At 40.3% G+C, this 144,179-nt stretch overlaps 1 protein-coding gene and 1 long non-coding RNA gene across 4 annotated transcripts; one reads left to right on the top strand and one right to left on the bottom strand.

Annotated features, from left to right (window-relative positions):
* Nucleotides 1-32,381: 32,381 nt before the first annotated feature.
* On the bottom strand, nt 32,382-54,682 carry LOC130601077 (uncharacterized). Of its 3 annotated transcripts, XR_008972583.1 has the most exons (4): nt 37,623-37,818; nt 33,666-33,743; nt 32,836-32,909; nt 32,382-32,461 (listed from the first exon to the last, which is right to left on the bottom strand). It is a non-coding gene; the product is annotated as an uncharacterized LOC130601077 (long non-coding RNA). The 3 variants fall into 3 exon arrangements; XR_008972584.1 differs by lacking the exons at nt 32,836-32,909; nt 37,623-37,818 and adding an exon at nt 54,628-54,682; XR_008972585.1 differs by lacking the exon at nt 32,836-32,909 and having other exon boundaries at nt 37,623-37,816.
* Nucleotides 54,683-73,851: 19,169 nt separating this feature from the next.
* MUC5AC (mucin 5AC, oligomeric mucus/gel-forming) lies at nt 73,852-127,142 on the top strand. The gene is made up of 51 exons (XM_057412819.1): nt 73,852-73,966; nt 75,742-75,813; nt 77,429-77,500; nt 78,485-78,746; nt 79,764-79,878; nt 80,462-80,552; nt 80,946-81,058; nt 81,553-81,769; nt 82,135-82,260; nt 83,308-83,425; nt 84,471-84,609; nt 86,249-86,359; nt 86,779-86,848; nt 87,571-87,708; nt 87,793-87,957; nt 88,716-88,810; nt 89,750-89,876; nt 90,437-90,692; nt 91,312-91,361; nt 91,992-92,092; nt 92,220-92,371; nt 92,902-93,040; nt 93,142-93,255; nt 93,578-93,757; nt 94,370-94,609; nt 95,134-95,290; nt 95,881-96,009; nt 96,342-96,483; nt 97,691-97,734; nt 97,834-98,040; nt 99,230-105,819; nt 105,888-106,858; nt 106,918-113,243; nt 113,444-113,667; nt 114,516-114,690; nt 114,863-115,113; nt 116,653-116,836; nt 117,224-117,422; nt 118,386-118,564; nt 118,792-118,861; nt 119,168-119,268; nt 119,619-119,650; nt 121,085-121,262; nt 121,971-122,075; nt 122,266-122,300; nt 122,663-122,785; nt 122,897-122,992; nt 123,702-123,830; nt 124,616-124,673; nt 125,233-125,338; nt 125,857-127,142. Exons 1-51 carry the CDS (start codon nt 73,894-73,896, stop codon nt 126,080-126,082), a joined length of 20,373 nt encoding a protein of 6,790 aa, XP_057268802.1. The 5' UTR covers nt 73,852-73,893; the 3' UTR covers nt 126,083-127,142.
* The last annotated feature ends 17,037 nt before the right edge of the window (nt 127,143-144,179 follow it).

Below are 144,179 nucleotides of genomic sequence, written 5' to 3'. Positions count from 1 at the left end.
GAAAAAATTTGTCTAAATATCACTTAGGAAAGTTATATGATTAGTAATGAACCAGAAAAGATAATCACCTGGCAAATTCGGTGGATTATCTTTCAGGTAAGGGGGAGACCAAGCATTGGGTGGTCTGAGAGCAGTGACTGAGTCTTCTACAGATTCACGTGCTCAAATACATGTTCTTGGCCTTGTTTATATATCTTTTCTGATCTAAGATATTTCTCTTATGTGACTGTAACACTTAATATGTAACTATATATTATATAATATATGTTATATATTACATATAATTATACATATAATTACTTATATGTAACAGTTAAATTCAGAAAGCCTTTTTGTAGTAGTATGTAACAGAAAATCTGAACTTGCTTTTGTCAGGCATCCTAAACAGCCTTTAGGAGAAAGAGCTGTGACAATTTTCCAAAGACACCGAGACAAAGGTATCTGTTGTGAAAATCTTTCTGGTTTTTACACTTCAAATGATCTGATTATTCAGTATCTTTAGGGCAACAATGGAGTCTCAGTTTACCTTGTACAAGGCCATTCTCATATCTATTTAATTCTTTGACAACCACAATCCCTCCCTCAGGAAAGCAACCCCTTCCATGGTGTGCCCAAAGCAATTGGCTTTGTGTCAATAGTAGGCCAGGCTTTGATCATGAAGCTGCGGAGAGGTTGTCATTTCTTACGTACTTGTCCCTAGGTGTGAAGACCCATTTTTCATCAGTAGTTTCTGAGACAGTATATTTGATACTCTCTGGCTTCAATGTAATGATCTCTCTAATTCAAAGAGAATCTCTCCAGTGGCTTCCTGTAACTGTAGGCTGACACCGATTTATAGATATCCCTGTTTCACTCAAGCTTGCTTTCTGTGAAGGCCCGTTTTTGAAATAGCATGCTTGTTGAAAAGAAAATTAACTGCTGATCCTCCAGTGGATCCACTCCAATGAGGTCTCCTACTTGTTCTGAGTGAAGAAATCAAGGCGGACTGGGTGGGTAAGGTCTAGTTCATCCCACTTACCAAAAAATGTATAAAGTAGGACCTGAGGCACTGTAATCTTTTTGTATAGTTAGTGAAATTGCTATGCATCTTCTGTGAGTGCTCAACTGCCTTCTGGAAATACCCCCGCCTCACCCCTTTTTACTTTATAGGCAGTCTAAATTAAGTACAGCCCTGTCTCATCTAAATCGTTTAACACAGTGTAAGAAGTTGATCCCAAATGCCAATTTTATATATTTGTAATGGTGTTACCAATCTGGGACTTTCTAAACAAGGACACAGAATCTAGTTTAGAAAAGAGACATTATTTATTCTGTGCAGGGTGCTCCATGGAAGTCTCCACAAGTCAAGAACTGCAATGATTGTAAGTTTAAGCTATTTATACATTTTGATAAACAAAGAAATCAATGTTCATTGGTTGAGAGTTACACAATTTGTTCATTAATTAGTACTCCACCCTTTATTGGTTAAGAGTCCATCTTACCTCTCATGTTATCAAGCTTCTTTTGAGTCAGTGGGTTGCTTGAGTTGCTGGTTGTGGTGCTCCCAGCCAGAATTACCTTTTACTGCCCATTTTCTTCTGCGTAGTCATCCAAGGGTTGGGACCTGATATTCCTCATTATCAGTTCTGACTCATCATCCAGAGAAGTCTTTGTTATGAGCATCACTGGGAGCACCAGATATTTACTGCAAATTCTACCAACCCTATGTCCTGCCTTGAACATCTCAACCATCCCTAGGACTTTCACTGAAAGTTCCTTTCACCCTGATATCTAGTAAGAATAATACTGAGAACAGTTTCGTTATTTTTATAGGTTCTTTGGCAAAGGCTTCATCTTACTTCTTTTGTAGTGGTCTTGTGAATCTTTCCAATACTCCCTTTTGGGTTTTTGTGTTTGGTTTTTTGGTTTTTTTTTTAATGTAGTCTTTAGGAACTGGTCTCATTCCCAACCCTGACACAGAGTAATATTTTGACCTATACCAAAGTCCCTTAGCATGACTCCAGAAAATCAAAGGGAGCTTAGAATTGGGCTAACTTAGCAGGCAGGGAGTTCGCTGCCATTCGTATGTGTTCTATATGTAAACTAGATTCAGCTTGAATTCCTGAAAGGACACTTAAGAAATTCATAAATCCTTTTGTGTTCTAACTCTAAAACGCTTTTTCTATGTCACCACTTTACCCTACACTGCTATTCAAAGATAAGCATGAGGCAAGTCCATTGCCACTCCTTTACAGCATCTTTCCTTCATTACATATCCAGACATTTTTCTATATTGACTGATCCATTTCCCATAATGCCATAAAAACCTGGCTTAAAACCAGAGTTTAATCTGATCCTCAGTGAGCATTGGTCTATAAACAGAAGGCTACCAAAGTGCAATGTAGCCATACCAGCTGCCACTTCGTGGCCTGGAATTAGCTTTTCCCCAGGGCTATTTCTGTCAAAGACCACAGCAGATACCTTTACATCCCTAGCACTTCTAGCTTACCCACTCACACTTTCTGTCTGCTTTTGATGTTCTCTGGCTTTTTCAGATGCAGCCACTTCAGGTTAGGAATGGAAGAGATTTCCTGGGTATGTAATATATGCTATATATCCATCTTTCCTTGCTGTTACCCCAGGAAAAAAATTTGGGAGCTGGTACAATTTATCACACCCCTTTTTAAATAACTACTTTGGGAAATTCTTCAAAGAATTTTTATAGCCTGCAATGCTTGCTTTGTATGGTGATGTCTCTGTCTGGTGGCTGTTTACTGAGAACCAGAATTGCCCCTGTGGCACCAGTGTGAATGCTTGCTCTTCTCCATCACAAAATACATTGGTCTGGACTTAACGACATCTGTGCCTTTCCAGCAGCAAGTAGTTGATTGTGTGGCATTTTTGTATCCTATGTTGTACTGTTCAGAGGAGATTTTAATAATAACCTTCATAGCCTTTGTAAAAGGAAAAGCAGTCTCAAGTACATTCTCACCCTACATCCACACTTCCATAATTGGATAATTACGTATTCAGTTACTGGTCATGCAAAGATTTCTGGCAGAAACAGAAACTATGCCTAATAATTCACCTTTCTCTCAAGCTCAATGACTGAAAAACATCTTGTCTATCTGTGCAAACTGTTGATTCATATTCAACTTGCCATAAACCCAAACCCCCAGATCTCTGCCCATGGCAGGGGGGTTTGGAACTAGATGATCTTTAAGATCCCTTTCAACCCAAATCAATCTATGATTCTGTCATTCTATGGAAGAAACCCAACTCAAGTTAAAAAAAAACAAACAAAACCCAAATTTTCCCAGTGGTCTCATATTTTGCTTTCAGAGCAATGCTTGAGAGTGTGCTCAACTTCCCTGACGTGTTTTTATTAGTAACTTTTATTAATGAATTAAAGTGCTTGCTTTTGATGCTAATTTTTCACTGCAGAGTAAGACTCGGTAAAAGGAGTTTCTTTGCATTCTGGACATGAGTGTTACCACTGTATCTTAGGTTTACCTGACTGATATTTTTCCTGGGTTAGCATGGCACTTCTAGTTACAAAATCGTCTGTTCTATACAAATCTCAAAGAAATGAGTCATTATTTTATTTGATGAACAGTTCTACATCACTGTGTAATACCTTCCTTGCTTGGAGATACTGAGGCATTCCCTAAGATAGTTACATTTCACTAGCACTGGATCACTTTGAATTCTCCAGTTTCTGATAGCTTTGGGCCTGATTATCTTCTAGTTTCTAGTTTATAAATCTGGGATAATTCAGGAATCAATTTTTTTTTAATCACAGCTTTTTAGTATAGCTTTAAAACTGACCTACATTTTTAGTTTTTATTTCCCTCATAACTTGGGCTGTCTTGCCTGAGAATGAGAAAGATTCTCCTAACAAAAAATAAGTAACAAAGTTTTTCCTTATCATCAGCAAAGATAAATACTTTGTAGCTCCTAAAACACTCCTCCAACTATTTGAACAAAATAGACTGTTAATAATGCATGCAAGGGATTATTAGTAATTAAGAACTGTTTCTCCTTGTTCCTGCAGTCACAACAGTGAAGCAAACATTGAAATATGTAATCTTTGTTGCTAATGGATTCTGACTGCACTAGGAGGTCCTGCTTCACCTGCACAGTTTTCTTTGAAGGAAATACAAATTAGTTGCATGTTCAGTCTGCGCTACAGCTGGAGACATGAGATGGGTCAGTACTGTCTGTTAGAAGGAATATATACTTATACCAGCAGAATCTGAAAGTGAGAAAATACCTTGTTTCCTGTGAAAATCTCAACCTGTCATTTGATCTGAGCTGACATTGGAAGTGGTGTTATGACGTGGCAGAAATGTGGTGTGACAAGATCTCTAGCCAGCCAGTTCACTGAAGTGGAATGTTTTTAAAGTAAAAGGGCTCTCCCTTGCCAAAAAAACCCCAAACCCAAGCCGCAGTACTTCCAGTTCCTACAGCTGGATTTTACTAGATTACAAAATAATAATGTGCAACACGATATCTCTCAGCAGAGGAACTGCAGAGCTGCTGGGTGAATCTGATTTTAAAATGTTTTATTAAGTAGGTCCCCTGTCAGCTGTGCTCATGAAGAGTGGGTCCTTTCCCCAGTCCAGCCCCTGCCAGAACTACTCGGGTTGCCACTCTCTTCAGGGCCCCTGGAAAGCCTCCTTCCCTCCCTCACTTCTCAAGTTTGGCTTTGAGTCTCCTCTTGGCTGCAGAAAGCCCCTGCTCCTTCTCTCCCTGCCTGCACTCCTGTTGCAGGCTCACCCCATATATTTTACACTATATTTTGATGCATTTGTCCTCCAAAATATTCACCCAGCTAAGTTTGTGCAGTTATTCTCAGGAAAGGAGTCATCACCCATTCCTAGAGAGGGTCTGCTTCGGGCTGCAACAAGTATTGGGCAATCTCCAGTGTCAGTGCAGGCTGGGTGATGAATTGATTGAGAGCAGCCGTGAAGAGAAGAACTCAAGAATACTGGTGGGTGTAAAACTGGACACGAACTGACAATGTGTGCTTGTAGTCCACAAAGCCAATCACAGTCTGGGCTGTGCTAAAAGAAGCAAGCCCAAGTTGAGGGAGGTGATTCTGCCCCTCTGTTTGACTCTTGTGAAATTCCATCTGGAGTATTGTGTTCAGCTCTGGAGCCCACAGCACAAGAAAGACATGGATCTATTAGGTCCAGAGGAGGGCCAAGAAAATGATCAGAGGACTGAAACACCTCTCCTATGAAGACAGGCTGGGAGTTGGCATTGCTCATGCGGGAGAAGTGAAGGCTCCATGGAGACCTTACAGGGCCTTTCAATATAAAAAAGGGGGCTTATAAGAAAGATATGTAAAGACTTTTTACCAGGACCCATAGTGAATTGACAAGGGACAACAGTTTTAAACTGAAAGAGGGTATCTTTAAATTGGATACCGGGAAGAATTTTTATATAGTAACAGTGGTAGGACCCTGGAACAGGATTCTTAGGGAAGTTGTGGATGCCCCATCACTGGCAGCGTTCAAAGTCAGGTTTATGGCACTTTGAGCAACCTGATGTAGTGAAAGATGCCTCTGCAGGGAGGTTGGACTAGATGATCTTTGAAGGTCCCTTCCAACCCAAACCACTTGGTGAACCTATGATTCTAATTCTTCTCTACAAAGACACACTCTGTAACAGAACATGTAACAGACAGCAGATATTTCTGCCAAACTGAAAACCAGTAATGGTTTCTTTGGGGGCTGTCGTGGTTTAAACCCAGTCAGCCATGCAGTCCCCCCCCACTCTCCCCTTCCTTCCTCCCTCCACTCCCAGACAGATGGGGGGGAGAATCGAAAGAATGTAACTCCCAAAGGTTGAGATAAGAACAGTCCAGTAAATAAGGTATAACACAAAACCACTACTGCTACCAACAGTAATAATAATGATAAGGGAAATAACAAGGGAAGAAAATACAACCACTCACCACCCGCCAACCAATACCCAGCCCGACCGAGCAGTGATGTAACCCTTTTGGGTAACTGCCCTCAGTTCTACATCGTGGGCGTGACGTGCTGTGTTATGGAATACCTCTTTGGCTAGCTTGGGTCAGGTGTCCTGTCTCTGCTTCCTCCCGGCTTCCCCTCCTCCCTGGCAGAGCATGAGACTCAGAAAGTCCTTGGTCGGAGTAAACATTACTGAGCAACAACTAAAACCATTGGTGTTATCAGCACTGTTCCCAGGCCAAAAGTCAAAGCCACAGCACTGCACCCACTACTAAGAAGGAGAAAAATGACTGCTACTGCTGAACCCAGGACAGGGGCTTTTATTTCTAATAAGCACAAAGACCAATGAAAAGCATGCCACTGCTCTGCATCCCTCTTAGGCAGAGGAAACCACTCCAGTCCCTCTTTGCTTTTTCTCTGTGTCTCTGTCTCTAACCTACCAGGGCACACTGTCTAGCTTTCTATTGGTTTCTAAACTTGCAGCTGGTGTCAGCCTTTTTGCAGAGTCATACACCAGGCTTTTGTCCCACAAAAGTATTAGCAAAGTAACTGCAAGTTGCAGCAATTTCTGCTGTTAAAAAAATTTCATGCATAATTGCATTACTGGAGCCTCTTGGAAATCTGTCTTCCCCTTTCAGTGACATTGTTACTTTGGGACTCACTACAAACACTCAGCAGGGTGTCTTATTTATTTATACATAAATCCTGCTTTTCTTTGAGCACAGATTTGCAAATCTGTGTCAAAAAATAGGCTTGGTCTGAGTCTTTTGGAGTATTTTAAAAGGTGACAAACTTCCAACATGAAAAAAAATCCACAAGTGAATTTGTAAAAAGCTCTTTGACTTAAGTTAGATTACTATAATACTATATTAACAATATTATCCATGCTCTGGTTTTTAAATTATACCAGAAGTACTGTAGACATTCCAGAAATTAAACTTTATAACGTGCCACTCTGGCAGGCCTTCATCTTTCTTTTGCAATATTTAGAGAAAACAATACAATTAACTATTGACAGAACAAATTAAAAGCCAAAAGTCCATGTTACCCCTAATAGTCCTGAGATCCTTTCTCATGTTTTGATAGAAGATTAGACTAAATTGCATCCACAAAGGTGAAATTTTAAGAAGAAAAAAGCCACAGTTTGACCATGTGTCAATCCTAGGTAAATATTTTCTTCATTTATTGGAAATTATTTTTGAATTTAAGGGAAGCACGGAGAAATATTCTTTTTAAATCAGTTCTGTACATAAATTATTTGTTGGCTTTCCGTTTCATTAAATGTCAGAATATTTAGCATTATGAGAATTTTATTTAATAATTCTTATGATTATACTTAACTATTCTTAAATGGTCTTTCATCTTTATAGATATAATTTATGATTTTCTTATATGTGTTTTGAGAGCCTTTTTTTTTTTCTTTTATTCTGGTTGGACCAGGATCTAGTGCATTCTCTGAATACATTTATGTCATCAGTTATGGAACATCTTGCTACAGATTACATCAGTTTTAGCATAACATATACATATATACCAAAAATATTAAGTACTGCTGATTGTGTTACCCTTTAAACCCGTTTGAAATAATTCTATGTTGCTATTGCAGATGTTACTGCTTTTACCTAGGTACAGAACAAAATTCATTGAAGTCAACAGAACTTCAGTGAGGATTAAAAAATGGTGTGATAGAGATATTCTTTTTAGTAAAGCATTAGATTTATTAGTACTACATCCATTTGTATACCAATCCTGTTATTTCATGTATCCTGTGTTCCAGTTCTCCTAGTTCCTACTTAAAACCAAGGTCCTGTTTGTAAATATGAGTGTTTGTTGAGAACCAAAAAGATCTGATGCTGACAGAGCTTTTTCAGGTGAAGGATAAAGAGCCAATTTGCATGTTTTAGTGTACATACCATCTGCACCCAGAAAGTCAATACAAGAAGGGTGGAATAATCAACAGGTTTTACAGAGGTATTTACCTTTTCTTCTTTAATCTGAAATCATAGTTTGTGATCCATCAAACATGAAAGGCCCTATAATCGTTTTCTTAGGAAGTGGCAAAGGCAAAAATCCCACTGGGTTTAAGGTAGAGACAAATACATTTATGAGAGATTACCTGATAGGATTCCTTCTTCATACAAGAAGGGAATCTGCTGGCCTGAGAACTCTCTTCCACCTTGAGGTTCTTAGTAAATGTAATGGGCAGACCAGAGACATGAGTTTTAGTGGGCACAAATCAGGAAGGCCATGTTGATGCTTTTAGTGCACACTAAAGTCCATATTTCCTGTTTGAACAACATGTTCCTGACCGTTGGTGTATTTCTGTCCAGAGAGCCAATTTAAACTTCATCTTCTTGCCTTCAGTACATGACTTGACATCAATCATGGCTGCAATGGCATGTCCAGGACCTTTGCCAGACTGAGCATTTAACATAGCTTACGTCCTGAGCTACTGTTCCTTAGCTAGCTTCCACACTGGGTTTTTAGCACTAGCTTTCTAATTTTTGTTGCAATTGTGGTAATGTCACTGAAAGTCACCTTGTCTTATCTGTGGGCCTTTCTTCACCATGAACATGCCCATCTCAAAACCTTAAAAATCAAGTGACCTGTCTTTTTTGTGCTGTGCCTGTCAGGGAGGTCTGGAGGCTTGTAAGACTCTACTTCATGGTTCACATGTTGTTCGAAATTCACTGTCACAAATTCAGACTCGCTTGGGTGTTCATACTGCAGAAAAGGTGACTGTATCTCCTCTGTCCCAGCACAGGCATGTTTCCTTTTGAGGACAGCATATCCTGTGGGACCAGGTGTTACTCCAGTACTTTGACATGCTTTCGAAGGTTCCAAAGAAAAACACTGGGGAAGCAAACTGCTATGTGTCACTAGTGGTGCTGTTGCACTGGACAATGTTTGCTTTTCAAAACCCATGTTCAATAGAGGTAATAAATCATTTAATTGCTTTCCACATGTCTGCTGCAGCACAGCTAACCTCCTGCCTACCTGGCCAGGCAGACTTCAGCAAACACTGTACACAGGAGAGGTGAAAAAGGACCCAAACATAATGGCAGGAGGAAATTTGTTTCTTTGCTGGCAAAAGCAACTATTCATCCCTAAATCAAATGCCAGCACAATGGAATCACCCCAAAATACAGTATATTGTTTTGTTCTTAGGTTTTAGCATGGGAGTCTGCGTTCTCATTGTTCTTTCTCATATACCAGTAAGTGGTAGTGTTTACTGTACAATTTTAATGGGTTCAGCTTTTGTGCCTAGATAATTACAAGGAAGCAGCTACAATTTAAAGTCATTGCATATCTGAAAATAGGACAAAGTGCTACCAGGCAAAACTTTTATGTTCTGTGACAGAGCAAGCAATTTTGAGTGGCTTTTAAGGTGCTACAGACTTCGTTCTTCCTATCAATGACCAGCCTTGAGGTTTTTCACCACGTTCCAGTGAGCTCCATGTTGAAGGTGAACAAATTTAGGAATTAGGAAATCTGCATTGTCAGTGTAAGTGACAGGAGCTACCTGGGGTGCAGCAGATGATCTACATCGACATAGGGTCTGGACAACTTCTGTGACCTGTTGCTCAAAGCATGTACAGTGGAAGATAACACGGGCCAGCACTGCAAAAAGGTATTGATACAAAGAGCTTGCAATGTGTTAGTTAGAGACACTAATAAAGCAGTAATGAGACAAACCCTGGTCTGTTACAGAAGGACTGCTTCTGTAAAAATAATCCAGACTTAAAGAAGCAACTTAGTTACCAAAACAAAATGGGTTAAAACCAGCTGCATTTTTGTTTTCTCCTGGTGATGTTACCAAAGATTCCTTTTTTTTTTAGAAAAATTCCATTTCTTTTGATGACCCTCCAACAGTGAGTCTCTGCAGAGCCAAATGGTAACATAGTTAATGGAGGGTTTGTTTCTAAGCTTGTCAGATATATTGCACATCACCCAATGTTCTGAATGGTTCAAATATACAGTAAAACATGCCCAGTGACACCACTGGCTTTGGAAAAGCTGCTGTCTACTGAGGTTCCTCTTTTTTTTTTTTTTTTTTTTTTGTTTTTCTTTCCTTGATATTCCACCCATCCCTTTCAATGGTTGTTCATAATCTTGCAACCTTTTCATGTCTTAGTTCTCAGTTTACTTTTTCAACTGAATTTACCAGGCTTGTTAAAAAAGAAATGTTTCTGATGGAAACTAGTGTGGGAGCACTTCTCTCATTTTACCTTTGGCTTAAATTAAATGTAAATCCTGGAAAATAAACTAAGTAGTGAAACCACACCTCCCATTCTGCTTTCTCCTCTTATACTGGTTGATTAGTGAACTTACTGAAGGCTTATCTCCTTACGGAAGTGAATTTGGATTCAGGGTGTGTATGAATTTAAACTGTGCTGCTTGTCACTGATTGGTTTCCTGGGTGATTGCCCTTATCTGTGAATTATGAGTAGTCTGTGCACAATTCAGCCAATTCAGAGTAAGACACTCTTTCCAGCTTCAGAAAGCTTTTTTTTCTGAATTACCTTAATCTACAAAGTACTGGGTTAACAGGGTTACACAGGGAGTTAGTGTAAGTCTTAGCATGAGATGCTCAACAGAGGCAGGAAGGGTTGGAAGACAATGGCTGTGCTATTGGCCCTACAGAGCATGAGCCTGCCACTTTTTCCATAACCCACAAGAGCTGATAACAGTTGAGACAAAAGACATGTATTTGCTGCTGCTAATCAATATGCCTTCTGTGATTAATGTGGAATCTTGGACAACATTTACAATCCTTCCATATTGGTGGGCAATACAGTATTCATAGTATTTTTCAAAGAGGTAGAAGTGTTAACACCCATGCATACTTGTATTTTGCTTATCCATGTTAGTCCTGTAGTTTCAGCTTCTGTAGACAAAGCATTTGCTTCTTCTAATTTTAAATTGATAAATAATAGCCATGTTGTCAGCCTATTGACTCACAGGGCAGGGCATTCCTATGGCTTGCACTGTTATTACATCTGTCTGGTAAAGAATGCCTGGTTATATCACTCATCACAAAACGTTTTTGCTAACACCATCTTTCCCTCATTCTTTAACTGTCCAAACATTTACCTAAGAACAGGCATTTTCCGTGCTTGGCCACCAACAGGTTTGGATTTTGTTTTGTTTTGTTTTATTTTGTTTACTGGAAAAATAATTCCCAGACTTTGTTTTTCAGAAATGCAGTTGAACTTCTTCCTCTGATATTTTTTTCATCATGAGTGATCACTATTCTTTCTCTTTTCCCTGTTTTCTGATCTTTAGATACGATTTAAAAAGACACTAGGCACAATTAGCATACTAACTCTAAGATCACAAATAAAAATCTGCATCAAGAAGAATAGAGATTGATTAAATCTTGACACTGGCCTTGTGAGAAGTGCCAATATTGGCTATTTCTACTATCCACATTGGCTAATGATGATAATAATATACTTACAGATGCTAAGAGAGAAAAAAATAATCATTTCTTAGCACTCTCAAAGAGAAAGAAATACCTAGCTTACTTAAACGCTTCTCCATGTGTTTTTGTTTCTGATGTGACTGTCCCTGTGGACCTAAACAAAACTATAATGAGCCTTGCAAGCCTGTCTTTGTTTACTCAGTCAAGAACTAAGGGAACTTTTTTTAGTTCATCTACATAAAGATGTATGAATTGTCTATTTTTAATTGAGATACCTAGCTGAAATTGCCAGCATGTATAGTCTAATGACATAGAGCAGCAAGAGATAATTTTAAGAGTGTTTTCCCCATGGTTGAACTCACATATTTTCTTGGGTAAAATCAGCACGCACCTTCCCTCTTCACTCAAGACTTGCCTTACTTCTTGTTTCCTGCACACCCAGATTGTCAGCAGTAATGGCTGAATGGCACCATTGAAATACTAATATTGTTCATTAAGGAGTCTTTTTTTTGCCACCACTCATTTTTGTCTTGTGTTTTCAAAAATTAAGGGAAATCAACTTAATTGGAATGGCTGCAGCACTGAAAACAAATGAAGAGTTCCACTAGCAAGATTGTCTAATGCTGCAGATTTACACATTTATTTTGGTGAAGAGTATTTTGTAAGCTCTGCAGAAGAATGAGTAACGGCATATTCAACAATAAAAAAGGCACTGAAAATGCAATGGATTGGTATGAAAGTTAATCTCCTCATGTTTTAAAGCATGATTTCCAGGCAAAGCTGTGATGTCAGATACGTTTTCAGTTAAGAGAGCACACACACAGTACAATCACTTAGTTTCATAAGAGCATTAAGATTCTTGGTGAAGAAAGGTGCTATTATAAATGCAATGCATTATTATAATTATTAATATGTTAACAATTGTAAGAATTACTTCAAAGGAAGTGAGCTATTTGTTCAAACAATATCATTTTATTATCAGTTCCTATCTATGTACATGTAAATGGGATTGAATCCAGTCCACAATAATGTCAACTGAATTTCATTTACAGTGCATTAAGCAGGAAAGAAAGATAATTTGGGAAGTGTGGGATGTTTGGACTTCGCTTACTTTGGCAAGACCCATTCCTCTATAATACATTCCTGGCTTTCCCATTTCTGCAGTCAACATCTATTTTTTCCCAGTGCCAGGAGATCAGTGTACTTCTTTCTTACAAAACAAGGTTACATAATGCTCATAGCACATGTGAGCCAAGGGGAAAACCCCTTTATTCCACGCTCTACAGTATTTTAAAGCCAGTATTGGCATTTTTTTTTTCTTTCTATTTGCTGCATGAGATTGTTTTTAACTTGCTGCATGTAAAAAAATAAAAAGCAGATCGGTGTTTTGAACAAGTTCATCTATTGATGTATTTGGGCCCTACACAGCCCATTTGGCTCTAAGCTTCCCCACGTAAATGGGAATTTTACTGCTGGCTTTTCCCCTTGTCCCTCAGTTACATGATTTTGGCACAGTCTCTCTCCCAGAAGGAATGAAAGAGCTCTGGCGCTGCTTTTTTATCACCACCCCCGGTGTTACCATCTGCTCTGCGGGATCTCCAGCCCAATGGATGTTCTGGATTTACAGCAACTCCAGTCAGACTTAAAACTTGTTAACACATTGGCTCTTTAAATAGCTCAAAAAGCTACGTGGCAGGGAGGTGGGTGAGGAGCACATCCTGAAGGATATTGCAAAAGCCTTTATGGATTGCCTGATCCATTTTCCCTCACCAGCTGGGAGCACCCTCTGAGAACAATTCCTGCATTCCAGCTGCCTTGTTTGCATGTGGTAGGAGTGTTTGGTGGTGTGGGAGAAAAGGAAGTGGCAGCTGCAAACTGTTTAAGATTATCCAAGGACCTTCTTTCAGGCCATGGATTGATTTCTGGCAGCTCCAGGTTCAAGCAATGCAAGCCATGACCTGGAGCTTTGATCTTCTGGCAGTCCTGTAGGCCGTCTCTACTCACCAAATTGCTTCTGGATGCCAGCTTCACAGTATGCACCCACATGGATTCATACACACCCTTGTCAGGTTTTTTTTTTGTACTCTGTATGTATGTCCCCCAGCGTAGGTGCCTGCGTTTAGAAATTGCTGCTGAACAGCAGAAGCCACAGGTATCAAGATGCTGTCTGTAACAGTGGCTTGCATCTTGTGGGACTCCTGGCCACTGGGAAACTGGAGAGATTGACCCTTTCTAAACTGGTGTCCTCTTCCCTGGGGTGATGTGGGGTCAGGCAACATGAAAAGGAAGGGGTAGGAGGAGTGGAAAGAGAGAAAGTCCCTATTCCAGCTGAGAAAGCCTATGTGTGGTGGGATGCTGTGGGCCTAGTGTGACCCTGGTCTGCATGGGTCATCAAAGTCTGGCTTCCTGGGCAGCTAGAGGGTGTGCCTCTCCACTGCAGCACATACAGGTTCTTCTGCCTGCAGCTCATCTCTGAATCACTGATTCACTGCCCTCCAAATAAATTTGATTTGACCTTAGTTGAGTTTGTAGTCAGAAACAGGCTTTTGCATGGCCAGAATTTACTTCCTCTTGCCCCATTTGCTATGCTCGGACATCCAGTATCACAAGACCTCACACACATCGCATGGTTTTTGTTCTGATTTGGGAAAATTCCACTGCTCCTAGCCATTTTCAGGAAAGAAATTGAAAACTGGTTACCATTCAATTTTAGTCATTGTTTAGTCTGTTCTTGGACCAGTCGCTAATTGAATATTCTTTATGCAGGCCCCTTGAAACCGGAGTTGTAGCTCCTTCTCTTTTGCTGCTTATTGCAAGAAGCAGAAGGTAATAGGAGGAGGTAGCTTTATGACATTAAAAAGCTCCAAAAATAAAAAAATCAATCATATTACATTTACAGAAGCATTTGGTTCTTAAAGGGTCACAGCATTCAGTTCTGTGACTTCAGAACACACAGTAGCAGGAAGTTGATTATGTTTTTGCTGATACCATATCAGAAGTATTGAGTGTTTCATGGACCATGTCTGTCCTAATAATGAAAACCCCTTAGTTTATCATCCATTTGCCTTAATAGGTCCTAAAGCTGCATATATTTCTGGAAAAAAGGACATTTTTCCTTTAAAAAGTTAATTACTGAGCTTCTAGCCCATGCCGTCTCAATTGAAGTATGTTCGAGTCATGGAGGGTTGGTCTTAAACAAATATTCCAATGAATTTATTACGTCAAAGTCACGTTCTCTCCATTGTGTCTAATGCCAAAGGTATTGAGGAAATTCCAGAAGATCATTTTCCAGTCTCCCTGCGTTCATTGCCAAGATTAGCATCAGCAAAGCTAATATACAGAGTTGCTATTGGTCTGTAGCATTCTTCTCAAATTAAAACCAGAGCAAAAAGAGCATAGTCACTGAAATATAAATGGAGGGGAAAAAAAAGCTTTAAACATCAGCATTTTGGTCTGCAGTTGAACAAGACTTAGGCCTTAATTGAAACAGATGTTAAAATTTGCTTCTTGAATGAAAGCCCTGCCCTGGTTGGAACCTGCCTGTCTTTGGTGTAAATAGCAAGTTCAAGGATGTTCAAAACTACGCTGTAAGTGAAAGGCTCATCAGGATGCAGTGCACTTTCCAATGCATTTCATGCATTGTTACCAATATATGTTGTAGGACCCACCATAGCCCCAGCCCATCCAATTGCTGTTCTCCAGTGGCCATTCCTGCTGTTGTTTTGGTCACTTCAATTTTTGCAGTAGAATAAGGAAGCCAAAATGAGATAGATAATCTTTCTTTTTATCAGCTGGGATTTCTCTCTCAGAACGTGAAGGAGAAGATTTAAAACTCGTGAAGTTCTAAGTGAGAGTAATTAGAATAACTTTCACTAAACACAATCTTCAGTTACTAAATAAACAGAGGCCCTATGTGTACACACACTGTTTCTTATGCCTAAGGCTAGAACTTGTTCTCTCCCTCAAGCAAACCAGAAAGACTTCAGGTATTTTTCAAACCAGATCCCAGAACCAAAACCGGTGAAACTTCAAGGTGGTCAAATTCTGCATTTCGATTTTCCATATGGGACCTTTCCCTATTTCACAGCTCTTCTAAAAAAGAAAATAGAAGGATGTGGCTTTGCATTGCAGAGGCTAAACTCCTTTTGAATTACCTTTCCTACTGCTTATCTTCATTCATCTACTCATTCTTTCCTATAACATGTGCTTGTGATGCAATTGTAATAACAGCACATGGCCTCACAGCCCATGTGCACAGCAGCGGTGTTACAGCCCCAAGATTACTATATTTGTAGAGCTGGAAGAGTTAATGAAGAGTAAATGGTAACAGGCAACTTGAGAGGAGAGAAAGATATTAAGAACTGAGGTATTGTTTTCTGGATTAATGGTTTGTACACAGAGAGGGAAATCAAAACTTTTCCTGTTATAGGCAGTTGGGATTAGCAGAGTCTGGTCACACCTTTAGAAAAAAAAGGTCTTAGCAATTTACTCCAAACAATTCCAGGTAAACTGAAACTTTCCAGGTTGTTTAGTCTTCCTCCTGATATATCATTTGTTGAAGATTTAACACTTGCGTTCCGAGCTGTAGTATTTACAGCATCTGAGAAGAGAGTTGTAGCAATGGGAAGGGAGAAGTGTGCTGAATGAATATATGTAAGCCTGAAATTTCCTGCTCAGCTAACCATGGCTGCATCCTATACTGCAGATGGTGGAAAAGCATGCTGTATCATAACCCTGTGAAACAAGAGCCATCACAGAATCATAGAAAAGTTTGGGTTGGAAAGGATCTTAAAATCATCTAGTTCCAACGCCCCTGCCATGGTGGGACACCTCACACTAGGCATGAAAGAAACTCCTAGCAGCTGAGCTGTCAGGACAGTTACAGACCTTAGGGCTGCTCCCCTAGTTCAATGGGACTTCGCATCATTATCCAACTGTCAGGTTAATCACATTTTGGTTCCTGTGATTCTCTTTGAATTTTAATATACATAGAATAGGTCTGTCCCTGAATACCCTAAATATCTCCTTGGGCTGTATGACCTAATTTCATCTGTTTAAATGCATTAGTGAGTTAAAAACCACCAAGTCAGTACTCCACCAAGGCAGTTCAGCCAACCAGAAATACAACTCTCCACTGACTCAGTTCCTAATTTAAGTGAAGTACCTCAGTTAAATGTCCACATCAGACTGTATTTAGGGCCCTCATATTTTATTGGCAGGTAAGCTTTTGGCATCCATTAAAACTAGAATTTGCTGTGAGTAATCGTTATAGATACTTAGCAGGGTTCCAGCCTTGATTTAATGAGCACAAAATGTTTTTTAGTCTCTCTACCTGTAATGCATCAAGTGGCTGTGGTCTGATATGGAGAGAGATCCCATCAGCAACAGGCACCAGGTTTGACCTTCCATTCTTTATCCTGCAATTTATTGTCCAGATGCTTCACAACTCCTTCTATGTGGTCCTTGGAGGACCTAAATGCCTTCTAAACCCTCTTGTCCACAACGCTCACAGTCTGACCTGCATTTACATTCAATCATTCAGTAATAGACACAAGAAATCCTGAGATGAATATTGGAAAGACAGCATAAAAATGGTAGTAACTCCATGATCAAGGAAATTTTCCATAACTTTGGAAAAGAAGAAGAGTTCAGTTATGCTGTGAGCAAATTTCAAATTAAATATTACTTTCTAAAGTTTATGAATTACTGAGATTTCTGAAGGCAGTCACTGATTCCATCTCTTAGCCCTTATTTAAGCATCTGGGGATAGTTTCAGCATCCTGAGTGAATCATCAGATCTCAAGGGCAGAGAAGTCAAACAAAAGATCCTCACTGATTTCAGATGGGTTTGGATCCCATCTGTCATCTTCATTTCACTGCTTCTGGTGATGAGCTGACACAAAAGAAAAGCACTCCAAAATAGGGTTGTAGCTACACATAATGCAGGGTTCCAGAAGGGAAGCCCTGTGCAGGGGCTAGGGGCTACAGGAAATCGAAGGACCTCCTTCAGCAGAAGCAACTCAGCAACAGTCACTAGTTAGTATGAAAAAGGTCTTATGCCTCTACATCTGTACTTAATATCCACTGCTGGTTAACAGTGGTAAAAGCTGTAAAAATGTAGGAACTTCCTACAACATAGCTAAAATGAATTACCAAGAGTATTTATTTTTGCAAAATGTCAGGGGTCTTCACCTTTACTTGCATCACTTCATCCAGCTTCTTTGTATCCCATGAAAAACTTTTCATTGTGAATTTCCCTCCCAGCTCTCTCTCTTCATCCATTCACCACAGCAAGCTTACACTTACCAGGTTACTTTGCTGGTGTATCAGGACCCTGAGGATCGTCACACTATATTTCATCCTACTTTATGAAGTGTCCTTCAATGAAGTCTAATCTTTTTCTAAAATACAGGACCCACCCATTAAATTCAGGTGCTGGATTTTTATCCTGCTTCTGGCCCCTGTTTAGCAACCTTCCAAAACCAGACTTTACATAAAATAGCAGGGACATTCAATATTACAAGACCCAGAAAAATAAAACCATTCTTCATGTATCGTTTTCCTATTAACTCTGGGAAATAACAGTATAGGGTACTGTTAAATTGTTTGACTTCTAAAACAGTATCATTAACCCACTATCTTTACATGGTAGGATTGTGTTGTTTTTCAGCTACAGTTTCAGAAGAACACTTCTTTGACTTTGTTTCTTAGATTAAAACTATCCTGATTAAGAAAATATTCCTGTAGTTTTACATGATCACCAAACTGTTATGTAAAGATAAATGTGCATTGATGAATGTTAATCACTTCCCTTTGTGGGGAGAAGTCATAGGTAAATAAAAGGGAATAGTTAGACAACATTTCCACAGTAATGAAACACTATTGGACATTTGTATAATGTACTTAGACCAGAAAATTTCTTTTGTTGGGACACTGTTGCCTATTTAAAACCAAACTTGTTCAAGTCTATTCTGAACAGCTGCTTTGACAGACTGGATGAAGCAGAGCCAGAGGTATCTCCAAAGAAATGGTCTGGGTTGCTCAGTTTAGATCTAAAACAGTTCTTAAAACTGGTCAGGGAGGTGGAGGTTTAATAAGTTCTGCTGTACAACTTTGAGTCCCTTCCCTATCCTACCTACCCTAATCCTCATTGAGATATACCCCTCTTATCCCACGTCCTACACTTACATAGGGATTGGCAAGGAACCAGTAAGAGGGATAAGTTACTGAGCTGTAAGTATCGGGTTTCTCTTAGGAGTGAATGTCCCTATATAGAAAAAATTCCCTAGCAAGCATCTCCTTAATTTTTAAGATCATGTTTGTGCTGCCAATGAGGGAGCACAGCAACATTCAGTGGCTGTACATTCAAGTCCAGGACCCTTGCAGCAATGGGTTAAGGTTGGAAATCCTATTGATATAAAAGGGATTGAAAAGACTTCGAGTAGCATCAGCGAAGAGGAATATGGATATCACTGTGGGACAGTTCTGCCAGGAAAAAATCCTTGACTTCTACTGCAGGGATGACTTCAGAGTACGCAGGGCTGGAGATGAATAAGAGTAGGGACAATGGTCAGCTGTTATAGCAAACTCCATCAGACATGTCCCAGAAAACAGAAGTGAAGGAAACGTGATCTACTGTAGGTCTGAGAGGTTGAATTTTTTTCCCCCAGGGAACCCTTCTCCATAGCCTAAGTAGTTAAAATGCACAGCATATTGTTTGCTTCATAGTGGCTTCTTACGTGACAGCTCTCATGCTTAAGGTACCATAAATCATACTTTTTTTTTTTTTGTCAGGGTGCTTAAAAATCTGATACAAACAGGCTCCTGACAAAAATGTTACACCACTGGAATGGCCAGGAGTCATTGATTTTATATGTTTAGAGCTTTTCTTCCCCATAGTCAAACCAATCCAGTTTACAGATAAATGCAAGTTGTCATGGGAGCCATTTCAAACTTTGAAAGCCAGTGATATCAATGGCTTAGCAGTTACAGATTAGTTAGCTAAAGAGGTGCTTATTCCTCATGACAATATTACCCATTTAATTCCAAATTATTTTTCCAAATACTTAAACGAAATCATTAACACAAAGGGTAAATTGCCCCTTACCTCAAACCAGCCTCAATTCGTGCTGGGGATGTCATAGCACCACTATGGAGCAGGACCACGAAGAGATGCGGAAGGTAAAACAGCAAAAGCCGAATCTTAGAGGAGTCAAATAATTTTATCCAAAGAATCTCTCTTTTTCTTTATCTAAGAGGCTGGATCTTGTTTCTATTGAGCTCAATAGCAAGTAATTATTTTCTTTTGGACTAAAAGAAAATAACCCCAAAATCTGCTGTAACAGCTGCTACACTAAGGCTGTGTGAAATGAGCAGATTAATTCCACGTGTGAAAGTCCTAGTCTTACAGATGCATGGAATTGAACAAATCTTAACAGGTTAAATTTCAGTATGATCAGAGGTACTTTGAAGATGTCAGTCAAAAACATGAAGGGGATGTTGATTTGACTAAATTTATGGTAGTGTAGCTTACCTGAAAGGTTAGGCCACTCTGTATGGGGGGTGTGTGTGTGTTTGGAGTGGAGAACAGGCCAGACAAAATCTAAGCAATAAATTGATGTTAAAGAGTTAGCAAAAAATTATGAAGACCTTAATCATGTAGGAAAAATAGCATTTGCACTGGGGCTCTTCGAACCCTGAAAACTGTGTAAGAAGCTTTTTGTTTTGTTTCCAGTGGGAAAACAGAGACTGTTTCATTACAGCAAACATAGGAAATTTGTTTGGAACTAATAAGTAAGTTTTAGAGTCTATTTGATCATGGCACAAGATTACAAGCATAAAAATATAGAGCATTTATAACATTACATGCCTCAATGGTACCTTATCAGATTACGTGAATAGCAAAGATCAGACAAGTGCCAGTTAAGAGTATAATAAAGTCTATACAATATTAGGCTTTAGCAGTGTTGACAATTGCAGGGAAGCAGAAGGTAAGCTGTCACATATCTTAATAAATCCCTTTTTAATAAGCACTGTTTGCTTGTCATAAAATCAGATCACTAACACAGCTGTCTGGGCAAACACACAGTTTTAAATAAATGAAACTTGTATTTTCATCTCTCAGTTTTCATTTTCATTTTCATTTCAGCCCCTCTTTTAGCAATTTGTCTTTTGTCAACACTTTCTGAATCATGGAAGTTTATAAGCAACACTGCTGACAAGCTTAGCTGCTAGGATTTCAATGGGAAAACTAAACCAAGAGACCCAACATCCAGGTTGGTTTAAAATGAATTCTTGGATGTGGTAAAAGGGGAAAAAAGTTTGGTTTTTTTTCTCAGTTTCTAGTTTGCTACAGTATTATAGTTTCAATTTCTTTAAATGCCCTCACATTTAAGCATACAAAAATACATGTAGTCTATGTATTTTGTCTTGATATTTTCCCATAGCATAAAGCATAATCAAAAATTAAAGCACAAAATGTAGCTCAAAAGTGGTAACTTTTCCTCGCTGAAACATTTTTTTCTTGATTAAAAATGTCATTTTCTTCAACATGGTCTTGCAAAACATTTCCCTTATTTTGCTTTTCAGGCCAAAAATGCTTCAATGGTATTTTCAGTAATATTTTTCAGTTTAGCTCAGTTCATGACCTTTGAGTGATTTTGCCTTTAGTATTTTGTATTTACACAGCAGTTTGGGTTAAAATGAGAGCATACTAATACCATATACTATTGCTCCAAATTTTCACTAGGTCTTTTGAAATGGTAAAAAATAGAAGTGCATTATGATTCCCAGTGGAAAAATAGAATCATAGAATCATAGAGTGGCTAGAGTTGGAAAGGACCTTAAGATCATCTAGTTCCAACCCCCTGCCATGATCAGGGATGTCTCACACTGGACCATGTCATCCAAGACTCTGTCCAAAAATAGATGATTTATACCTTAAAAATGCATTCATTTAACTTAACATGATAACATCAGCATTTATCCAACATTATTCATGGGTAACTAGTTCTATGGCAGTCCACTGAAATGGTCTGATGTGCCTGAATCTAGTACAGGGTCCACCAGAGTGAGCAATAAAGCTTAATGCCTTCTGTAACTTTCCCTTGACTAGAAGGAAGCTTCCTGATGTGTGGACATCATCTTTGAATATATTTTCCAGAAAGTGCAAATCTTTAAAATTGACACTGGTATTGTGTATTAATTTGTTTAAATCTTCTTATATGCATACAGTTGAATAGGCTACTTGATTCAGGTTTATTCTATACACAATGAAGAGAATCAGGAGTTTATGTAGATCACTGTATAATCACTAAACAAGCACTATAGGGATTATAGAGATTATATGGAAACCAGATGATAAAGCAGAAGATCTATAGCAAGCACTGTGAATGTCTGCTGCAGTGTCTCATGAGAGAGCCAACTCTCCAGACACTGGCTGCAAGAAGATAAGAAAGGGCTCAAGCCATAAAAGAAGTCAGATCTGGATTTCAGATAATTTGGAAGTGGAAGAGTTTAGCTTCATTTAGCTTATTTCACTGACAGGGTCCATGAACAAAAGCACTTCAACAGACAAAACCTATGCAGAACCAAAAGACAGATTCAAACACTCCTGGTTACAACATGGGTTAAGAAAGAATTAAAAAAAAAAAAAAAAAAAGCCAAATCCCCAGCTGCTGTCAACGGATGCAGATGTCATTCCTGTGAAGACATGAGGGAAGTTTCTGATTTTAAATCATTGTACAGAAAGAAAAAGAAATGTTTTACCTCATGTAGGTATTTTCTCACTGCACATGAAGTAAGAAAACTCTTGACTAGCTGATCCTGCATGGACAGAAACTACTGAAGCATAATGAAGTCTTAGGCAGTTATTTTTGAGTATCTTCCTATATTATAAATGCAGATCATTCCTTGTCATAGCAAAACATCATGTTCATAGCTTTACTATAAAGAAGAGATTGAGACAGTTCATTGTGTAAAATCTCTGTTTATATGGAGAGAAAAACAAATTTGTGCATTAACGCACTCACACATATACATTTAGCCAAACATTTAAAGGTGTTTTAAGACATTTCTTTCTATAGACATAAAAGGTTTGAATCTGAAGTGGGGAAACAATGTAAAGAGAATAATGCAAACTGGAAACTAAAGTAAGCAAAATAGTGGACAGTGATTAAATTGGTCATGCCACTGAAAGTATCAGATTTGGTCTTCCAAAAGACTAGTAAAAAAAAAACAAATGACAAAGATGGAACTCTTTACTCTTGCAACAGAAGGGTTGAGATAAGTTTGGAGGAGAAATCCTTGAAACAGACTTCACACTTGTAATTACCTGCCCCCCTCCTCCTCCACAGTAGCTCCAGGGACAAAGAGGATGTTGAAGGACAGAGGAGGAAGCAATAATTTCCCCCATGTCCTTTCATGCATGATTTGGCTTCCTGGTGTGTTTCAGATTCTGAAGATAGTGTAGAGCTAAGAGGGTGCAGCAGTGCTCGCGTGACATTCCCCTCCCATGGGTACTCAGCTTCCATAACCTATTTGTACACAGTTAAACCAGATCTTGAGCAGAGATAGATTTTTTTTTTTCTCACCAAAGTATATTGGAAGAGGTTGTTGGGTTTGGGGGGTTTCTTCTCTTTTTCTCTTCATCAAAGTTGATGCACACAGCTAAACATCTCATTTTCTTCTGTATCACTTGCTCTGTTCCTCATTATAGGATGTCTTTAAAGCTATAAGCTCTGGCTAGTCTGTTTTGTATATGCTTTTCCGATTTATGACCTCCATGTGAGTTTTCTCTAGGAAAGCAGTTTTTCAGAATTGTGCTTTGATGTGATCCATTCAAGAGGCAAGGCAAATGTTTTTAGGAAATAAAATACAGTAAGGCACATTTGAAATTTATGCTATCTCCCTTATGCAGCAATAGCAACAAGCAGACATCTGAGGTCTTCTGCCTACTCAGCACTGCTTATTTTGTTGGCAACTCCATGCTCTTCAGAGCTTTATCCAGCTATCACTGCATTGAAAGGAAAGTTGAGATTTTCAGGCAGCCTCTCAACATCAGCTATGTTTCTTTTAAGACAGGCACGAGAGGATCCTGAGGCTTGTTACAATAATAGTGAGTGATGCCAAGCCTGACTTTAAACATGTAGCTTCTCTAACATGGGGAAATTTTATGCAAGTGGAACCTACTCCCAGTTTTCTCGGCACATTTCTAATAGGTTCACTGTGACCTGACCTATTTGTCTTTTCTTGTGTATAACAGCATTACTTGTACCAAACTTGCAGTCTCTACAAATTGTTTGTAGAGAAGTTTAATTAACCTTTGCGGTCAAGCTGATAAGGCACAAACTAATTTGCAACAGTAACACTGGTTAAATACAGATGGTTAAGCTTGATGAGGATATGCGCTCTCAATATGTCCTTTAAGCTTTCACTTCCCTCTACGTATGATTTTGGCAATTTCCTTTTATGATATCTTCCCTGATACGAAATTCTAGATGGATGAAACTTCCTGGGAGGTCTGTGGCATGCAGTTTAAATCTCTGCAGATTTCTACCCAAGGAATGAGAAATTACCTGATGCATTTCTGCAGCCTCATTTTGCCGTTTGAATGATAATGCTTCTGCCATGCATGTATGGGTAAATCTTCTTGGGAATCATTTTGGATGAAAGGTATTGTCTTGATGTAAATTTTTACTTGATAGAAATACCACTTCTAACTTTGTATTAGGAATTATATGAATAGGTATTTGAAAAGTCTGGCTAATTCCCTTTGAAATGCAGGGCATAAGCTAGTGCTGTCACTTGCCGGCTTTGAGTCTAAAATAATAGGAATTCAGGGAGCCCAGGAGTTAAAAACAAGGAGTACTGGAAAAGACAGGCCAGGGCTGTAAAGGTCCCCACACCCTACCTTAACTTTTTAAGAAAAGAGAAAAATCTTGAAAGAAACTGGTGGTTATCTTCATTCAAAGCCTATCACATTACCAGGGAGTCGCCACTGCCTTCATCAGCTTCTTTTACAGCTGTAAATTTCCCATATACCTCCACTGCTTTCTCAATAAAATACATTTTCCAGCAGTGCCCATCTCCATCAACCCTTAGTAGCTGCTGCTCATTTTGCACCACTGAGAACAGGATGCTGCTGCACCTACTACATGTTTGAAAAGACCTGACTTCTCCCAAACAGTTGAGTAATTTTTACTATGTTAAGGATGTTTACATTGATTTATAAACACAGGACTTGAAATAATCTGTGTCTCACAACTGGTCAGTCTTATTTTGAAGTAGATGAGAACCTGGCTTCAAAGCACACCCTACTGCAGCTGCCAAACAAGCTGTCTGTGCTGATGTTCAAAGTTGCCTTGTTTCTCCTTCTACTGACTACCATCCACCCTGCCCCATTTACATCAGGTCCTGTATCCTGTACTGAACCCATAGAAACTACATATATTTCTTAAGTCATCATCAATATACATGCCAAATGCCAAATGATGCCAAAGGGGGATCACCTTGCCATGAGCTCTGCATTCCTGTGAGGTACAGCTCTGCAGACACTTGCTTCTCCTCCATGCATCTCTCTAACACATGTAGAAAGTGAGAGATGGTATGCTGACAGGTCAGAAGCCAGGGTTGAGGAATTCCTGTCCATCAGCTTTATGTATTAAGATCTGCACATGGGTAGACTCCAACCCTGCAGATACTGACTGGAAAGTCAACAGCAGCTGGGTCAGTTTGCTACGTGGAGGTGACCAGATCTTCCACCACGGTCAGTCTGCACTGCTGTTTGGGGTCAAGGAAAAAACTTAGGGTTGAGATGAAAGGCAGATAGGCCCAAGGCCAACATTAAGGACAATGTAATTTTGCTCACAGCCACAGCTTTACACACATAGGAGAATTACGCAAAACAGTGTGAGATCACATGTACACAGATTCTTCACTGAATGCATTCATTAGGTTACCCCACTATTTGCAGTAGATAAGCTTTAAGCAAAGCAGCATGCTGTTGGCTTCCTCTAATAACATATGCCCAAGTGGTAATCTCTACTGTTGACATAGCTGGCAAAAAAAATTGCTGGTCTTTCGCTTCCCTTAACCCTGCTAGTTTGTAATGCTAGACAGGACAAAAGTGAGCTAGAATGAGAATGAAAAGCACTGGAGTAAACATACATGTACACACTCCCAGTAATAACACTATCTTATATTAATTCAAGGCTTTTCATCCTCTATGGCTTCACAAGCTGTTTTAAGAATATTGTGTGGATAGGGGATTTCCATTTATAGGCTATGCAGAGCACAGAGAAATACTGCAGAATAGAGGATAATAGTACTATGTTTGTTTGAAAATATAAGGCAAGTTTTCTATCCATAAAAATTCCTCCAAACTGGAATCAAGCCACCATGGGATTAGTATCTTCTCCTTTCCTGAATTTACCTTTGATCGTCAGTTTTTATCTGTATAATTGTTCTTTCGGCAAAACATCATCCTAGATTTATATGCACAATGGATGGGAAACTGTGGTCTAATGCTGGGATAAAAGGCGAATGGGTCACCTACTGAATTGTTTATGCCACCCATTAAGTGTCTCCGAGAGGTGCTATTCACCTACCAAATGGCTGAGGTTATAATATCAGACTGTATCCAGCAAAAGTAAGTACAGGGAAAAAAGGGATCACAGTTATGCATACTTACTGGCGCTGAAAACTAAAGAAACAATGTATCAGAAAAAATTGCTAAATACAAGTATGCAATTGGTCTCTGAGGTTACTTTCCTGAAAGTGTAATTACTTCTCCCTTAGTAATGTGTTTATTAAAACTTCATGTCCTTCATGACACTGGGAAACTCATAAATACACTCGCAAACAAAAAGATACCCCAAACACAGCTTTTATGGGCTGATCATAACAGTCAACATCTGAACATCTCTCAGGTGTTTGTTCTTGTAGCTTCTTTAAAAACCTCGTGTTTTTAACAGTTATTATAATAGTGGTTCTGCTCTAAAACACAGTCAGGTCAATTGGAGCCTTTCCATTGATTTTATTGGCATTTTTATTAAGATCACTACATCTAAGATTTTGCTGTATTTTCCGTTGAAACAAATCAGAAAGTATGTGATTTTGTATGTATATTACTGACTTTTCAAGGGATATGAGCCAATGGCCACTTCTGCCTTCCTTGACCAATTTCGGATAGTTTGAAAGCCGGGACTCCTGATATTTTTTAACTATTCCTCTAGTAGAAAAAAAAAAACAACCAACCAAACAGATACACAAAACCCACCCACAAACAAACAGCTATATGGCAACTTACTCAAAAGTTCGGAGTACTGTTCCAAATTGCTTAAGTATTACTGGTAAAGTATACATAGGAATGTAGAGATCATCTTCAAGATATCAGGTATTACTATACTATCTTTAGTTATTAGACCTTTGAGACCCCCTGAAGAAAAAAAGAACAATATGGTCACAACTTCCTTCTAAAGACCTTTCCTTAATTTATACTACTGGCATTCATTTTGGCCAAGACACAGTGCCATATAATCTCTATTTACTTAGACTTTGCTGCCAGTTCACTGTTGTTACCTAGACAATGAGATTCACAGAAACATTCAAGTATCATAAACTAATCACAGATGAGATACTGCAAACAAGCTTTATGTGACTGTACAAGAGTAGCTTAACATGTTTTGGTCCATGATTTTGGTCCATGGTTTTGGTCCATGGTTTTGGTCCACTTCTGAATGCTTCTGATTTACAGTGACATCCCATCAGATTTCCATCTAGAAGGGCAATCTAATATTGGTTTGGAAACTTTTTACAGCAACTGGTTCCTATTTTGCCACATCAAATTCCTCCTATAATTGTTTTACTTATTTCTTTATGGTCAGATGCAGTAAGTAGTGTTTTGAACAATTTGGAAAATCCTCTATTGTTTGTGGATTTTGTTTTGTTTGAATTTTGTGGTTTTGTTTTGTGTGACTGTTTGCTTGTTTTTCTCAAATCAAAGAAACCTTTCAGTACCTTGACTGGATAAAACTTCCTTTTCAACTGTATTGAACTGTATTCTCTATAAACTTTCAGGTGCCTGCCTGTTCTTGGCCCAAAGGTGAGAAACAGCTTTACTTTCTCATGTGGGACATGCTCCAAAACCAGTTACATCTGATTTCAGTGAACTTATTGAACATTGCTCATTTGTTAGCCACTGTCCTGTGTTCAGTAGCAGTCATTTTTTCCTCCTTCTTAGTAGCTGGTGCAGTGCTGTGTTTTCAACTTTCAGCCTGGGAACAGTGCTAATAACACCAATGTTTTTAGTTGTTGCTCTGTAATGTTTACTCTGACCAAGGACTTTGTGAGCCTCATGCTCTGCCAGGGAGGAGGGGAAGCCGGGAGGAAGCAAAGACAGGACACCTGACCCAAGCTAGCCAAAGAGGTATTCCATAACACAGCATGTCATGCCCAGGATGTAACTGGGAGTTACCCAAAGTGGCTAGTTCACTGCAGGGTTGGACCTAGGTATTGGTTGGTGCTCAGTCGGGCTGGGTATTATTAGTTGGTGGGTGGTATTGTATTGTCTTCCCTTTTATTTCTTTTATCGTTATTATTATTGGTGGCAGCATCAGTGATGTTTGTTATACCTTAGTTACTAAACTGTTCTTATCTCAACCTTTGGGAGTTACATTCTTTCAATTCTCCTTCCTATCCTTCTGGGAGCAGGGGGAAGAAAAGGTGGGGGGGAGTGAGAGAGAGAATGTGTGGCTGATTTATGGTTGACAGGGTTTAAACCATGACAGCCACTCATCCACTTACTAATAAATGTCTTTAATATGTTGCTGAACCAAAAGGAATTAACAAGTGTTTTGTCTACATCCATACACAGATTGACATGCTAGCTGTGCATCAGAGAGATGAAAAGGGATTCAAGCAACCAATTTTTTGTTGAATTTAATGAATGTATCAGTTATGTTATGTTAGTCAATTTCAATGAATGTTTCTCAAGACCTAAGTGAAATTCAGGAGGCTGGAACAAGTTTAGGGAAGGCTGATGCCCCAGAAAATTACTGACAGATTTGTTTGAGGAAATGGAAGTTTAAGCTCCTTTGGAGATATTCTCAAAAGTATGATAAAGATTTAATGCAGCTAGTCAAAGATATAAGCAGATGTAAGTATGTTCACAAACACTGAGGAAGCTTGGGTCTACCTTTTGTGGAAAGCTTTTTACTGTAGACTGTTAATCATTAAAAAAGGGAAATAAATTATCATCAGAACAAACTACGTAATTGCATACAAATTATATCCAGTTTGTTTCTTTAACTGCTCTGTCAGCCAATTCCAGTTTCTTGTATTATATAGAAGCAGGACAAAAATGTAACAAGACTGTACAGTCTTTGATAAGGTCTACCAGTACTGTAGTCCTCACACAACCTCTTCCAGGAGCCCTGAGATCACAGCTTTTATGATAAAGTTCATCCAGCTTTCATCAGTATATGTTATGAACTATATTTTGTGAATAGTACTAGAACAGAGCCTGGTTTTGCCCAGATATTGCAAAGGGAGGCATAGGCATCCAATACAAACACTGCAGATATCCAACAAGGTATAAGATGAAGTATACCTTTTTCCTTTTGTCTAATTAATTATATTCTAGAAATAGTAGTTTACTGATATATCTATTATAGTTGTTACAGATCTACTGGGAGGTGCTCCTTTACCTCTTTAACTTTCATTCGATATTGCTAACGTAAAAATATGAAATCCAATGTAGTGAGGTTTGTTATGGTTACTAAAGATAAAGACCTACACATTCACCTGCCTTTTCTGAGGCAACTTTAGCCTGGTGGTTTTATTCCTCCACACATGGGTGCAGTATCTGTAGGTAGTAGTGAGTCAATGGGGTAAATACTACACCAAAGGGAAAATTTTCACTATATATGACTATCTTTAAGTATCATGCACAGTCAGAGAAGAAAGGGAAAAGATTTATTTCCCATCTACAGTCCTAGTTCAGTGGATCAACAGGTCTGAATCTGGCTGATCTGGTTTGCAACAGAACACAGTAATTTGTAAAGCCCCAGAATTAAATCACTCAGGAAGAGTTTTTGACAAATATCCAAAAGTCTGTAATGCACATATGACTTCATCACATAGAAACTGAAACATACATTACTGATGATGGGGTGCAGAAAAAATGTTCAGGATTTTCTTGGAAAATACAAAATATGTTACCCCAATAAAAAGTAAATATTATAGACACAATAAAGATAAAAATCCAGTATCAGCTAAAGGGTTAGACAGTGAGGAGTGACTGCCTGAGCGAACTGCAATACAATCTCTGCAAAATTCATTATTCATAAATCATATACCTTTTTTATAAAACATTAGTTCATCTGACTCGTGAGCAAGTTCATTTAAAGAAATACCCAACACTTCAATTAAGAAAACTAATGGGCCATATTCTCCTGTGGGATGACTTGTCATTCCTGCACCAGTACAGCCTATAGTGTGACCATGATTATAACAGTACAGAGGTATTACACTCTATTGCAAGAGGTTAATGCAGAAATTGACACTATGAACACACTACATATATACCCCCAAAATTATAGCCATGCTGCATTTCCTGTTCTGGTACAGGTGTATGACTTCTCTGTATAGAAAAAGAAAATCTGAAGCAAAAGCAACCAATCAAAAACCACTGTCAGCTTGAAGAGATATGTGTAAAATTTAGCAAAATAAGCAAGGTTATGAGGAAAAAAACAACACGCTGCAAGAAATGTGGAATCAAAAGTCCTTGTTTCATGCATATCTGAATTACTGGTGATTAATTCATGGCTTCCCTGATAGATAGCAATGGCCTTTTTTCTGATAAGGACATTTTTGCTTGACCCCCTATACTCATGGAGTTTGAGAGACTCTAGGGCCTCTTGTATCACGTCTCTGTCAGATTTCACTGAAATCAGCCACTGACTCGAGATGCTTGAATTTGAGATCCTCAGGACAGTGAGAAGAGCGTGCAGCAAGCTCACTGCCCTGGACTTCAAAAGAGCAGACTTTGGCCTCTTCAGGAACCTGCTTCGGAAGGTCCCATGGGATACAGCCCTAGAGGGCAGGGGGGCCCAAGACTGTTGGTTGATATTCAAGGATCACCTGCTGCAAGCTCAGGAGTGTTGCATCCCAACCAGAAGGAAGTGCAGCAGGAGGGCCAGGAGACCTCCTTGGATGGATAAGGAGATGCTGAGGAAAATTCAATTGAAAAAAGAGGCTTATAATAAGTGGAAGCAAGGACAGGTGGCATGGGAAGAGTACAGGGATGTTGTCCAAGAAGCTAGGGACCAGGTTAGGAAAGCTAAGGCCCAGTTGGAATTAAACTTGGCTAGGGGTATTAAAGATAACAGGAAGGGATTCTACAGGTACATAGAAAATAAAAAACAGACTAGGGAGAATGCAGGCCCCCTCAGGAAGCTCTTGGGAGAACTGGATGCACAGGATTTGGAGAAGGCTGAGGTTCTGAATGACTTCTTTGCCTCGGTCTTCACTGGCAAAGGCTCTGACCAAACCACCCAAGTCTTGGAAGGCAGATGCAGGGACTGTGAGAATGAAGACCTTGCGCCCACTGTAGGAGAGGAACTGGTTTGAGACCATCTTAAAAATCTGAATGTGCACAGGTCAATGGGACCTGATGAGATCCATCCGCGGGTCCTAAAGGAGCTGGTGAATGAAGTTGCTAAGCCACTGGCCATCATATTTGAGAAATCATGGCAGTCAGGTGAAGTTCCCAATGACTGGAAAAAGGGAAATATAACCCCCATTTTCAAGAAGGGGAAAATGGATGACCCGGGGAATTACAGACCAGTCAGTCTCACCTCTGTGCCTGGCAAAATCTTGGAGCAGATTCTCCTGGAAGGCATGCTAAGGCACATGAAAATCAACAAGGTGCTTGGTGACAGCCAGCATGGCTTCACTAAGGGGAAATCCTGCCTGACCAATTTGGTGGCCTTCTATGATGGGGCTACAGAACTGATGCACAGGGGTAGAGCAGCTGATGTCATCTACCTGGACTTGTGCACAGCGTTCGACACTGTCCCACACGACATCCTTGTCTCTAAATTGGAGAGCAACATCAATTTGATGGATGGACCACTCGGTGGATAAAGACCTGGCTGGATGGCCACACACAAAGAGTTGTGGTCAATGGCTCAATGTCCAGCTGGAGACCAGTAACGAGTGGTGTCCCTCGGGGATCGGTGTTGGAACCGGTCTTGTTTAACGTCTTTGTCGCTGACATGGACAGTGGGATTGAGTGCTCCCTCAGCAAGTTTGCCAATGACACCAAGCTGTGTGGTTCGGTTGATACGCGGGAGGGAAGGAATGCCATCCAGAGGGACCTTGACACTCTTCTGAGGTGGGCTGATGCCAGCCTCATGAAGTTTAACCATGCCAAGTGCAAGGTCCTACACCTGGGTTGGAGCAATAGCAGGCTACAGGCTGGGCAGAGAAGAGATTCAGAGCAGCCCTGCGCAGAAGGACTTGGGGGTGTTGGCTGATGAGAAAATGAACATGAGCTGGCTTCAGTGTGCGCTTGCAGCCCAGAAAGCCAACTGTATCCTGGGCTGCATCAAAAGGATCATGACCAGCAGGTTGAAGGAGGTGATCCTGCCCCTTTACTCTGCTCTTGTGAGATCTCATTTGGAGTATTGTGTGCAGTTCTGGTGTCCTCAACATAAAAAGGACATGGAACTGTTGCAACAAGTCCAGAGGAGGGCCACGAGGATGATCAGGGGACTGGAGCACCTCCCGTATGAAGACAGGCTGAGAAAGTTGGGGCTGTTCAGCCTGGAGAAGAGAAGGCTGTTTGGAGACCTCCTAGCAGCCTTCCAGTATCTGAAGGGGACCTATAGGGATGGTGGAGAGGGACTCTTCATTAGGGACTGCAGTGACAGGACAAGGGGTCATGGGTTAAAACTTAAAACAGGGGAAGTTTAGATTGGATATAAGGGAGGAAATACATTTGTCCAATATTCTGCTTTTCTGTTTCTTCCTCTGTTTCCAAGTCCAGTACGTCAGAGAAATGGTGCATCACAACCTGGGGTAGAAAAAGACCTTAAAGCTACAGATGCACAAATGTCCTTAGTGCAGCTCAGTCTCCAGAAAGGCTCTATGGCTTTCAGCAATCTGTGTTTTCTGACAGGTCCTACAGCAGAACCAAGAAAAGGGTAACCATTGTTGAACAGTGAGGAGTAGTGCTGATGCATGGCTTTCTCAGCAAGCTTAAGACCATCATGTAGAGCAGCAGGGGAGAGGAGCCTAGAGGTGGCTGAGGAGCAGTGAAGCAAGAAAGCAATGAAAGGTTTGTTGCTTTGCCTGTGCAAGAAGGGAGCCCAAGCTTTCCTCCCACATCAGCTCTACATTCACCCCATGGCAATGAACTTCACTTACCTACGCAATGAGTCGCTTTACCTGAACATCACACACTGAGGTTCTCCCCATGATCAATTGCCTTGTAGTACAAAGGAATGGTTAAAAAAATGCTGCTGGAGAGAGAAGGAAAACTTTGAATGAGACTCCCCAGCAAGGGATGACCACAGATTGGGCTCTGTGACGCATACTTTGCACACTACATGGGTGTCTCTCTTCCAAATTCTCCTTGTTTCCAGACAGTATCTTGACGCACACTGACAATGATCAACTGGCATATGCTGGAGCAAAATACATCTACTGCAATGCAGCATTTCCCTTCCAGCAGCCCCTTCAGTCTTGTGTGACACAGAAACAAAACAGGCCCACCACTTCTTTCAGCCCATCCTCAACATCTTCAGTTCCTCATTCTCTTCCATAATGTAGAAGGGACAGCACCTTCCACGTGGAGCTGTAAGATGATACCGCTTCATATTCTGCCACCTGGGACTATTTCAATAGCAAATCAATTAGAAGTATTTAGGTTGTTTAAACCCCCACAATGTTACAAGCATATCCTGCCAATGCTTCATATTTCTTTAGAATACAGTAGTAGAAAGTAACCCTATGTATCCCATACCAGTTTTACAGCAAAAACGTGCAGCAGCTTTCCAGATGCTGAAGTTGCTCTTGCTGAATGAGCCCTTTTAAATCCAAATGGGATATAAACCCATAAGATGCTGACTAGGTCTTACATTCCTTCCATGAGCAATTGCCTCGGTATATTAGAACTGTCTGAGGAATGGGCTGCAGGTGTTGTTTTAAAGACTGTTAATGGCCAGCTTTAGGACAGAAGGGGTGGGAAAATTGTTTTTAAAGTCTATTATCTTTACCTTGATTTGGGATTTTGACTTAGAAGAATTGTAAGAGTTTGCAAGGATGGAGTTCTGCACAGGCACTGCACCTATTGACTAAGGACATGTTTATTGTTGGGGTGTTAAACTACAGTTAATAGAAAGAAAGGAATGAGTTTTTCCACTTAATGTATAACAGCCTTTCTGCTAAGACACAAATAAATCATTGTGCAATTGCCAAGTGACTTTTATTGGTTTTCCTGTATCTGTGAAAACATTTTGAACATTACAAGTGGCCACTTGGCTGACGTTAAGAATGCATCTCACTAAAAACTGGTGGTCACTGCTGAAACAACAAAGTTTTGCTTGGACTTCCATTCAGCAATAAATAAAACAAAAAATGACCACATGGACAGCATGGGTCTCTTTCTTGATGATTCAAGTCTAAAAACGATATCAAAAAAGGAGGTCTGCAGGGAAAGAATCAGAGTATAGACTAATTGAACGTGAATGTACCAGGTGCTCTATACAATAATTTACAATAATATTGTTCACAGTTTACTACTTCACTGTGTCTACTTTTCAGCAAATATAATTTAACTCTGAGTTAAAGTGGCCTTCAGCCATCACCAGAACACAAATACTTCAAGTTGGTATCTATCTACTGTATATATCTAGTTGCAGATTTAATACCTCCAAATACTGCAAAAAAAAAAAACAATTCATCATCAGTCTGGTGACTGAAACATAATTATTAATGCTGATAAAGAAGAAGGGAAAGTTTTTTACTAGACTAATCAAAAGAAAAAAACCCCAAAACACAGCAAAAAAAAAAAAAAAGAAGAAGGAAATGCAATGGAAGCTCTTAAGCTATCACACAGTGTTTTAAAAATACTAGCCTGTTCCCAGTTACTCAGTAAAAATGACATTCAGGAATGCCATTTTCACTGAGTGTCTTATGGGCTTCTAAAAGTGGGGTTCTGTTAGAAGCAGAACTTCCCAAGCCAGTTCTCTGGCACTTGTGGATCTTTCCAAACGGTTTCGGGTTTACATGAAAGCAATACACTATACTACTAACCCTAAAATGGTCAGAGGTTTTTTTGGATTGGAATTCTTGATCATGAGCTTGTAAAAAAACAGACTTAAGAGGTACTTGTTAAACTTCACAAGTTAAACATTTTACCTGCACACACACACACACACACACAATAACAGTGGTCATGAAAGCCCACACAAGCATCTGTTAAGGTGCATATTAGAAGTCTCAGTGTCAATACATAGTGAATATTGGGAGTATCAGGACTACTCATCTTTAAAAAACTCAGAGATTACAAGTATGAAAACGTAGAGTAAAAGCTACACATTTAAATAAGACTTTCAAACTAATCAAACTCTTTAAAGTCAATGATATAGAAATACATGCATACATTGTGAAATAATGACAGGTTAGGGTATTTTAAAATCAGTATCATGTTTCAGTACAATAACAATATTTATTACAGTATAATATGAACTATTTTAAGCAGTACTAATACTCTAGAAGCTTTTAGTAATAACATCATATCACAACTGTTTTTTTTTCTAATACTCACTAAGTTTTTTGCTTAAGAGAACCAAGTATAGCAGATTTTGGATAGGAAGAGTTATTTGATTAGTTGTTCTCATGGAGCTTGCATTTGGTTTATTTTTTATACCCCTTATTTTATTGGTTAACATTCAAATTGCATCACTTTTATTTTATTAATATCATTAGAAACATAATATCAAATATTAACTTTGTAAATCTCTCAAAAAATACTGCTGGACTTAAAAGGATATTAGATGCTAAACTATCTTTACTGTGTAATTCATAAAGATTTCAATCTTACCACATGAATGCACTACAAAGTTAATTGCTTCTATTATTCCTTGAAAGGGAGCCATGTGACTGTTCTTGTATTAAGGTAAAAGTCATAATATTCTTATTTTACTCTCATGTTCAGTGATCATACCTTCTTTTGTCTGTCTGAACAATTGTGCAGCTTTTAGCAAGGCCTCTCACTGGTTTTTGTTTGCACAGCTCTATGGCCATTAGAGTTAGAAGCTTTAATATAGTGAACAAATTCCTCTAAATGGCCAGCTGACGGCCTTCTACATTCACATACCGATGTATTAAAAAGCCTGACACATGCTACTAATTTCAGCTCTCAGTTTTTTTTTGCAAGTCTTCAACAGTACATCAGACTTTGTAGTCCACTGTGTTAGAATTGTCAATGGGAACCAAAAGGGGCCTTCCTGGGCTCTTCTTTCACATGAAAAACTGATTTAGTTCTGATTTGGAGGGATGCCTGAGTGCACAGTAACAGTGTGACCACATTGCAGAAGGCCCTTCTCACTTAACTACGAGGATTTGAAGTCTGGGCACATAAGACCACATAAACACCTTACTTCCCCTATCCTAGTCACCCCAAAAGACAGGAATCATCTTCTAGAGGTACCCATCTCTTCAGATGGCTCAGATCAAATGAAAGTAGTCCTGCTTAATGTGACAGCATATCTCCTTAGAGATTTTAGCTTACATAAAAAATAGAGATACTTTTATAAATCAGCTGCAACAGTACAGGCTAATTTAGATTCATTTTACCTAGGTTTTGTGGTATGTCTGCACTTTGCTTCTGTTGGAGTGACAGCAGAGTAGACATGCGTTTAGGAAACCAGATGTCAGCTTGTTTGGTGATTGATGCAAAGCATTGAGAGTGAAGCCTTGACAGTGAATGTGCTGAGTGTAGGCTGGGAACCACTGGGTATACACTGTCTAGTATTACCTGAATGCACTGTATACTATACAATACTTGTTTACTAATGTATAATGATTCTTTGAAGTAATCTGAACAAGTGAAAATAAAGCCATGAAACATACTAGACACTGTGTAATGAAAATTACCACATTCTAGGTTATTTCTGAAATTCTCAGATCTCTCATTAAAAAAAAAAAAAAGAAATCATCTGGTTTCTACTCATTGGCAAGATTTTCTTAAATAAGTGGTACAGTTAAAAAGGCAGCACAAAACCTTGAAGGCACAGTTTCCTTTCTTTGGGCATTATGTAGAAAGAATTAGAAACTATCCCTGTTTATCTGGTGTTTATCTCAAACATGGGTGAACTACCAAAAATAAAAAGAAGCTATTTGTAGAGAACAAATATGTTTCCTTATCAACTTTTTCTTCGGGCCACTGAATCTTAACTGGCAAACAAAAATGGTTTTGTGGCTCTGTGGCTTATCAATCTTCATCAGGAACGTTTATTTACAAGCTGTTTCTTGAAGCTATACGGTGAATTCAAGTGTTTTATAAGCTTAGAGTCAGCACTTAAGCAAACTGATAAAACACTATTTACGTGAACAGTAGCACATCTATGCTTTTGACCCAACATGTTTACTTACAGCTGGAGTATTAGTCTCAATCCAGATTTCCTTACACTACAATAGCAAAATTATTTCTGAGATAGACAAAGCTAACTTAGTCAAGCCATATCAGGTTCATTAGAATTACATACATAGATTCATACACAGCATGATGCATCTCTATCCTCCCTCACCCGTCACCCTGAACTCCACCAGAATTACCAACCCTTGCTGCAAGCTCATCACCCTCTGTGTCTCTAGTGCCAATTTGGATATCCTCCAAATCAGTGTATCTATCTTCCTCTCTTTGCAATATTACCGAGGATTTTTTCATAGCTCAGCTATGTGGCAGCTACATCCACATCAACAGCAGTAAACAAAGCTGCTAGTTCACCCCACAGCCCCTAACCCCATGCATGAAGTGGCCAGGTCTCTTTGGCTGGTAGACAGGTAATGCAGATACTGCTATACAAACCTTCAGGCTCCATTGCCCAAGAAGAAGTAGGAGTAAATTCCGCTTACTATATACTAGTGAGCTATTCCTTTTCGGTGCCTGTTTCTTGCACTTTCCTTGGAAGGTGCTACTTAGTCAATCATTTCCAAAGGCAACTTACATCATTTGCAGTCTTGGCTGCTGGAATTATTCTGATGCAGCTCTGTAAAACTGTGCTCGATGTTTTCCTATTTTAACTGCTTTGAAACAATTCCCAAGAAATCACAGAAGGGCTTCTTGGACTGCCAGCACTTGAGAACACTGTACATGTAGTCTGCCAGGACCAATTCCTCTCATTCAGAGAGGAAGGACTATTTTATACCCTGAGGAAATGAACAGTGCAGGGAGGGAAAAAGGTCCTTGGAGAACAGGGCATACGTAGGAGAGAGGGGTTTCCAGCCTGTGGAAGACTGAATGCTTGTGAAGGAGGACATCTCCTTCTGTGAGCACTGAAAATTACTTTGGATTCAGATTCTGGTTCCTTTCTCCTTGAAACACTAGCAGTTCTCCTTAAATCTGAGCAATATCTAATTTAGAGTGCTAAAAGATAAAAATATTCCTTTCCACAATTTATTGCCTTAAAAATATGCAAATCAAAGCACATAGACTGAAATTAAAGTAGTATGCAAACTGATATCCCCTGGAAGTTTTGCCTGTGCACACAGTTTATTACGCAGATCCAAATCTATCAAGACACTGAGATTTTAAAAATATTAATAAGAAAATGAAAACCCAGCTTGAAAAATTAATCTAACAAGAAAGCCCAGTCTTTTCAAATCTTTATGATTTTTGTTTGCTTTTTTTTTTGGTTTTGGGTTGTGGGGTATTTTTTTCAGTAGAAAACCTAATTTATATTTCTCCTTTTTTTCCTATATTTACCTTAAACCCCACCTCCCTACTGTTTCTTGGGGAATGCTTTTTCTGCCCATCTAGACATAGTAAAGCGAATTTTAACATGCTTCTCAGTCTGTCAGCAGTGCCTTGCGAGCACATCTGATCACAGTGATAGATGGCAGACCTTCTCTTTGGTCAATACAACTTCTAAGATGCATATAATATGTAATAGAGACTATGCATATCTTCATCTTACAGCCATGGCTGGAAATTACCGTAAAAATCGCACAAACAAAACTAGAACCAGGAAAGAAGTTGCACTTCCCTGTTACATAGTTTCTCCATCAGCAATAAACACTCACAAAATTTCTTAGTGGGGAGATAAACTTTGACATGAAACATATTACCATGTAACATTAAAATGTAGAGACTTAATAGACCAGATCCTCCACTAGATAAACTCCAGGTAAGCCTAGGGAAACTGCAGCTGCTGACAACAATTGCAGATAGAGCCTGTTTAGGTGGCTCGTTCAGAGCATGCCCATATTTTCTTACTTTTTTTTGACAGAAATAAGGTAGAGAAGACACATAAACCAGGAAGGATCTCCAGGATTCTCATGTACCATATAATTTAATTTTATTGTGTCAGAAAAAAAGGTCAAAGGACAAACTGGATAAGAGTTGTAGAGTTGCATCCACCTAGGCACGCTGAAGATTGACTCCTGTTTTACATATCTTTATGTTCCTTGCATATATTTATTTCTTGTAATTTTTGCAGTCTTTGTCCATTGAACTTGTTTTCTGTTCGGTAACTTGTAAGGCATGTTGCCTCCTTAGCTACACATAGATAAAATAAAAACTTGAGAGGAATAATATAAGGAAGGTTATTATTTAGTAAGTGAGTCAGAATTGCATGAAATACAGGGGCATGGAGGCATCAGCTATGTTTAAGTCAGCAAGGAAAATACAATCTCAGGCTTCATTACACTAAGAAGAAAAGTAGTATATTAATCACCTCCCTCCTATCAGCAACAGACAGATATTATTTTATATTAAAATGAAACCCATTTCACTATTGCAGTTTCTATTTTTTTGATAAGCAGAATGTCCTTTTTTGGAAAATCAGACTTCTAACTCTTTTGTTTACCCTTCTCAATCCCTTTTTCTGGAAAAAAATCTTTCTCGCAAAGGCCATAATTTACAAAAAAAAAACCAAACCCAAGCCATGATATAAGGAAGAAGGAAGGAACCACAATCAATTCTAAGTCCAGATCTTGCAGGCTGCTCTTCCAGCGAAAGCCATGCCGAGTGTGCATGCAGAGGGCCTCACTGTGAAATGGCAAACTTCAGAATTTTGAAGCTGCTCTGGGAAGAGAAACCATTTGCTACAGATTCTGGTCTCTTCTTCCAACTCAGATCAGTTTTGAAACAGCTTTCTTAATTTTTTAAGTTGCCTCTGAATTTGTCCCATCTGTCCTTAGTTACCTGGTCTCCAGCAGGCTTTGCTCCTTACTTCTCCTAAGGCAGAAACATCAAGTCTTCTTCATTCCCCATTTGCCCCTTCCCACCTTCTAATGCCACAGGCTGTCAGACCATACTCTCCACTGCTGCTAGCACTCTGCTTTAAAAAAAAATCAGGACACAAGATCTGGAAATGTCTCCTGGATTTTTACATCTTTAGTAAGTTAACTGGAAGCTGAGAAGCAAACTGAAGGAAGTTGGAGCTGAACACACTGAAGTTGTGGAGTTAAAATATCCCTCCCCAGGCAAATGAAAACAAAAAAGTTGTATTATTTAATGCGTTGTAGTTTTCAGAAGACTTTGTTGTTGTAACTGAAACACAACTAGAGACTTCCTGCTCAGCGGCTGAAGGACTTACTGAGGAGGCCCTTACAAATGTGTGTACCAGGAAATGAACCTGAATGCCCATGTCACACAAAACCTACAGTAAAATCTACACTGCTGGTAACACAACCCAACATACACCACCACCTCCCCCGCCTGCCGCAGGAGCATGACAAAGTCCAGTAACTCTTGTGGTGTAATACAGTATGTCACATTACTTGACAAATCCACTAGAAGGACTAAAGATAACGTAGCACTTTGATAAATCATTTATGAACAGATTTTCTTTCACCTTTGCATGTGCATTAAGAAGAGGAAAGGAAAAAATGTGGATGTCATACCAGGAACAACACAAATGAAAATACTGTTGCATGGATACCTAAAATTCCCCCAGCCTGCTTTCCCAGGAGCTATACGTGCATTTGAGAAGGTGTGTCTGTTTTTGCACCTGATACACTGACAGAGAAGTGCCTGCCCACTCTCCACCAAACATTTGACTAAAGAAATAGTACCTCTTTAACTACAGGCTTTCAAACACAATTTCCAGAGTGTAAAGTCATTTCCTGTGCACTATGGGGGTGACAGAGCAGTCCCTGTTTCCTGAAATGTTGGTCAATATGACTTTTCTTTCAGGCAGCAGAATGTGAAAAGGGGGATATTTTTATACAAGGCTAGAGACTAGCAGAAAGTCACCTATGAGACTGGGCTTTGAGCATGTGACAAAGCCAAAATACTGTCCAGAAGATGTCTATGGCTAACATCAGCAAGAAGGGAGATGTCATTTTGCAGGGAGACAAGAACCTTTGTGTACAGCACTGTGTTGTGCAGGTTTTTGTCTGTGTGAACATCATCACAGATATGTTAATGACTTCACCTGGGAAAAGCTGCCTGGGAGATCAGAAGAGGCTGCAGAACCTGTATGCTGTTCCCACATTTCCCCCTCTACCAGAAGTATCAAAACTTGTCCAAGACCAAGCTTACCTCCAAAGGTTCCAAGTCCGTGAGAAGACACTTTAGACCAGGTTTTCAATGCATTTTACTGGGAGGAGGAGCAGCTGTGGAGACTTCCTTGTCTCAACACACATCTGTAAAAGGAAGCAGTGCTCACTCTCCCACAGACAGGCCTGAGGGAGAATACTCACATCTGAATTGGGTCTATATTGGTCTTCTTACTGCAGTTTGCAACCTCATGGTAGTGAACTGGTTTTAGCTCCTCAATTTTTCATTTGGAAGGCCATGCTTGTGATTTTGTGCAAATGATTGCTTACTTACTGTACAGAGAATCTGCTATGAGTTTTTCTGAGAGATTCACCTTTCAACACATGGCTTACGAAAAAAAAAGGCTGAGAAGAAGCAGGGCAGATGCTACTATTCAGCTCTCAAGAACACTCTAAATATAACTGTATTTGGGTGTAAACTGTTTTCTGAGTAAAGTGCATAATGAAAAAAAATAGAAATAAAAGAAAATGACCCCACTGGGGAAATGGGGTGATAAGACACTATATAAGGATGAAAGAAAAGATTTCAGGAGCATTTCTTTCCATAGCTATAGCGATGAGTGACAGTGGAAAACAAGCCAATAAGATAGCAGACTTATTTCTGATAGTGGCAATTTCTAATGCACCGTGTGGGTTGTAACCCTGCTCATGAATGCAGGTGGAGGAAGCTGGTTCTGAAACTCTTTTGCCTTGTTGTTTTTTGTTTGGTTTTGCTTTTGTTTTTGTTTTTTTGTGAGATTAATCAAGTTTTGTAGCTCTCGAAATAACCTTCTATGTACACTGGCTTTAACAATGTGACCCAAAGAGAAAGCTACAGAACTGACTGAATACTCCAGAAAGAGTTTTGAAATTAAGAGTTAAGAATTAACAATGGTTTACCAAACAAAAGAAAAATTGAAGTTCAGTCTGAATTTATAAAGGAGGAATAACAGTTCAATAAAAATACCAGGAACAAAGACCTGAAAGCAGTAAGATGAGTCACAGACAAGCAAGAATGTTATCCTGGTGTGCACAGATAGAACAACAAAACGCAAGAGCTTCAGACAACCAGGGCATTCTCAGTCTCAGAGAGAAGGAAGAGTGGGGAATAAAGGGCAGGAGATTTGAAAGTGTCTTCATGACTCATGCCTGGAAAGTACACGATTGCATAGAAAAGTACATCTTTTTTTACAGCTAAAGGTCATTCATTTTTCTCAGAACAGTGGTACACAGTGAGGGACAACCATAGTGGATTAATTTATTTCCAGGGCAAAACCTCATGAATTCCACAAGCATCAGACCTAATAAAGTCTGGTTTCCTAGAGGGTTCTGTCTTCTTGGTCCACTGAAACTCTGAGTTACACTAAATAGAATTTTATTTGAACTACGCTAACATCATTCATTCAAGTTAAGAACGTTAGGAATGTGCCAGCTTTCAGTCAGTATTTACATTAACAAACAACAGAAAATTCACCTATCAGGTCAGAGATTTAAGGTGTTGGGCAATTAAGCCTTGTTTCCAACATATAAGTATTTTGAATTGAAGCTCTTATTCCCTGTGCGATAAGGGGCAAATTAATACGGAAGCTTCTTCTGCAGTGAAAGGTCTTGAAATTTCTTTCTTTTACATGGCTAACTAATTTTTCTAGCTTTACAGAAACTCAAGATGTCTAGCTATCTGCAAAATGTGATTGCAGCTGGCCAAAGGTCCAAAAAATCTTCTTAAGAACAGACAGATGTTTACACCAGGGAACGCATTATTATTGTATAAAACATATTGCAAACAAGGTTGCTATTTAAAAAAGGGATCTTTTCTACTATCTCCTGATGATTAAAGTTGTAGTGATTTGACTGACCAGGAATATTTCTTTTTTCTGACTTTGGCAAGTGCCCTTAGTAATGCAGATCACGTGTCTGTGCGTACTCACGACTTCTTCTGCAAAATACTGTTTCTGCAGTCAGTGGCTGGCTTGTGTCTGGCAAGGCCAGAAAACACAATTTTTGGATGCTCACAGGGTCAAACATACTACTCTAGAGGGGGGAAAAAAAAAACCAACTAAAAGCATTTTCAGCAGAAACAAAACTACAGGACAAGAATGGGGTGTGTATGATGTATAAAGATCTCTAGAAGTTCTGGATCCCACCCTCTAGTTTTGATTAAGCATCTCCCTACTGCTTAATTCCAGAACTGGTAACTGTTATTTCAGTTTGCTACGGTTTCCATCTGCTGCTTTCACTGTAAATGTATGTCATCCCTTATTTGCTTGATAAGAAAATCTTATCCTGACTCTTCCCCAGTATTTACTTCTTGCAAAACAGAAGCTCTTTGTCTTTGTGATATTCCTGGTTCAGTTTACACTGAACTCTGGGATCAGTTTATCACCCACAACTGACACCAAATGAAAGGTATGCAACGGATGGATCGTTTAACTTACTGTACCACCACCCCCTCTGGAAATTTTGCCCAGGATAAATCAGATAGTACATCTACCAACAAGGTCTAATGATGGCTTTTCAATACACTATTAAGCAGTTCAGGATCCATGCAGACCTGTGGTATACCTGAAGGATTTCTCACCACCACCAGACTATAAATTTACCAGTGTGATCATGCTAGTTGAGGAAACTTTCCTCTTCTTTACAGATTTGCCAGTACATTCCTTTGTGCCTTTGCTTGTACATGTATGTGTATATATTTACTTGTATCTATAAGATATGATAAGGTATGATGTGATACAATTAGTATACTCTCAGAGGTGCCTGGTCCTAACTTCACCAGACTGTCTCCTTGCCATATGTCCTTACATCCTGGTACAATTCTGGGCAGGGACTATCATTATGGTACTTGTGCCTTAGGTCTTATATGGATGTCCTGAGTTTGAATACAGCTTCTGTTGTGTTGCTGCCTAGTAGTGGGTGGTACTCTCATCCAAAGGGGCAATGTGAGCTACCTCATTAGCTTTCAACTGCTTTTGCCCACTGTTCCAGAATGCTTTACTTTACATTGTCCCACCTATCCACGTACTTCCAGAACAATTTATGTCATACCAACCTCCTGGGCTGCATTGTGCAGAGTGTTGCCAGCTGATCGAGAGGGAGAGGGATCTTTCCCCTCTACTCAGGACTGGTGAGGCACATCCAGAGTGCTGTGTGCAATTTCGGGCTCCCTGTAAGAGAGTTACGGAGTTGTTGGTGCAAGCCCAGTGAACAGCCACAGACATGATTAAGCAACTGAAGCATCTATCATGTGAGAAGAGGCTGAGACAGCTAGGATTGGTTAGCCTGGAGAAAAGAAGGCTCATGAGGCCCCTTAGCCTTGTTTATAAATATCTGATGGTTTCTTTTCTTGCTGTTTTTCATGTTCCAGGAAGTTTCTAAACTGCATATTGTAAAGTATGGCCAAGATATCTCAGAGGAACACATATATCTTACACATGCCCTGTTTTCACAATATTCTGTAAGCATCTCTTGTGATTCACAGTTATTCCCATGTTTTAAGTTCTTCTCTTTTCAGTAGACTATTTGTTAGACCATAACATCCACACTGGCAAGTAGCTGTTTTGATCCCACCCCTGTCTGATCTACCTAGATTGTAGTTTCTATCTGACATCATGCTCTCTCAACACTTCAAGAGCTTTTCTAGGCACTTTCTTCTTTCAAAGCCTGCTGGCACTATCAGCTTTTCCACCTTCAGGCTCTCACATAAGTTACTCTGAAGACTGATGTAAAAATGCATACTGTCCAAACGTTTCACTGAGGCATGACTGATATATGAACGTAGAATATTTAAAGATTATTGCATAGTTGTGTATATTATTGTATATATTGTTATAACTGCTACTTGTCTGCTAGCAACTGCTTTTCTGATCGTCTAAGTCAGCTAAGGGAGGTTTTATGCAAGAAATGATGATTCTAGTGTCAGATGTCTGCAGGTACCTCTTCCACCTAAGCATTGCTTGGCCAGTGTGACACATGCTTCACGAGACCTGAAAATACGAAAGGGACCAGAGGTAAAAAAGGTGTCTCTGTTTTAGAAAAGGGACATGACCTAATCCATACTCAATCTGAGAATGGACACAGGACTTTGTGTGACTTGAAATAAGGAGGTTCTGGGAGGAATGAATTTTGTTCTAACAGTCTTTGCCTAAGAGAGTGGATGTTGTTTAATAGCTTCTAAAATAGCGGTGAAAAGTAGCTATCAGAGGAAACATGCTCTGAACTGGGTCTAGGCTCATGAAGTAAAACTAGTCATCCTAACAGCAAAAGCCAGCTCAGTAACAGAAAGGTTTTAAACAAACGGGCTTGAATCTTAAACAAAAACCCAAACCGTAATAACAACAACGAAATAAAAGGAGCACAATGCTTTCTGGTTTGCCGCCACGTTGTTAGGTGTGTTGTTACCCCAAGCCCCTGTGGTCCACTAATGGCTTACAGAACCACCTGCAGCTCCTGATTACACCACCCGTTACTAAGTGCTGGTTACCAAGGAGCAAAACCTCTCTGCAATCTACATCAGTATTATCAGAAGTTTTTCTTGTTTAAACTGAAACAGAAAAAAGGGCCACATTAATAAAAGTTTAACACTGATCCTAAGATTAGACATCCAAAGGGGGGCAACAAAAGGAGAACCAAACTATGAAGCAAAGTACATGGCATTTTCCCCCTAGATGTTTCCACCCTTGGAAAAGGGAACTTAAGCTGTAATAGTATGTCTTACAATATGTATCAAATTTTCCATTACTCCATGATAGTGACGTACGAAACACATTCACAGAGGGAAGGGTTTGGCCACGTTGTGGGAATAACAAATGTATTTTATGATCTACACTCGTTGATTATGCAAACAAGGTTAACCTTGCTTCCAGTTCTGGATTTGAGATTTTCTTCTCAAATTTGATATAAATGGCTGACATTTCTGGCCAGAGAATTTATAAGCCAGCATATATGTGTGTGATCTTAAAACTCAGTTTTCTGCATTACTTCTTTCTTTTTTTCTTTCCCTTTTCTGACTTCTAAAGATGACAAAATTACGAAAAGCCCTAAAAGGGCACTCAAATACAAAATGAAACTTCTGATACTAAGTCTTTAGAAAACAGATCCCTACCAGCAGATGGGCCTCACCTTGCAGCAAATTGAACAAATAGAGAATAATTTATCTTTAGGTGCAGTAGGCATCATACAAAAGTTTGCCAAAGGCTGGATAATTCCATAAAGCTGCTCAAGAAACCAGAAGTGATTAGAAATGAAAGGGCTGACACCACCACCCTGAGTACTCAGCTCTTAATCAGGTTATCACAGAGCAGGGCTTTTCTTAATTGATACAGCCTTTTATCAAATGAGGGTGTTACCTCTTTGGTGAGGTCATAAAATATGAGTCACACAGAGTCAATAGGATATCTATCACAAAGGCAATGCAATGCATTATAGAGTCTAAAGATATAGGCATAGTAAGTGCTGTTTACTTAAAAGCAAGAGTGAGTTCTTAGAGGTGAGCACCTCTTTAACCTTCAAAAAATGCTGTTTTAACCACATTTTAAGCTATGGCTACTGTTGAGAGTAATTCTGCGAAACATGATTTGCTATTGTTGCCTTGCCAGTGCTGTGTGACATTTTGAACTCAGGATCTAATTTCTGATAAACAGCTGTAGTTCCACTGATTTTCAATTGCCACATATCTGTGAATTTGATTTAGCTAAGCTGAATGCATTCTCTGAACACCGACTTTTGTGTGGTTAAACTGGCCGCCAACTCTCTTGTATTAGGTAAAGAAAAAAGAACATTATGAACGAAGTTCTTCACTGTTTGATCAAAATTTTATCCTCAGAATTGATGCCAGTCAGCATTGGACTTCCTATCTTCCAGATCTGTCTGTGATGGCTTCTGGTTTCATACCTGAATTCTGGTATGACTTTTGGCAAGCTTTGGTTTTCTACAGCTCTTAGGTACCTAACTCTTTGGTGTTGTACTCCTGCATGACAATAAGTGCCTTGGAATTTTCTTAGCTTCTTTCTTTCGAGTATAATGTTTTGTCTTACGCCAGAAATGGTATTAAACATTGTGTCCAATGGATAAATAACTTTGTTTTTTAAAAAAGGAGCAACAGCAACAGGGAAATAATTCCAGGCAGCAATGCAACAAGAATGGCTAGAAGAAGAGAAAGTATCAGCTGGCACAGGAAATTAATAAACCTTAAAGTTTAAACCTATTATGTTCATTATAAATTTGCAAGAAAAGAAACCACCAAAACCTCACAGTGTACCCTACAAAATGACCTGAAGCTTGAGCTTCAAGTAATGTGAAAAACTGCAAAAGACCATCCCCCACACTACTAAAGCCAATAGGCTGCAAAGAAAGCATTCACAATTAACATAGGTGCCTCTCAGCTGTAATTGTATTATCAGAGAATTCTGGATGAAAAGACAGGGGCAACAACCCATTCAATCTCTTTTTCACCTCCTCATTCCACAGGCTTGAATTCTCAGGTATTCTGAGCCATTTAAAGGACCACAAGACCTTTTCATTGGCACTATATTCAGGCAACTGAATCCTACTTATGTGGTTTAAGATTTGTTCTCCTTCTTAAGTAACAGATCCTTACTAATATATCAAGTATTTGTCTTGAGGCAGCTCCTTACTAATATATCAAGTATTTGTCTTGAGGCAGTTTCAGCTTTTAGAAACCTATCTGCATTTCAGTGAGGTCTTTTATCCTATGTTTGCATATATCATCTTGGGTAAATTGGGTGCTGGATCTGACTATGAACTCTTTTCATCACTAAAATAAATTCTGAAATTCACTGCCAGGCATGAATGTTTCAAATACCTCAGGCTTGAAATTAACATAAAGTAGTAAAATGAGCATTGTCATTAAAGAAATAATTTTCTCTTGTTGTCTGGTCAGCTTGTATCAAAGTTAAACTTACGCTAAGACACTAAAGACGTAACAGTAAACAACTGCGAATGAGAGCTGTTTATTTGAAAACTGCTGTGTTATTGAGTTGGCATGTTTTACCACATTTGCAGTCACTAGAAAAAAATACAGGTATGTGCATTGTAAAGCAAATTCAATCTTGCAAAGTATCTCCCCATTTGTTACCTCACATCTCATGCACTTCATAATGAAAACTACCCAAACTTTTTTGAGTAAAGCATTGTATGTTACTAACAATGATTCAGAGCAACAAGCTCTTTTAAGAATCTATATGACCCCATTTTCACATCACTTCAAATATTTGCTCGTACTTTGACCAAAAAGAAATGGGCATTTCTAGGCAGAGAGATACTGCAATAAACAGGACCATGTTTGGTGGTTCCGTGTGTTTGTCACCTGGCTGAAATCCACCCATGGATTTGAAAAGCCCTTACTTGCAGTTCAGCCTAAAGACTGTCTCTGCAAGCCAACACAGGTTGGCAGGTGGGCAGTCTGCCAAAAAAATTCAGTGCAACACAGAAAAAAAGAAAATAAATCAAAATATATATTGGCAAGTGTAATTTTTCCACATCTCTGGTGCTGTGATCCTGGTAAATCAGATGTTAGTTGTTCCCTTACAAGAAATCCGAGTTTCTACATCCTCATACTTATTCCGGTTTCAATTCCTTTCTCACTTTGTGTGTATGCCAGTTTACTTCCAGGCTCTTTTTGGAAACACACTAACTCCACCTAGGCTGAAACCTGGATTTGAGGGATACCTCCATTTGGGAACTTCTTTCCCAGGGCAGAATGGAGAAGCCCATGTTAGGACCAGCTCCCTCTGACCTACAAGGTCCTTTAGCATTTAGTCCTGACCCAACCAGGTCTTAAATCATCAAATGTCCTAGTCCCAAGACCCAAGGGTCCCCTAGACCCAAGGTTCACAACTCAAGTGTTTGACATTATGCTATAAGATGCTCCCCTTCCTTCTTGTTGATTTGTGCACTTTAGACTGAAAAAGGCACAAACCAAACACAGAATACCTATATTTTAGTGATATAGAAGACCTACATAGCACCCAGAGGAAATCCATGTCAAGAGCTTTGCAACATGAGTGTGGCCAGTCTGTTCCAGAGGAAACTAGGCTTGGCAGCCAGAGATTGTCTGGATATCTTTAGTTTTGAAGGCATAGTATGGTGTTTATATCTACAAACTAATTTCACCCTCCTCTGTAATAATCACACAGCTAAAACTTGGCATCTCATATTAGCTTTTCATTTTCTAAGCCAAATACTTGACTTTCTTATGTATCAATCTCTACAGTTTTAAACACACACACACACACATGCACATACAAGCTTATAAAAAATTAGATGTCTGAAATTGGTTTACACTGAAGCCCAACACACTTTCATTCCTTCAAGAATACTTAGAAAATATTCTTCTGAATGTTTTAAATGGTCAGATTTTTGTTTCCTCCTTTGATTTCCTTCTCTTCCTTTCCACATCTCCAAGGCCTTCTCTTTAGGACAAATACAATAATAAGATGACAGAGGTTCTTTTACTTTCATATTTTCTCTTGTACTTTTGGGCTTATACCCTGTTACATTTTTGCTCAGTGTTGGCATAGTGGAGTTTCATGTGGCACAGAAGGAGTTTCACTTTCTTTTTGAAAGTTCTGATAAGTGACAAACAGAAAAATCAATAAAGGAACAACCCTAAATGTAAGTAATTTTAGAATAATTGATGGAAAAGGGTTTAAAAACATTTTATAATGGAATTAAAGTAACTGCATTTGTTTTATTTTTTTTTAAACTGGAGCTAACTGTTTTCAGTCAAGAAGAACAGCCCATACTACTTTTTCTTTTCCCTCTGTGGGACTGCTGCCTAACAGATGTATGTGTTTGGTTGTCATTCAACTCTGCAATATTGGCAGCTGTGGAGGTCGGATCCCAGCTACAGGGCATCTTCAGTCTGCCCACCAGTTGTGGCAGCACACATTTGATGTCTTGTGGCTATCCTTGTACATGATGAGAACAGATTCCAGCACTACTGTACATGCCTTTAACCAGGCTGTACAGCTCACCATTTGTTTGTACAGGAGGAAGCATTAGGTGGTGTGGGCAACACTTCCTGCACAGCTGCTCCTCGTCTCTTCAAGGTAATGGAGCCAAATAACAACAACCGTGAACATGGATTGTGCCAACAGGATGCAAGTGGCCCACCTCTGGTGATGTCTTTTTGTTCATTTGTTTTTGCAGGGATCTGATGTATAGTCAGTGTTACCATAAAGGAATATGGCTTGCCACTGGCTATAGATGCAGACAAGCTGACTGACTGACCCCATAGGCTCTGAGTGCTGACACCAGCCATGCAGAATTGAATTTTGTAGTCTCCCAAAATATTTCCACCTTCCTGTTAACCCTGACTGAGGGGGACTTTTTGTTGGTGGGCATGCCCAAGGGTATGGACATCAAGATTCTTACTGACTACTTGGGTAGAATTCCTAAAGACATCATGAAGGTGAAGCCTTTGCTACTATGGCGTAAATAAGAAAGAGTCCTATTATTGACTTTCCCAAGGCCTCTGTCTCTTAAACTCAAGTCAATACTTTAAGGAGACGGTTTTATATAGTGGTTAAAAAAAAAACCAACGATGTTTGGGTATTCTGTTTTGTGGCCACAGATGTCTATTTCCTGTATTACATTTTATATGTTGTCAGGAACACAAACTCTTCAACAGTGAACTGGAAGCTTGATTTGAAATACAAGGAAAACATCTGGAAAACATTAACTATTCTGTCTGAAGTCTGGTGGGCTCATCACCTTCTCTAACTATACCATGCGATCCTGTGAAAGGTAACAATTTCTCTAAGCAGGTATTTTCTCTGATGTGTCTGAGTGCAGGCTGTAATTGCTGATACTTCCCCCTTGCTACCAGGAAGAGTCTGAATGGACACAAAAAATGTAGCTTGACTTGCATTCCTCTTTCACTGTATCAGACTATGCTGCAAGAGACAGACAGTGTGGGTAATAAAACCATGTAAGTAGCTATGAGAAGTGAAGGAGAAGTGGGGTAGAGGGAAGAAAATACAGGCTGTTTTTTTCATCAGTCCACCTAGTGAGCAGCATCAGATAAATATAATCACTGACAAAGAGACTTGTTGAGTTGGAACATCACCTAGACTTGGGTTTTGGCAGCAGTACATGAAGAAGTCAAATTGTCTGACTCAGTAACTTCGAATAGATTGCTATTTCTCTGGTTATTAACTGGCATCCGAGAGCTGCTAAATCAGTAAATTGTTAGCATATCTGAAACTCAGCAAGCTTGACTTGCTCATCCAGTTACTGTTGCACGTGCTTTTACATCAACTTTAGCAAGGAAGAGGATCTGAACCAGGAACTCCTATAAACAATTTTTCTTTGAAATCAGATTAGCAAGTCAGAAATGCCAAGTGATAAGAGAAGACTTTCCTTTGCAGACTTCCTTCAGCATTCCTCAGTCAATGGCATCAGGAGGACACAAGCCTTCATATTCACCTTCATATACACAGGTAGAAAAGTTGATTCACTATCATCAGAAAAGGCATAATTTTAGCTTCACTTCAGCAAGCTATGGAATGTAATTAGAGATGTATTAAAATCAGACATATCTTCCATATGTTAAAAAAAAGAAAAGAAAAAGGTATAACATGATTGGAGGAAATATTCACTCCAAATCTGGATGGAAGAAAATTGGTAAAAATATATGGGGAAGAGAATCAACCTGCAATGTCTTTTCTTGCTGGTTTTGACATTATGGTTCTTTGCAGGCAAATGTAAGCCTTCCAAGAAAGCAGATGGGAAGCTGTTTCTTTGCCTTGGGATGGGAAAGGGAAAGAGGAGGAGAGTTGTTTTATTTCTGGAGTAGACTGGTTGCTAGAAAGATCTTTCTAAAAATTTATCCTGAAATCTAACATTATGCTTCTGACTAGTTCTTCTAGTGGCAGGCCTTTTATTGATGGGAATCTAGCAACTTCAGGGATGCTCAGCAGGAGACTCAGAGACCTGTGCTTTGAGGGGTGGTATGCTGTACACTGGCATCACACCTACAAAACATACCATTAGAAGAGCCAGATAGATACACTGAAGCCTGTGGCTCCCCATCAAGCAGGCATACAAGATGTACTGAGGAAGGAGTATTTGGTGAACATGTGGGATGGCAGTTTCTCTTCTAAAATTAAGAGTTTATCTTTTCCTCTGTTCATCTATGATGATACTAGCCCATCCAGACTCAACATCCTTTGTGGGGGGCTGGAGCTCCAGGATGAAAAGCCAGAGTGAAAGAAAACAAGAGGATAGTATAAGCAATTTAGGAACCTGTAAGTATCCAAACTATTCCTAACTAAAGAGAGTGTTGTCCAACCTAAGAATTTTCATCATTATGCCTGTTTTTTTCATCTTTCCTCACAAAATTTACCTTTACAAATATCTTCAAACCATTGCCATTACAAAAACAATACTGCTGCATTTTGAAACTTCTCTATATTGCAAAAATGTGGAAATAGTAATTTCAAAATGTAGGCTATTTCTACTACACACAGCACATCAAATCCTCTATCATCTATAAAACTGGATGGGTTATTTTACAAAAAGCAGTTTACAGAAGGGATTCCACATGTATTCTGGTTTACATCAATTTAACAAAACTTCTCACACCTAGTCCATAGTATCCTGCCCAAAATGGAATCAGGAATTACATGGAAGAGCTGAAGAAGAAGAGTGTGAAATGCACTTAAGTATGTCTCTTAAAATCAGCACTTAGTTTCTTGGTACTTCTCTATTAACACTGGAGAGAAACACCCTCATTCAGGCCATGTAAAGTCTGACTGGAACATGTAATATAGCTACACCAGAAGTGACCACTCTATAGCAAACACCATTAAAGCAGAATTCAGAAGCAGCTTCTGACACCTGACCCAGGAAGATCAGATCCTTTGACTTGATAAATTTTAATGCAAAAGAAGAAACACATTTCAGTGTAGAGAAAATGGAGCTAAGCCCTGTACATACAGTATTTTCATGTACAAGCTCTAGTCAGGGCTATGATCTGTCATCAGTGTGGTGGGTCATTACTCACAGGTATGGTACTTCTGTCAATATTTGTTCAAGTCTGCAAGTAAGTGGATTAACTGCATGTATTTGTCTTTGCAATGGTTTGCATGTTAAATTTGTTTTTATCAGATCACAAAGGGTGTAATAGGAATTTGACTACATTTATTTCAAAGAGCTAAGCTCCTTTCTCACCCTGGTGATTTACCACAAACTTTTCACAGTAATATCACCTCCAGGACAGACACAAGATCAAAAGATATAAAATAAGACAAAACAGGAAAAATTCTACTTCTAATTCCACCATGCTTTCTATTCACTCTATGAATTTTCTTACAGCAGTGGTTCCTACTATAAAGTGAGCAGAGCTTTAAGGGGAAAGTATCACAGAGGTGAACAGAGGATTACACATTTTTCTGTCATGCCTGGAAAACAACCTGCAGCACTTTACCTTACTAAGCCTTCATGGAAGCCAAGATAGTATTGAGTCTTAAATCAGGATCTTCTAGTCAATGAGAGAGTTTAGGTTCCTTTGACGTTCGTGATTCAGAATTCACCTCCATTTTCAGACAGTAAATGGTGGGGTTTCCTGACTTCAAAGGAAACAGGTATTTGCATTCATATCCTAGTGCAAGCATGGTATATACCACTGCCTTAACTAAAGTGAGCTGTGCTAATGCTCTGTTAGTGTAAGAAGTTACTGTCACAAAACTTTTGGACTAGGAAGAAAAATGAGAAGTCCCTTTTGGAGATATCTTGAGATTGAGGAAGCCAGGAGAAGAGGGGAAAAATATGTGATGTATACAATTGTGACATACATTACATATGGAGAACTCTAAATATTTTCCTGTGTGCTATGTTCTAAAATATTCAAATATATATATATTTTTTTTTCCAAAAATGAGAAATATGCTGTTCAATTGGGCTCCAGAAAAGAACATAAACTTAAAATGAAAGGCTTATGCCCAGGAACAACTAGCTGAATACTTGAATACTAGTCTCAAGACGTAAGAAATGTTTATTGTTATTGTTTATTGTTAGCCAAAGATCTGTGATTTTGAAATACTTAAAGATATGTAATTGCTTAAGTATTAGTAATCCACCAAACTTTAGAAATTAGTCATAAATCCTCCCTAACAATAGAACTTTTCCTCCTTTATAGTGTGGAAAAGATGGAGTAGGATATCAATAAGGACAGGAAATTTGGGAAATTATGCAAACTAGTGGCTGTAGCCACATGAGGAAACCTGCAGTCACTCCTGAATTCCACTTCACTTATGTGAGGACAAAGAACAAGCTACCTTGATTGCTCTTCTGCAGCATTCATATCTATTCAGAGAGTGAGCTGGTCTAGGGAGGGACTAAATTTCATTCTACGTGTGTGTACTCAGCATTACAGAGTTTTAGCCTGCAAGTCTTTAAAATTACAATGATAATTTTAAAAACTCACATACTGTTACCCTTTTTTACCTGAATTGAACTCTGCCCTATTCCTGTTGCTGTTTCAGATTACCACCCAGCAAGATCCAAGAGCTTTTCAGCAATTTATTCAGAGCATCTCCAAAGGATTTTCACCTGTTTGCCGCAAAGCATCATGCTAATAAAACACGTTCACAACTCTTTAAACAACCTTGCATTTTCATTGTAGATTTTGAATCACTTTTTTAATCTGACATCCTAACTATATGATTAAAGATTTACCAGTGAATCCCACTACACTTAAAAAAATCCTTAGCATCTTTTGTTACCTCAAATCACACCACTTTTCCCACCCCAGTATAAAAGCAGATAGTTCTTATTCCTTCCAATCCAGTCACTCCTTCCTTCCTCCCTTTCATCTCCTGGCTATCTTCCCCTCAGCCCAACACTCTCTCTGCTCCACTGACCTCTCCAAACTCACCGCAGTGGAAATGCCTGTAAGCCTCGAGTAAACCTCCCAGGCTGCACTAAGAAGACCAAAAGTGTTTATGATAAGGTGGTTTTCTGCTCTAAATCTCATCTTTCCTATTGGCACAGCAAACTTGTTGGAAACTGTTGATCTGTGTAGCACTGTCAAATCTGTCTGACTTGGGTGCTGAAGCAGCAATAAACAGTGGCTATTAGTGTAAGCACTGATTGACAGCCTCTGTCATTAGCATAGTGATACAGTGCACCATCTTGAAGCAAGTCCTTGTGGACATTCACTGAAGAGCTGTTTCTACAAATGGTACATGTCTTGCCTAGGTCAGGTCTGTCATGACAGAGAAAAAAAAAAAGGCAAAACATTAGCTGTGGGTTACTGACTGAACACAAATAACTGGAGGGTAAAGAAGTTTAAAATGCATCTCATTTCCCTCCTTGACCTAGGCCCAGCCTTAACTGTAACATCTTGGAGATAAATGTTCAGAGGGGCAGACATTTTTTCTGCAGGGTATTTCCATTTTACACACAGTTTCATGAGTTTCTCCTTTTATGAGTATCTTATGCAATGCCGTGAATCTGGCAGAATGAGCTCTGGCAGGGTGCTTTGGCAGTCTTGCACTTGCTTCTTCCAACTGAAGGAATGCCTCCAAGAGAACAGGTATGTAGTGGCTGATTTCACACACACATCCACTTTCATTGGACCTGGATAAATATCTGCAGTAATTCCTTACTAATATTTACTCAAAAAATTGTTCTCTGTACATGTTTCACAGAACACCTGCACTGTACTCTGCTTCCACATTTTCTAGCATTTATACTTGTTTTTAACTAAGACCACTTACCCATGCACTATTACATGCCATCACAGCCTGTTCTTCTGTATGTTTTGCTCATTGGTTGCAAGACCTTTGTGGCAGAGAGAAATATTTTGTTCTGTAACTACACATCACGACATCATACCACCTTCCTGTCGTGGTTTAAACCCAGTCAGGTAACTTGTTCACTCACTCCCAGTGAGTGGTGCCGAGCTGACAACAATCGAGGTCCGTGTCCCCCCCCCCCCACCGGGGCTCTTCCCTTCTCTGCTCCCGGAGGAACGGGGAGGAGGATCGAAAGAGTGCAACTCCTACGGGTTGAGACAAGAACAGTCCAGCAACCAATGTACAACACAAATCACCACCGCTACTATTAACTACAACAATGAAAAGGGAAAATAACAAGGGAAGAGAATACGATACCACCGGCCAAGAAAACGAGTTCCACCCGGAAGCCCGTGTCCTTCCGGGTAACTCCCAGTTACCCCCCACCCCGGGCATGACGTGCTGTGGTATGGAATACCTCCCTGGCTAGCCCGGGTCAGGCACCCCATCTCTGCTTCCTCACAGCTTCCCCTCCTCCCTGGCAGAGCATGAGCCTCACAAAGTCCTTGGTCAGGGTAAACATCACTTAGCAACAACCGAAAACATCGGTATCACCAGCACTGTTCCCAGGATGGAAGTCAAAACACAGCACTGCACTAGCTACCACAAAGGAAAAACATGACTGCTACTGCTGAACCCAGGACGCTTCCATAGCAACTTACTCAAGACTGACTGTGGGTTATCAACTCCTCCATTTTTCTCATTTCATTGTTCCTGTAATGGGCCATCTTCCCTCAATTCCCAACACTTCACTTTTACTCAATAATGATCTGAACAATGTAATATAAAATAACATTTTTCTGCCATGAATATGGAATATGAATAGCCCAGTTTGTAACCAAAGGTAGGAGAAAATATGGTCCAGAATCAAACTTTCTTGGCCTTTTGGAAGAGGTTAAGTTTTGTTCTCAGTGTTAATGTGAGGGTGTACATCTGAATTGCCACAGTGGAGAACAGAGAATCCTAGTTTAGCATCTCTCTTAAAGGTTAGCTTTAGTGGCTAGAGGACCAGACTCATAATTAAACGAACAGAACTAGATTTAAGTAGAAGAGGGCTGGTTTACCCAAGAATTTACCTCCCTTAATTTTTGGTAATACGGTAGATATTTTCCAGTCAGGTGCTTTCAAACAATGGCTTTCTATGAAATTTGATGTATTTATTCAAATTAATGTAAATTTTTCAGGTGTTTTCGGACAATTTGCACCAGGATAGTATTTACAAGACTGCAGGACTGACACAGGTATAGGAATATCACATACTAATTTCATTGGCTTAAATTTAATTTTCATGGATAGACAGCAAAGAATATATACACTGCTACAACCCTGTTTTAACTTAAATATTTACAGTGCTCAAGTATGACACTGAAGTGTAGCACAACCTTTGTTCTCAAACCTCATTTAAAGGACTAATATGATCTCCTGTTTAGGGAGATCACATGTTAGAAATACAGGACTTTTTATAGGTAGAAGTTCACATCCACTGAATTTGGGATAAAAGAAAGAATCCCTATCCATCTGAATTAAAAATTGTCTATACACTGCTATAATAATCATTCCACTCTATGGAGCAGGCTAAATGTAAACCTAGTTCTATGTGATTGTAAATCAAGTGAGTGGATTTATGCCCATTTATAAAAAATTAGAGCTGGCCAATAGTTACTCCACCAGGTCTATCTTGCAAGTTTAACTACCTCAAGTCCTAGTTTGACTTACTTCATACTTTTTCCTTTAAAAGAGACTTTCCCAATCTTTCCAGAGTACACATTCAAGTTATAATTCTCTTATTTTTAAGTATTACATTATTACACAATTGAAAGTACATGTTCAATATTTCCAACAGGATTTCCCGTAAGCTAATCTCTGTAAAACTTCAGCAATGGTCACAGGTAGGGCAGCTTTTCAAGGCTATTGTCTCTTGCCTTACTGGCTGCAGAGTTAATGCAGTGGTCAGATAGCTCAGGAAGGCTGGTATCAAAGGGGATATTAAATGAGATCAGCATATGTCACAGGAAACCATTTCACAGAGAAGACAAAGTGTCTGAGAGAGCCAGTGTTAGCTGGTCCATGACACTGCCTTCCTTGCTTCAGTTAGTTAAGGGTCAATAATCAAATAGCAAATGAAACTAGAAACCTTTATTTCTGCAAAAAGTTCTACTTCCACCCACAATTCATATGAAAAATTGCATTTCCACGCAATGCACTTCCATGCTTTCATATGAAAACAGCACTTCTCCAAGGTTCTGTGTGTTCCCTTTATCTTATTTGAGACCAAGATGATTTTCTTCACATCCAGCAAGAGACCTCCATGACTTATGTGCCTTCAAGTTGCCTTTTCTGTTGTCTCAGCTTTTGGGAGAGTAGAGCTGTCCTTCCTATCTTTTGCACTACTGGTTGCTACATGCAGCAAAAGACGGAGATGCCTTGTAACAAACATTAAGTACTCCAGCATCTGTGTCCTTAATTGAGTGGAGAGATGCAGCACTTTCAAACAATTCACACTGTGCTTTGGAAACCTCTGACGGGGTCTTCTGCTTCTTCCGAGTTAGAACTTACTGATGAATCTTCCCTCTCAACCAGCATTAAGCATGACTCTCCTATATAACAGAATTATACTGTAGAAAGCATTGACTTCTACCCATTTTCTTAATATAATGATCATGTTAGAAATGTAACCTAAATTTTTTTCATTATAAGGTAGGTGTTATTTTCTGTACTTACCAAAAGCCACTTCCCAACTGGCACCTTGAATATGGAAACTTAAACAAATAAAAGCAGACAAATATTCTGTAACTCCCAAAGATGGCAGATACAAATAGGTCATCTGGAAGTTGTTCACTGAAACAAATAAGTGCCAGAATAAGCACCTCTAACCACAACCATCTATCATTAAGTTCATGTGAATGCAGAATTTCCTCTTTAAGTGGTATTTGAAAATGAAATTAATTATGGTGAGGCGAGTCAGAAACTTTCTCCATCATTTCCTTACCCTAGCAACTAGAAAAATTACCTGTTCCCCCTTTGTGCCACAAAATGAGTCTGTTTCATCAGAACTCCCCAGTTCCAAGTCCCTCAGGATAATCATTCTATTCTCACATGAGCTTTGCTCCTTGAATCTCTACTTCACTTCTTGCCAGTTCAGAAAAGCAGCTAAAGAGAGATTCTGCCTTTCCCCAGTTGCAGAGAGTTTTGCTGCCTGCCTCTAGCCCTGCTAGGAGACATGGTTAGGACTCATCAGCCAAATCTCTGCCAAACCAGTGGGAAAAGGGACTTGGAATATGGCTTGATTTGAATGGAATTTCACTGGGAGTGCACCAGAGTGTTTCCAAAATTTAAAGTACTATTTTTCCAAGCAACAACAGGAAGTTGCACACTGCAGGTGTTATATGTTCTAAAACATGGAGGTAAACAATCAGAAGTAACACATAATTATTCCTATCACCTAAGGACAATTACACAGATGTTTGATGTAATTAATTACAAAGACTGCCGTGTCAATATAAGTCATTACTTCAACTGTAGATTTTACTATAGATAAAGACAGAATAAAATTCACAATCATAGAATCATAGAATCATAGAATAGTTAGGGTTGGAAAGGACCTTAAGATCATCTAGTTCCAACCCCCCTGCCAAGGGCACGGGCACCTCACACTAAACCATCTCACCCAAGGCCTTGTCCAACCTGGTCTTGAACACTGCCAGGGATGGAGCATTCACAACCTCCCTGGGCAACCCATTCCAGTGCCTCACCACCCTAACAGGAAATAATTTCCTCCCTTATATCTAATCTAAACTTCCCCTATTTAAGTTTTAACCCGTTACCCCTTGTCCTGTCACTACAGTCCCTAATGAACAGTCCCTCCCCAGCATCCCTATAGGCCCCCTTCAGATACTGGAAGGCTGCCAGGAGGTCTCCACACAGCCTTCTCTTCTCCAGGCTGAACAGCCCCAACTTCCTCAGCCTGTCTTCATACGGGAGGTGCTCCAGTCCCCTGATCATCCTCGTGGCCCTCCTCTGGACTTGTTGCAACAGTTCCATGTCCTTTTTATGTTGAAGACACCAGAACTGCACACAATACTCCAGGTGAGGTCTCACAAGAGCAGAGTAGAGGGGCAGGATCACCTCCTTCGACCTGCTGGTCACGCTCCTTTTAATGCAGCCCAGGATACGGTTGGCTTTCTGGGCTGCAAGCGCACACTGCTGGCTCATGTTCATTTTCTCATCAACCAACACCCCCAAGTCCTTCTGCGCAGGGCTGCTCTGAATCTCTTCTCTGCCCAACCTGTAGCTGTGCCTGGGATTGCTCTGACCCAGGTGTAGAACCTTGCACTTGGCATGGTTAAACTTCATCAGGTTGGCATCAGCCCACCTCACAAGCCTGTCAAGGTCCCTCTCAATAACATTCCTTCCTTCCAGCGTATCAACCAATCCACACAGCTTGGTGTCATTGGCAAACTTGCTGAGGGCGCACTCAATCCCACTGTCCATGTCAGCGACGAAGATGTTAAACAAGACGGGTCCCAACACTGATCCCTGAGGAACACCACTCGTTACTGGTCTCCAGCCGGACATTGAGCCATTGACCGCAACTCTTTGTGTGCGGCCATCCAGCCAGTTCTTTATCCACTGAGTGGTCCATCCATCAAATTGATGTCCCTCCAATTTAGATACAAGGATGTCGTGTGGGACAGTGTCGAACGCTTTGCACAATCCAGCGTTTAACTCCACCATCGTTTTTTGGTTCAAAATGGAGCTAAATTTAGTGACTGAGATGTGTTGATTTTTAAGTGAATGTAATTATGGAAAGAACCTGGGTCATGTACAGTGGCAAGTCAGATTTCTGAGGACTCTATTTACTTTTGCTTTACCATAGCTATCAATCAAAACATGCCTCTTCAGATGTCTGGCTCCCTGTTTAGTCAGTTAAGGATGAAGGGTGTGCTGTTCAGGGTCCTGTCCAAGGACCTGTGACAGACAAAGTAACATTTGTATCTTCTAATATGTCAAAGATGCCACCTGACACCCCCAGAAGTCATATGTAAACGCATGCTTTGCATATATGATGGCTGAGCGTGGCTTTCAGCTCACTATATTTAAACTCCTTATTGATTCTTTAAACTCCTTATTGATTCACAACACCCACGAGGAATAAATGATCTGTCTATTAACATTAGATTGATCGGGAGATGTCTTCAGGTAAAACTGCAATTTTGGTTTTTGCAGTCATTGCAGAAGCAAAAAGATTTAACCTTGCAGTGCTTAACGTGTGAAATTTTGGCTGAAAAAGAATTTCAGATTTGTAACCTGTATGGTTATGGTTATGTAGGATTGTTATCAAAAGACAGCCTGGCATTTATCTGGAATAAAAATTACATGGAAGTTCTGTACTTTGTTCTTACTGAACAGGAGAAATTTTTTTTCAGATACCTGCCTGCACAGCATAGTTTAGTATTAAATGTACATTTCTGCATGGAAACCAACCAACAAATGGTATTCTCTACTGTTGTTCTTGTTCTCCTAGACAATGGTTTGAACAGGCTAGTCTTTGTTTACACAGATGCCTGGCTCAAAGTTATGCATTTAGTATTTTGGCACCAGACAGAGTAACTGTTTGGCAGTGCTGTGCATTATCTATGACTGTGTACTTGCTAAATATTTTGTTAAAAATACTGTCTTGGTAAGAATCTGTTCTTTAATAGAAAATACTGCCATATACAAACATCACAGATTTTGCACTAATAACTAACAGAATGGGAAATTACCAAGAGACAAAAATCCTACAAATTAATAATCCATTAAACTAACATAGCAAATTATTATTATATATTATACTAATACCACAAATCATTCTAGTTCTTTGCATGAACATGTAAATTTGTATCTGTTCTGGACATAATTCCATTCAGTGCTTCTTTCATGATTTGGATAATTGGATTTCTTGATGATACCAACCTTATCAGCATAAAAATTATCCAGATAAACTGGAAAAATAATCCACATTAAAAAAAAACCCAAACTATTTGAGATGTTGATTTTGGGTTGGCAAAAGTAACTTAGGAATTGCAGCAGAAATTAAATGCCCAAAGTCAGCCCGAAAAGTGGCATACAGTTTGCTGTAATTTTCAGTTAGCATGTTAGTAAAATAGCATCATATTACTTCCATTCAGCTACTCTCAGTTTACCATTGAGTAAGTTTGAAACTCTTATGCTTCCAGAGGACTGCTGCACAAGGATGCTCTGGATGATTTCTAATAAGGTTGAAGCTGCCAGGCTTACTAGAAAAAAATCTCAAATCAGACTTCAATCTGTAACTACCAGTGATTCTTAGAATGATTACATTTCCTGCTAGCAGTAGCAGAGGGTTGGGAACCACCATTAGGTTTACGGTTATCCTCAAATAAAGCAGTCAAGGATATACTAATGAGGCCTAAAGTGTCACATGAGGAGTAATTGCCAGTAAGCTAAATAACTGCATTCATTGTAAGGGTAAACCTTTTCTTTAAGCTCAGAGATGTTAACTGCAGATTATGGTAGTGACACATAAAGGAAGAAGTCTGTTCATAACATGTCCAGTTCAGCTCAGGCCCTCTCAATTGCATTTCCATAAGGTGCTCTTGTGGCTCACCTTAAGCATTGCTGCAATGCCTTCGAGAAAAAGTGTGCTGTAAGCAAATCTCTTTTGTGGCTGTGGCCACTGTAAGATGCAACATCACCATTCTGCAAGATACTACTAGCAACTATAATTCCTTGCACTTTTCCTTCTTTATGCCCCAAAATTCTGATGAGAGGGACATAAGAAAATTCTCTGCACCCCTGCTAGGGTACAACCTGTGGCAGCACTTCCATCAAGCAGAGTTTTAATTCTTTGTGGTTATTGGAATGAAGAGAAAAATCAGTGTAGAGGAGATATATATCTGGAGCTGTTCCTCCAATTCTGTGTATCACACCATTTCTTCCTGGTTTGAATAGGTGCATGTCAAGAAGGCTGCCAACGATAGCATTGTTTCAGGCTTCCAGTATTTCAACAAATACTGTTTTCATACTATGAAGTATGGCTCTGACTTTTAAGTGCCTTGTTTTCAGGGGATGGCAAACGGAACAGCAATTGAACTTCTGCAGCCAGAGTGGGCACTTAAGATCATCATGAATGCCATAGCTCTGCCCCTAACCTCTTCTTAGCACTTAGCCTGTCATCCTGTTATTAAATACTAAGCTTTGTTATACACAGCCCTAGACAGTGGCTGAGCTTGTTGTGTATTTAAGATTTTAATGGGATTTGTCTTGGCTAATCTTGTATGTTGGAACTGTACAATATAAAAGTGTCATTGCTCTTTATACAGGGAAAGTGTCCTTAGACCCATTTATTTATGTATTCATTTAGTATTCTCACTCTGACTAGGTTTCTCAGAGTTTCTACCCTATCCCTTTATTTACCAAGGTGGGAACCAGTGCAAATCCATCCTTTCTGTGCCTCTGATTTTTAAACTTCTAAGATACAAGACAACTGCATATCTATTTTCACTTACCACACGCACACACACAAAAAAAACCCCAAACCCAAAGCCCACATTTTGCAGCTTAGAAGTTAGGAAGACTCATATTGAGATCTCATTTGGAGTATTGTGTGCAGTTCTGGTGTCCTCAACATAAAAAGGACATGGAACTGTTGGAACAAGTCCAGAGGAGGGCCACGAGGATGATCAGGGGACTGGAGCACCTCCCGTATGAAGACAGGCTGAGAAAGTTGGGGCTGTTCAGCCTGCAGAAGAGAAGGCTGCGTGGAGACCTCCTGGCAGCCTTCCAGTATCTGAAGGGGGCCTATAGGGATGCTGGGGAGGGACTGTTCATTAGGGACTGTAGTGATAGGACAAGGGGTAATGGGTTAAAACTTAAACAGGGGAAGTTTAGTTTGGATATAAGGAAGAAGTTCTTTCCTGTTAGGGTGGTGAGGCACTGGAATGGGCTGTCCAGGGAAGTTGTGAGTGCTCCATCCCTGGCGGTGTTCAAAGCCAGATTGGACAGAGCCTTGGGTGAGGTGGTTTAGTGTGAGGTGTCCCTGCCCATGGCAGGGGGTTGGAACTAGATGATCTTAAGGTCCTTTCCAACCCTAACTATTCTATGATTCTATCATTCTATATTCCAAGTCCATGGAATTTTCCCCTAGCTTCTCTAGTGGAAAAGTAGATTGTCAAAACAGATTGCTTATCTTGATGGACCATCTCCCAGGATCACCGAATTCGGTGAATTGCACAGCACACAGATAATCATTACTTCCTCCAGACTCGAAGGAAAGCTGAGCAAAGGTTTTGCTTTTGTCTTTGAGAACAGCATAGTAAATTTTGTGGATAACTTCAAAGAAATCCTCAGTGGGCAAAGTTTTACTGAATATCATGATATTTTATATGTTAGATACACTGAAACCTCTTTCTACTACCTAAGAATCTAAGCTATTATGTTGCATGAGAGAATATGCACAAAATTTGCATTATAAACTCTTAGTAATGCTGCTAATTTCAGCTTGGAACCACTAGAGAGGAAAGTGATTGCAGTAAGAAAATACCTTGTATTTCCTCAGCTAGCTCGGTCAGCGTAAATAACAGTGAATTCATGTGAACCATGAAAAGCTGGTTCAGATGAGGGTCTAGCCTGATGGAGCTTTGACCCATAACATACATAAATAATTGAGTAATTACCAAGTGTTACATAAATTGTAAGATAAAATACAAAATCATTTAGGCCTTTTGATACACAGCAGTTACAGCAAAGTTGAAATACACCACAAAGCCTATATTTCAGTATGCTGAAGTGACCATTGTACAGCTCCAACGTGCTCACAACATCCCTGGTTACATGCAACCCAAGCAATTCCTAACACACAGAATGGCTTTTCTCACTTTCTTAACCTACAGGCAGTATTTTGTCTCGATCTGATCCATCCTCACTTGCTGTGGGACAAAACTGGACTGACTTCTTGGGATCTGAAACCCTCCATGAAAAACAAGGCAGTCAAATTTCTTTTAGCCAGATTTTAACATCAATCTTTTGGCAAACTGACTTAGTGCTCAGCTGGGCAATGCTTCAGCTGCTGAAGTATGCATGCTTCCTCCACTTGACTCTTCCCTTAGAAAAATAAGACTGTAATTTATCAATGTTGACTATATAACAATCGGAACAGCTTATCAACGGATACTGACAATTCTCTGTCACCTGGAATTTCTGAGCCAAGAAGGTATGTTTGCCCCAATTATTTACCTTAAATCAAATGCAAATTGGTAAATTACATGAAAAAAAAATACAGGATAAGAAGTGTATGAGAGGGTAATCTGGGTTACAGAGGAGGTTTGATTCAACAAAAATGATCACAATGATCTATGATGGCTTTAAATCTTTGAGTCTTGAATGTACTAAAAGTTGCTTAGAGTATCATTGAAAGAGCATTGAACTTGCATGAAGGTTCACTTCCACACAGCTCAACTGAGTTATGCTGAAATACTTGGAAAGTACACCAGCATAAGAGACTTAAGTTTCCCAGAGCCTTGAATTCAATCCAAAACCTGTTAGAAAAGAAAGCGCTCCCCACCTGTTTGCAAGAATGATTCAGAGAGAACAAATGAGCATACAAAGGAGTTCCAAAACTGCAGGATCCACACCACAAAAGCAAACTTACTTTTCCTGTTTCTCTACTTATTGGACAGAAACAGAAAATGGAGATGGACAGCCTTCTGGGTTGTCGTTGTTTCAGAAAGCTTAAGAGTACACTGCTATGAAACACATGTCAATTTTTCATATTTTTTTCAAAGAATTGCAGTAGACTAATTAATAGATCATTCTTGCAAAGACAGAAAAAATGTCTTCTCGTTTAATGACAACATTTTCTCTATGAAAAATGTTATTGCATTGATAAGGCTAATAACAGAAGACAACCCTTTGTGTCAATATTAACCTGAGATAAACTTCAATAAGAAACCCTACTTCACTTTCAGTTTCAAAACAAGTCAGCCTTTTGCAGAAATGTGTTTTGCAGTCATTTCCATGATCATGTAATTAATTCTACAATGAACAAACTTTCTTCAGATCTTTTCAGCATCCACTGCATAGGTTGTAAAACTGTCAGTTCAGATCTGAATTTGATGCATTCATTACTGTACATCTTACTTGCTCTAATGCAGTGTTTTCTATCTGTAGCGTCCAAAACACTTTTTAGAAACAGTAACAATGTTCTTATTTTATTGAAGGGAATGAATAAGTGTTTGGCTTAGTTTGAGTAAACAATCAAAAGACATTCTAACACAAATTACTCATGTTCTATCAGATACCATACTGTCAAAAGGAGGAAAAAAGAAGACAAAGAACTGACAGATGAGTGTTTCCCTAAAGCAATATAAGCAACAGATAAATATGCTTTGTTCTGTTGTACAGAAGGAATCACGGCTCTTCTACTCTGTACCTGTATAAAGGCTTCAGCCCACAAGCATGTATCAGAACTAACCCCATACAGGATAAGTAAGTAAGTCTTAAAATAACATAATGTAGGACAAAAGTATCAGGAAGATAAAATTTGACCAAAAAAAATCCATGTATTCTACCTTACCACAATGATGTCTGTATCGAGAGACAGATGAGATACAAAAAATTGATCAAGTGTTTGAAATCTATACAAGCAAATGAAAAGTCAAATCTAACCTCTAGAAATTAAATACCATTTTTATTTTGAAACCTAGATGAATTTGCACTGTTCAGGGAATCTATAAATATAATTATTTTCATTTCTAGTGTGACCATAAACAGTTTATAATTTAGTTTTACCTTCCGAATCAGCAGCTCACCAAAATCTGCTTCAGAGCTAATGTCTATGTGGGATTTTCTCTCTTCACTTTATTATTAATAATGCAGACTCTGCCTTCATTCAGTCATAAATATTGTTAGCACTGGAAGGAGCTGCAGAGTTATATGTACTCTATCAAAATTAGAGAATGGATACAGTAATCACTACCACTTTAGAACATCATACTCTACTGAAGGCTGTTTGACAGTTGAACTGCCATTGGTATAATTTTCCTGATTATGACAATAAAAAGGAGTAGAATCATCTTCTACTCATCCATAACTCTGGCAATCATTTCAGATGAAGGGGGGAAATTTCAGCAATACAGTTCTTATGCATTAAACATGGCCATGCAACACCAGTTTTCAGTTATTTGCAGCAACTGATGAAAGCAGATAAGGATTTTCATAGTTTTCAGATCAATAAAGTTGAAAATTGACTATAAAAGAGGTCAACAGGCAAGTCATCCACTGACATATTGAATGTTCAATACAGTACAAATCTAGCTGCTCAAGTTTGACAGCATTCTTGTTTTATATCACACTTTGGCATTCCAAAATGATAAGGAGGCTGACAGCTCAGCTTAGCAAACCATGCAGGTCAATTAGTAACCTCCAGGATGCATACTTAGAGTATATATCTAAAGCTCACACTTTATGATAACTTACAACAGAGCTCAGAGAAATGAGAATTTCTCATGAGAAGTTCTCCTCTACTCATTCAGACTCAACAAGGAAACATTATTTACATAATGAGTATGAGCTAACTGAAGTTGTAATGTGCCATCTTTGTGCGTATGCAGTATTGCACAATCTCTAAGTATGTGATTGGGTCCTGCTGCTCTCCACTGGGTTTCTATTTCACTGGGTGCACATTAAGCACCTGCTGTAAGTAAGGTGAACCCGGATTTGAGGTTGAAATAGAACATGTTGTGAGTGTAAGAATTTGGCTGCTGTGGAATGAAATGTGGAACTTAGATATCACCATGTTGAAATGGATTCAGTTTCTTCTTCAATTTGAATAGTTCTTTTTTGATGTTGTGCTTATCTTTTTGAACTGCAATTTCCACATTCCTTTATTTGTTTTCTTTTAGATGCTGTGCTGGATACTTCAGCATCTCAGTTGCTGTGGGACATTCACAGTTCTACCTGAAGTCTACTCTCTAAACATGCACACTACCAAAATAAAATTCAGTACTTTGAAAAATCAGTCCTAAGAGTGTTAAGTCTGTTCACCCCAAATTCCTGGATACCCATAACTTTTCTATGCCTCATCTAGCAACATGTAAAACAAAGATAATGAATCCCAAGTATTTCAAAACATATTTTCAAGAGCAATACGTTGTTATGGATGAACTTCTCAGGTACTTCAGTGATGGGCACCACAAAAAAGGGATGAATTGAGTCTATATTCAGAGTAAGGTTTGAATAACACATGGTAACAAAGTGCTAGGACATATAGTTAAAAATAATTGAACGTGATGTAACAGAAACTTTAATTATTACAATGAATGGCAATATCTGAATTGAAATACTAAAGAGGTCTCTGCTAACTTTTATACCACAGCTATAAATATAATTAGTTTCTCAGAGTCTTGAATCATAAATGGACTAAAGAATTTTGTTTCCTTCTCTATGTTTGTCTGATTTACATGCATTTGATTATATCTTCCATGCACTTTTTGCATAAAGAAAGTCTGCTATGGATTTAAACTAAGAGTATATTTGCAAGGATCCAGTGGAGGAAGAACAGTAGAGCTTCCACTAGTAACAGGACTTCTGACAAAACTCTCTAGTGGTAGTAATATGTCCACTTCTTACACAGTCTGTTGTTTATACTATTAAAAATGTACATGAGTGTCATTCCACAGAGTTATGTCCACCAGAGCATTCTAACATTGATGTTTTTGAGGTTGTGCATCACTAATTAACTTCAAGGGTTTAGCTATACCGCTCACCTCAGCACTCCATTTCACCCATTTTTCTACTAGTTGTACCATTTATTTCTCTGAACCTGCAAAAAACCAATTTCTTCTTAAGACTAGCTTTTGATTTTGGGGCACTATAGAACTACAAAAGAGAGTCCAGCTTTCAGGTTGCTTTAGCCAATGCTGCAATGACCATACAGCACAATAGAGGCCAGGGGAGGGATTATCAGGTCAGATCCCAAACACAATGTTGCAGTGTCAGTGCTTCAGATAAAGGCAAATTCTCTCAGGTGCAACTTCGTATCAATGTAGTAACACTATTTCCTAGTATAAATTTACCTTGGCTGTTGCTAGCAGAAGGATCTCTGCAACATACACCACTGCACAATGTAAATATGTCCTCAACTATGTGTGTGCACATCAGGTTTTTTAGTCTATAATACCATTTGCAAATATTAGTATGCACAGTTGTGGTGTCTGTGTTTACAAGCTATAAAGAAAGAGGCTTAAGTGTTTATCCCCTTTATACACAAATATATCCTGGACATGTTCAGACAAAACAGAAACCTTTCTCTAGATCCCATGTTCATCCTCTTTATGGTAAAGGATACACACTATTTTTTCTGCAGAACCATTTCTTACTCTGATTATTGCACATCTCTTTCTGGTAAAATTGTCTGTAAGATTTCTTGGTTTGTGTATTTGTTTGTTGCAGAACTTAAATTTGAAGTGACCGAATGAAGGAGATGTTTAAAAGAGCAAGGACAGTATCATCAAGCTGCTTAGGTGCCATGAAGTTCATTTGTGATGCCAGTTAAAAGATTTATATCAAATTATAATCACGGTTTTTAACTGTGCATTCTTCATTTTCTGGACAATCAGCTTGAAACACTGAGACTGAATCTGCAGAAGTGCTGAGCATTCAGTTACTGCCAAAACCAATGAGAGTCATATTCTATATATATAGCATTGGATGTAATGCCAAATACTCTGAAAAAAAACCCAAACCAACAGATCCTGAGCTGTCTTCAACTGGGTATGTCAGGAAGAAGACAAATGACACTGAAGGAAGGAGAGGAAGAGAAGAATGCAAAGCAACATTGACTGCAGGTAAATCTGAAGCAAAGAAACTAATGATACAGACGGCAGAAGCAGCCAGTCAGGAGAAGGGTTATTTCATATACAAAAATCCTGGGATTCCTTATGCAAAAACATCCTGAAATTTGGCACTGGAGTGAAAGAAAAGGTATGAAGGAAGGTATGGGCTAAAACAACACTGTTCAATGTCTGAATGTTTTTTTACAGGGAAAACCTCTCATAACAGTGGAGGGTTATTCTGAGAACTTGTGGTAATCTCACGTTATTGTGATAATACTAATTCTATTGTCCACTTGACACAGTCTACACCAGTCATGACATTTCAGATCTTTCCCAGGAAAAGGAACTTGGTTAATGTAAGAGCATGGGTATATTTGACATGCAATATTTATAAAATGAGGTCTCAGCACAGGACTCAAAGATGTCCTGTGACTTAATTGCTTCCCAAACTAAAACAGTTGAATAAAATCAGAGATGTTATGCACAATATATTTTACTTTCTGATCATACTGGTATAAACGAGCTTCTTATGCTTTAGCTAGACAGCTTCTAATGCCTGATTTAACTAGTTATGCTTTGCTGGATTCTTCTAAATGACACTGCAACCTTTGGAATTAACAGATAATGGAAATAAAACCAGAAATGAATTCTAATCATATTACATATTACCCATTTTACAATAAATCACAGAGGCTGCAATGGACATCAAAGCTCAGTCCTCTACAATGTACAATGTAAAAGACAGCAGGAGAACTACTCATGGTGATAAAAGAGGGTTTCAAATCTTGGGTATTAATGTGATTTGATTTTCAATTAGTTTTATCCAAGCATTTTGAAGTAAACGAATGGAACAATAGTACCATGTTTGACTAATAAAGGAGTTTTATTCTTATTTTAGTCTTTAAACATAGCTTTGCTTTACATAGACTATATTGTACCATACACCATATATATATAATGTAGGTATTTATAGATACCTATTTCGACTCTTTGAAAAGCAGTTCATCTTCACGTAATTAAGAGAACACCTATAATAAGTTAATCAACTTCTGAGTAAACAATGATCAGTTGCCTCATTTTTCACTAGAATTCTCCTCACTAGAAACTTCCAGATAAGGACCATGGGTTTGAGTGTGCACAGATCAAAAATTAAGGCCTATCAGAATGGTACAGCAGATAAATGCAAAGCCTAATGTCCCAGCACCAGTTCCAGAGCTTAAACTTGGCTTCAGAATTGGGCAAATGACCAACCAAAGAAAAGCCCAGCAAACAGATCCCTGTTAACTTGCATTTTAGCACTGGGAAAGAGTAAGTGACATAGTTTCTATCAATTACACAAGTTTTTGCCCTTCCCTCGAGATGAAGCTACTCCAGTACAGCAGTAGGTGGACTAGACACCTTCTGTGTGTCTCTATGAGTCCATCATTTTGTCTCTCAGCAATATAAATGGAGACACTGATTTCAATAATTACTGCACCTGAAAGTTAACCAGATTTTCTATGATATTTTATTTGATTCTACATAGAGGATGTATGAAGATATGATGGTCCATTTTCTATTACAAAGATCCAGTTTCAGAAATTGTGAGTGAGCTGCATAAATGATATAATCACCATGGAGAGACCACGTAAGATTAAAAAGAATGGATCTGAAAATGGTAACAATTTTTTACTAAGATATTTCAATCAATTTAATATTGCAGACACAGATAGAAGGAATACCATCCCATAAAAAAAAAAAAAAAAAAAAAAGAGAAGCTATAGAAAGAAGGGTCAGGGTTTTCAAATCAAATGCAATGTCAGAATAATTTATATTTTCAGTTAACATAAATAAAATGCATATATCAATAAACTGTTCAAATATATTGACAGTTTTGCTTATGCAGTTGACTGTACACTGGTTTAATCATAAACAATTACACAAATATAGACATGTTACTTTAGTCTTCAAAAAATACTCTCCCAAGTCAATCATGTAGGTCTATTGAATGAATCAGGGTGAAACACAATTTGAAGAGGAATTACTTCTTTGAACAATTAGCAATACTACTAAATTGATTTATCATAAATATGTGGAAAGCAGTTTTGCAAGTCTCGTATTTTGACACATTTTGTAATAATTTCTGGAAAGAATCAGCACACAATAATGGAAGTTCACACAGCAAGAGGATTAATTAATGAAGTAATCAAACTCCTGATTGAGTGTAAGGATAATGAGATCCACAACACATGAGAGATTTGAGATTTTCAGCCAAAAATGCAGATATGGGGAGTCACTTCTGATGGTGCCTTAAAGCTCAGTCAAAGGAGTTAAATTCAATTGTAAACCCGTTTCAGCCTAATTTGTGATGGCCACAGAAAGGGAATCATCACTAGTGACCAAAATGGGATCTTTGAGAGGTCACAGTACTTCTCTGAACATGCAGGAAATGTTAACCTGCGTATATAAAACCACAGCATAACAACTGTTGATATGAATTGATTTTTCAGTGGTAAGCAATGTAATGATTCATAAAGCATATTTTTCTTCTTGCCACAGAATCACTTAATAAGCTTAAGTGTGTTACCCAGCTGAGTTTTCAACATTAAATAATAGTAAGTTAAATTCTACAGACTTATATGTCAATAAAGTTGCCAGAAGTATAACTCATGACTGAAATTGACCAGTTCTCTTCCTCAACCCTTCCAATTTTATTTAGTTATATCAATTTAATTTAAATTTTAATAACCAATTCTACTTTAAAAATGTTCAGGAAATAGAACATCTTTTCTTGTTTCTGTTTACTGCTTAGGGGAAAAATATGCCTTTTATTTCTCTCAATACTGAAGTTACTTCCTCAAATAGAACTACTACAATGGAGAGAATACATACTATTTTTCAGAAAAGGAATCCCAAATGACCATTTAGTCTGTCTGTCCCCCTGCCCCAGGGTACTATCAACAGCACTTACACAATTCTTGGGTAGTTTTCGTAACCTATTCTTAAGATGGACAACCTTCTTGGGCAACCTATATGAATACTTCACCATCCTTGCAAAAAGAAATTTTCTCCCACTAACCTACACTTCATTCCCATTTTAAACCTAATTTTGTCTCGTCCTCTTGCCAGAGAATATGGAGGCCATCCTTACAGGAACTCTTTGATCCCATGGAGGATTGTGGGATCTGTCCTCCCACTGAAAGACAGTGTTTCTCTGCAGCCCAGGGTAACATACTATAAAAGGTTAATTCACTAAGGTAATATAGCTGTAAATAAATGTATTACCATATTCATAAAACATTTGTTCACTAACTGTTCCTAAGATATGGAACATTCCAAAGGACATTCCTGCAAATCAGTCTTCTTGTGTCTCAAGAGACAGCAATGACCAAGAAAATATCTTTTTTTCATTGTATATAGAATGAATCTATTTTTTTTATGATGAAATAACACCAGGAAACAGCTGAAGTACCACTAAAACTGCCCATATGAGAAGACAAATACAAGGAAAGGTCCATATCAATGCTGAAGGATTTTCACTGCATAGCTCTGTGTAGTGCTTGGCCTGTGGACCAATGCTGACCTTAGACAGTGTTTGATTTCTCCATTTTCACAGGCATAGTAGCGACATAGACAGGTGCAAAACTCATTGAAAACAATTAGTCAGATGGAAATTCCTTGGATTTTTTTTAAGAAGTAAAATTGCCATCATTTACCGTAAGTTCATGCTCAAAAGTCACTTAAAAATCCCTTCAATTTTATTTATCCCATAATATATAAGAGTTTCGGAAGACTAAGTCTGAGCAAAAATTCTTCCTTCTCACATCTTGACACTTCATCAAAAAGACCTGCAAAAGAAGACTCCTCCTAGAGTGCAAATATTGAGGGAATGTCAGAGCATCCTCTATTTACCCCTGCACCTGCAAAGGAAAACTAAAATGTCTGAAGCCCCACCTTTTAAGAACCTTGTGAAACAATCTGGGAACTGAGCCAAAACCTACTCTCGCTATATAAGGCTCGGGAACAGACAGGTAATTCCTCAGAGGCAGGTTGTTTGGTAGTTTCTACCGGACTTCCAGAAGATGGGTACAGGTGGTGGGACACGAATACCGCTATGGATATCAATAGTAGCACTTGCCTTCATACAGATAAAAGGTAGGAAGATTCACTTGCTTGGCATTTTTACTGTTTTAAAGAATTTATAACCTGCTTTGGAGTTTGAAACATTTTTTTCTGGGCTTTGTGAAGCTAATGAACCTGTTAGCTTTATGCAAGGTTTTCTTTTCTATAACAAATACTTTCTATCCTAAAGAGGAAAATAACTCTCTTGAAAGCTTATATTGTAGTCAATGTTCTCATCCTATTTTCTCCAGTTCAAATCATTAATAGCTCCACTCAGTTCAGTGTAACTCACTCAGAACTTAAACGCCCACCAAAATTCATCAAGATTTGCATTTAGCTTTTGATGTTCACTTCAAGGTGGTACAGCATTTCTAAATGCACAAACCAAAAGGTGCAAAAACAGTTCTAGGAGGCAAGAAATCCATGGAGTCTGTCTGCATGCATTATTATAAATTTTGTTTGTTTATTAGCTGATGATACAGTATCAAAAAAAAAAGAGTGATTTTGCTTGAAAAGCACTGGACAACAGATTTTAAAAGTTCATTTATTTGTACACATGAGGTTGCATAAAAGCTTAGAGCACAGGGTTGGTTTTTGATTGGGTGAAAACAAATGGAGTTGCCTTAAATATTCTAAGAGGGCATTAATACTCACAGATGAGTGGAAATCTTTTTACATATATTTCACCTGTTAGTTTCCCTTAAAGTTTAAGGCAAGAGTGTTAGGTTTTAGTGCATTTTGATATCAGACACAGATCCTATTGTATTATTTTACGTTTTTCCTACTTTCAGGTAGTTCCACACTAACTTATGTCAAAAAGTGGTAGTGTGAAAGAATAGCCCATCAAAAGACTAGCTGTAGCATTACAACACCATGCAATGGAAATGGGTATCTGAAAAGAATGTGGCGTGAGGCAGTGTTGGTACCATACAGTGTGTGGAGAGAGAAGCAAAAAGTTCTCTGAGGCTAGGCAGTGGACAAGAGAAACCCAGCACTGAATAGTTCATAGCTTAAGAACGGGCACAATGTGTCCTTCTAACACCAGCTGCAGAGCCACAGGTGGTGCAAAAAGGAAGGGACTTAAGGAGCTCTCTGCAGGTCTGATTTCAGCATTAGCTCCTCTAGCGGTGCTCCCCACGGACTGCCCTTGTAGGATGCAGCAGAGGGTGAACCTGCCTTGTTGGTTTTCTCCAGCCAGCACTGCCTCCCCTGCATCACCCTCTGATGAACTAAGCAGTGCATTAAAAGCCCCTCTGTCCCCTGCAGATTTTGTATGTATTCCTATTCTGATAGGAATACACATATTTTTCATTCCATCCCAGTGAAATGAAAATCAAAAGTCACAAATGTATCTACTGGAAAGATTTACTTTTTTTTTCTGTGTGGTTTTTACATTAATTTTCCTACTGCTGCTTGTTACAAAAAGTGCCTGAAAGTGTAAAATACAGAGTAACTGGCTTTCAGTAAGAGAGGACAGAGATTAGTCCTGTAACTCTAAAATGAATGCTTTCTGTACAAAAGAGACCTATTTTTAAAGCCGTCTGGCTAGACTAAGGGGTTTACTGATTCTTAAAGCACACAGTGATCATAAAAAATGAGAAAATGAAGCCCTTTTTCTGAAAAGCTTAGGAGGCATCCAGGGGCATTGTGACAGGTCCTAATGCAAATCTGACTTCCTGTACATTAAGATAACTTTGACAATTTTTGAGATACTGACTGTTACATGTTTAAACAGATATAATTGAGAAATGATGAGGGAACTCAAGAAAATTGTACACTAACATTTTCCTCCTACACTCTTGATGTAGTTCAAGCCCAGGATGATGAGCAACAAACAAAATCAAACTATGCTTCTCCATTGATCCTGCAGCGACAAAAAAGTAAGTACTTTCATGCTGATCTACTGCTAAAATTTTGTCTCAGATGAAATTGAGAAATAGTAAGATTACTAGAATCTTCTTATTCCTAGCTAGAACATACTTTCCCTTTTTCCCCCTGCCCCAACCCCCTCCAATAAAAAAAGGAGGGGGGAGAGGAATTCTCTGCACAACATACCCAATCTCTGACTGCTCTAAACTGGAGAACTTCCTCTGAGATACGGCCCAGTGGATCTAGGCTACTGATATGATACAGCTATCTAATCTTTAACTTAATGAAAAGTACATACCTTATATCTAAAAGTGTGTTTTCAGAAAAGGTGTGTGCATACATACATATCACCAACGTACTTAGATAGTAGGTAAAAAAGATACTTTTTTTTTTTTTATGCTCTGTCAACATGACTGCATTACTCATGAGAGAATAAGAAAACTGCAACTACCATAAGCATTAGAATAATTCAGCACTACAAAGTCATGCATGACACATAACTGTACAGAGCAAACACCATAACCATACACAGCAAAATAAGGGTGGAAGTATACAATGCTAACTGGTGTATTAACGGTGGCAGACTGAAACAATTAATGATTAAGACTGCTCTGCAATCTGTAATTTGTGAGGTCACTAGCTGGCAATTAAAATAGTGATAAAACCAAATTGGAAGTGTACCAAAAATTATTTAATAGTGAGTATATTTAATTATTGGAACAGATTGTCAAGGAAGGTAATACTTGCTCTGCCCCTTAAAATCCTTACATCAAGATTAAATGAGATTGTCTTTCTAAAGCATGTATTTGTCTTAGTGTTACTTTTTGTTCTACATACAGAAGCCAATAACTGATGTTGTACAATCTACAGTTTGGAAGTCATCAAATTCTATGATTTTGATATTTTCAAGGGAGAATCTGCATCAATTCCTCAGACTCTCATGTTAAGAAAATCACATTGCAGGTTCTCTAAGTATTTTATCCCTTTCATTGCTGGATCCAGAGAGATAACATTGGATTTGGACACAGAAAATTTAGGGTTGGATCCTACCAATAGAAGTCTTTGCATGAAAAACACATGATCAAAGTTTCCCAGAATTTAAACTGTTTTTAAAAAAAAAAAGCTGCTTAGAACTGGTTATGCAAACATACATGTCTCAGCACAAGAAAGATAAAAGCTTCATAAAATACCAGCTCCTATTTCTCATCCTCAGCTTCTAATATTCTTAAGTAACTTTCTGCTCCTATGTGTACTGAGAAGCAAAGGTTCAGACATAGACATTAGCTCCACTTTTTCTGCATTGCTGAACACTGTGCTTTAAGGATCACATTTCTGCTTTTCAGTTCAAAACTTCAGGGCCAGAACATCAGATGTGAGTCTTGGACAAATGATGGAAGAAAGTACTACAGCCAAAGAGCATTGTCTTTGGCATGTAGTTGTTAGTGAAATATACAGAAAGCCAGAACACAAAGCACTATGTAAATACCATCATTAAAGCTTTGTGGAAACTTACCCCTATAGTGTAGCTAGTACTAGGAAATGTTAGTCATTAAAGAGACTAGGTAATATCTATTAATTTTTTAGTATTTCTATTAAGATTAAACGTAACAATTTTTTCTCCCTTAGATTTTCCACCAGCTTCAAAATCCCAAGAAGTGACAATCATTCCACCATTTCAAAACACACTGAGATTAAAGGGTAAGTTAAACAATCTGTCATGGTTCAGATATTCACACAGGTGATCATGGAGTGAATGAAGAGATTAATAAATCATGTAATATCCTTCAGCATAATAGAACAGCATAATAGCAGAAGATCTTTCAGCATAATAGAATAAATAATGAACACGCAAATTAGTCATTTTATCAGGTAACAAGGATAATCTAAATGTGACCCTAGTACCCAGGCCTACATTTTGTTAATATGATGCAGCTGTTAAAAAATTACATATATCCAAATATAATACTTGGATAAATCACACACCATACTTCCATTAAAGAGAGGGAACTATTAAAGTGTTCAAAAGACTGGTGAGACACCTAATTTAAGGTATAGTGTACAATTCTGACTAGCCATGTTGAAGCAGAGTGAGTTCAAATCTGGAAGGATGCAGAGGGGGACTGTGAGGATAATCAGGAAGATAGGAGATCCTGCTTGTAAGGAAATAAGTACTGAAAAGAGTTAAGTGACTCCTATAATGAGTGGTGGGAGGAGCAGTGAGGTTAAGAGCAGAACAACCAGGCATACATGAGACAGGAATATGTTTTAGAAGATGCTGGCAAAAGTCTTCCAGCCATTTAAAGGGTGTGGCTATGAGTGGCCTTCCCTAGTAGGAGTACCATATAGTTTTAAAGTAACTTTAAACTGGTTTTATGGTGAAACTTTAGAACTTCATATATTTAGGAAAGGATTTATAGAATATTGCTGTCAGCAGAACCAGAGCACTGGGCACAGTGACCCAGGAGGTCTCTTCTGATCTTAGGCCCTATACTGAACTGAAAAAGTAACAGATTGATATACAATAAATAACAGATTGATATACAAAGAGTTCAACAAGAAGGAAAATAAAAGATAGGCTTTTGAACAGAGGCTAGTGGAAGAAATAGGAGGGGAAAAGCAACTAAAGGGAGGGTTTCTGCAGCAAATTACAGAAAATTCTTACTGTTTATTTTGAATCCACAGCTGGCAACCCTTCTCACAATGGCCGTGTGTGCAGCACATGGGGTAACTTCCACTTCAAGACCTTTGATGGGGACATCTTTTACTTCCCTGGGGTCTGCAATTACATCTTTGCATCCAACTGCAAATCTCCCTATGAGGACTTCAACATCCAGATTAGACGTACAACAGTGGAAAATGCTACCATGATCACTCATGTCCTCATGAAGCTGGAAGGAGCAGTGATTGAACTGACCCGCAGCTCTGTCCTTCTTGATGGCAAACCGTATGTTCATAACTTGAAACTGCCATTACTGTTCTTGCTCCCAGTAGGCTCTTTGAGCAAGCACCCCTTTCCCTCCTCTGATCTCACATTTTTCCGAAGCAGCTGAAGGGCTCAGGTCTTCCCTGAATTATCAACAAAAAAAAAGAGTGCCTGACTAAGCTAATTGCTACTTCTGAAGATTATCCCTGTGTCCAGTTTGTTCAGATGAGCTATATCCCTGACGCTGCCCCACTGTTACAATAATGTATGTTTACAATAGAGTCTATAAATTGTATTCAGTCAAAGTGTTAGGTTTTTACACTCTTTAGTTTCTACTTTACATTATTTCTACCAGAACAGGATCCTTGAGAGGAATTTTTGATGGCTTTCATCCTTGCACTGAACAATAGGCAGTTAAATAGTAACTGCAGCTTGTACCTGCGCTCATTTAAAATGAGCCTCTCTGGAAATTTGCTATGTAACAACGGTAGCACTGACTTTGGCGCAAGGTGTGAAACTTGCCCAAGAGGCTGGGTCAATACTTGGGCAGATATCCCACAGTGAGTTGTGTATGATAGCAGCTATGTACAGTGAGCTAGTCTAAAGGTTATCTTGGTACACCTTTGAATGGCACTCATGTCACAGAAAGCCTAAAGAGTCTATCCCTTTATTATCACCGACTTTAAGGAGTAAATAGCAATACCATGAATCACACTGACTGCAAAACAGAACCTCCCTGCAGTTTTCTGAACAATACAACTAAAGACATATGCCAACATTTTACCTAGCCAAACACCATTAACAGAGATAACCAAAGGAGCAAGAAAAGCAAGACCGATTAATTTGCACAATGAGAAGAAATTGTATAGAAAACAGACAAAACACTACTCACTTGGGTTGTCTGTATTTAGTTACTGTTCTAATTTCCTCACTTATGCATGTCAAAGCTTCTCAAAGAGAATGACAAAGGATATCAGTGTGGATATTCAATGGATATTCTGGCCCTACCTCAGCTGAATTACAGTGATCTTTCCCCAGGGTTCAGATGCCCTACAGCCATATGGGAGTCTTGATAGAGAGAAGTAATAGCTATTTGAAAGTTTCTGCCAAGATAGGACTGACCTTCCTTTGGAATGAAGAGGATGCCCTTCTGGTAAGAGAACATCCAAAATTTGGCAGAAGGCCTGTATTTTGAAAATAGGCTATTTACATCTTTGCAGTCTTAATCAGCCAGGCAGGCAGTTACTTTGGGATTTGTGTCTACTTTTAGTGTATTGCTCTTTCTTCCAGTCTTCTCCCAGTTACCCCCTTTTTTTTTTTTTTGTCCCACCAAGCTCAACTCACGTCATGCCTAGTGACATGGCTTAGTGGTAGACTTGGCAGTCCCGGGGTAATGGTTGGACTTGATTGTAAATGTCTTTTCCAACCTAGCTGATTCTGTGAATAGACCTCCAATGGTAACATTTCCACATCACAGTGAAGTACTCCCGATCGCAGACCTGGCAACTTTCTGATGTTCACAGCCCCAGGGCTAGGATAAGACCAAGCTTTTCTTGGCTGCCACTGACCTCTCCAGTGGTGCCTACCTTGTTACAACACAACAATCACACAACACAAGTCTGCACAGAATACATATGCCAACTTTTGAGTACATAAGCAATATTGATGTAGGCTGTGTTCCTAAAAATCAAGACTGACATTGCTATGAACTTAAGCTTTTTCCTCATTTCTTTCAGGTGGAACTAGATAAGAAATATGCCAATCAAACTTGTGGACTCTGTGGGGACTTCAATGGAATTCCAGTCAGCAATGAATTTATTTTAGAGGGTAAGTAATAAAAAGCATTATTAAGTATTGGTGTTCTGGTTTTCTTTCTTTCAACAGTATACTGTAACATAGTTGTGGATCATACTGATGGCAAAATTAGTGATACTTCTTTGTGTACTTCAATGATGTCAGGACTTTGAGATGTATTAGATTGCTTCCATCACTTAAATCTTGTAACACCTGCCGCATGCAACTTTCTATGTGTTTTCAGTAGTTAAGATCCAGTTCCTTGTATAACTTATTCACCCCCTTTTGCCTTTTCATGTTATAGTGATATTACTTGGTAATCATCACTCATGTCACAGCTGGTAGTGTCACAAATGAATATATCTACATGCAAAAGCTAGTAAAAAAAAGGAAATATTATTGTAATATTTGGACTGCTTTTTACAGAGACAAGGCTGACTCCCATAGAGTTTGGGAATAGACAGAAGATTGATGGACCCATAGAACAGTGTGCTGATCCTGTTCCTTCTGCTGTTCTAATGAACTGCTCAGCTGAATTTGTAAGAACCCCTCTCTCAAAAATCATTTTCTCAGTATAAAATACATTCTCTCTGTCTTTGGAGAAAATTTGTAGGAAATGGAAAAAATATAACATGAAAATGACTCAACAGCGGGTCCAGAGGGAAATTTTTTCTAAATTTAATTTTTTATTCTTTGCTAAAATGAATTCTAAAAAGTTTCATTACCCTTTAGAGAAGACTGGATGTTTTCATGAAAGAGAAATTCATTGAGGATCTCTTAATATAAAGAAACTGTATAATGCTTGGGAAACCATCTGAGCTGAAAGTAATTCAAGATACGGGAAGATACAGGAGTTAATCAAAGGAGTTCTACATGTACTTGCCCTATTATTAGACTTTTCCCTAAACATCTGCCTATAGCTATTGTTGGACAGGTTTTGGACCAGATGAACATTTGGTTTTTTTCTGCTACATGCCTTAACAATTAGTTTTTTATTTTCTAAACACTTGTTTTACTTTATTTACCCTCCTAGGCTTCTATCTGTGAGACAGTATTAACCAGTACAGCATTTACAAGCTGTAATGCACTTGTGAACATTCAGGACTACATTGAAACTTGCATACAAGACTTATGCCACTGTGATAGCTCTATGGCTGACTTCTGCATGTGCAACACCTTTGCTGAATACTCCCGGCAATGTGCTCATGCAGGTGGACAGCCTCTGAACTGGAGAACCTCAGAACTATGTCGTAAGTATCTTGGAAAGGGACTTTAACCTGTGCTTACTACCCATACCTAGTAACCTTCAAAGATGTGTTGGTTTTGTTTGTTTGGATTGGCTTTGTGTTTTTTTTTTTCACAAAGAAGCCATTTAAAAATGCATGCGATTTTCATTAAATCAGCTTTAATCTGAAGACTTCAGAAATAGGGAAGTTTAGAGGATTTTGCATTATTAATGGTTTTCAATATATATCAGAAAGTCTGAAATGTTGCGGCCTCCACTTGGATCAGGATTCCCCTTTATATCTTGACAGAAAACAACCCAAATTACAAATACTGTTTTCTCAACATTTCAAAGGAACAGTTGGCATTATAATACTCTCTCTACTTTCAGCCAAATCATGTCCTTTCAACATGCAATACCAGGAGTGTGGGTCCCCCTGCTCTGATACATGTAGCAACCCGGAACGATCTGCACTTTGTGAAGATCACTGTACAGATGGCTGCATCTGTCCTCCAGGCAAGCTTATTTCCTGCCCTTTTCTCATAACCAGAACCACCGTAACACCTGTACACATTTAACAACTTTCCTACTCTGTCATTCTCATCACATCACCATTGTTACTATCATCAAACTAATGACTACATTTCTTCTTGATACACAAGCGCCATTTCTATTCAGATTACTCAAACTACCCTTTTAAATGATAAACATGCCTGAGACATGTACATAATGACTGAACTGAGAATAAGATACTTCATCTCTAACAATAAGTATGTCTTCTATTCTCAGAACCCCATTCAGTTCAGAGAAAGTACATAATATGTAACCACATTTTACCTACAGTGATAACTCCTGGTATTAAAAAAGCTGTGTCTGGTTTCCCAAATTACCATACACTTTCTGTCCAGCGCTGCATGTCTAAACAAGGAGCTGAGAGAGCACTAGGCAGTGCGTAAAATCTGGCATCTCAAATTGTCACGCAAGAGAACTGAGTAGAAGTACAAGACAAACAACACAAATGTGTTCTCTTTGTGACATTTACTTCTGGGACTGAGAATTGTTGCTGTCGTGATTGACTCCATGGTAGGATCTTCACCTCTTGCAGCTCTTCTGCCCATCTTTCATAATGTCTTGCAGAATCCACCATCACCTTTTTTGTATAATTTCATTGACTTCTCTTAGATAATCCTCTGCCTTTGTGTATAGAACTATTTACTGTAGAAATAGTATATGTACTGTTACATATGTCCCTGGGCAATCTTACAAATGGTTTATATATTCCACCTCATTATCTAGCAATTTTAATCCTAATTCCATTCTAATGAAGCCCATAACAGAAAAGTATTTCCCTACAGATCTCTTTTGATCACTCTAAGATTGAAGATAAGCTTCAATGGAATATAGCCCTTCAATCCCTGCATAGTTTGCATCCTATTATTTTAAAGTATTTTCTATTAATTTTTCTGTGCAATACAGAAGACATTTAATGTATGCTTTCAGGCATACAGACAGATACAGGCTCTGAAATGCACAGAATGCGTAATAGACCATTTCTTTCCCTAGGAATGGTATTTGATGATATTAATGGTGCTGGCTGCATTCCCCGTAAAGAATGTCATTGTACCTATGAAGGTGAATCTTATGCTCCTGGTGCCTCCTTCTCATCTAAATGCAGATCATGGTAACAATACTCCCTTTCTCATACTTCTTTTTTATAGATGCATTACCTGAACTTTTTGAAGACAGGGAAAAATTACTGATTTCCCTTTAAAAATAAATAAGGAATGACTTACCAGCTGAAGAAGTTCTTTACTGTGAGGGTGGTGAGGCACTGGAACAGTTTGCCCAAAGAAGTGGTAAATGCTCCATCCCTGGCAGTGTTCAAGGCCAGGCTGGACGGAGCCTTGAGCAACATGGTCTACTGTGAGGCATCCCTGCTTATGGCAGGGGGCTTGGAATTAGATGATCTTAAGGTCCTTTCCAACCCTAGCTGTTCTAAGATTTTATGACTACACATTTTTAGAGGATATTTACATCTCTCTTTTCTCCAACACTTGGAAGCAAATATTTGAGTTTAGATACAAGCACTCCAATTTCAAGACCAATCAATTAAAAGAAACAATCAAATTCAAATATTGGAGGTGTTTTAAAATGTGCATTATTGTGTTACATCCTTTGTAGCACTAAAGTGTAATGCTAGGGTGCTCATAGAAATACTATGGAAGCTGTGACATTTAGTGATATATTGCATTAGGCAGAATGGGAGATCATATTTGAGAGGCATGTTTGACAGATACTGTTTTTTTCAATATCACTATAATTACTGAAGTATTATTGCTCAAGTGTAGGTACATTTATTTATCTATCTACAAATACAAGCACCACAAACATGAATGTTATGTTTCAAGAAATACTTAACATGTCTAAAGCTTGAGCCATGCTAATGGAGATGACAGGCAATCTTTCATACACAGCAGAATGGATGCCAGGTTCACCAGGACTGAATTCTGCACAAAGACTAGAAATGGGAAGCAATATAAAAAAAAATCATCACTAATATAATTGTGCCTGCCCCATACTTATTCTGAGATTTCAAAGTAATGCTGTTTATTTCACAATATGATCAACTCTTCAAGACGAAAATTAAAGCATCAGTTGTCGTTATTATCTCTTATTTCACTTACACTTGCATTGCACAAGGTTACCGAATGCCTTCTTCATTTCAGTACCTGTGCTGGAGGTGAATGGTCTTGTGTCACCCAATCATGCCATGGAACTTGCAGTATTGAAGGAGGCTCCCATATCTCAACATTTGATGAAAAATATTATTCCTTCTTCGGAGACTGTAGTTATGTCCTAACCAAGGTAAAAATTAGTCACAATCCTTGCTACAGAAATATGTTAAAGGAAAATGTTTTTATTATCTCTAATGTTTTTTTTTTAATTAAAACTGGCAATCACATCACTAAATAAACATATAGTAGTAGTTTTGTATTCTTTAATCACCATTTAAGAACTGCAGAGTTTTTAGGTTCCATGAAACAATCTCCATGCTTTCCACTGATTTTTTAATTAAATATTTCCTGTCTGGTGTATAACTGCTTCTGAGTAATGCCTTTATTATGTCCATTGCTACTGTCCTTTTTGTCACGGTCAATATAGTTCAAAGGCTTATTTTATTAAAGGTATTTGTAATGGAATTATTATACAGAATTCATGTAAGAAGAGCTATTTTATTAAGATGATCAACCTTCCAAACAGTCTTTACAAGCAAACATAGAAGACCCTAGCATTTAAAAGCAAAAATGCTAGGAAGTCATACATGTATTCTAAAACCTCAATTAGGAATTGATAACTTACAAAAATACCAAAGATTTATTGGAGGTTTTAGTTTAGTAGGAACTGAATTCTGAATAGATATATCTAAAATAATGACTACAGGTTTGCATATTTCAGAACCCTAGGTATATTTGCCATTTATTTTTATTGGATGAGTGATGTAAACAATTTTCGTAAAGACTTCATATTAAATAAAATCTGTTCTCAGAAAGATCAAACTGAATGCTATCAAGAAAAAGAATTAAAAAAAAATATCTAGAATGAGGTAATTTAGAAATAGATTAGACAAAAGCAGTGAAACTTTATGATGAGATTCAAAAGCACTGGGCTCGATCCACAATGGAAGCATGGAACAGGCTTACACATTAAAGTCCCCTTTTGGCACCAACATGTAAAATTAGATTCTCAGAGGCTGTAGAGATACAGAAAAATCCTAAATTTGGACACAAAAGGTCAAGAAGCCCATAATTTTAACACTAGATTTCCAGATGGCTGTAATTCTGCATCTCAGCTTTTCTCAATTTAATCTTCATTACACCACAAAAGGGATAAGACATGTTCAGAATCACAGCCTTCTGCATGTTTCCCTGTTATGTCTTGGCCATTAGGCACATTTTGAATATAGCTTGCAGGTCACAGTCCTATGAAAATCAGACCTGTGAGAAAAAATTTGAATTTCTGCCCTTATTCGGTAGCTTAGTGAATAGTGATTTTAGTGTAATTTTTTCCTATGAGAAGATATTTAAATTCATATTTCCTAACTGTTAAAATAATGTCCAAATTACCAGGTTCTTTGATAATTTATTTGGTGCAGATGGGACTGGAAACAAGTTCTTTCCTCCCCCAGGTAAACACCATAACCAATGGGCAAGAAAGGCAGCTTCCTTCTTCTCTAGCATATTGAACTAGTATTACCTAAACATTAACAAGTTTTAATGTTCAGCTTAATATGTCCAACTTGCCTTTGAATGTCAGAAGTAATGGATAGTGATGTGGTGACTGTATACATATATGTAAGAACACATGAGTAGGAAGAAATGGAATATAAATAACAAAGTGAAGACTCACTTTACTAAGAATACTATTTAAGAGCGAACCTCCTTAACATAACAGTATTTTAATTTAAGAAATCATTTTAACAATGTATTTTGTTATCTTCTTCTAGCTCTGTAATGGCAATGAATTCACTGTTCTGGGAGATATCTACAAGTGTGGCCTGACTGACACTGAGACATGCCTAAAGGGTGTAACTGTTAGCCTAAGTGGAGGACAAACTGTAAGTAGCAAATGTAGACACCTAACATTCTGCTGAGATGTTTTCAAAGCTTAATAGACAAGTAGTTTGCAAATTATACATAAGAGCACAGATAGGAAATCTGCACAGGTTTTTTATTTTTATCTCATTTGTACATTATTCAAAGAAAATTTAAGAACAAAGTAGATGCACTGGAACCCAAGATTCTAGTAGTTTTCTATCATTTAGTTATCTTTGGGCTTTTGATTAATTATTTGGACAGTCAATGGACCACAGTAATAGACATCAGAGAAATAGTATAGGAATCAGAACACCATCACAGTCCCCCCACTGGTTTGTTGTTTTGGTTTTTGTTTTCCTTTATCCTGAACAACACTAGATAGAAAATATTTTATCTTTCCTAAATATATTTGATAACCATTGCCTTTTCTTGTGGACAGAACATTGTGATCCAGCCTTCTGGCAGTGTATTTGTAAACATGATCTACACACAGCTGCCATTCTCTGCAGGTAAGTTCCTATGGAAGACTTCTGTAGTGTTTCTTGGTTTTGATTTTAAAATATTATTACATCAGTTAAACTAAAGCAAATTTTCACCTTCGGTTACACTGCAGCAAACTCAAGGTACTCCAATAGTGCACAGTCTCTCATTTTTTACAGTAATAGGGTTTCCTTACTCAACTCTTATAATTTTAGCAAAATTTTCAACTAATTTTAGCAATATCTGATAAAATAGAGATTCAATTCAAGTAAATAGTATCACTGCACACTTCCAGATCCAAGTACTGCCATTGGAGAGGAAGGAAAATGTTGATATGCAAAATAACTCCAACAGCTGAAGTTGTTTAGTTCCCTGTGTTCCCTCTGTCCCCTTATTTGGTGCACATTCACCATTGGAGAGTTCCTTCCATGTCAGTTCTCCTCAGACACTACTTCACCTGAACAGAAACCAAACCATGGTTGGAATCTTCTAAATAGTTACAAAAGTGTGTGTTCTTCCCCTTATTTTAAAACACCTAGCAGAAAGTGGAGGGTTTTAATACGTTTGTTGTTCAGGGTAAAGACAGCCTGGTTTTGTGCTGGACTTGAAATTCTGTATAGATAATTTTCCCCCCATTTCTTCAGATATTAGGATCCTATCAAACACAGCTATAGAATCTCTACATAATGAATAGTTATTTCAACTGTTCATCACGTATGAAATGACAACTCTTATGTTCTTATGACCCTAGCAAATGTCACCATCTTTAGACCATCATCTTTCTTCATCATTCTGCAAACAACCTTTGGTCTTCAGCTACAGGTTCAGCTCGTGCCTCTCATGCAACTTTTTATAGACTTAGACCCATCACATAAAGGGCAGACCTGTGGTAAGTGATCTTATCGCAACAATTGCCTTCATCAGTATGCTTAATTCTGTAGGAGACTTTCACAACCCATCTGCTTCCTTTTAGGTCTCTGTGGTAACTTCAATGACATGCAGACAGATGATTTCAAAATCACCAGTGGTGTAATAGAAGGTACTTCAGCTGTCTTTGGCAATACTTGGAAAACACGGGCCAATTGTCCTGATGTCGAAAATACCTTTGAGGACCCATGTGCTGTCAGCATACAAAATGGTAAGCTCACTATAAAGAAACCTTTTCTATTCTCTTCTAAGATGGAAAGAAGGAGCAAGCTGATCAACCACCAAGCACTTAGCCAAAATAACAGTGGACCATTAACATGTACACTATTTTCCTCAACTGACACTAGAAGTTTTCGATTAATAAATAATTAATAACTAGGATAATATTTTGGATCTTCAAAAATATTCCTTTGGATAAAGAAAGCAGGTGTTTTTGATAACTTAAGAGAAACCAGAACCATACAGCATATCAGTGATCCATTCCTGGAAAGGACTGATTGTCATATAGGAAATAAAGCTGCATGTATCCCTAGTGAAGTTTGGGCTCAGCATGATTCTTCCACTGTTAAACTGAGAATCAGACTTACAGTTCAGAGCTTTGTACCTCTCAGACTCTGTTTCAGCTAACGAAATACATAATTTTTGAGAATTCACAAGCCACTCTCCTGTTTACTGAGATGAATTAGCATATTTTTAATTCACAATGTGCACCTCTTTTGCAAAATTCAGCTATCCATGTCTTAGTTTATTCCATGACAACTACCATGAACTAAGAGCATTCAGTCTACAAAGAGTTCATATTTCTGTATAGAGGGAGTGAAAGTCTGTTTGTGTCTCAGCAAATGCAGAGCTGAATTCTATTGTAAAGTTAAGCTTCTGCAATTTGCCTGCAGGAAGTATAGTTACCCTGAGACAAGAGTTTGGACAATGAAGTGCAGCAGAAATTCTTACCATGTTTTCAATTCACAGACCAGTATGCTCAGCACTGGTGTGGACTGCTCTCCGATACCATGGGACCTTTTGCTGAATGTCACTCAACAGTGAATCCAGAAGTTTACCAGAAGGTACTTGGCCTTTAACTTTTCCCCATTTAAAAGAAAAAGACTCAGATTCCTGATATTAACCCCTGAAAGAACGACTTGCCAATTCGGAGGAGATTCATTCATGATAATTCTTTTCAAGCCAAGGGTTTGTTTTTATGTAAACATCATAATAATTCCTCCTTTGTAAAGGTATCTTTCCTTCCATTCCCAGGAGGATAAACTTAACAAGGGTATTCATGCTGCCCTTAGGTACTAATTTAAATCCCTGATCTATGACCTTGAACTCCGTGGACTTCTTACCAGGTCAAAGGTTAAAAGCTGTCCGTCCTGAGATATAAGGAAAGCTTCATTCAGAGTCTTAACTAGGATATTGCTTAGTTGCTCCAAACTGCTCTAAGAAAGTTTTGCATATATCCAAGACAAGGCAAGAAATACATGCAAGAAGCAGCAAAAAGATTTAGATAAGATGTGAACAAAAATGTACAAGGAATTCAAGGTGATGAAGCTCTGGAACGGTCTGGGAACTTTACAAAGTCTCCCTGTTATTAGTAATCTGCAAGGTTATATGTAAGAAACATCTTCTGGAATGACAATATTTTAGTGACATTGCCTGGTACAGCAACACATTATATGACTTATTGTTTTCTTCATTCCTCTGAGGCAGAGAGCCCAAGCACCCAAGCCTAAGTCCCAACATTGGGAAATCTATCAACTGGAAAATTAAAAAAAAAAAAAAGAAGAAAAAGAAAAAACTGTTTAAATTTGTGGACCTCTAGTTACTTTCTCCTTGCAAAGAATCTTTTTTTAAAGTTCTCAGTGAAATCTCCAAATGAAAAATAGGCATATGTTTACTTATGTATATGACTTACACTCACTTTTAACTCTAACAGTATAATAAGTATAGAGGACCACGGTTTTGATATGACAATCTGATGATCCTATGTCATCCTCTGTCCCTAGAACTGCATGTTTGACACATGTAACTGTGAGAAGAGTGAGGACTGCATGTGTGCTGCCCTTTCCAGCTATGTGAGGGCCTGTGCTGCTAAAGGAGTTCTCCTCACCGGATGGAGGAGCAAAGCCTGCAGTAAGTTCTGCTTTCCTTTCCTCTTGAAAATGGTCATCCAGAAAGTCCCACAGAGCAGCTCTCAGGGATTCCCACAATAAATTATGTTAAACTGTGTTTTCAGTATAGCATTTACTTTCAAGAATGTAAGGAAGAAGGGAATACGATAAAAGACAAGCAGTAAGCAACATAAAAAAGAGGCTTTGTTGCATTACTTGCTTAGAACCAGCAAAAGCAACATGGACCTCGATAGCCTTGCAATAGGCATAGGTAGGGTGTTTTTAATTTACTTTGACAAAAATATAAAAATAGCAATGAAATAAAAATGCAGTATGCATTAATATAATTGAGATTTTTCTTTTCTTGACCTGGACAAAATATTTGTATTCGTGACACATTTATAGGGGGAAATTCTGCTTTAGCCAAAAAAACAAAAAAAATTTACACTTCTGAGGGTATCAGTAAAGCACATGTAGATACATTGCCGTGTTTATCATATATACTTTACCTAAAATATTGCATTTATACCTACACTGATTCTGAAATGAACAACAAATGTAACTCACTTTTTTACTCTCAAGCAAAATACACCACCTTGTGTCCGAAATCCTTGGAGTACACTTACAATGTTGATTCCTGTCAACCCACCTGCCGGTCTCTGAGTGAGCCTGATGTCACATGCAACATCAAGTTTATCCCAGTTGATGGCTGCACCTGCATAAATGGAACCTACATGGATGAAAGTGGCAAATGCGTGCCTACTTCTAGCTGTCCTTGTTACTACAAAGGAATGCCTCTGTCTACTGGAGAAGTTATTCACGACAATGGTGTTGTCTGGTAAGAGATTTTAAACAAAAGAATGAGATTGGATATAGGCAGTCATGAAACTATACACTACGCTATCTATTCAAATCAAATGCATTTCTGTCTCTAGAAGTTTCAATTAAAAAAATAAAATCACAGATCCTTAAAAACTGCTAGGGCTATTCATGTTTGGAAGACTGTACCTAAGACTGCTACAGGAAATCAACAAAACATGCTGCAGTGGGTTATTCCTGTCTAACAGCCAAACTCCTACCCAGTCAGTCAGTCACTCACTCACTCCCCACCACACATTTCTTATCCATGACTGTAAATGACTTGTTCCATGGTGAAAGATGCTTGAGAATCTCCCTACAGATTATTCCCATTATGAATGGAATCTGAACTATTCTGAAGAACAGCTCTTACCAAAGCAAATGGAAAGAGCAGGCCTGTCTTTCTATAGAATATACTTGTATTTTGGCCCTCTCTAATATAAAATATCTTTGAATAGTAGAAACTATTCTGATAAAGGACACATTTTCTCCGCTTTATCGCACAGTAATTTTTCATTTCAAATTCATTAGGAAACAAGTGAAAACTTAACAAGGAAAAGCAAAAATATATGCATTTTATTTTATTTTTTTTTTAATAGCACTTGCACCTATGGAAAGCTGAGCTGTATTGGTGAGAAACCTGAACCAGGTAACATATGACTTAAGACTTCTTTTAATTCTCCCTTTCCACCTTCACCCTTTCTAGTTCTCTCTTTTTTGTCATAATGATGCAAACTGTACAAGTCTGAAGTCAATCAAGAAAATGAACTGTTGACTTCTATAATGTAGAGGATATTCCCAAAATACCTTTTAGATGCATGAAAAAAGTTTAACCCCTTGGGTACCCAGTGGAAAAGAATACTCAATCACCTTATTGAACGTGAAACCCATCCATATTTTAAATAAGATAAAGTAAAATAAAATAATAAATAAAACAAAGCTTCCCCCCCAAATACAAAGTAAACCAACATCTTTGTTTTCTTGTGTTTTTTGTTTTGTTTGGGGGTTTATTTTGGTTGGTACTTATTTACTTTTCTGAAAACAAGTGTTTCACAAACTAAGCATTGAATTCTATGAGTAGTTCAAGCATAAGCACAAAACCAGATAGGCGTGACTTCAAAACAATATTCAATTTCTCTTTTGGTCAAATGCGTTATTTTAAGATACATGTATCTCAAAGAAGTCCTTTTTATTTTTTTTCTTCAGTCCTCATTAAAGAACTATGAAGATATAAATACATGGTTGGTCTCACATTTCTCATGGTTTTTGTCTTATTCAGTCTGCATACCTCCCATGGTCTATATTGACTGTGGAAATGCCACTGCAGATGTGGTAGGAGCAGGATGCCAGAAGAGCTGTCAGACATTAGATATGGAATGTGTAAGTATGGACTCTTTGTACGCGGTTAAAAGCATATTAAACTAGATTTCTTCTACAATTACCAGCTACAGCGAGACTCTTCTAACAGGATATGTTTCAAGTCATGTTTTCTATGTGGTCCTTACAGTACAAAACACACTGTGTCTCTGGCTGTGTATGTCCTCATAATCAAGTGTTAGATGGCAAAGGTGGCTGTATAGCTCCAGAGGACTGTCCATGTGTTCACAATGGGAATTCCTACACTCCAGGCGAATCAATCAGAGTTGGCTGTAACAACTGGTAAGAGCACACTGAAAAATAATTTTTTTAAGCGTCTGAGAATAGTTTAAACTGTAGGTGAATTACAACATTTCACTCTAGCAGTATCAAAATCTGCTTGATATCAAGAAGGAATCCTGCATAAGATGATCCACTTGGTACCTAAAAAGCAAGCTCTGTTTTTCACAATGGCACACAGCACGTAAGTTCCAAGTGGTCAGAAGAACAGTATGGTTTGGATGTTGTCATATTCATTCAAGTCAAGAAAGCTCTATTCCTCACAGGCAATCTTTACATTTCAATACATGCAACAATATTTATAGTATTTTCTAACCCAAATTATTCATGACATCATGAAGTAACACAGCTTTTGGATAAATTCCAAAGGCTCTTGAGCTGTGCTTCATTTCTGAGAATGAGCAAACCTTGTTTTTTCATTATGGGCTCAACACATTTTAAAATGAGATTGATGTACTTGCAGGAATGTACATAAAAGCAATATTTTATCTATGTCTGATTTTTACATTTGGAGTGCCTTCTGTCTTATGTAGCACATGTAGAAACAGAAAATGGCACTGCTCTGAGGAACCTTGCCTGGAAACCTGTTCTGTTTATGGAGATGGGCATTACACCACCTTTGATGGCAAACGCTTTGATTTTGAAGGAGACTGTGAATATGTTCTGGTCCAGGTAACAGAGTCCTTCCCAGATTTTTGCACTATCAAAGTACCTTGTGTTTTATGTACGACCATATAGCATAGTTAACACTGAATATAATTCTCCTGTTTCAGAACTATTGTGGTCAACAAGGTATGAATCAGGGAACATTCAGAGTCATCACTGAGAACATTCCATGCGGTACTACTGGAACCACCTGCTCCAAGTCCATTAAAGTTTTCCTGGGGGTAAGCATTTTCTTTAATAAGTTACAACAGGCCCAATGAGCCAGAAGGATAGAACAAAATGTTCCAGACAGACTGCATCATAGAAGTGTCCTTCAAGACAGTGAAAATGTTACTACACTTCCTTGCTCTCTGCTAACAATTCTGATTTCTGCTAGAGACAGTAAAGGAGGGAATTCTATAGGATTGCTTAATGTGAGGTTGTTGAATAGAAGAATTTCGATGATAATAGAGTTATTATTTCAAGAACAGTTACTGGCAATATATAAACATATATAACTTAATAGGTGACTTTTTCATTAGGCTCTATCTTTTTCTGTTTTAGAACTATGAGCTGATACTCAGTGGTGGACACTCTGATGTTATCCAGAGGACACCTGGAGGAAAAATGCCATTCCAAATCCGTTCCATGGGCATCTACCTGGTGGTTGACACTACTGTTGGTCTGATACTCATGTGGGACAGAAAAACCAGTATATTCATCAAACTTAGTCCCAGCTTTGAGGTACATTTTAAAATCCAAAACCTGGATAAAATTATTTCTGGAACATATTCATGTTATCTCTTGAAGAAAAAAAAAAATGGAAATTTTGGCTGTAACAGGAAGACTGAAAGAGCAGAAATTGCATATTACTGTCCCTGTAGTGTATTTCTGGAACATATTCATGTTACCTCTTGAAGAAAAAAAAAAAAATGGAAATTTTGGCTGTAACAGGAAGACTGAAAGAGCAGAAATTGCATATTACTGTCCCTGTCCTGTAGTGTTGACTTAGATTGTGTACTACACATCTTCCTTAAATTACATTATTCAGCAATGGCATAACAGCAACTACAAAAGTAGCTTTCTTCATGTAAAGCCTTCACTGCAGAGGCATATTCAGGATTAGATGAAACTAATTACCTCAGTGCTAAGAACAAAACCCATAAGTCTGCTTCCTGTTCTTATCCTTCCTAACAAGAAGTTAGAAACATCTCTTCATGAAAGATATTTCAATAAAATGTCCAACAGTGCTACTGAAAGGGCCTAGATAAACTTAAGTAAGATTCATCCTGAGGTCTTTTACTTGCAGATACTGTACCTTACTGATCTTTATAATTTTTGTTTACCCCCGTGCAGGGACATGTCTGTGGACTTTGTGGAAACTATGATGGCAATGGAAATAATGACTTCACAACTCGCAGTCAGTCTGTGGTAGGAAATGTGCTGGAATTTGCCAACAGCTGGAAAGTGTCTTCTAGTTGCCCAAATGCCAATCGTACCAAGGACCCATGCACTGCAAACCCATACAGGAAAGCCTGGGCACAGAAGCAGTGCAGTATCATTACCAGTGAAGTGTTTGCAAAGTGTCACTCACAGGTATGACTAAAACTTGAGCCTTAAATACTCTTGAGCAAGAGTTTACAGTAATTTTTATGTGGGATAGCTGAGAAATACATTAAAATACATTCTATCATGCTTGACAACTTGTCTTGAATTAGTACACTAAAGAAATTGATACTTTTTTTTTAATAGAAGGAACAATCACAGATAAATCTCAGAATATGTTTACTTTCAAATGGCATCATTTTCTAGTACCATAAATACCAGCCACCTGATATATATGACTGTGTGCTAGTTTGTAGTAATGTAACAGTATTATTTCTGCAAAGGTATCTTCAACATCAAATAGCTCTTTTCATTACGATGTATAGCATTACGAAGTAATAGCTTTATTCTATTTTCCTCTTAATTTTCCAAAACAGTCTCATGGTTTCTTCCTTTCCTATCTTTCTCACACATACAGAGTCATTAGTTTCAGATTTTTAGTCACGTTTTTTAGAGCAGTGAATGCCTTTCCAAAGAGGACAAGTGCATGAAAACTCAAATGTTTTCTCCAACAGGTTGAACCAAATGAATATTATGAAGCATGCGTAGATGATGCTTGTGCCTGTGATACTGGAGGAGACTGTGAATGTTTCTGTACAGCAGTAGCTGCCTATGCTCAAGCATGCAATGAGCTGGACATCTGCATTTCATGGAGAACCCCATCCATTTGTCGTGAGTTTCACCTCACTACTTTTTGAAGGGGTCTAGAGGGAAAGAAAACAGAGAAGTAAAAAGAAATACAGGTAGAATAAATAAAGAAAGAAGGATAAGATTTTATTTGTAAGAGGCGCTGCTATATTCTAAAAAAGCAGCAAAAAAACTCCACAAAGGACATTTGGTAAATCACTGGAAGCTAATCTATTTTCTTAAAATGAAACCATTGATAGTAACTTCACCAGTGGTGTCACTAGTGTCTGATTTACTTGTCAATCATGATACACAACTGGTGAACTACAATATTCTACTACACTTCCACCTGTCTACATGAGGCTTAGCATAAATCACTATTAGTGCATACTAGCTAATATCAATGATTCAAACTATTGATTTTTCAGGATTAATGTGTAACTCTGTTCTATGCTTTGTAACTACTGGTGTCAAAAGGTGGTTGAAGTGTAACAATTGTATTAAATTAGAAGTAAGGCAAGATACTGTTCACCACCTATGTGATTATGCTGATCACATGGGATTTTTACCCAGCAAAACAGACAGACTGTAGAACAAAAAGATCAAAGTTCTTCTGTTATTTCTCCTTCCTCTAGCTTTGTTCTGCGATTACTACAATCCACAAGGGGAATGTGAGTGGCACTACAAGCCATGTGGAGCCCCTTGTATGAAAACCTGCAATAACCCAAGTGGGAATTGCCTTCATGAGTTGAGAGGCCTTGAAGGTAAACATAATTATGCATATCTTGTCCTGCCTATAAGAGGCTAAAATTCAATCTGATTAATAAAATTACCTTACTCAGTATATGACATGTTTATATTAGAAATTATAAGAAGAGATATAATTAGTATCTAACTGCCTAATGGATCATGAACTTGTTTGGAGTGAAAAAGAGGACAAAATACTCCAAAGCAATGAAAGAAATAGCAGTGGCAAAGTCTGAAATTCCATTACCATATGGAATAATTTGGGAAAAGCATATATAAGTGAAGTATAGAGTTACTTCTACTTCTGAAAGGTCTAGTGTCAATGTAAGTCTCATTTCTTTTATTGCAGGCTGCTATCCACACTGTCCAAAGAATAAGCCATATTTTGATGAAGAAACCATGACCTGTGTTTCTAATTGTGGTTGTTATGAAAATGGAAAAAATTACAAACCAGGAATGCAGATGCCTTCAAAGCAGAATTGTCATTTATGGTAGGATTAGTGAAGATTTTAAACACTTATTTGAAAGTTTAGGAACATAATACATCATGCACTTTTTTGTTTACCAACAGGAACTAGGTCAGTCATAGGCTGCTGAATAATGTCTAATTTTCTTTTGTTTAATTGATGACATGATGAAATATTTTACTATAGAAAAATTAATTTACTAATTATTCTGTATTCTTATTAAACTACTTTAAAATTAGTATAATAATTATTAAATTAACTTCAACCAAATTCAAATAATAATAGTTATGTCAACAGTCTGAACATTTCTATTAAAATATCTGTAAAATCATTATGTGAAATTATTTAGAAGGCAACTAACCTTCATTATTTTGAGCTTGTTTCTGTTATTGCACTGGCACTTACATGTTAGTAGCAGTCAGCAAGTATTCCCACATACTCTGTCAGAATTGGTGACATGCTGGGACAAATGCTGCTAAGCCTTCTATCAACACAAAGTTAGCAGAATCAGTTACCACCTGGTCTAAAGACACCTTTAAAATAGCTACACCTGAACACTGTAAGCAGTCCAGTCAGAATAACAAAGAGCTTAGCATGAAGCCAATCTGAGCTAACCCAAATTTCATGGCATGTTTTGCAGTTCATAGACAGCTTTGTCTGCATTGTCAATATCATTAATAGCACTAAACCTAACCTGATAAATACATATCCATATTTAATTGTTTATCCAGTGGACATATGCCCATAGTCACTATAAATAGATATATCAGGATTTAGTTCTTAATAGATAAATTCCCCTGAAAATCAGAATGCATTCTTGCACCTTTTGGAAGTCATTGCATAGACAACCTCAACATCCATGATAAAGATAACCTTTCTCAGATGATACATTTACTGCACTTTCCTTTCCAAAAAATAAGTATACCTATCAGGGAGATAAGAACATTTCAAATCACCCCTCCCCACATCTTCACCCACCCCTTGAAAGCACCAATAAGGATACTGCACTTTTAGTATGCTGCAAGAAGGAGTTGCCTTTCTTGCCAGAAAACTGAGTAATCCTACCTAACCTGAATTTGTACAGCAGAACTCAAAATCTAACTTAGAGAAGATACAGTCTTTCTACATATAAATAATGAATATCAAAGGATCAGTAAAAAAATTTGAAATAATACAATTATGTCATGAACCAAGATATTTACATTCATCACCTCCCTTTTCTCTTTTCCAGTGAATGCACAAATCATGGCAAAAAATGCAAGTACGATGAAGATGGTATGTTGACAAAGTTGATTTTATCTGAATAGGATGCATTTGAGGTACACTGCTCTATGTTTCAGATACCAAGGAATAACACTGTCTTTTGATTCACAGAATGTGTCTGCGTTTATGAGGGACAGAACTACAACTATAAAGATGTGATCTACAATACTACAGATGGCACAGGAGGATGTATTGTCGCAACCTGTGGTCCCAATGGAACACTTCAAAGGGCTGTCTATGAATGTCCAACCTCAACATCATCCACAACAGCAACAACATTTCACTTCAGCACTACGCCACCTGCCACCACTTCCACAGGTACATCCTTTATAGCCCATAAGAATACATTCTACTAATAGTGAGTAAAATAAAGCTACAAAACCATGCTCACACTCACAACATAAATTAATTAGTACAACTTCAAAATAAGTAACATTAAGTCTCATTTGTTATTAGCATTTTGTTTCAGTCAGTATTTTGTAACCAAATTAATAGACGGAAATAAACTTAGAAAATAAAACCACTTCTGAAACAGCACAATGGAAACACTGCACACTGGCTTCATAATATAATTTTGCTTATCTTCATTGTGAACAATAAAAAGACATTACCTGTAATTGTAACTATTTCTATACCTGGAATAATTGTTACTGAATGAGTAATCCATTATTTTTTCTATTACATTATGGAATTATTACTTTCCATAAAATTCCTGGTATGGTTAATGGCATTTATAATTACAGTACTAAGTGGATTGCTTGGATATTGGCATTGAGATACTGAAATTTTTGTATTTAGAATTCCTGTTCAGCATTTTTCAGGTTGGTAATCTCTAATTACTACGGCATATGTTGTTTAATTAAATAAGTATTCAGTATACAGTTTAGAAGTTTTGAAAGCATTCAGAAACTATCAGCACTGCTGGAATTCATTAACCATTTTACAGCCACTTCACAATGAGAATTCACCTGCAAAAGCTTATAGACTGCTCTCCAAACCAATAAGCCATTAGACATCTGTTCCTTCAAATGGAGGAGCAAAGACAATGCAGCATATTGCATATTTGGAAGAAAAAAGTGCCTATTAATCTTGATGCATAGAATAAATGTTATTTTTTCTGCTGGACTTGAATGGGGCTTTGACATCCTAGAGAGCAAAAGAATCAATTACGCTGAATCAAAGGGAAAAGAAAAAAAAATATTTTTATTTTTTTCCCCAACGTAAATAAATTCTACATGGGAGTTATTTCAACATGATTTGTAAAAGATAATTAGCAATCTCTTAGGAAGTGACAGTTCCAAGCACATCAGTACATTAAATAGCTGGGTGATGGATGTTCTGTTCAACTTCATATAAAATTATAAGTACACTAACTTGATATGTTACAGGTTCACAATGCAAGCAAATCACCTGAAGAAAATTTTCAGCCTATTTCACATAATGAAAAAGAGAATATCTGCAGAATTTTATTTTCAGTTTTGAAATCTCTTCTTTATCTCTTTCACAGTGTCTCCAACTACATCAGTATGTGTTCATGAAGTCTGTGATTGGTCAGAATGGTATGATGGGAGTCTGCAAACCCCTGGCTATGATGGTGGAGATTTTGAAACATTTGATGATTTGAGAGCTAAAGGTTATGAAGTCTGTAAGACTCCACGGGCTGTTCAATGCAGAGCAGAGAAATTCCCCAATATACCACTGAAAGACCTTGGCCAAAAAGTAGAATGTAGTACAACAGCTGGGCTTATATGTTACAACAAAGATCAAATTTCAACAATGTGCGACAATTATGAAATCAGAATCTTATGCTGTCAATTTGTACCATGCTCTTCCACAACACATTTCAGCATGTCAACACCAATCATACCACCAGCTAAAAGCACAGAAACATCAAGTCCAACTGAAGAAACTACATCATTTTCAACCACTCTCTCACCAGTTACTCTAACTTCTGAAAGTACAACATTTGCACCTTCAGCTACTAGAGAAACAACCACACTCACAAGTGAAATGACAACACCTGTCACCACTTCTCCTTCAGCAGCTATTTGTACTAAAGAAGAATGCTACTGGTCAAAGTGGTATGATGTAAGTTATCCAGGGTCTGGATATGAAGATGGAGATTTTGACACAATTCAGAACATTGAAAAAAAGGGTTACAAAGTCTGTGAAAACAGAAAGGATGTTGAATGCAGAGCAGTAAGGTTCCCTAATACACCATATCCCCTCCTGGAGCAACACATAACATGTAGCACAGAAGAAGGGTTGAAATGTTACAATAAAGACCAACTGCCACCCATCTGCTATAATTACAAACTAAGATTTAAATGCTGCAAAAATATGACAGTACCATGCCAGCAAACTGCATCACCTCAAAGAACAACACAGACATCAGAAACTACTCCAGTTTTCTCAACAACTCTAATAACATCATCCACAGAAGTATCAACACCATATTTCCAAACAAAACATAAGGTAACAACAGCATCAACAGCTCCACCAGAAACAGGATATATTCATACAAGAATTACATCACAAACAACAACACAATCCCAAAGAGAAACAGAGACAACAAAGGCATCAATCCCCATATACTACTCCTCTACCACGCAGCCCACCTCTTCAGAAATCATATCGCAAACCTACGCCAGCACCACCAGCCCCACAGGAACACCTACCACTTACTACCCCAGCGTGACCTCCCCCACCACCACGTCCACTACCGCCTGTGAGCCCGAGGTGTGCTCCTGGAGCGAATGGTTCGACGTCGACTTCCCCTCCTCGGGGCCCAACCAGGGAGACTTCGAAACCTACCAGCGCATCCGCGCCGCCGGCAAGGAAGTCTGTCAACGTCCAAAGGATATCGAGTGCCGGGCGGAGGACTACCCCGAGGTCTCCATCCAGCAGGTCGGACAGGTGGTGCAGTGCGACGTCCACTTTGGGCTGGTGTGCAAGAACGAAGACCAGACTGGCAAGTCGAAGATGTGCCTCAACTACAGGATCCGCGTCCTCTGCTGCACCCCGAACTACAACTGCCCAAGCAGCACCTCCTTCCCAGCCACCAGCCCTACCAGCACCGTCACCCGCACTGCCCCAACATCCTCCAGTGTCACGACCTCCACCTCCACATACCACTCCTCTACCACGCAGCCCACCTCTTCAGAAATCATATCGCAAACCTACGCCAGCACCACCAGCCCCACAGCGACGCCTACCATTTACTACCCCAGCGTGACCTCCCCCACCACCACGTCCACTACCGCCTGTGAGCCCGAGGTGTGCTCCTGGAGCGAATGGTTCGACGTCGACTTCCCCTCCTCGGGGCCCAACCAGGGAGACTTCGAAACCTACCAGCGCATCCGCGCCGCCGGCAAGGAAGTCTGTCAACGTCCAAAGGATATCGAGTGCCGGGCGGAGGACTACCCCGAGGTCTCCATCCAGCAGGTCGGACAGGTGGTGCAGTGCGACGTCCACTTTGGGCTGGTGTGCAAGAACGAAGACCAGACTGGCAAGTCGAAGATGTGCCTCAACTACAGGATCCGCGTCCTCTGCTGCACCCCGAACTACAACTGCCCAAGCAGCACCTCCTTCCCAGCCACCAGCCCTACCAGCACCGTCACCCGCACTGCCCCAACATCCTCCAGTGTCACGACCTCCACCTCCACATACCACTCCTCTACCACGCAGCCCACCTCTTCAGAAATCATATCGCAAACCTACGCCAGCACCACCACCCCCACAGCGACGCCTACCATTTACTACCCCAGCGTGACCTCGCCCACCACCACGTCCACTACCGCCTGTGAGCCCGAGGTGTGCTCCTGGAGCGAATGGTTCGACGTCGACTTCCCCTCCTCGGGGCCCAACCAGGGAGACTTCGAAACCTACCAGCGCATCCGCGCCGCCGGCAAGGAAGTCTGTCAACGTCCAAAGGATATCGAGTGCCGGGCGGAGGACTACCCCGAGGTCTCCATCCAGCAGGTCGGACAGGTGGTGCAGTGCGACGTCCACTTTGGGCTGGTGTGCAAGAACGAAGACCAGACTGGCAAGTCGAAGATGTGCCTCAACTACAGGATCCGCGTCCTCTGCTGCACCCCGAACTACAACTGCCCAAGCAGCACCTCCTTCCCAGCCACCAGCCCTACCAGCACCGTCACCCGCACTGCCCCAACATCCTCCAGTGTCACGACCTCCACCTCCACATACCACTCCTCTACCACGCAGCCCACCTCTTCAGAAATCATATCGCAAACCTACGCCAGCACCACCAGCCCCACAGCGACGCCTACCATTTACTACCCCAGCGTGACCTCGCCCACCACCACGTCCACTACCGCCTGTGAGCCCGAGGTGTGCTCCTGGAGCGAATGGTTCGACGTCGACTTCCCCTCCTCGGGGCCCAACCAGGGAGACTTCGAAACCTACCAGCGCATCCGCGCCGCCGGCAAGGAAGTCTGTCAACGTCCAAAGGATATCGAGTGCCGGGCGGAGGACTACCCCGAGGTCTCCATCCAGCAGGTCGGACAGGTGGTGCAGTGCGACGTCCACTTTGGGCTGGTGTGCAAGAACGAAGACCAGACTGGCAAGTCGAAGATGTGCCTCAACTACAGGATCCGCGTCCTCTGCTGCACCCCGAACTACAACTGCCCAAGCAGCACCTCCTTCCCAGCCACCAGCCCTACCAGCACCGTCACCCGCACTGCCCCAACATCCTCCAGTGTCACGACCTCCACCTCCACATACCACTCCTCTACCACGCAGCCCACCTCTTCAGAAATCATATCGCAAACCTACGCCAGCACCACCAGCCCCACAGCGACGCCTACCATTTACTACCCCAGCGTGACCTCGCCCACCACCACGTCCACTACCGCCTGTGAGCCCGAGGTGTGCTCCTGGAGCGAATGGTTCGACGTCGACTTCCCCTCCTCGGGGCCCAACCAGGGAGACTTCGAAACCTACCAGCGCATCCGCGCCGCCGGCAAGGAAGTCTGTCAACGTCCAAAGGATATCGAGTGCCGGGCGGAGGACTACCCCGAGGTCTCCATCCAGCAGGTCGGACAGGTGGTGCAGTGCGACGTCCACTTTGGGCTGGTGTGCAAGAACGAAGACCAGACTGGCAAGTCGAAGATGTGCCTCAACTACAGGATCCGCGTCCTCTGCTGCACCCCGAACTACAACTGCCCAAGCAGCACCTCCTTCCCAGCCACCAGCCCTACCAGCACCGTCACCCGCACTGCCCCAACATCCTCCAGTGTCACGACCTCCACCTCCACATACCACTCCTCTACCACGCAGCCCACCTCTTCAGAAATCATATCGCAAACCTACGCCAGCACCACCAGCCCCACAGCGACGCCTACCATTTACTACCCCAGCGTGACCTCGCCCACCACCACGTCCACTACCGCCTGTGAGCCCGAGGTGTGCTCCTGGAGCGAATGGTTCGACGTCGACTTCCCCTCCTCGGGGCCCAACCAGGGAGACTTCGAAACCTACCAGCGCATCCGCGCCGCCGGCAAGGAAGTCTGTCAACGTCCAAAGGATATCGAGTGCCGGGCGGAGGACTACCCCGAGGTCTCCATCCAGCAGGTCGGACAGGTGGTGCAGTGCGACGTCCACTTTGGGCTGGTGTGCAAGAACGAAGACCAGACTGGCAAGTCGAAGATGTGCCTCAACTACAGGATCCGCGTCCTCTGCTGCACCCCGAACTACAACTGCCCAAGCAGCACCTCCTTCCCAGCCACCAGCCCTACCAGCACCGTCACCCGCACTGCCCCAACATCCTCCAGTGTCACGACCTCCACCTCCACATACCACTCCTCTACCACGCAGCCCACCTCTTCAGAAATCATATCGCAAACCTACGCCAGCACCACCAGCCCCACAGCGACGCCTACCATTTACTACCCCAGCGTGACCTCGCCCACCACCACGTCCACTACCGCCTGTGAGCCCGAGGTGTGCTCCTGGAGCGAATGGTTCGACGTCGACTTCCCCTCCTCGGGGCCCAACCAGGGAGACTTCGAAACCTACCAGCGCATCCGCGCCGCCGGCAAGGAAGTCTGTCAACGTCCAAAGGATATCGAGTGCCGGGCGGAGGACTACCCCGAGGTCTCCATCCAGCAGGTCGGACAGGTGGTGCAGTGCGACGTCCACTTTGGGCTGGTGTGCAAGAACGAAGACCAGACTGGCAAGTCGAAGATGTGCCTCAACTACAGGATCCGCGTCCTCTGCTGCACCCCGAACTACAACTGCCCAAGCAGCACCTCCTTCCCAGCCACCAGCCCTACCAGCACCGTCACCCGCACTGCCCCAACATCCTCCAGTGTCACGACCTCCACCTCCACATACCACTCCTCTACCACGCAGCCCACCTCTTCAGAAATCATATCGCAAACCTACGCCAGCACCACCAGCCCCACAGCGACGCCTACCATTTACTACCCCAGCGTGACCTCGCCCACCACCACGTCCACTACCGCCTGTGAGCCCGAGGTGTGCTCCTGGAGCGAATGGTTCGACGTCGACTTCCCCTCCTCGGGGCCCAACCAGGGAGACTTCGAAACCTACCAGCGCATCCGCGCCGCCGGCAAGGAAGTCTGTCAACGTCCAAAGGATATCGAGTGCCGGGCGGAGGACTACCCCGAGGTCTCCATCCAGCAGGTCGGACAGGTGGTGCAGTGCGACGTCCACTTTGGGCTGGTGTGCAAGAACGAAGACCAGACTGGCAAGTCGAAGATGTGCCTCAACTACAGGATCCGCGTCCTCTGCTGCACCCCGAACTACAACTGCCCAAGCAGCACCTCCTTCCCAGCCACCAGCCCTACCAGCACCGTCACCCGCACTGCCCCAACATCCTCCAGTGTCACGACCTCCACCTCCACATACCACTCCTCTACCACGCAGCCCACCTCTTCAGAAATCATATCGCAAACCTACGCCAGCACCACCAGCCCCACAGCGACGCCTACCATTTACTACCCCAGCGTGACCTCGCCCACCACCACGTCCACTACCGCCTGTGAGCCCGAGGTGTGCTCCTGGAGCGAATGGTTCGACGTCGACTTCCCCTCCTCGGGGCCCAACCAGGGAGACTTCGAAACCTACCAGCGCATCCGCGCCGCCGGCAAGGAAGTCTGTCAACGTCCAAAGGATATCGAGTGCCGGGCGGAGGACTACCCCGAGGTCTCCATCCAGCAGGTCGGACAGGTGGTGCAGTGCGACGTCCACTTTGGGCTGGTGTGCAAGAACGAAGACCAGACTGGCAAGTCGAAGATGTGCCTCAACTACAGGATCCGCGTCCTCTGCTGCACCCCGAACTACAACTGCCCAAGCAGCACCTCCTTCCCAGCCACCAGCCCTACCAGCACCGTCACCCGCACTGCCCCAACATCCTCCAGTGTCACGACCTCCACCTCCACATACCACTCCTCTACCACGCAGCCCACCTCTTCAGAAATCATATCGCAAACCTACGCCAGCACCACCAGCCCCACAGCGACGCCTACCATTTACTACCCCAGCGTGACCTCGCCCACCACCACGTCCACTACCGCCTGTGAGCCCGAGGTGTGCTCCTGGAGCGAATGGTTCGACGTCGACTTCCCCTCCTCGGGGCCCAACCAGGGAGACTTCGAAACCTACCAGCGCATCCGCGCCGCCGGCAAGGAAGTCTGTCAACGTCCAAAGGATATCGAGTGCCGGGCGGAGGACTACCCCGAGGTCTCCATCCAGCAGGTCGGACAGGTGGTGCAGTGCGACGTCCACTTTGGGCTGGTGTGCAAGAACGAAGACCAGACTGGCAAGTCGAAGATGTGCCTCAACTACAGGATCCGCGTCCTCTGCTGCACCCCGAACTACAACTGCCCAAGCAGCACCTCCTTCCCAGCCACCAGCCCTACCAGCACCGTCACCCGCACTGCCCCAACATCCTCCAGTGTCACGACCTCCACCTCCACATACCACTCCTCTACCACGCAGCCCACCTCTTCAGAAATCATATCGCAAACCTACGCCAGCACCACCAGCCCCACAGCGACGCCTACCATTTACTACCCCAGCGTGACCTCGCCACCACCACGTCCACTACCGCCTGTGAGCCCGAGGTGTGCTCCTGGAGCGAATGGTTCGACGTCGACTTCCCCTCCTCGGGGCCCAACCAGGGAGACTTCGAAACCTACCAGCGCATCCGCGCCGCCGGCAAGGAAGTCTGTCAACGTCCAAAGGATATCGAGTGCCGGGCGGAGGACTACCCCGAGGTCTCCATCCAGCAGGTCGGACAGGTGGTGCAGTGCGACGTCCACTTTGGGCTGGTGTGCAAGAACGAAGACCAGACTGGCAAGTCGAAGATGTGCCTCAACTACAGGATCCGCGTCCTCTGCTGCACCCCGAACTACAACTGCCCAAGCAGCACCTCCTTCCCAGCCACCAGCCCTACCAGCACCGTCACCCGCACTGCCCCAACATCCTCCAGTGTCACGACCTCCACCTCCACATACCACTCCTCTACCACGCAGCCCACCTCTTCAGAAATCATATCGCAAACCTACGCCAGCACCACCAGCCCCACAGCGACGCCTACCATTTACTACCCCAGCGTGACCTCGCCCACCACCACGTCCACTACCGCCTGTGAGCCCGAGGTGTGCTCCTGGAGCGAATGGTTCGACGTCGACTTCCCCTCCTCGGGGCCCAACCAGGGAGACTTCGAAACCTACCAGCGCATCCGCGCCGCCGGCAAGGAAGTCTGTCAACGTCCAAAGGATATCGAGTGCCGGGCGGAGGACTACCCCGAGGTCTCCATCCAGCAGGTCGGACAGGTGGTGCAGTGCGACGTCCACTTTGGGCTGGTGTGCAAGAACGAAGACCAGACTGGCAAGTCGAAGATGTGCCTCAACTACAGGATCCGCGTCCTCTGCTGCACCCCGAACTACAACTGCCCAAGCAGCACCTCCTTCCCAGCCACCAGCCCTACCAGCACCGTCACCCGCACTGCCCCAACATCCTCCAGTGTCACGACCTCCACCTCCACATACCACTCCTCTACCACGCAGCCCACCTCTTCAGAAATATATCGCAAACCTACGCCAGCACCACCAGCCCCACAGCGACGCCTACCATTTACTACCCCAGCGTGACCTCGCCCACCACCACGTCCACTACCGCCTGTGAGCCCGAGGTGTGCTCCTGGAGCGAATGGTTCGACGTCGACTTCCCCTCCTCGGGGCCCAACCAGGGAGACTTCGAAACCTACCAGCGCATCCGCGCCGCCGGCAAGGAAGTCTGTCAACGTCCAAAGGATATCGAGTGCCGGGCGGAGGACTACCCCGAGGTCTCCATCCAGCAGGTCGGACAGGTGGTGCAGTGCGACGTCCACTTTGGGCTGGTGTGCAAGAACGAAGACCAGACTGGCAAGTCGAAGATGTGCCTCAACTACAGGATCCGCGTCCTCTGCTGCACCCCGAACTACAACTGCCCAAGCAGCACCTCCTTCCCAGCCACCAGCCCTACCAGCACCGTCACCCGCACTGCCCCAACATCCTCCAGTGTCACGACCTCCACCTCCACATACCACTCCTCTACCACGCAGCCCACCTCTTCAGAAATCATATCGCAAACCTACGCCAGCACCACCACCCCCACAGCGACGCCTACCATTTACTACCCCAGCGTGACCTCGCCCACCACCACGTCCACTACCGCCTGTGAGCCCGAGGTGTGCTCCTGGAGCGAATGGTTCGACGTCGACTTCCCCTCCTCGGGGCCCAACCAGGGAGACTTCGAAACCTACCAGCGCATCCGCGCCGCCGGCAAGGAAGTCTGTCAACGTCCAAAGGATATCGAGTGCCGGGCGGAGGACTACCCCGAGGTCTCCATCCAGCAGGTCGGACAGGTGGTGCAGTGCGACGTCCACTTTGGGCTGGTGTGCAAGAACGAAGACCAGACTGGCAAGTCGAAGATGTGCCTCAACTACAGGATCCGCGTCCTCTGCTGCACCCCGAACTACAACTGCCCAAGCAGCACCTCCTTCCCAGCCACCAGCCCTACCAGCACCGTCACCCGCACTGCCCCAACATCCTCCAGTGTCACGACCTCCACCTCCACATACCACTCCTCTACCACGCAGCCCACCTCTTCAGAAATCATATCGCAAACCTACGCCAGCACCACCAGCCCCACAGCGACGCCTACCATTTACTACCCCAGCGTGACCTCCCCCACCACCACGTCCACTACCGCCTGTGAGCCCGAGGTGTGCTCCTGGAGCGAATGGTTCGACGTCGACTTCCCCTCCTCGGGGCCCAACCAGGGAGACTTCGAAACCTACCAGCGCATCCGCGCCGCCGGCAAGGAAGTCTGTCAACGTCCAAAGGATATCGAGTGCCGGGCGGAGGACTACCCCGAGGTCTCCATCCAGCAGGTCGGACAGGTGGTGCAGTGCGACGTCCACTTTGGGCTGGTGTGCAAGAACGAAGACCAGACTGGCAAGTCGAAGATGTGCCTCAACTACAGGATCCGCGTCCTCTGCTGCACCCCGAACTACAACTGCCCAAGCAGCACCTCCTTCCCAGCCACCAGCCCTACCAGCACCGTCACCCGCACTGCCCCAACATCCTCCAGTGTCACGACCTCCACCTCCACATACCACTCCTCTACCACGCAGCCCACCTCTTCAGAAATCATATCGCAAACCTACGCCAGCACCACCAGCCCCACAGCGACGCCTACCATTTACTACCCCAGCGTGACCTCGCCCACCACCACGTCCACTACCGCCTGTGAGCCCGAGGTGTGCTCCTGGAGCGAATGGTTCGACGTCGACTTCCCCTCCTCGGGGCCCAACCAGGGAGACTTCGAAACCTACCAGCGCATCCGCGCCGCCGGCAAGGAAGTCTGTCAACGTCCAAAGGATATCGAGTGCCGGGCGGAGGACTACCCCGAGGTCTCCATCCAGCAGGTCGGACAGGTGGTGCAGTGCGACGTCCACTTTGGGCTGGTGTGCAAGAACGAAGACCAGACTGGCAAGTCGAAGATGTGCCTCAACTACAGGATCCGCGTCCTCTGCTGCACCCCGAACTACAACTGCCCAAGCAGCACCTCCTTCCCAGCCACCAGCCCTACCAGCACCGTCACCCGCACTGCCCCAACATCCTCCAGTGTCACGACCTCCACCTCCACATACCACTCCTCTACCACGCAGCCCACCTCTTCAGAAATCATATCGCAAACCTACGCCAGCACCACCAGCCCCACAGCGACGCCTACCATTTACTACCCCAGCGTGACCTCGCCCACCACCACGTCCACTACCGCCTGTGAGCCCGAGGTGTGCTCCTGGAGCGAATGGTTCGACGTCGACTTCCCCTCCTCGGGGCCCAACCAGGGAGACTTCGAAACCTACCAGCGCATCCGCGCCGCCGGCAAGGAAGTCTGTCAACGTCCAAAGGATATCGAGTGCCGGGCGGAGGACTACCCCGAGGTCTCCATCCAGCAGGTCGGACAGGTGGTGCAGTGCGACGTCCACTTTGGGCTGGTGTGCAAGAACGAAGACCAGACTGGCAAGTCGAAGATGTGCCTCAACTACAGGATCCGCGTCCTCTGCTGCACCCCGAACTACAACTGCCCAAGCAGCACCTCCTTCCCAGCCACCAGCCCTACCAGCACCGTCACCCGCACTGCCCCAACATCCTCCAGTGTCACGACCTCCACCTCCACATACCACTCCTCTACCACGCAGCCCACCTCTTCAGAAATCATATCGCAAACCTACGCCAGCACCACCAGCCCCACAGCGACGCCTACCATTTACTACCCCAGCGTGACCTCGCCCACCACCACGTCCACTACCGCCTGTGAGCCCGAGGTGTGCTCCTGGAGCGAATGGTTCGACGTCGACTTCCCCTCCTCGGGGCCCAACCAGGGAGACTTCGAAACCTACCAGCGCATCCGCGCCGCCGGCAAGGAAGTCTGTCAACGTCCAAAGGATATCGAGTGCCGGGCGGAGGACTACCCCGAGGTCTCCATCCAGCAGGTCGGACAGGTGGTGCAGTGCGACGTCCACTTTGGGCTGGTGTGCAAGAACGAAGACCAGACTGGCAAGTCGAAGATGTGCCTCAACTACAGGATCCGCGTCCTCTGCTGCACCCCGAACTACAACTGCCCAAGCAGCACCTCCTTCCCAGCCACCAGCCCTACCAGCACCGTCACCCGCACTGCCCCAACATCCTCCAGTGTCACGACCTCCACCTCCACATACCACTCCTCTACCACGCAGCCCACCTCTTCAGAAATCATATCGCAAACCTACGCCAGCACCACCAGCCCCACAGCGACGCCTACCATTTACTACCCCAGCGTGACCTCGCCCACCACCACGTCCACTACCGCCTGTGAGCCCGAGGTGTGCTCCTGGAGCGAATGGTTCGACGTCGACTTCCCCTCCTCGGGGCCCAACCAGGGAGACTTCGAAACCTACCAGCGCATCCGCGCCGCCGGCAAGGAAGTCTGTCAACGTCCAAAGGATATCGAGTGCCGGGCGGAGGACTACCCCGAGGTCTCCATCCAGCAGGTCGGACAGGTGGTGCAGTGCGACGTCCACTTTGGGCTGGTGTGCAAGAACGAAGACCAGACTGGCAAGTCGAAGATGTGCCTCAACTACAGGATCCGCGTCCTCTGCTGCACCCCGAACTACAACTGCCCAAGCAGCACCTCCTTCCCAGCCACCAGCCCTACCAGCACCGTCACCCGCACTGCCCCAACATCCTCCAGTGTCACGACCTCCACCTCCACATACCACTCCTCTACCACGCAGCCCACCTCTTCAGAAATCATATCGCAAACCTACGCCAGCACCACCACCCCCACAGCGACGCCTACCATTTACTACCCCAGCGTGACCTCGCCCACCACCACGTCCACTACCGCCTGTGAGCCCGAGGTGTGCTCCTGGAGCGAATGGTTCGACGTCGACTTCCCCTCCTCGGGGCCCAACCAGGGAGACTTCGAAACCTACCAGCGCATCCGCGCCGCCGGCAAGGAAGTCTGTCAACGTCCAAAGGATATCGAGTGCCGGGCGGAGGACTACCCCGAGGTCTCCATCCAGCAGGTCGGACAGGTGGTGCAGTGCGACGTCCACTTTGGGCTGGTGTGCAAGAACGAAGACCAGACTGGCAAGTCGAAGATGTGCCTCAACTACAGGATCCGCGTCCTCTGCTGCACCCCGAACTACAACTGCCCAAGCAGCACCTCCTTCCCAGCCACCAGCCCTACCAGCACCGTCACCCGCACTGCCCCAACATCCTCCAGTGTCACGACCTCCACCTCCACATACCACTCCTCTACCACGCAGCCCACCTCTTCAGAAATCATATCGCAAACCTACGCCAGCACCACCAGCCCCACAGCGACGCCTACCATTTACTACCCCAGCGTGACCTCGCCCACCACCACGTCCACTACCGCCTGTGAGCCCGAGGTGTGCTCCTGGAGCGAATGGTTCGACGTCGACTTCCCCTCCTCGGGGCCCAACCAGGGAGACTTCGAAACCTACCAGCGCATCCGCGCCGCCGGCAAGGAAGTCTGTCAACGTCCAAAGGATATCGAGTGCCGGGCGGAGGACTACCCCGAGGTCTCCATCCAGCAGGTCGGACAGGTGGTGCAGTGCGACGTCCACTTTGGGCTGGTGTGCAAGAACGAAGACCAGACTGGCAAGTCGAAGATGTGCCTCAACTACAGGATCCGCGTCCTCTGCTGCACCCCGAACTACAACTGCCCAAGCAGCACCTCCTTCCCAGCCACCAGCCCTACCAGCACCGTCACCCGCACTGCCCCAACATCCTCCAGTGTCACGACCTCCACCTCCACATACCACTCCTCTACCACGCAGCCCACCTCTTCAGAAATCATATCGCAAACCTACGCCAGCACCACCACCCCCACAGCGACGCCTACCATTTACTACCCCAGCGTGACCTCGCCCACCACCACGTCCACTACCGCCTGTGAGCCCGAGGTGTGCTCCTGGAGCGAATGGTTCGACGTCGACTTCCCCTCCTCGGGGCCCAACCAGGGAGACTTCGAAACCTACCAGCGCATCCGCGCCGCCGGCAAGGAAGTCTGTCAACGTCCAAAGGATATCGAGTGCCGGGCGGAGGACTACCCCGAGGTCTCCATCCAGCAGGTCGGACAGGTGGTGCAGTGCGACGTCCACTTTGGGCTGGTGTGCAAGAACGAAGACCAGACTGGCAAGTCGAAGATGTGCCTCAACTACAGGATCCGCGTCCTCTGCTGCACCCCGAACTACAACTGCCCAAGCAGCACCTCCTTCCCAGCCACCAGCCCTACCAGCACCGTCACCCGCACTGCCCCAACATCCTCCAGTGTCACGACCTCCACCTCCACATACCACTCCTCTACCACGCAGCCCACCTCTTCAGAAATCATATCGCAAACCTACGCCAGCACCACCACCCCCACAGCGACGCCTACCATTTACTACCCCAGCGTGACCTCGCCCACCACCACGTCCACTACCGCCTGTGAGCCCGAGGTGTGCTCCTGGAGCGAATGGTTCGACGTCGACTTCCCCTCCTCGGGGCCCAACCAGGGAGACTTCGAAACCTACCAGCGCATCCGCGCCGCCGGCAAGGAAGTCTGTCAACGTCCAAAGGATATCGAGTGCCGGGCGGAGGACTACCCCGAGGTCTCCATCCAGCAGGTCGGACAGGTGGTGCAGTGCGACGTCCACTTTGGGCTGGTGTGCAAGAACGAAGACCAGACTGGCAAGTCGAAGATGTGCCTCAACTACAGGATCCGCGTCCTCTGCTGCACCCCGAACTACAACTGCCCAAGCAGCACCTCCTTCCCAGCCACCAGCCCTACCAGCACCGTCACCCGCACTGCCCCAACATCCTCCAGTGTCACGACCTCCACCTCCACATACCACTCCTCTACCACGCAGCCCACCTCTTCAGAAATCATATCGCAAACCTACGCCAGCACCACCAGCCCCACAGCGACGCCTACCATTTACTACCCCAGCGTGACCTCGCCCACCACCACGTCCACTACCGCCTGTGAGCCCGAGGTGTGCTCCTGGAGCGAATGGTTCGACGTCGACTTCCCCTCCTCGGGGCCCAACCAGGGAGACTTCGAAACCTACCAGCGCATCCGCGCCGCCGGCAAGGAAGTCTGTCAACGTCCAAAGGATATCGAGTGCCGGGCGGAGGACTACCCCGAGGTCTCCATCCAGCAGGTCGGACAGGTGGTGCAGTGCGATGTCCACTTTGGGCTGGTGTGCAAGAACGAAGACCAGACTGGCAAGTCGAAGATGTGCCTCAACTACAGGATCCGCGTCCTCTGCTGCACCCCGAACTACAACTGCCCAAGCAGCACCTCCTTCCCAATGACCAGCCTCACTACCAGTAGTGCCACATCTGCGTCTTCTTCTACCAGCACTTCTTCTACCCCTATATCAACACCATGTTTCTGCAAAATTGGCAGTGTTATTTTTTCACCTGGTTAGTTAATAATTTTTTATCAGTCAATACATATATTATTTAATTATTTGGTGTTTTTATTTATGTACAAGGTTATTTTTAATTCCATTATATTCAGAATGTTTAGTTGCTATTTTTTTATTTTGTTCTTCTGTTTTTGAGCTTTTTTTTTATTCTTTTTTTTCTTTGTCTCTTACTGGATTTGCTTATTTTCTATTCAGGTGAAGTGATTTACAACCGTACAGATAGTGACGGATGTAGATTTTATGCCATCTGTAGTCCAACTTGTATTGTTCAACGACACGCTGTGGATTGTAACGTTACTCCTCCTCTAACCACTACGTCTCCTGAATGGTCTACCATAACAACAACAGTTCCTCTGCCTACAACTTCTGGAAGGCTTCCTTTTCCTGGTTGTGTGTCTGCTACTTACCCTCCTCTTCAAGTATGTTATTTCTGTGTTGTGTTATGTTATGATTCCTGAATTAAAATCAATGTTAAGTTGATACCAGAAATAACAGTTTGTAGTTTTTAAGTTTTAAATGTGCAGGCTGCCAGGATAAGTATTTCTTGTTGTGAGCAATATGAACGACATAAAATTTTATGTTCCTTCTTTATTATTTTTTTTCACACTGAGAAAGCAAGCTACAATTATCTTTTATAATTACTTTTGTAGTAGTAAAACACTTTCTGATGCACTGTGTTGCATAAATGAGAAGTCTTTCTGAAATAATAGAGGGAGTTTTCTTGTACATTTTGTTTCTTCACTAAATAGTATAATGTAAGCTACTGTGGAGGCTTGTATTAGTTTCTCTTCTGCCTTCTCACCTCTATTTCTGTACACACTTTTTTTTATAGTGATGGTCTGTGGTGATACCGAAGTACAATTACATAGCTAATATCAGTTAACATAAGGGACATCAGTTCCCTTAACTTATGACCTATCTCCCTAGACTTCAGAAGAATAAGTGTTCCCATCTCCATTAGCATTAAAATAAATAAATTTTGTAGAATATTGATGAATTTGTACTATCAGCAAATATTTTAATTTTAGTCTTTCCTTCAGATTTTGAAACCAGAACACATTCTGATCCTCTGTATCATGGTCATAATTATGAATACCTCTGGTCAACATTACAAATCATTAGCACCACAAATTTAAGAAAAGTAACACATATTATCTTCCTTTCCAACACCACCATTACTGGAAACAATATACCACTAAATGGAAAATATGAGTAGAGTTCATATATGTTTGCAAATTCCTAACAGCAATTTTTGGTCATTTTGCAGCCTGGACAAAGATACAAATTATCCAACTGTACAGAACTCATCTGTAAGGGAGACAACAAGGTAGAAGTAATTCCAACGCACTGCCCACCTGTAAAGGAAATTACCTGTGCAAACAAATATCCAGCAATACTGGTACCTGATGAAAATGGCTGCTGTTATCATTATGAATGTCAATGTAAGCACCAGTAGATAAAGGAAAAATCTGTTTTGAAAAAAGCAAACAAATTATATGGGCATTTTGTCTTCTTAGGGGTCCTCTTAAATTGTAGTATATTCAGTTCAGTTTATAAATTCTTTCTTCTACATTAGTTTTCACGTTAATCTTCTAAATGTGTTCTCTCTACCAGGTGTGTGCAGTGGATGGGGTGATCCACATTATATTACTTTTGATGGAACCTACTATACTTTCCTTGAAAACTGTACTTACGTCCTGGTGAAACAGATTGTGCCTAAATATGACAACTTCCGTGTTTACATTGACAATTATTACTGCGATTCAGAAGATGGACTTTCCTGCCCTAAATCCATTATTATTTTCTATAAATCTGCAGAAGTGCTGCTGACCCGTAAACTCATGAATGGTGTGATGACCAATGTGGTAAAATATACACTTTTTAATTTCTCTATTTTTTGCAAAAAAGAAATAAGGTACTGAGGCCTTGCTGATTACAATTCGAAATACAGTCTGTTAGAATATTGCATCATGGACGTGATGAGGGTAGAGGGTATCATGGAATAGTCTGGGTTGTAGGGACCTTCAAGATCACGTAGTTCCAACTCCCCTGCCATGGGTAGGGACACCTTTCACCAGACCCGGTTGCCCAAAGCCCCATTCAAACTGGCCTTGAACACTGCCAGGGATGGGGCATCCACAGCTTCTCTGGGCAACCTGTTCCAGAGTCTCACCACCCTCATAGTGAAGAATGTTTTCTTAATATTTAATCTAAATCTACCCTCTGTCATCTTAATACCATTTCCCTTTGTCATGACACTACATGCCCCTGTCAGAGTCCCTCTCCAGATTTTTTTGTAGGTATCATTAAGAAAAAAAAGTTCCTAAGGAAAAAATATCAGAAACAACTTAGCACTACGCAGATATGATTTTTTATGCGCATGTACATGTACACATACACATAAGTAACACTAGGAAACAGACTATACAGCTGACAGAGAAGTCAGGAAGAATGATCAGTCAGGTGCCTGATTTGTGTTTAATGAAAACCAGTATATTGTGACATTGACTTATATAAACAAACACATTATTAAGAAACATGAATGCAAATCACAAGTGTGACTTTCATGCTGAAGACGGTCTCACTCCTATACTGGGGAATTTACTAATCAATTAGAAAACACAAAGAGGTGGGAGGGAAAGTCTGTCTCAGTATGCACTCTTCCTCAACAGAGCCATGCCACATTCTCCTTACCTGCAGTCAGAAAAGCATGCTGAAACAATTAGTCCAGTGATTCCTTGTGAAAGAAAAAAGTAACTGGCAATTTTAACTCTTACTTTATCCCAATTCAATGAGAAAAAAATTGCAGAATAACTCCTGACAAAAAGTTATCAGGCAAATATATCCATGTCCATCAGCTTGTATAAGATACAGGCTGCAAATGGAACAGCTTAGATTAACAAATAAATATAACTACTGCATAAAACTGGCACCAGGGACATACTACTTAATTTTGAATTCAGACAACTTTTCCAGTGCCTAACAACAGGTAGTATAAGGATAGCGTGATTCTGCAGCAGTTATTCCATAATAATGGCAGAAGTATTTATGTAGTTAAAGAAAACTACCACTCATTTTCATATGAAAAATGTTTACAGTACACAAAACCATGAGAGATACAAAGAAAGTACTTGGATTTAGAATGCTATGCATTAGCACACAATCTACACAAACACAAAACACAGAGGCCACTTAGATTATTACCATACTCTGGCTATATAACAATACAAGCTGACATATCAATGCATATATATGCTATTATTGTGATGGTAATGGGCATTGGATGTGATGCACAACAACATGGGGTTATGTATGAAGATTAGAAAATACATTAGTTAAAACAATCAGGAAGAAGCAGTGCTTACTCTGAATTCTGGTGCTTTTTTTTTTAACCCTGCATTCAGATGTACTTCAACCACAAGATTGTCAAACCAGGTTTCAAAAAAGATGGCATTTCTTTCTCAACACTTGGCATCAACATGATTGTTGAAATACCAGAGATTGGTGCAACCATCACCTTTAGTGGGCTGATTTTCTCTGTGAAACTTCCATACAGCAAATTTGGCAACAACACCGAAGGACAGTGTGGTAAGACAGATGCACTAACTTGAGGTGGAACTATTTCCCCACCCTACCATGGTTATTCTCACCCACTCTGCCTATGCAGTCTCATGACTGGCAGAAGTATGGAAGTATGGCAGTAAAATGGAAATAAAAAGTCTTCCACTTCTGTAGGAACAAAAGTTCAGTATTTCAGCAATCTGTTTTCTTTTTCTTCGGGGCTGGGGTTTTAGGTTTGTCTGGTTTTCCCTAACCTAAATTAAAGCTCATATAACTGTAAAGAAAGCGATCCCTACAAAGCAAGGCACCTTATACACTTCATGAACACATAATTTCTAAACGTGGTATCAGCACAATAATGCACTGTGCATATTTGATGTTGTTTATGAGACTTACATAGCTTATGTCTTACAGGAACATGTACAAACAATAAAGCAGATGAATGCCGCTTACCAAATGGTAAGATCATTTCTTCCTGTCCCCAAATGGCTCATCACTGGATTGTTGATAACAACAAGTCATGCCATGGAGTACCAATACCACCAGTTGTAACTACACCTCCACCAAAGCCTCACTGTGGAATACCTTCTCTTTGCAACCTTATCTGGAGCGAGTAAGAAAAAATCTGAATGAATTCACTCCTTCTAGATAAAATTCAGTATCTTACAGGAAGAGTAAGAACTATAGCCCTTGTATGTGAAAAAAGCTGAAAATGTCAGCTAAATAACAGGATATATATAGTAAAAGGCTTTTGCAAAGAAACTCTCCTTTGATGACTTCCATGACAAAGATAACTGAGCAAGGAGAGGTAAAGTCAGAAAAGCAGGGATGCAGCAAGCACTAAATCCATACTTCCTGTGTTGCAACTACACAGATATATGCTATCTTCCTTCCTTCCTCCCTCCCTGCTCTCCAGGTTATGTTCACTCACTCTAGTTATACTATTAAGTAAAGACTGAACACTAAATTTGAAGTGGGCCTTCAACACAATCCGTAAAGAATCTGGTTACCATGCAAGTTAACACAGCAGACAGAAATATCCCAGCCAAAAAGCTTCCATCATTATTTGTACATTTAATGTAAAACATGGAACCCCAAAAGCACAAAGGGTTGCTTCCCACCCTATTTCTTATGTGAGCTCTGAAGAAAGCTTTTTTTTCAGCTGTGTTACTTATACAGGCCCTTTTACAGATGCTTGCTGTAGTGTCTAAGTTTCAAGCTATTGTTGTTAGACTTTTCTCTCAGCTACTTTTATCATCCCTTTTCCCTCAATATGATGCAGTTGCATTTTCATGAAATTTCTCATGTCAGACTAATGAAAAAGGTCCGTACACACACAGAAACACTATGACCATTAGCCTCTTTAGGAAAAAACAAAAAATGGAGCTTCAAATTTCCAAACCTTCCATGTCCTGAATCTATCTCCCAGATTACTGGCCATTCCTAGGGTCTTGTTTCTTGCAATACATTCCTGCTTGAAGCAGAGAGTCATGTGCCATTACATCCGGAAAGTGCTCTCTGACAACAGATTTTATATGTATTTTATATAAGGGGTTGGTCTCTTTTCTGTCTGCAGGATTTTTGCAGAATGCCATGCTGTAATACCACCAGAACCATTTTTCAAAGGCTGTGTTTTTGATGGATGTCGTATAGCTGATGAATCCATGCAGTGCTCCAGTTTGGAGATATATGCTACAGAGTGTGCTGCTAGAGGTGTCTGCATTGACTGGAGAGGAAAGACCAACAATACATGCTGTAAGTATTGCAGAACTCAAAAATGTGTGTGTGTGAGAAATGGCAGTACTTAAGTGTTTTATTCAGTAAACACGTCTTACATCTAACACTTGACTACTGCCTAAAAAATTACAGCGACATCCTGACTCACAGAAGCTGCATATGAAGAAGGCAAAGCTGTAATCATTTTTGCTTCAAAAATGCATGCACTCTCAATTTTTGATCTTTTTTATTCTTTTTCCATACAGCATACAACTGTCCATCAAGCTTGGTATACAAGCCATGTGGACCCATTAATCCTGCTACCTGTGATCCAAGGTATGGAAAGCCAAAAAAAAAAAAAAATTGTTTAAGGTTGTTCTGGGCATTTTTTCCCCTAATTTTTATTTATCTACTTTCCCTAGTAAATTTAGTTACTTCATAATGAAATGTCTTGTGACTTTGGATATTTTTTCCAAGATTTAAAAATATGTTAGCTCTATGAATATGTACTTCTTGTTGAACTGCAGAAAATAATTTTTTTGCCTCCCTTTTATCTGGCATGTCAACCTTTTATATGTGCTGCTCTCTCCTGCTTCAATGCAAAAATGTTGTACTCAAATATACACATTCCTCACATTCTAGCTTTGTTGAGCTTCCTGGCTATGGAGTAACTGAAGGATGTTTCTGTCCTGAAGGAAAGACACTCATGAGTGAAGATAGCAACATCTGTGTCTCTGAATGCTGTAAGTATCTGTAGTTAGTCTGGGGAATAGAGATCCAGACTGATAGCCACAAGGTCTGTGTTCTACTGCCATCTTCTATATGGTCAGTTCATGAGTCAATCAACTACTTGAAGCTCCTTAACCTCCTCATCTAAAAATTGAATGATAATCAATATTACCCTTTTTTTTTATCTTCCTTCTTTACATGAGGCCTACCAAGATGGTAGAATTCTACATTTCAGAAGAACAAGTCTGCATATTCATTTTCTTGTTAGCTTTATCTTCACAGTATTTCTATTTGAAACTGCACAAATTTACTCTATGTCAGTTTTCAGTGGTGTAAATCTTCATTCCTTTTTTTTTTTCTCCAGCTTGCAGGGAACCAAATGGAATATCCAGATGGGTAAGTATCACAATCAGTATGGTTTATAAAGCACAGACAAATAAAGCAAAAGGATATTTAGCATTTCATGAAGTTTTGCTTAGGCTGGGGAAAATTTTAGGGTTTGTTCAAATGTTTGTTCCCATTTAGTCTTAAAAATAACTGGGAGTATGTCGTGGTTTAAACCCAGCTGGCAGCTAAGTACCACACAGCCACTCGCTCACACCCCTGTTGGGATGGGGAGGAGAATCAAAAGAATGTAGACCCCATGGGTTGAGATAAGAACGGTTTAACAACTAAAGTACAATATCCTACTACTACTAATAATAATAATGATAAGGGAAATCACAAGGGGAGAGAATATAAAACTAAAAGGAGAAAGGAAAAGAATAAACACAAGTGATGCACAATACAATTGCTCACCACCCACCGACCAATACCCAGCCTGACCTGAGCAGGGATCTGTCCTTACTGGTATCTCTCCCAGTTTATATACTGGGCATGACATGCTGTGGTATGGAAAACTGCTGCGGCTAGTTTGGGTCAGATGTCCTGTCTCTGCTCCCTCACGGCTTTTCATGGTCCTCCTCACTGGCAGAGCACAAGAGATAGAAAAGTCCTTGATCAGGGTAGGTGCTACTTAGCAACAACTAAAACATGGGTGTGTTATCACCATTGTTCTCAAGGCTAAAGCCAAAACACAGCACAGCACCAGCTAGTAAGAAGAAAATTAACTCTATCCCAGACAAAACCAGGACAGAGTGCCAGAGCAGAAACCACATTATTCCCTAAGAAAAACCAACAGTAAATTAGGGGATATTCTTTCAATAATCCACCTCACATAATTAAAAAAGAAATAATTAGAAAAAAGACAAAAAAAAAACCAAACCGCTAGATGGTAGTAGTGGAACTTTGGCATATGTGCTGCTTTTGTTTCCACAAGTTTGGCTGGCTACAGTTACTAGGTATGAATGGACAGATATATAGCAAAGTTTACCTCTTGCTTGATAATGTTGATAGTCTGTATTCTAAATTCCTCAGCTGCACACAAGTTATAGAAATTTCTCTCTGTAACCTAATGTGTAAATGAGTATGTCGTATGATAACTTCCTATTCAAAAATGCATACAAAGCTCAATCACTTCTCCTTTAGATCTTTTATATCCCTCATACTAACACTACTAATAAACAGAAAGTGACAGATGTGTAAACATACTCAAAACCTTCAGTGGCTTCCAGTAATTCCCTCCTTAGCTTCAGTTTGAAGGTTTTTTATAAAATCTAAAAATACTAGGAAGATGAAAAGGTTGATGTAATCAGGTATCACTGTACCCATGAATAAGTTAACAAGAAACAAAATTTTGGTTTGAATTTTTATATAACTTTTTCTTCTTTTTTTTTCTTTGGTGTTTGGTTTTTTTTTCTTTTTTTTTTTTTTATTTCCTTTTTAATATAGCCAGGAGAAAAGTGGATGAAAGATTGTCAGGAATGCGTCTGTGACAAATATACTCTTAAAGTGCACTGTAAAAAACACAAGTGTTCCCTGACACAGCAAGTATTTTGTGATGAACCAGGTTATATGCCTGTTCAGACACAGATACCAGAAGACCCATGCTGTACCAGGACTGAGTGCTGTAAGTGCTTAGTTCTTTATCATGGGGAATATATTTTTTAGGCATGGGTAATATAATTTTGGGCAACTACAGCAATAATTTCTCATTCTTTTTAATACCCTCTATTGATTTCATAATGCTTTTCTCCCTCATCCCATTTGTAAGTACCTTAAGTACCTTCTTGCAGAGCATTTACTAGATGCCTGAAGAGGACAAATTCAAAGATGAAAAATTGTCCATAGTTAGACACAGAAAAGTAACTGGAAATCATCTATTATTCAACACTGGAAACTTTTAAAGCTGCTACCATCTGAAAAAAAAAACATATTCAAAAGCTATTTAAAGCCTTTTCTGCTTCAAAGACCAGTATAAAAAAAAATATATAAAAAAATTAAGAAGTCTTGAACATTTAAAAATTGCTCAAGAAAGTTCCTTAATCGTTGAGAGTCATCAGATTTCCCAACTGATATAAATTTCTCTTTGGAAATACCTCTTCCTAGGAATCATCACTTTATCATTGTCAGACAACACTTTGTTTTACAAATGTTATGCAAATGCCCATTCAATTTAAAATAGCTGGCCAAATACACCGACTTAGTCATTAGACTAGCTTGTGTAAACACACCGTATTTGCTCCATAGGACAACTTCTGAAGTTCATGAAAAACAAAATCACTTTTGTTTAAAAATTCTGAGTTCATTATTTTCTATATTGCCTTACATTAAACAGACTGCAACACTAGCCTCTGCCCTGAGGTCACACACCAGTGCTTAGAGGGACAGGAAGTTGTCACAATAATGCAGCCTGGAAAATGCTGTCCTACTTTTGAATGTAGTAAGTACTATGCACCTTCTTCATGTGCTATTCACAGCTAAATTTTTCTAAGTTGATGAATACAAGAAAATTGAAAAATATGCAAATTATCTGTGTTTTCATATTGGGCCAACAAAGTAGTAGGTTTTTCATGTACTTCTTTTCCTAAAACTTACACTTCTATGACACCATCTTTCTTCCTTCTTTACAGGACATGGATGTGTAGTCAATGAAACCTACTATGCAGTAAGTACACAGAGTAACTCAGTACATTAATACATATTCACACAGGTTCACAATGCAATGTTTTTGAGACTCTTAACATGAACCATATTTTGCAGAAAGACCTGAGATAAAACATCATTAATAATTTAATCAAGGTCAGGTTATCAACACCCTCCCTACAAGCAAAAGCCTTTTTTGCTCTCCTTTCTACGTTAGCAGAATTTAATTCCAAAATTGGTATTGCTAACAACAGAAACTCTGCTTAAATAAAATAACCAAACTGTATTTAACAATAACTTCAGCTTTGTATTGTCTGTGATGTACATACACAAAGTAACTTGTTTTTACTGACTAAAAATGACTGGTTTTCTAACTTCCCCCAGCCTGGAGCTGTCATTCCATCAGGCTCCTGTGAAGAATGCACCTGCTCTGAATCCTCCCATTCAAGCCCCCACCAGCCTATTGTCAAGTGCAAGCCAGTTATCTGTGACACATACTGCCCAGTGGTGAGTGCTCTTTTGCTGTCAGTAATTCCTACCCCACTCAGCTCAAATATCCACCAGTTAAGGTCAGTGCCCTCACTCTATGTCATTTTCTTTCTATTTCTTTCAAAACAGGGTTATAAGTATACAAAGAAACCTGGAGAGTGCTGTGGCACGTGCAAGGCAGCAGCCTGTATAGTGACTGTAGGAGACATCACACGCGTGCTCCAGGTAACTACCCCTGGTTTAGTTCAATTTTGGTGAACTCTGGTAGTCTTTCACTCTTTCCTCTCCTTGTCTGTTAGTCACATTTATTTGCTGAATCTTTCCTCATGTTAGACAAATGGTTATTCAGGCAAGGAACAGACTGCCTCACACAGCTTGAACAAGTACCCTGAGCCATGTAACTCCAGTTCTAACACAGACTTGTGGAAGCAACTGTGATATTTAACAATGGCTTTCAGAAATCAACACAGAAAAATATATAGGTGAAAGCAATGGGCCTTTATTTGCCTTCATCTCTGAAAATAAAGCATCCATTTTGCTCAAAGGATAATTTTATGTGAGCAGACAATTTTCTGCTCCAGACAGTCAATCTCAAGATAGCTTAGAGATTTAGGACAGGAGGAGTCAGTGAAGTCAGCAGAAATTCTGCCATGTATCTGAATGAACATACCCATAAATTTTGATGACAAAACCACTGAAACACAAGTTATTTTTTCCAAATGAGTCCACATATTTATCCTATTCACACAAATCATGTCCATATACACATAAAAATACATCCTTTTCACATGGTTAATGAAAAAGACTCAGAGTAGTATATGAGAAGTAGCTATCAACTGAAATCCAAGGAAATTTTTTTGAATAATAAAAACTGCAGTAGGCAGCAATGATAAGACACTAGAAGAATTATTCACTAATTTTTAACTACTTTCAGGTTGGAGAACTCTGGAACCCACCTGTTGATAACTGTACAACTTACACATGTGAAAAAAATGATGACCAGTTCATTCAAGTTGTCTTACAGAAAAGCTGTCCTCCCTTTAACCCTGATGACTGTGATCCAGTAAGTTGTCTTCTACTAGTTCTCATGTTTGAAAAGGTTGCAGTGATAGAAGCATCATGGTCTCCAAGGAAAATACCTAGCAGATGCATCACACAGAATGTAGCTCTAATTTCAACCACTCTGAATCTGGTCCCCATCAAATTCCATTTCAGAAAAGCAAATTAAAATTACAATGGGTGATATATATCAATCCTTACCAAGGACTAGGTACAGCATAGTGTCTTGGTTTCCTAAATGTGTCAGGTGACCTAGAAGCAACAATCTTATTGAAAAATCATGAGATTTTTATTCCTGAATTATTTACGATTGTAAATTATTTCTTAGAATTCATTTACTGAGAGCAAAGGTGAAGGAAAATAAACCCTTTCAGTTCACAACATCATTTGACTTAACACACCCCAGGGCAGACTAGAACCAGCCCCACACATCTGGGGAGTCAGTTATTTCATTAATTGCATTACCCTGTCTGACATAATCATCTGTATGATTTGGATCACTCAAAATATCCCACATGTGCTACAACTTGCATTTCTGAAATTCTACTACTCCACAACCCAACTCTGATGACAGCAAAGCAGTTCTGGTTCCCCTCATTGTCAGCTTTCAAAGAACTCTTATTAATATTGAAGTAATTACGTGCCCTTAATATTTAGCCTTGTTGAAATTAGATTCCATGTCAGTACAAAAAATTTTCTGGTGCCAGAGAAACTTAGGAACCAAGAGAAGTTGCTGCTTTAGTAAGTAGATATGAAACTTGAGCATCTTTTTCTGTTTTCCTACTCAAGGATGACATTAAACTATCTGATGATGGCTGCTGTAAAGAATGCCAAGTAAAACTAAAGAGTAAGTAATGACCCTTTTGTTAAAGTAAGTAATGTTGATATGTGCCTTATTCGGCATATTAGTCCATCTTGCATGATGAGGTGAACAGACCTAGTTTGGGAGCACTGCCTCACAGTGAGGGGAGAAAGGAAAAAAAAAGAGGAATCCAGCATTCACTTTAGGGCCTTGAAAAACATGGTTGTGGTGAACTATCCCATCCCCTACTGCCAAGTGTTAGCCTTTTCATTGGAACAAGAGGACTATAACTATTCTCCAACTTTCATAGATACACTCTCTTTAAGGAAGAAAGAAAAGCCAGTCCTGGGAGGTGTGTGTGCATTGAGCAGTTGCCATAGTGCTGCTCTTTATTTCTGTATCTTGCACCAAAGCTGCATAAGCGAAAGGGAATTTTTCATTTATTGATAATAAATGCAGCAAGTCATTAAGAACTGCACTGTGATCTTATTTCCTATTTTAGCTCCATCCACCTCAGTTTTCTGCTAAAAGCTGTCATACACAAATAACTATTCATATGCACATGTACTTTAACCTATTTTACCTTGGTTTGTGACAACCTCAGGTTGTATGAAGCACAATACTACTACGGTAATCAAATATCATGGATGTGTATCTCCCGCACCAGTTGAGATGGCATACTGTGAAGGAAGCTGTGATGCTTACTCACGGTAAGTGGTATAAAAAGATAATTGTGGTCTCTTGTTTTCTACTCTTTACACTAGTTACATAAAGAAAACCACAGGTAGTATGTTCAACATTTACCCAGTCATCAGCTGTTTCCATTGTGCTGATAAGAATTTTTAACAGACTTGATATTGTACTAGGTTAATTACCTCAAGACTTACAATGTTTGAACAGCTTCTTCAGTGTCATAGTGAAGAGACCTGAGTTTTGATTTTCCCCATGTAAAAGTGAGGTTATTTGTTTCTCACTATTCTCTCATTTTGTACTATCTATCTGTGTAATCTGGATTAATTAATTTACTTTTTCTGGGCCTTAAGGAAGAGCTAAATCCATATGTTTTTACAGTGAGGAGCAACTTACATGTCACCACAATACTGTAAGAATGGTAATATTGAGCAATAGTTCCACACAACTTCTGGTTATATTTAATAATGGGTGGGAGGGTCAGTGGTATTTCTCACATAATTTCTGATTCTTTCTCTTTTGCTGGTTTTGCAATCAGATATTCTCCAGAGGCAAATATGATGGAACATAAATGCTCATGCTGTCAAGAAATCAAGACCAGCCAAAGAAAAGTGACTCTGACATGCAGGGACGGAACCTATCTTGATCACTCATACACCTATGTGGAGAAATGCAGCTGTGTGAGCGCTGAGTGCATTTCCCAAGTCAGCACCCAACAGGCAACATACCAGATAAAGACCTCTCAGGAACAAGCAGATGTCTAAAATTAGAACTAGAGAAAAGTCATCAAAAAAGGGCTGAATGTAAGACTAAAAAAAAGAAAAACTGAAAAAAAACCACAAAAGTGTCAAAAGCAGCTAAAATTTTGGATGAACATGATATTTTCTGCATACAAACTCAATATGACTGTCTACATTATTTCAGTTTTCATTGCTAATTTATCTCCTATTGTTTTTCATGTGTTTTCTTTTACACCTTGAGAGGTACAGCATAAGGTCATTTTGACATTTCCTGCTAGTTTGTTTGTCTTCTCAGAAGTGCTGTAATGTAACACTGAAAGCTGGATTTACACTTACACGAGTCTGTTCTGAGAACAGCATTCTTTTCTGGCTTGACGCTTGCCTGTGGTGGCATAACATGGACACTTGACAATATCTAATATGTCCATTAATGTAGGCTGACCTTTTTAATGACACTTTCATTCCAGTTCATCAACACAAATCAAAAGCTAAAGTCCAGAAAACAAACCAACCCAAGGAAAACTGTACCTCTCTGTTTCTGTAGTTTTCTTTTTCCATTACAGAAAAATTAGACTGCAGGAAGCCATACCTTCTCAAAACTATAAACTTTAACATTTTGAAAAATTTATAATGGGCATATTTTCTTATATATTCTCATAAGAAAAAGAACTCTTATCATGAGAAGCTGCTGCACACTACACTTTGTTTACATAACACCATCATCATGGTAACTGTATGAAAATATGGATTTTTTTGTTTCTGATTAACTGTTTACAGAAGTATACATATATATATATATATTTGCCAACAGGGCATATGAAGGAGTTTTGTAAAAAAAAAAAATAATAATAATAATAATAATAGTAAATTCTTTCCTAGGAAGCTTTTAAAAGTTGAACCATTGCTATTTATTTTGTTTTTGGAAAATTGATTTATTGGGTCATTACTTTCAGAATTAATAATATTCCATTTCTTAGTCATGTTATCTGGGTGTGGCATATTTTTGTCTTCTATTTTGTTTTGAAATATTTTTTTCCTTATGAAAAAGTAATGATGATTAATAAATTTTTAGCATTTTACAACATGCCTTCTTTGACTTTTCATTAAATCCCTCCCACGAGAGTTGCTGGCCCCATAAAGCATTTGCTTCCCATCCTACTACAGCCATTTCTCAACAGCTCCAGGTCAAAAGTCAATCTAGACTGTGGCACCTCACCCCCTACAGAGCTTTGATACTGCTTGTAATGAGAGGCACTTGAAAGCAAATACTGAAAATGTTCCAAGCACGTTACTTCAGATGCTATCACTTAGTAAGATTTCAGTAAGCAAGCACATCGTTGAACCTGTACATACATTGTAGCTCTGAAAGTTCTTTACCTGACACACAGAAACTATCCAAAGTATCCCAGACCAGTTAGTCTCATATTTATACATAAATCTCAAATTTATCAAATCTCAAATATGAAATTGCACAATCATAGATCTACAAGTTTTGACAGGTTACTAACCAGCTTTATTTACACTATAGTTTGAACTAGCCACCACAGATCTGACTGTAGATTGTATAACACTAAGCAACATGTTCTGCACAATTTACAAATGACATTTACAAATGACAAAATTACAAATCGGTAGGGAGAAGAGTAGAAAGTTAAAGGTGATGACCTTTCTCCTAGCCTACAGTTTGGGCAGCTCAGTTAACAACATAGGCTTTCTGCAGGTGCCCAGCAGCAGTTTAGGCTGCTTTCTCGCCTGTTCTTCTTTCATAGAACAAAAACAACCCCTATACCTCCCCACCCAGAGGTAGGCAGAGCTCTCCCTCAGGAGTTATTACTTCACTGTCTGCTTTTTCCTGTTGATAGGCTCTTCTGCTTCCAAATGAGGTCCCAGGTAGATAGCATACTGCTCTGTTCCACCAGGCTTCCCAGTGCAGCACTACTACTGAATTCATGACTGATTCATGAGTGACAGATTCTGTGGCCTTCCCAGGCATGCTAGTGTAGGAATGAGGCCTGAGGTTGTGAGATACCATGGTGAAGGAATTAACAAAACTTGGTCATTTCAACATCTTGATGGGGGTGATTAGGCTACCAGGTGGAGGCCTCAGGGCTCTTACTGCTCCCACCTCAGCCCGGTGGAAGAGGGAGAGATGTGATTCACCCTTCTGTTCTGCCCTTGCACAAGACCCAGGGCCTTTGAGCAGCCTGACAGAAGGCAATTGAAACTCTCCCTCATTTACATATAAAAAATGCATCACAGTGAGAAAGTGTCTGCCCCCCCCAACACCTGTGACAGCAGCAGCAGGTAATTTGACTACAGTCTCATCTCCACTTCTCTCAAAATGATAAATTTGGTATTTGAACCCCTCCAGATGGGCAGAGGATGAGAGTATGACTCTACTTTACAGACAAGTTGATGCACTTGCTCCTCTCTCCTCCCCAAAGCAGGGATTCCCCTTTGGCAAGGTTTCTCCCTCTGACTACCTCGGATGATACTCAGGTGGGACTAAGCTTAATGAATTGTCAACTGTTCTTTCTATATGAGCTCAAGTAAACGCTTGCTAGCTTTGGATTTTAGTGACAACGCAGTAAGTGAATTTGCCAATGACAATTCTGAATCTATATTCTTATTGCTTCAATGAACAGCACTATTCATGAATCCATAATCATGAAAGTCCTTGCTGAACATGACTGGATGTATAATGTTGAATTGGTTATAATCAGAAATTAAGCTCAGCCCCTCTGATCTCTGAGGACTGGCTGGAACACAAGGGGTTTATTTTCTGACAAATCCCACTGAAATAACAGATTCCCTCCATGTTGCTTCAAGATCATTAGCTGTTTTTCCATGTAAAGCCTGTATCTCAGTATCCCAGCAGCAACACTCTTCCCTGGAAAACTCTGCACATATTAAGTTTGTGGCAGCAGTCGCTTCATATAACTCTCTGACAGAAGAAAAAATAATATGATGGGGAAGAAGGGAATAACAGACACATGTGGCACATGGGAAGACTGAGAGGTGATAATGACAACGACAGCAGAGGCCAAAGCCAACCTAGAGTTTGGTGGCATAAGAAGGAGGAGAAGCAAAGGAATAGGCAGACTTTGGTCCTGGCATAGGGAGACAGAGAAACAAGGAAGGGAAACATAAGCCAAGGCAAACCATGGAGGTAAACAGAACCTGTAGCTGAGGATGTACTGGAGATGCTGCCCTCGAGAAGGAAGGATCTGTACCACAGATATAGACCCAGTGCTGGGAAAGAGCAAACAGAAATCCACAATTCAAAAGAAGAGGGGACAACATGCTTTGGGCATGAAAGAGCTAGCGGAAGGACTTGCAGAGCCTCCCTGAAACAAGGCACAGAGTAAATGGAAAAACAGACAGCTGCAGTGGATGTAGTAGACAAGCCTTACAGGCTTCCTAAATTTTCCTTTACATAGGACCTATCTTATTGCTGAGGCAGACTGGGTAACGGCCCTAAAGTAGGCCTTCCTAAAAACTGGGCTGAATGATATCAGTTATATCTCTTAAAAATAAATGGACAATTTTTAAACTGTAGATAAATAATAAAGTCAATAAACAATTAGCTGGAAGAAAGTAATTGCCGCAGTAGTTCTTTATTGACACTGATCGGAACACTGCGGAGGTCAAGCTGAACTATACTAGTGCAGATAATAAATGTCTGTTATACTAACGCTAACACTAGAGGGCTCTAGGCTCTCACTTAAGCCTGCGTGAAAGGGTTTTCTGCCAAAAGGGTTTCTTTCAAGGAACTTCGAAGTGAACCACATAACTTTCAAATCATTAAGATAAACTTTGCTCTTAACTTACTCTTGATTCTACAGGCATCCATTCCACATAAAATATCAAGACTTGTTTATATGTCACTTTATTTTCTCTTTCTTTTTATCTCATCTTTGGAACACAGATAAATTGTAGTAGAGAAATCATTCACTTTGAACAGAATCTATTCCCGCTGTACAAAAATTATTCATAGGTTTTTGGTCTTATTTCAATATTGGCCGTCAGCAGTCCTTCCTTGGGCATTTTTACACTCGCTCCCCACTCAGGACTCCTGTTACATAGCCTAACTACTGCATGAACAGCTTATGTTTTTCCCTTTTTCATACAGCATTTCAAAACTCTACAGTGTAAATAAGAAATCGCTAATAATCACTCTTCAGCTCTGCTTTGTAATCATCAGTAACGTATAGAGTATAAACTGAAATTATTTCAGATTTACAGCCTAGGAGTCCACTTCAAGTAATTCATTTGGACTGTTAAAGTATGACAGTTTTTAAGCCCCATCACATTCTAAAACAGCTATAGAAAGACTTGGGACAACCCAGCAGCAGGGCTGACAAAAGACCATTCCAGATTGGAAACTCCTCTTGACAATAACAAATCCCAACTCAAAAGGAGGAAGCTTTCTTCCTCTTCAGTCGGTTTTTGTTCAGAGCAGCTCTGTTGTAACCAGACAAATTAAAACAAAGTTTTAGAACAGAACAGGAGACTAGTTCTATTTTAACATTATTAATGTTATAATAAACCAATTAAAAATGTACAGAAAGTGTATTTTTGAAAATGATGCAGTGCTCATGATTGTGAAATTTTCTTTTGCTTCTTCCTATTTCAAAGTGTATCTTCCTCTTCAGTCTTAGATTCTTTTCCGCATTCATTATAACTCTTACTTATAACTACAATGTGGTTGTAAGGAACCAGCAAATGTTTGTACTTTTACAGTAATTGCTGTTACTAATTACATAGTTAAAATCTTTTAAATAGACAGAAATTATTCTGTCTAACTCCTCCTTTTCTGCTGTTATGCTGTTACAGCCATGCATGCAAATAAAATCCCACTTTTGCCTCCATTTTAAGAAAGCAAAGGCTGTCCAGGCAGCCAAAAATGGAGCCATTAAATGTGAACAATGATAGATATCTCATGCACTAAGTCACACAAAATGCTGCAGACAGCTGCATGAGCCTAGAAGCCAATCCTGAAATTAATCATTCCTTCTGCACTTGCCCCAGTTTAACTGCAAGGATATTCCTGTGGCTGTTACTGGTTTTCACTGACTACCATAAAAACCCCACCAGAACTATTTCAGGTGAGCCTGATTCTAAGGCAAAATTGGAACTAGCCTAAGTTTTGGAACATACCAGATGTGAGCTCTGTTCTCTCACTCAGCAATGAGACAGTCAAAACTCCACTTTATCTGTTCTCTAGGGAGGTTTTTATCACATTGCTTAATGTCACGCTTACTGAGACACATGCCTGCAAACTGCAACACAGGCACAATATGAGAACTGGCAGCTAAAATATGACAGTAGTTGATAGAGAATCTGCAGAAAAGGCAATAAACACCATCATGGAATGACCTCCTGCCACAGCAGAACTTTCTTATTCATATTAATTGGTAGTTGCTCTGTATTTCGGAGAATGAGATTATTCTACCTGATACAGTTCTATTACTTGCTGTGCTACGAATGCTTTTGTGCTCTGTGACCTCCTTCTAATGGAAATTCTGGTCCATTATTCAGATATCTGCTATTTTACAGGAAATGAGCATTATAATTACACTAAATTTGTGTTGACTGAAGATAATTCAAAACGATACTGAATCACATCTCACGTCAAAGTGCAGTTGCATAGAATTCATAATAGTGAAATTGTCACAGTACATTTGACCCAACAGACATGTAAAAAGCCTTTACCTCTAACAGAGATCAATACAAGTCATCCCTCAGTAATCCTAGACAGGATTTTAATAACTGGTATTTCAACAAAATCTTTTAAGCTCAGTTGAGATTTATCAGAAGTATTTCTTTTCTATCTAAACCATTCTCATATTTCCAATACATTCTGGGCTTTTATAAAAGAAAAATAAAAGTTTGTTAGTCACTGTAAATGTATATTATGTTGTTATAGATTCCATATTTAATTATGTGTGTGTGTGTGTAAAGACCAGCAAAGGTATATATAGGACAAACTCATCAACAATTTTACCACACATGTATTTTTTATCTTCAGTATGAAATGGTGAGCACCAGAGGTTTCACACACACAGCTCCCTTCACTCAGAGCAATTACTAACCAGAAATAACAAAGTAGCCTGCAATTTTGTTTCAACCTAGCAAGCAGAAGGTCCTGAAGAAAAGGCATCTCTGAAGCAAGCTTTCCAGTAGGATACATCTAGCAGAAAATTCACAAAATCTGGATTTTAACATAGACAAAGAATAGCCCCTTACCCTGTTAGCTTATCATTGATTTATTTAGTTTAATAAATCTTAAATTTTCTTAAATTCTATCCTGAAGAATTCCTCTATGTCACTGTCTTTGCAAGAGAAACACTCTGCTCCAAGGAAAAGGAGGAATCCTACCAAAAAGCATATGAACTTCACTTAGCCGTCAGATCACATGGATTCACATGTGTCTTTCCACCAGTGCAAGAGCTCACCCATTAAAGGAAGCCCTTCCAATAGCAGTGGGTGGGTGACCAAGGCCTCAGTTTTATCTACATAAAACCAGCAGTCACTGCTGAATCACAGCGTGGAAAAGAGCCTTCTGTGAAATCACAAAAAAAGCCTGGCAGCAGGGGGAACACAGTAAAAAAGTGTACCTCATGGGAATACTTGATCTTACAGATTGCCTTTATATATTAAATACAGAGATTTATTTGTGCAAAAATCCGGGCAAACCTTTGTTTATACTTAAACTTCTACAAGTCCTCATGTGACAACTGTGCTATAAAATTGATTTAAATCATCAATCACTTATTGGCACAAGGAAGACTTAATCTGATTAAAAGACCACATGATCTATTCTACACTAACGCTTCTGAGCTCTCCAGGATCAGAGTATACCAGAGGGACAGGCCAAAATATTAGTTCAGGTATGCTCTACTTCTGTGAACCTCACAAAGCTCATGAGCTATTCTGCCTCAGCATCAAAAAAAAACATTTTTGCACCCCCAAAGCAGAAATTCACACAAAACATCAATCCTAAACCACAAAGCCATGAAAGCTAGCCTGTGCTCCAAGAGACATGGAAAATCCTGTCAGCATTGCACTGACTTAACCACAGTGGACATGATATTAGTGGGATCTCAATTTACCTCACAGGAAAATACAAATATACATGATTGACTAATCTCTGAGACTTTCAGGAAAAAGGAAAATGGTTTGGAGGCTTTTTTTTTACAGTTGATCCACCCCTGATGGGGGTTCACTTACTCAGTTGAGAAGCACATTTGAGCAACATACAAGGATTAGAAATAAATAGACAAAAGTTACCAGAGAGACAGAGATTTTCTCCTGTCTTGGTTCACTCATTCTTGTCTGGTCTCACTGGTGTTATTCCATTATTTTTCTAGCACACATGACATGATCATCAGGCCTTTGTATGCTGGGAATGAAAAACAAAGCAGAGGATTAGGATTATGATCTTTTTTTGCATTTATGCAACAAGAAAGAAGAAGCCATCTTTCCAAAGGTAGGTGTATTTTTTTCAAGTTGTCAATTCACTTCAAGCGATTTGAGATTAATTTGATCTGGTGACATGGCCAAGCTAAGCATTCGGAAACTGTCCATAATAAAGCTGTCAAGTAGCAAATTGTTTCAGTCCTGGCGACTGTGTTTTTTAAAATCTTATATCAAAGGCAGAATTAATGCAATGCATTAAAGATAATTTCTTACACATAATTTAGTCACAAATGCCATTAAATAATAAAGAAACAAGCCAAATTATGCCCCACATGGCTCTTTGAAAACTCCTTTTACAAGAGCTCAGAGTAAACAGTATGGGATGAAACAAATTTATCTGAATGAGCCACAACCTGTTCATCCATGATGAAAGGGCATTTTGGGAGTGAGGAATGAGAACCACTGCCCACTACCTTATCCCACTCAAAACACCTCCATGGTTGTCACAAATAATCAAAGATAATGCTACAAAAAGGTGGCAGCACAGAAACTGTGAGTGGCCAGGAATGTGGACGTTGTGCCCTTCCCAGGGCTTGAACCAAAATTCACTGAGCTCCAGGAGCATCCTCCCAAGAAATATTGAGAAATACAACAGAGAGAGGACCCCCTTCCACAGATGACCTTCAGGTACATCATCTTAAACCTACAAGGCCACTGCAGGACATGGGGCATAGAGGGGTGACTGTCACCACCCAGGCAGCACCCTGAACCACACACACACAGGACACCTGCAGCTCCAGGTATGGCAATTCACCACCATCACCACTTCTTCAGGAGAAAGGCAATGAGGTACATACCTGCAGCACAGTACTCCTACTTCTTTGGTAAACCTATGCTGACAGAACATGGTAAGTTTGCTGCATTTCTGCTCCTGGGAGCAGACAACTGTGTCTGAAAGGCCTGTGAGACTTTTCTCCTGTTTCTTTTAATTGTTCCTTTTTTTATTTCCCCCTGACAGAAATCTGGGATGGAGCAGCCCAGTCCCCTCATTCAAGCAGGCACCGCAAACCACAGGCTTTCCACCCTGAAACAACTTAGTGAGGTACAAGATAAGCCACCTCAGGAAGGTAACCTGTTAAGTCATACCTAAGATTACATATAAAGGGTGGAAATGCACTGGTGGCAAAGTGTCCCCCAACACTCCACAGGTCCTAGTAGCAATGCCCTGTCCCTGCTGCACAGAGACAGCCTCCCTTGGCCTCTCCTATATCCACTGTGGTAAATCACACACCACACAGCGTTTATACAGGTGATATAAATACACAGTAATTATATACAGATGAACAAAGCAAGGTACTCCACCATTCTCTGTAAAGTCCAGTTTCTAACATCACTGGGATTTGGTGTGTGTTTAACTTCTTTAAAGGTTAAAAGAGAAGAGAAAGAAAAATGTCTCCAGTTCTTTTTTTAAAAATTTGTCCTTTATCCAACCACTTTGTTCTTATTAGCAAGTTTTGCTGGTTGATCGTGGTTGCCTGGCCCAGTATAGTTGCATAGGTAACTGCATTTTACAGCTACCTGTATGCCTTAGCAGATGCTCTCCTGTCTCTGCCTGGTGCACATTTCTGCTCTGTTCACAGGCAAGGCTGAGGATTCTGTTAGCTTTAGACAATGGGCTAAATCAGGACAATATAGTAAAGGTTCAAAGCTTCACATATCCCTCTCCATAAGGTGTGCCAAACTGTGTTCTGGCACTGCTGAGAATCTGATGTGTCATACCAATGAACTCGCATATCCTGACTGCAAAAGTAATGACTATCAAGATCAAACAGGCTGCTTACAAGGAAACAGCAGAATGTACGCAAGGGCAGCCTGTTTGCCACCTTGCTAAAAGAGTAATTCTATCCTTGCTTACATTTCTTGAGGCTATGTCTGTCTTGTTATTTATTCTTTGTTCAATTCCTAATATCCATTGAATCATGCAGCATAATGTGTATTTGTACTGATGATTATATTGCATTTCTTCTGTTACATGATATAGGCTACTGTTTCATTCTGTTTACTGACATGTATGTTTTCTTAAAGTTTTAAAATACATATTTTTAGCATATTACTTAAAAAAAAATAATGTGTGTTTATATTTTAAATGAAATGCTTTCAGTTTTCTGAAGAAACTACATAATTAGTCCCCAGGAAATATAGCTAGCTGCTTTCAGAATCACACAAGAAGTTTCACAGCTGTGCATTTGATTTATTCACCTATCAGCAGTTGCATAAAAGATCATTGGTTTATCTTGTCAAACTTAAACTTTTATGCAGTACAATAGCAAACAGAATGTTTCGCTTGAAGCAATAGACTATTTTGGTCCTTTCTCCCAAAAAGCTCCCAAAAAGATATGACTCAGATATTTCAGATGTGTTAAGTAATCTGTGTTGATATATGCATGAACTCTCATGCTAAGAGTACTTTATGCGGTTAGTGCACAAGGATCCCAAAGGGGAAGGGGTCTACAGGGAAAGTGCAGATTTATTATCTGTTGTTGTTTGCTATTTCAACCATTTTTTTTCCTCTTATTTCCAGTTTAATCAATCTGGAGCTACTTGAACCATTACTTCTCTGAAGTCTATCCATCCTTTCTCTCAAATGAAGGTCATAGGTAATATAAGGTTTATAGGTAGAGATGTTGTATTGGCTCAGCTGGCATAATCAGTAAAATTAGGCAAGCTTTTTGTCAGAGAAGTCTTCCAGTCAGCTTCCAATATTTTTCCATCAGAGAGTTATTTCTTAAGTAAGTCTACCTAAGGAAATGGTGAAATCCAGACAAATCCTACGCTGCTAGCTCATTCGTTTGAAACCAGGAGGACTGGGTTTTCACAGTCAGTACAGAATTTGGCCCACAGTCAGCTTCAGGAAAGCATCTGCATCATTGACACTTGAAGAAAATTCCTGCATTATGGTATGTTTAAATGCCGGCTTTCTCCACATACTTCTATTCTGCTATAGACACTCTAAACAATTAGTACTACTAATGGAGTTGTGGAAGCAAGCCCAGAGGAGGGCCATGAGGATGATCAGGGCACTGGAGCATATGAAGACAGGCTGAGAAAGTTGGGGCTGTTCAGCCTGGAGAAGAGAAGGCTTCATGGAGACCTCATAGCAGCCTTCCAGTATCTGAAGGCACCTACAAGGATGCTGGAGAGGGACTCTTCACCAGGGACTGTAGCAACAGGACAAGGGGCAATGAGTTCAAACTAAACCAGGAAATTTAAGTTAGATATAAGGAAGAAATTCTTTACTGTGAGGGTGGTGAGGCACTGGAACAAGCTGCCCAAAGAAGTTGTGAATGCTCCATCCCTAGCAGTATTCAAGGCCAGGCTGGACAGGGTCTTGAGCAACCTGGTCTAGTGGAAGGGGTCCCTGCCCATTGCAGAGGGGTTGGAAGTAGGTGACCTTAAGGTCCTTTCCAATCCCAATCGTTCTATGATTCTATGACTCACTCCCACTAGCTGTACTGGTGTAACATTGGGTTTTTACTTCAAGTAGAGTATACTGTAGACATTTACATGTCTCTACATTGCATATATGACACACCCATATGCGACAACTACATAGACAGATTCTAAACAAGCAGCCAGTATTTTACCTTTTAACACATCTCAGCAAGTCTCCTGGGTCTTGAGGGATTGTTCCCAGCAGAAAAGATTGGTCCCTTTGGTATTAACATTGATGTGTTAGGGGCAGTGGTGGTTGCTTGTTTTACTGAATCTGGTTTCATGTTAGGTCATTTCAGGGTCCTCCATTTCTGTGAATATGTGTGACATCATTAGTTGCTGGTAGCTGACAAAGTCCTCCTTCTAACTGGAAAACCTGCTTTGCCCTTGAGTTCTGCAAAGGTTGAGAGTCGTTGTCATTTTATCCCCGATAATAAATCTCATATTCATTTTGACAAAGGCTTAGCTATTTAACAGGCGTCACACAAACTGAATCCATACAGAGCAAACAGTCAGACAGAGACTGCCATTGTGGATGACTTGTGTTACTTTCAGCCCTGCACCTAAAAATGTCCTTGAGGCATGGTCTTGGCTCTACCTAAACACAATGCACATGCTGACAGATCAGAGCCTTGTAAAATAATTGCTAATAGATAAAGTAAATCCTGATCAAAAACATACTCTCTGATGAAAAGATCAATACAACTATAATCAAGCCACTCTGGAAGCCATGTGAATGCTATGGGAACACAAAACAAGGACTGGGAGTTTTAGCTGAAATATTTCTGTAAAAATCATGCAACAACATGAGTAACATTCTTTTATAGGAGGAAATGAGTAGAAAGGAATGAGCAATCCTACTCTGTCTTCTCTCTCTCAGTTTTTAATTTCCCCCTGCTCCATTGTCTGTTGGGTGTTTTTTTTCTAGTTTTCTGATTACATTTTATTAAGAACATTTGCATTTTGGGGCTGTGGGATAGTGGTTCTTAGCTGTCAACTCAGCAATATTCTTGAGAATTTATGAAACTCTAAATTCATTAATAGCTGTGTTAGAACAACTGAGATTACTTATGTCTGTGAAGTCAGATTCCATTTAATACCCAATTCATTCTACACACTTATTCAGAAAGGTAGTTTAAGAACATGCTTTTCAGAATAAACGAAATGCTTGCTTTGGCATTAGTGTTACCCTAACAGCTAAGAACCCCACTCATACGGACCAGGATTTTTCTGTGCTAAGCACTAATATGACTATGGTCTGAAACAATTCTTTGAAATATACACATACATGCTTTGCCAAACTAGATTAGAGTTTCATTTTGTTTACATCTCTTTGCATTGTCCTATTATTATTTATCTAGATTTCATTAAGCCATGGTGGTGCTTGTAGTAGAATGGCATAGAATTACTCTCTCCTGTGCTGTACAAACATGAAATGTGAGAATTCTTAGAGATAAAAAGTAATATAAAGACACGGAAGGGAGGAGAGAGAGAACGGTAATAGCCATCTAGGGTTACCTATCCTATTTATTAAAGGAAACAGACAACTGCCTAAAACTGGGATTTTGCTAGTTACTTCTATTGCAATGTGTCCCCTGTTCTGCTAGTTTCAGGACAGTAGTCACAGTGTTCATGGAGTGAACAGTAGTCGTCAGAAAGAGGGGAGGGTTCAAAGCTGCCTAGGGACAAAAACTTTTCTTAAACTCCAGCAAGCAATGTCATTCAAAGGAGTCTCTGAGACACAAGGATGTCCGCACACCACCTCCAAGACAAATAAAATTCAGAAGCATGACGTCCTTTCCATGGCTTGCCCAGAACAGTACAGAAAGGAATTCTTTATACCAAGCTGTTGAACTCTTTCAGTCACAAAGGCCAGCCAGTATCTTTAGTTGTGTTTAATTTAGTTTACCTCAAGGATCTGGAGGTACAAATAGTTATATTGCCTCATTCATTTTTTCACTTGTTACCTCACAGATATTCTCAGCTTCCTCACTCATCCATACATACCCGCTTCCCTCTGATGCATCTCTGCATTCTGTCTCCTCCTTCTTTCTAGCTACTCTCCCTTTATGAACCTCAAGTCCCACTTTCTTCCTCTCTCCTCTCTCCTGGTCAGTGCAACACTTTCCATCTCCTTTTGGCTTCTATAAGAGAAAGATGTCAACTTGTAGTCCAGTAGCAGCTGCAGCAAATAGCAAAAATAAAAGGGCAGTGAAGAGGAAGATCCATCTGCTGGCAACAGCTCTGCTGCAAAGGAAGTCATGAAGAGAGTCAGTCTTCAAGGTCCTTTAACTCCTGTTTTAAGCTTGCTTTTTCTCCATACTGACTGCAACCACGATCTATATGCCCTTTTAACCTAATAACAACAACAAAGAGATAGTGAACCCAAAAGTATCACATCAGGACCCCCCCCTGAGCCATATATTTGTGGAGTATAGGATTCCCTCCTTAACATACTATGCTGGCCACTGCCACAAATAAGGTATTGGGTTGGATGGACATTTCTTCTTATCTACTGTGGTCATTCTTACACTAAATGAACAAAGTGGAAGTAGTTCTCATCCAGGTAAAAACAACACAAGCTTACCTACTGTTCTTGTTTTACGTTAGTGTTGCGGGAAAATACCTCCAACATCTTAGCAAAGCAAACACGTATTTGTCAGAAAGGTTTGATTCCGTTTCCCAGTATCTAGTTTACTTTTCTGCTGAATTACAAAAAGGTTAAGAGTTTGATTTGGCATCCGCTAAATGCTTTACCACACAACAGAATTACAGGGATCTCTCTGAACTAATGTAACACCCTGGGATAACATCAGCAGTTGTATGAACAACTTGAATTCCAGTAAATGTAAATTCTAATGAACAGTCTTCTGTATTTCAAGCATTGTTATCAAAATTCGCTTTTTAAACAGAAGCAAGATTGCCCCAAATTCCCTTATGCTACAATGCATTGATCTGTTAAATGACATATCACAACTTATTCTCTTGACATATTTTGCACAGCTGGATCATTCTGATTAAAATATTTCCAACTTCTCTCAAAAATACTTGGCGTGAGTAGATCAAAAGTCTGTAAATGTCAACTAAAATCTTGACAAAGTCATAGCAATTGGAAAGAGGGCCTTAGCATGGAAAATGTATTATATCTGGCAGTGCTATATGGCAAAGTTATAAGAAAGATTCAGAAACAAATCAAAACTAGAATTGGTCATGTTCTAGCTAGTGTATAACTGATGGTTCAAGATAATAATTCATGTTAGTAGGCATGCAGTCATTTAGCTTCCACAATCCTGCATTATACATTGCCTTGTGATAGGAAGCATGTTGTCCAGGAAGTAAGCCAGCAAATGGAAAGATACAATCGTTATCAAATAACATTATTAAAGGAATAATAAAATTTGTATAAGCTTCCATAGAAGTCTCTTCATTGATTTCAGTAGGAGGTGAATAATGTTCTACAGATATTAAATTCTTACCCAACTGTGAAGAATAGAGGATATCTAAGGTTAATTACTAAAATATAAGTTCAAATTCTTATGGTTTAACAAATCAGCATAATTGAAGAAAAATACAAATTTGCACAGATATCTGTCATTAGTTTCATTATCTGGATCTCTGGACCACTGAAAAGACATCTGAATACAATTCTTTCTCCAAGCTGTTCTTCGCTAAATCAATTTAGATAATCTTCCTGCCTGTAAGCCCACAGCAACAACTTTCCCACATTAACATTCAAGGACCACTGGATGAAAAAAATGTCTGAGGAAAATCATTTTTTGAAGAATTTTTTGTGTAGAATTGACTAAATTACATGCATAAATAGACTTGCATTCCTTTCTCCTTACGAACAAATACTAGCTAGAACAGTGACTTATCAACAGGTACACCCAAAAGAATAATCATCAGAGTTTCCTGACATTCTGTTCTATTCTCCTTGGTTTCAAAATATATCAAGGTTTTGCTCCATTCAGAACTTCTATATTGTTTCGATCCACAAATATTCTAGCAAATAGTACTAGAGCCAAATGTCTTTTTTGGATACAGCTAATGTCTCTGATGTACAGAATAAGCCTGTTCAGTTCTTTCATGAGTGGTTAAACTGGAAATTCTTACCAAAAGTCATACTTGTCTTTGATCTTGATATATATAGGATGTTGCTGCTGTTAGGAGCAAACCAGCCCAAACAGAAAAACCAACTGGATTGTCCAGAGTGTACATACAACATGCTCTGTGGTTGAGACCACCTTAGCCTTCACAGTTAAGGTGAGTTTAATGTTAATCCAACAATATATTTCACTACATACAATAGTCCTAAACGGTTCCATCACAGTTGACATACATACAATAGTCCTAAACAGTTCCATCACAGTTGACATGCTTATGTTCAAACTGAATACAATGGAAAAACTCTTTATCAACTTGAAAGACCAGCAGAAAAAAAGTCAACTTATCTCTCAAATATATTAAAAGTGCTTAGAAAGTCCTTGAGTTGCAAGTCTGGGGCAAGAAACTTTAAACATTACTTTGAAGTTATTGTTTGCAATGTCATAGAACTACTGTACCAAACTCAGGGCTTCTGCAATACTGACATGTGATCTGCAACGGAGAGACATAACGCACTGAATACGCCTCCATGTATGGAAAGACACGCCTTCATCTGAGCATTACACAGCACAGTTCAAGGGGGAGGTGAAACATTGCTTCTGTGAGTGCAACAAGAGAGGACTAGTTACTTTGCTCATATTAGGACAACCTGAAGAATACTTAATATTTTCCTAGTGCCAACATATAACAAAGTCATTGCAGGTAGAAGAGGCAATTCTCTCACACCTTTGCGCATCAAAATCTGGGGAAAAGGGTTAGCATTTTTAATTATCAATTTTCAATAATCACAGATTTTTACTCCAGAATCATCCAGTATCAGTTTCTATCATAATAGTATGTAAATGAAGAATCTGCTAGTTCCTTCTTGATACATTTATAATAAAATGATTTTAGCCAGGCAAAAGATAGAAGGGAAATCGGACACAGAGAAGAATTTTGCACATTGGCATTCTGCGAGGAAATTATAAAGTTGAAAATAAATCCATGGACTCCTGACTCTCAGAAGACTGCCATAGCCACTTCTGTAACAGACCATAGCTCCACCAGATTCCTGTTAGCGATTATACCACTGATTTAGAGCCAATTTATTTTTGTCTTCTCTAGTAACATTTTTTGCAATATACCTCAAGATTCTTACTGTGAATCATGTTCTATCCATGTTCGTACTCAGACATAAACAGAAATACTCAGTTTTTGTTTCCTAAGTACTTTGAATGAGTTGCAAGTGGTTTGAAACTCAGCTGCTTTACCTATGCCAGCAGTGGCAGGCACCCTTTTGCTGTCCCATAATTCTCGCTTGGTCTTAAAATACAAGATAATGTGTAGTCTGTGGAAAGCAGAAGCTTGCTTACAGTATTCCTGCCCAGCTTCTTTGTCTGATTAGAATGGGACAAGAGAAATAACACCAAAATCACATCCATTCTTTACCTTTCTTATTCTGTTAGCTGGCTGCAGAATATACTCAGTGATATGCTGGTGCTGTACCCACCACGAGGCTGGACAGTGTTTTGATCGTCTAGTCCTTACTGGTATTTTGACAGGTAACATAGAGAGAGCACTGTAACAGGGTAACATAGCCACAGCTACATGGCTCACAGCCATGGATATATTTTATCAGTCCTTATGTCTTATGTATAGGACAATGCCTAGAAATTCAGAAAATCATACTTTTATGAAGCATTTTATGAAAGACAACTATATATAGAAAAAGGAATTAAACTAGAACACTGATTCCCTGTCCCTGAGCAAATAGAAGTGCATTTAACAACCTCAAAAATCAAAGTGGAGTCCTGAACTTGAAATAGGAATGAGTAAGGAAAACAAAGACTGGAACAGAATTAGTAGGAAGGGGAAAAGTCTTAAATGCTGCAGGTGTTCCTGCAGCACTCAGATGTGCTACAAGAAACAAACAGAGCTTGTATGTAGTCCTAGAATCTCCCTTTAAAAAATTTAACTGGCAAGTATGTTATCTATAAAAGGTGTGTTTTCAGTTCATGTACTCAAGAATCTGGAGAAACAATAGATCATAAGCCACAAAAAAATGATTGATTTATATAATTGTCAAAACTTTAGAAATAATTAAACTTATGATGGTTGAACATGATCTTGCACAGAAAGGCGGTGAGAATTTGGAGCCAGGTCATTCACTGACCTGGTTCACTGTGAGGGTCAGTAGAGTGCCAAGGCTGGAGCAAGGGAGGGAGTACACGTGTCGCTGGTGAAGGGGTAAAAGGTATGAGCAGCTCTCCTTTAGGTGGGTTGAACTGAGAACTGTATTGTTGCATTGTTGTTTGTCTGCTCGGGATGGATGCCAGGTAACTTCTATAATCTGAAGAACAGGGCATACAAGGAGATAAAGAATGGTAAGATTGACTCCTGAGGCAGAAGTTCAGCTGAGCCTCTAAACTCAGTCAGCACTGCTGTTGTGGTTTAACTCCAGCCGGCCCCTAAGCCCCACACAGCCACTCATTCAACCCCTCCCCCGATAGGACGGGGAAGAGAATTGGAAGGATAAAGTGAGAAAACTCCTGGGTTGAGATAAAGACAGTTCAATAGGTAAAGCAAAAGCTACATGTACTAGTGAAGAAAAGCAAGGAATTCTTTCACCACTTCCCATTGGCAGGCAGGTGTTCAGCTTCCCCAGGAAATCGGGACTCCAGCATGCATAATGGTTACTTGGGAAGACAAACACCATCACTCCTAAAGTTCCCCCCTTCCTTCTTCTTCCCCTAGTGCTACTGCTGAGCATGACATCATATGGTCTGAAATATCCCTTTGGTCAGTTGGGGTCAATTCCCAACTCCTTGGTACCCCCAACCTCCTCGTTGGTGGGCTTGTGTGAGGAGCAGAAAAGCCTTAACTCTGTGTGAGCACTGCTCAGTAATAACTAAAACATCCCTATATTACCAACACTGTTTTCAGCACAAAACCAAAACATAGCAACATACTGCCTAGTATGAAGAAAATTAACTCTATCCCAGCCAAAACCAGCACATTCTCCACCCCTAATTCCATACCACTTACATCATGCTAAGGTAATACACTATCTGATACAACCTCATTAATCACCACCCTTCTTCCCATCCTTTGATATAATACACAG

The sequence above is a fragment of the Pezoporus wallicus genome, unplaced genomic scaffold (genome assembly GCF_028554395.1).
Source record: "Pezoporus wallicus isolate ANWC-B61680 ecotype Strahan unplaced genomic scaffold, APGP_CSIRO_Pwel_v1 scaffold_6885, whole genome shotgun sequence".
Lineage (NCBI taxonomy): Eukaryota > Metazoa > Chordata > Aves > Psittaciformes > Psittacidae > Pezoporus > Pezoporus wallicus.
This window is presented reverse-complemented; position numbering and strand designations above follow the sequence as displayed.

Coding starts and splice junctions, on each gene's coding strand:
- MUC5AC (XM_057412819.1), top strand. CDS start 73,894: ATGGGTACAGGTGGTGGGACACGAATACCGCTATGGATATCAATAGTA. Junction 79,879..80,461: donor ATGAAGAGGATGCCCTTCTG/GTAAGAGAACAT, acceptor CATTTCTTTCAG/GTGGAACTAGATAAGAAATA. Junction 98,041..99,229: donor ACCTGCCACCACTTCCACAG/GTACATCCTTTA, acceptor TCTCTTTCACAG/TGTCTCCAACTACATCAGTA.